General features: G+C 36.5%; 1 protein-coding gene across 20 annotated transcripts; it reads right to left on the bottom strand.

The window, feature by feature from the left end:
* Window positions 1–12,742: 12,742 nt before the first annotated feature.
* Window positions 12,743–81,765, bottom strand: MAP2 (microtubule associated protein 2; the record flags this gene model as incomplete). 20 transcript variants are annotated; one of them, XM_084240441.1, is made up of 14 exons in its annotated part: window positions 12,743–12,958; window positions 13,165–13,277; window positions 16,452–16,533; window positions 18,365–18,457; window positions 27,501–27,841; window positions 33,151–33,298; window positions 34,226–34,396; window positions 37,658–37,716; window positions 40,523–40,657; window positions 40,829–41,035; window positions 41,236–44,904; window positions 55,876–55,950; window positions 57,833–57,946; window positions 81,504–81,765. In XM_084240441.1, the coding sequence occupies 14 exons, from the start codon at window positions 81,763–81,765 to the stop codon at window positions 12,743–12,745; spliced, it is 5,685 nt and encodes a 1,894-aa protein (XP_084096567.1). The 20 variants fall into 20 exon arrangements, with proteins under 20 accessions (XP_084096567.1, XP_084096578.1, XP_084096580.1 ...); XM_084240452.1 differs by lacking the exons at window positions 18,365–18,457; window positions 34,226–34,396 and adding an exon at window positions 46,583–46,813; XM_084240454.1 differs by lacking the exons at window positions 18,365–18,457; window positions 34,226–34,396 and adding an exon at window positions 46,583–46,813 and having other exon boundaries at window positions 41,236–44,892.
* Between the last annotated feature and the right edge of the window lie 51,710 nt (window positions 81,766–133,475).

The raw sequence follows: 133,475 nt of genomic DNA, 5'->3' as shown, positions 1-133,475 counted from the left end.
CTAAAGCAGGCAAGTTGGTGATCCCACGTGGTCACCAACATTGCATTTGTTGTCAACTAGATCCATCCTAACAGGTGAGTAATACCTGAATTTGGAGAGACCCATGTCCTGGGATGAATGGAAAAAGTATTATTCATTCTTGATGAATAAGCTTGGTTAAATGTGGTTGGGGCACCTTTTTTTACTCCCCCTGGCTTAGGACCATCCACATATATCCCCCCTTGGCCAGGATTTCACTTGCAAGACCAAGATGTGAATTAACAACTCCTTTTGATTTCTTCATAGATATTGCATACTTCATCTTCATTAATTGCATTATCATTTACTTGATCATCCAAATTATAAACCACAACTTTATCTTTCCTTCTCTATTAACCAACTCACATCCCATATTCTGTCTTTTTTTTTTTTTAAGATTTATTTGTTCATACATATAAAAACTGGGGGGTAATCCAGAAGTGTGGGTGGTGAGAGGATTCACCAGAGAGAGTGGGGAGCAGAACAGGCAGAGTGACTGAAATAGACTGCTGAGGGGAGCAGTGGGTGAGGCAGGTGAGGTCTCCTGCACCTTGTGGGTTGGGGATCGAACTTGTGTTACAGTAACTGGCAATAGTTTGATAGCGCTATCTTTAACTCCTGTGCCACCAGGGAGGCCCCTGTTCTGTTCTTTTTTTTTTTTTTTTAGATTTGTTTATTTTTATACAAGATCTGGGGTACAGAGCAGATGTGTGGGAGGGTGAGAGGATTCACTGGAGACAGAGCAGGGAACAGAACAGGCAGACTGAAGAAATACACTGTTGAGGGGAGCAGCAGGCGGGACAGGAGAGGTCTGCTACGCCATGTGGAATACTCGCCAGCTGGCCGGGATTGAACCCGCGCTGCAGAGGCTGCAGACAGCTTCACAGAACCTGCGCCACCAGGGAGGCACTGTTCTGCCCTTTTTATTTAAAAATTGTCTTATTTACAATAGGCAAAACCTGGAAACAACCCAAATGCCCAAAAAGAGATGACTGGATAAAGAAGATGTGGCACATATACACAATGGAATATTATTCAGCAATCAAAAAAGATAAACCCATGCCATTTGCAGCAACGTGGATGGAACTAAAAGGAATTATGCTGCTCAGTGAAATAAGCCAGAAGGAAAAAGAAAACTATCGGATGGTTTCACTTATAGCAGGAATATAGGGGAACCAAATAAGACATCAGTGTAAAAAAATAATAACAGTACAAAACACAACAAAGCAAAAACGGACAATTATAAATCAGAGACATCCTGCAGGGGATGAGGCGGGAGAGGTATCAGAGGGAGGGAGGGAGGAGCTCAGGGGACTGAGGTGATGGTGCATGGGTGCATTGGTGAAGGAAACTCAATAAGGATTGCACCTGAGGGGGGTGGGGGGAGCAAGTATTGTTTAAAAATAAACAATAATGTATAAAAATTTAAAAAAGTTAATATAAAAATATATACTCATAAAAAAATAAAAATTATCTTAAACATCTTTTACCTCCTTTACTGTCATTTTCATGGTTCAGGGTTTAGTCACAGTCTCTAGTTTTACCCAACCCAGTCTCTGTATGTTTCTAGAAGTACCCTTCAAAATCCAAATGTGATCATTTCATTTCTCCTCCTTGAAAATCTTTAATAACTACTCTGGCTTACACAATAGAATCAAAACTTCTGAATATGATAGAAAAGCCAAAACCCCAAGCTCCTTTTATCCCTCTGGCCTCATTTTCTCTGGCCCACCTATGCTCCAAATATGCCAAGTGATTTTAATGTTCTCTTCACTCATGCCTTTGTGCTTATGGTTTAGTAATCCCTTTCCATCTCTGCCCTTCCTACACTGTTTCCCAGAGGTCTTTGTGTGAACTTAAGCATCCATCACTTCTCACTATTTCTCCTGGACTGTGGTTAGTTCTGGGTGATCTGTCTTCCTCACTTGATTCTAAATGGCTTGAGAGCAGTGGACCAGATGAGTGTATGCCACTCGATATAGTGTTATATCATCTATTAATTTTCTATTTAAAAAGATATAGGCATTAAGAGATGACTCTAGATCAAAGTGTAGAAAAGACAACAGGGTGTCAGAATTAGAATTTTTTTGATCTCAGAATCTGCTGTGGGACTAGCTTGATTGACATCATGATGTAAAAGTGAGTGTGTAAAATTTTCCTTCCTATGTACAGACTTATAAAGGAAATTATTTCCAGGACTTTTTTCCTGTCAGGTTAAGGACACACAAGAAAGACACAGAGAGGAATCTGAGACAAGACTGATGATGGGGTTTTTTGGACAAAGATGACATGAGTCACACTTTCCTTCTAGGGGTGGTGTAGGGAGATACTACCTTCTAACCATAAGCTGAATAAAAAGAAGATTCAAATGCTTGAAAAGTACTCCTTGGTGTTGGGTGACATTAGATTTCTACAGTTTAGAGAAATCTAGTGACCAGAGGAGGGTTGATGGCTTTAGCTGTGATCAGAGGAACATGGCTGAGTTGGGATTTGCCTCCCATTCTAGAAATGGTAGTAGGGAAAGCAGGTAATACATGAGGGCCAGGTGAGGGACATGCATGAGAGGGAGCTGGAGAAAGTCATCTTGTGCACCAGGAAGTAAGGCTGTCTGGATGGGAGAGAAATCTCAGCAGAAAGAGATAGGAAGTGTACACTTGGGTGACCCCTGAGAAAGAGAAAAAAATCTGCTTCCACCATCTGCCAGTCATAGGTCAAGACCTCTCTTATTTTTTTTTTAAAATTTTTAAAGATTTATTTATTTATGCATACAAGAGCTGGGGTACAGGCCAGAGGTGCGGGGGGTGAGAGGATTCACCAGACACAGAGTGGGGAACAGAACAGGTGGATTGACTGAAATACACTGCTGAGGGGAATAGCGGGCGAGTCAGGAGAGGTCTCCTGCGCAATGTGGGTAGCTCCCTGGCCTGGGATTGAACTCGTGCTGCAGTGGTTGAGGATAGCTTCATAGATGGCTTCTTGACCCCTTGAGCCACCAGGGAGATTCTCTTATTCCTTTTTAGTCTCTTTAATCCTCAGTTTTACTCCCAGAAAATATAAAACCAGCTTTTGTCAGCAAGATGTGGTTCCATAGAAAAGAAAGCAGAAGGCTCTGCCTCTCCCTATTCAGGCTTGCTCCCTCAGGAAATCCATGCAGGGGAGAGTATAATCTCACACCATCAGCTTCAGAGTTTTGACTCTTCTGTGGGCTGGATATTTTAATTTCTGATTGAGTTTCTTTTTATAACCAGAAGAAATTTTATTATCTGAGCATGACTAAAAAGTCACAAGTCTGCCCAAATCTTTAGCCTGAGGAAGGGGAAGATTTCTTCCACTGCATAATGTTTAAAGGAACTGTGAGAGACAAAAATAAGTTTGTATTTTGATTGAGATTCATATGATTCATCCTTGTTCAACACATGGGTTACACAGGAAAAGACAAAATATTGGTACTTTGGTGTCCACCTAATGAGTGCTTTCTGGTTTTTCTACAGTTGAAGCAGGAAAATGGCTGAGAAGTCTTGGTATCTATTTGTGTCTTAGTTTTCTGATATTAATATAAATAACTTCTGTTTGCTAATGTTAAAAATCAAATAAGATTATCTGAACTGTGCATACTACATACAAGGCTTGATCAGGCATTCTCACAGTTTTATGCTATGAATTATAGATAATTGTTTTCATGAGAAAAATCAAATTGAAATGCCATGATTGTAATGAAAGCAAAAAATTTAATTCAGTTATTAGTGTCATCATACTGAAGGGGAAAAATCCTATTAGAAAGCTTAGTGCTTCCAGAAGCAAGGGTGATGTTAAAATATTTATCAATGGATACACTACCATAGGTTAACACATACATTAGCAAAATATATGTGTTTTACGATCTGTTGAAATTCATCTCCATATAAAACCTTCCTGCCTGGAATTCAGGATTCTTTATGCCTCAGTTTTGTCATCTGCTTTCAGTCTCTGAACAATATGAATTATGAATTTTCTTGTCAAGTGATGTTGTAACAGGGTGGTCCCCAGGAAAGGGGGAAGTTCCAGGTTCCCTGCCCCACCCAAGGGAGGGTGGAGCTGAGCAGGAAGAGGAGAAGTTGCAGAAGAGACTGAGGAAGGAAGCAGGATGGAGCCAGGAGACCTGGAGGAGGCGCATGGAGCCTAGAGACACGTGAAGAAACTGCACTTGTCTTTTGGTCGTGGACTGGGTGACACAGATGTGGGTGAGACCCGTGGAGAGGTGACCATGGCAGCTTTTATCTTGATGTTGATTTTGCTCTTTTCCTTCCAGGCTTGTCTGGTTGTTTCTGACCCTTTGCTGTGGGTCCCCACTGGAAGATGCTTTAGACTTGTGGCAGGCTTTGGGGCCTTGCTCTGGGCCGATCCCATATGGATGGACTTTTACCCGCGAGGGGACGGGTAACTTTGGGTGCTTCATTTAGAAACTAGATTCTTTGCCTTGCCTGTATTGTTTCCTAGTTTTATTAAAGTTCCTTCCCATTAAAGTCTCCTATGTTTTGTGTTGATGCGGCGGATGGCAGAACCCATTTAAAATAGGCAAGTTTGCGGGGTTTGGGCTACCCCTCTCCCTGTCCTATAACAATGTGTCATGTTATATATATACTTAATATGATTTTCCTAGTAATTTCCAAATATATCACTGATTTTTAGAAATTGTTGATCGATCTTTATTTGACAAATTTGCCACTTGTGAAATATGCTTTTGTGTGAGTCATGAATTGATATAGAGAACAACATACTGTTATAGGACAGGGAGAGGGGCAGCCTAAGCCCGGCAACCCTGCCTCCTGCCCCTTTCCTGGGGACCACCCTGTTACAATACAATTGTTCCAGTGTCTTCTCATTTTGTAAACAAACATTCCAGGTCCCTTGCTTTTGCCCAGAAAGCCAAACTCTAAACCACAAGGGGAGTTTACCAAGGGAGTCAGCAATCCGGTGAGCCCCCTAGTGAGAAGTTGGCTCCAGGAATGTTGAGGGTGCTATGATTATATAATGGGGATTATATAATGTAGAGGGGTGGGGATATGGAGGGAGTCAGGGAAGTTCACGTTTCCAAGGCCAAGGAGGTGCTGGGCAGTCTGGGTGGCATGAGTTATGGTGTTTGACATTCTCAGCAGGGAATGTCTCCTTGGGGCAGCACACAGTAGATGTTTGTTTCTGATGTCACCAACAACCTTGAAGGGACACAGAGAATTTTATCAGTCTTTCAAATTCCCAGGAATACAATTGGAGCAAGTTAATGGTTAATCATGAGCAATGGGGTAAGAAGAAGTGAGAACAAATGGTGGTTAACCTTTAATTCCATTTCTTCCTAATTTTTATTCAAGGGAGGTTTTTGTTGTTGCAAAATGGAGAGACTGAATACAATTTCATAGATTCTTGAAATTGCTCAGAGATGATTTAGTTATAAAAAAGGGAGAATTTCTCTTTGGTTAATTGATAGTGCTATTCTCTATAATCTTCACTCTTTATTTGTTGAATGAACAGCAAATACAAAAATTTTCTAGTTTTTGCACAACTGAGGTTTTGCATAATATGCATAAAATTGATATTTCTCTCATGACTGTCATGAAAATTATCTATTAGACTATTTAATTAGATGAAGCCAATTCTATTAGACCGGATAAGCCATCTGTTGTTGGGTGACTTGTGTTCAAATTCTGGCTCTGCCATTAGTTTTACTCTCCTCTTTATGCCTCAGTTTTATCGTCTGTAAGACGGATATACTGACAATTACAACATTATTAGTACTTAGCATAAGTTTAGAAGGATAGACAAACATGAAATAAATATAATACAAATATTGTTAATACCCTAATATCAATTGGAAATTTGGAGAATTTTAGATGGAGATGAATTTCAACAGGGACTATAAAAATGCTTTACTTTAGGCACTGGTGAGTTTCAAATTGCCCCTTGGAGCTGTCTATTGCTCATAAATGCTTTCTGTTGGCCTCAGAAGCCCTTACTATCTCTTCAGTAACTGTTGTAGGTCTATGGCTATAGGTACCCGACTTGTGTTGATTGCAATTCCTATAAGTCACCACACGGGGGAGATTCTGGACGAAATGAAGACTTGGAAACAGGTTACCACAGCCAAGGTATGGTTATTATATGAGCATTAGGATGCCAAAAAAAAAAAAAAAAAAAGGCACTGTCTTTTTCTGTAGGGTCCTAGTCTTCTGCTGACTTGGGAGAGGAGCATGATGAAGGGTGAGGTGTAGACATGGGAGAATGGTAGAGGGCAAGTTGGCACTCTAGCAAGCTACTAAATGCCAGAGTAGACCATCTGAGCTTCCAGGAATACCTTGACAGTTCAGTCCTCCAAAGCTCTCAAAAGTTTCACAGGGCCTAATCCTTATAATGCCTGGAAGTCAGAACTCTGGAAGGACTGGAACAGATTCTTGGAGGCTCACTGTTGTGCCAAGCATTGACCTTATTGATGCTGGAATTGGAGGAGGTCTGTGGAGCTGGGGGAATAGTCCTGTTGACCAATGGTGGGCTTTGGTAAAGGGAAGCCTGGGGTGGTAAGTCTTTCAATACTGCCACAACTTGTTTAGCTGAATAAGGTGTATGTTGGCTGAAAATCAGCCCTGTGCTTAAAAACATGTCACTTGCTTGGCAAGGATAGAACATCTTTCCCCTGTGCCTTTCTTCTACTTCCAAAAGTAGTAGGTATTTTTTGTATAAATTCAGTCCTACTTAGTAAGATGATAGTTTTTATCATTTCTCACTTGACAGTGAAATTTTTATTTGTCAAAGGGTAGGGAAATCAACTCAACTATATTTTTATTTTTTTCATGCTTTTATGATAAATATAAGTGGGAGTAGAATCTTAAATGTGTTTATCATGGATATGAAATTTGCCTGTTGCTATGTCCAATAAATATGTTACTGTGAGGGTTTTGTTTTTTCCTTCTTCTTTGATACAGGGTGAAGGAATATATTAAATATTGGTTTTCTAGTCTCCTGAGGATTCAGATGGTACCTATTCAACTGCTTTTTCCCTCTTCCACTCTAGAAGTAGGGCTTGTGCTTTTGACTTTTTGTTTCACAGAATGAGGAAGTAATTGGTAGTCAAGGACAAGTGGGTCTAACTTAGAGATTATAAACTCTAAATCTATAGAGCCTAATGCTACATTATTGAGTGAAAGTGACTAAAGTGGTTTGGGAATAATAAGTGTGGGTAGGTACTATGGCCATTTAGAGGGGAAAAAAACCCTCTCATTAGTGCCCACAGGTCAACTCCTGTCAATGGCTACCCAGAGAGAATGAAAGTCCAGTGTTGCCAAATCTTTTAACTTCTCAAAGACCCAAATCTAGGAATGTGGGGTGGTGTTGGGGGTAGGGTTAGGTGGGGTATGTGGTGTGTGTGTATGTGAGAACTTGCCTGAGTTTAAAAAGTGTACAGGCCAAACAGAGCTCTCCTGGGGTGACAGGTCTATCAGCTCAGGCAAGCCCAGAGTAGGAGATTTTAATTACATTTGAAGTATAAGTGGGAATAGCTGTGGTGCATTTGTGATGGAAATGCATGAGAGAGAAAACAAGGGGCTCTCAGGACTATATTTATGATGCTACTTCAATATACTCAACACTAGAGAAAGACAATGTTTTGAAACAATTCTAGGTTGCCGGACAATATAATCTTGACAGTGACAACAGTCTAGACCTGAATACTTGGGGGACAGTTCTACAGGTGCCACATCATGAAAATGAAGAGGGACGTTTCTCCTTTCCCCCTCCCCACAAGCCACCTAGAGTGTTGTTTTGTCATCTAACATTATATGTTATTATTTTCTCTTCTCCATTCAGGACAGCAAGATGGAAGATTCCATGGATACACTCTTAAAGGTTCACATTTGCTAGGACTTACCTAACTGCAATGGCCCAATTCAGAGGCGGAGGAAGAAGCCCAGATTAAAAATGAAAGATGCTTACCTGATTACATTGAAGGATTGGCCTGTGGGAGGGGAAGTCATCTTGTTTACTACACTGATTTAGAAGTTCACTGAAACATTTTCTGGGAACTGGCGGCATCATCTTGGCAGCTTCCCTTTGCCTTGCTCGAGCACCAGTATTTTCCTGGAAGGGAGCTTTTTCATGGGTCTGGTGCCAGATTTTAATGGCTACTTCCAGGAAAATACCTCATCACCTGGCTGTGATAGTCAATGGAACTTTCATTCATGAATCCCACAGGTCTCTAATCAATGGAGAACAGCTACTACCCTCAGGAGCTCCATATTTCTGTGAAGGCAGACTTTTAGCCAGTCACCCTGATTGGGGCTTGAGGAGCAGGTTTCTAATTAAAACAAATATCTGGAGCTGGCTGCAATCATTCCCTGAGACCTCAGAGGGTTGGTGTTTTTTTCTTCTCAGCCTCGACCATGTTCCAGAATGCCAGTCTTGCCTGGAGGGAAATTTCACAGCATCTGGTGCCCTGGTTTTTGTGGCTGCTGCCCTGGGGGCCTCCTTTAATTACCTGGCTCTTCTGCAGGAGGACTTGAATTTCTAGATCCCAGGGGAATGTGGTAATTAAAGGGAGGGTTCTTAGCAGGCTGCCAGCCCTAGGGAACTCCATGGACAGGAACACTCCCCAGGCCTTCTGCTTGTCCTGAAGCATGTATGGGGCAGGCTCCAGGCTTGGTACATAATGGGCCATGGAGTTGCTCTCAAGGAAAAGTAGGGTGTCATCAGTGACTGTCATGAAAGGGCTACTTGCCTGAGATGAAGCCAGCACAGAAGAAACACAACTAAAACTTGGAAGGATTCCTGATAATAGCTTCTGAGTGCCTGGATCCAGCCATATCTGAGGCAGATACTGCTGGTTATCCGAGTCAGTAAATTCATCTTTAAATTTAGGTCAGGTTGATTTGAGTTTCTGTCTTTGCAACAGATAGCATCCTGCCAATACAATATCAATATGATCTGATTCATAGTAGGAATTCAGCAGATATTCAAAGCCTTTTCTTTATAATACTTCTTTGGTAGAAATGAACAATATATATGGGTGTACGTAAATGTATATGTGTATGTGTATACATACATGGGAAGAAATAATCAAACTATCAGTTAGGTGACAAGCAATTTTATTTTGCAAAACAATCACTATACAGCAACAAATACATTTGCAAATTTTGATTGAAAAACATGAACTAACTACAACCAGCCATTGAAGAAATGCCTTTCTATGGTAACAGGCTCTAGAATTATCAGAAGAAAGAAACCCCCCACAGATTTGTAGTGGCATGTTGGAACCTTGGAATCCCAGCATACAGAGTATACTTTTTGTTGATTTTTTTTCTTTTTGCTAAAGTTGAAGTAGATTTTCATGATTGACATTTTCTGAGTTTAAAGATAAACTTTTTTCTACAGAGGGACTTGGTCTCAACCTACATACCCAGGTGTGCAGGTGTAAAAAAACAAACATTCATGCCCATCTCAGCATTTCAACCTTAGAAGGAATACCTATAATTTGCCTTTCCAAGTTACAAATCTTTATTTTTTTTGCCTACTTAGACCATGGATAGTTTATTTTCCTCCTTTTTATGGCAAGAGAAATGAAAAGCTATTAATTGCAGCTATGCCAGAATCAACCGCATTGAGATAATTATTTTAATCATAATGACATGGCTGTAAAATGGGCTGACGATTCCATTTCCTGCTGTATTACTACCTGAGTGTGTGGAGAGAGTCAGCTACCATCAGTCCATCCTTCCATTTAACAGACTTCTACCTTCAGTCATCTTCAGCCTCACCTAGTCCATGCTACACAGGTGTCTTGCTTGCGGGTGGGATTTCAGCCCATCTCCCTGCTGGAACTCAGCAGGAGAATCCAGAGAGAGTTAGTTCCTCAATGAACAAGGTCTTTGAAACTCATCATGAACTGAGATCTTTCCTGCATCATTGTAAGGTACCCAATTACTGGTTGCAGGTGACCCAGAGAGAGTTCACTGGAGAGGTAGACCTTTTAACTCTTTACAGCTCTGGATTACTTATGTATCCTTAAACAGGTTCTCAATGGCTAACACCATAGAGAAACTGGCATTAATAGATCTACAAATTGAAACCATGAAGTTTCAATTTCTAGATCAGCGTATGGATGTCCCCACAAAAGTGGTGTTCATAAAGCTTAATTTGTGTCGTTAATCTTGAGAGTGAAGGCAAGATGGGTCCCACCCCTTATCTCCATAAGAAGACATTTAGCCTGTGTGTTTCTCTCTTTGACTGGTATAAATGATTAGTTTCTCTCTGATACAGAATCACATTTCCATAAAATACAGGGGCATCCATTCATAATTTTACTGTGATGCGAAGTAAACATTTGTTTTAATTCTAATTCTAACAACTAAGTGCTTCATAATTTTTATCTTGGACATGTATTTGTAAGAAACTGAGTTTTAATATGTGAAATGTGTTTTCTTTTTCTTTACAAAAAATCAAAACCATGTTGAAAAACGAAATTGTTTCACAGGTTAACTGTTGTAAGCAAGTCTTAACTCCTTTCTAGAGAACTTGAATCATTATCTAACACTACCAAACTTGTAAGAAAAGACCCTAAGTCTCCACACCACACAGCTATTCTTTATTCTTCTATTTTTCTGATGCATTTCAGGGAAGCTGATGAAAAAATGCCTGGATTGGTCAAATCAAACCTTATAGCATTTATAAGGCAGAAAATAGACATATTCACAGTCCTATTCAGCAGTTCCTAATTTGTAGATCGCTGTATAAAATAACTGATTTATAAAGTGTTTCAGACATGTTTGCCTATATAAAATCTCGTAGTTGAGAAGAATGGTGTGCATTTGCTCCTAGAGTTTCTTTTGCAGAAGTCACATTGGCTGCAATATCCCAGGCTAACAAAATAGCACCCGTGTCTCAGTCTTTGCATCCCTTGGCTTCATTCTTAGATGCCACTGTACTTATGCCTCAGTACACAGTCATTATTTCCTATATATATTCACGAATTGATGTGGCTCAAAGGGATCAAATACCTGCCAGAGTATTTACCTTTAGCTGTTCAAATCCAACCTACCAGCCCTGAGCAAGAAAAAGAGCAGATAAAATGCTAGAAAGCATCCATCTAGCCTGGTAACTTAACTTATTTAGGCCATTGACTATTTCATTGCTTATTCATAAGTCTAAGATGAATGGCTCGTGAGGGGAATTAATTGATTTGTGATTTCTAGACTGTATATGAAGTCAGAACAGTATTACCTACTGATTAATAATAATAAGCCACTACATAGAGTATAATGTTGGAGTCCTGAAAAAACTGATTAGATATACAGATATCTCAGTATTTTATAACTTCTCAGAATATTGCATCTTTCCTTTCTGATTAAGGGAACTTTATTTTGGGTAAACAAACTGAACATTTTCTATCAGATAGGATTTGAAAGAAAGGGATAACATGTCCCAAATTTCTACCTTTAGTTTCAACTTTAGCAAATGGAAAAAAAAAAAATGGAAAGAAATTGTAAAGTCTGTTTCATGAATGGTTACAGGAATGAAATCCGAACTGTTGTGTGATTGAAAATGAGATAAATCCATAATCTTAAACCAACAACCTGTAAACCCTTTTATGTATAACTGGACCCACCCCCACAAACTCCATGTTGGTGAAAGCAAAGAAAAATAATTTTTTTCTAGCATCACGGGAGAGACTTGTACCTGGCACTAAAAGAGGATTACAGCTGAGTTGTTACAGAAAGCAACTTCATGCTAAAACTTTTTGTCTTTTTTTAATGTATTTTTTTTAATAGGGAAAGAACCCTGCTAACATCTACTTTCACATACCTAAAATTGCAACACCAAAGGGTGCAGGAGACACAGATACTGTGAATAAGGAAGTATAATATTCAAGTATATGAGGAAGTATCACAAATGGCCACAGAGAAATATATATATATATATTTATATCTATAATACTGTATCAAACAGATGGAAAGGGGGTATGAAACTGGTAGTGTGGACACAAATCTAGCTGATCAACTGACATTCTAATCAGACACGAGTCCATCCTAATGAAAGTGCTTCATTCCTAAGAGATGCACTTGTACACCACTTCCTCAACCACAGCTCAAATGCTTCGTAACTATTTTTAATTAGTTAAATAATTTATTGGATTGATTTATACTCTGCTATAATTATCCAGGTCCCAAATGTTAATAACTTAATTGAATCTTTCTTCCCATTTATATAAAATAACACTTTTAAAAAAACTTATTTCTTACATGCTCTTCCCATCCTGCAATCAGACTCCTTGATTTAATTTAACCTGTAATAAGTTACAATGGGCAGTTTTTATCTTTTTACCCAGCAACAGAATAGTGAAATAAGCAGCTTGGATTTTAACAAGGCCTTTCAGAATGTAGTGGATAGCCTTCAGGCACATGAAAGGTAAAAATGCAATTTTTAAAATAATAATATTCCATGCAAAACAGAGCAGAACAAAAATAATTGTCCAATTGCACTCATGTAAAGCCAGTGTCTTCTTGTTGCAAATGGAAATCAAGTCAGTTTCTGCAAATACTAATCGTTTGTTTGTTGTTTTTTTTTATAAAATTGTAACAATGACTACAGTTTGGGAATGAGATTATTTATTTTATGGTTTGTAAAGAATGAATAGAATACCTGCTCAGAGCCCACTCCTGCCAAGAGCTCATGCCTAAATATTATTACATCAATGCTAAATGAGAAATATTCACAAGCCCTGCTTAGCGAGTGCAGCAGTGACATCCTCGGCCAAGGTGGCAAGCTGAGGGGATTCGAGTAGGTTGATGCTTCCCGAAGAGGAGACATTGCTGAGTCGTCGGGGGGATGCCACGCTGGATCTGCCCGGAGATTGTGTGATGATCTCAGCCCCATGATCCACACGTGCCTTAGCGTGCTCTCTGAAGTTCAACTTTTGGCTGTCAATCTGTTCAAGACAATCATCAGTCCTTGTTAACTCAAGCATCTCATCTGACCATGAGCTCTTTCTCTCTATCCCAGAGCAGATAATTAATGTCACTTCTATTCAGCTCTGCCATCCCTACTTCTGTACATTCAAGTCTTCAATCTGAGATACAGTTTGATGAAGAGCATATCAGAGGGTTTAAAGATTAGCATGACCTTGCTCCTTACCTTGACATTACCACCTCCAGGCACGTGATGAGCATTGTCAAGTGAACCAACTTTAGCTTGGGCTTTTTCTTTGAAATCCAGTTTAACACTCTCAATTTTCACACGCCCACCGCCTATGGAAGAGAAAAGCTTTTCAGTGGTTTGCCAAATTAAATTTTTTATTTGTGGTGACTGTTTCTCAAAGATGATTGTAGTAGACAGACCACTGCAAACTACAAAGTTAATTAACTCTACTATCCTTCCCACTATGGAGGTGAAAGGAATCTCTTAGAATTTCTAGTATCATTTTCTCTATACCACCTAGGATAATAACATCCTTTTAATAGCATTATATGACTTGCTTTACATATTAATATCTTTTTTCTTCACCCATGTCTAATCTATCAGAGGAAGTTTCTCTATCTGTACAACAAAAGCTGAAAATATCGTCTTGTAACTCTTCTAAAGTTTGGAACATTTTAGTCTCTTATTCCTAAGGGAACAAATTAAATTGAAATGAAGTTTTAATTTTTCTTCATGGTAACAGGTCACTTGTCCAAAAGCTTAGAAGTGGGGCACATATCAGGATGATGATGCCATTTCCCTAAATGGGAACTAGTCTGAAACTGGAGGATCTGCTGACAAATGAGGCACTGGATGGCACCCTTCAGCGTTGTCTCCATATCGCTGGGTCCTTTCTACAAAGAGTAGTCTTGTCCTTTACCCTCTCTGGGAGCACCCCTGAGTGTCTGCTAATGTCTTTCCCCTGAAAAGAAGCTGCATTAGGTTCCCTTACCCATAATCACCAAAGAGATTTGCTTTCACTTTCATTGGTAACTTGGTTTTGACTACATGTATTTTTCTGGAAGGCTGGGGTAAGCGATGTTACCCTCTATAATGACTGCATTTCTGTTGAGATTCTGATTCGGAAAAAAAAATATATATATTTCTGAAGGACTATATTGAAACACAGGATGATTTAAAAAATTTTGGATTCTTGATGTTTATGTATCTCTATAGATCAAAGAGAAGGTTCTGTCAAGACTTCAAAGGTTTCTTAAGTCTTGTGGTGTTTTATTCATGTAGTACCTAGATATTTATATTAATATCCAACTACCTGGCCAGTGCTCCCCTCCCCCCCGGCAATCATTTGATATTATTAGATTACATTTAAGATTATATTAATTCTTCTGCTGAAGGCTTAGGGTAAGCATGGTGTTATTTAATTCATACTTACAAGAAGTATGCCATTGTCCTTCTCTTAGTATTTGCATTTTCAAAAAATGTTATTTTTCTAATATTTTATGTGGGTCTCACATATTGGTTGTGAAGGGATTAGCATGATTCATAAAACATATTTTGCTTAGTGGCTGGAGGAAATTGAACTTTCAATTAGATGAGATTAATTCCCTTGGGGTTTTACTTTTGTACTTTTTGGTAGCCTCTGATGGAAACTGCCTTCTCAAGCTTTCATTTCTGATTATTGTTGTGTCAATACAACACAGTTAAATTTTTATTGAACCATATTTTAAGAGAGATGAAAAATAATATATATTATCTTGAGTCAGTACATGATATTGACTTAAATATGTTCAGAATAGGAAGCTCAAGAAGTCTATTTCAGCTGAGTTCCTACTAGAAAATTTTATAAAATTTTTAAAATTAGAGATCAGTGCCTTTTGTACTGGAGAATACTGGTACCCATCATAGTGGTAATTGTGAGAGACTATAATTGTTATTAAGTTTCGTCTGTCTTAAAGTGAGGTCAATAAAACCAGATATTTCAATTTTTACCTCCATGTATTAAATTGCTTCCATTAATTTTTTTCCTTAGATTTTCCACATTCCAAAGTAAGTCTGTGAAAAGCTTGCTGTTGTCAAAAAACATTGTGCTAACACTTTGTGAATTTAGGCATTTGATTCTTTTATGATCTATATTATCTTATAAAGAAAATTTCCTTATATATGTAGGATTTTTCTGTGCATCCAGATCCTGTGTATTTGACTAATTATTTATTATCTGGAATTAAAGACTCCAATGTTTTCTTTTTTATTCTAAAGGAAAAGAACCGGTGTGGCAACCAACCTCAAACTGACACGGCAGTACAAAGTCAACTAAATATAGACTTGAATTGTGGACACTGGAAGAGTAAAGATATGCAGCAGTACATGACTATGTTCTGCTATCTCATGAATGACAGAGAAGCTAATTCCAGGGCAGCAGTTCTGAAACTATTCATGGAGATTCCATATATGCAGGTTCAAACTCCTTGACTTGATTCATGAATATCCTTTACCTAAGTAAAACTTGATTTCTAGACATGATTCCAAGGCATTTGTTCATTTTGAAATTTGGTCCACCTATCTTTGTCAACTAATAAATTCTTTGATAATCTTTCTAATCAGAAATCTTATTAACTTTGTTGTTCTTAGGCCTTGTATCTGATAACATTTGAGACAATTATTAGTGGAGATAACCTATTACCCAGTTTGATTAAGATGCCAAGACTAGATTGTTAAAACTAATTGCTTCCTCTTGTCCTTTTATCACTCAATGATAGATACAAAAATAAATATATCATAAATTTGAAAATTGCCCATTATTTCCATTATGGAGGTGGAACTTACCAAAAATGCATAATACATGGTACTCAAAATTCGTAATATAGGACAGTTACATTTTAAAGAGAGGAAAATTCCCAGTGGGTATGCATATAAATTCCCAGTGGGTACGAATATATATTCTCGAATACTAGTCCTATGAGATATTCTAGAAAAACAAGAAGGATCCATGGTCAAATAAATTGGGGAGTCACTGCATTTTTTTCTTAGGACTCACAGTATGTATTGACCTACTTAAAAGACCTGAGAAATTCACCATATATATAGACTTCTTCAGTTTTGCTTAAACACAAACCTTATTTCACATAATATAGAAAACAATTGCATGAAAATTCTTTGGAAATGCTATTTTCAGTCCATATAATTATGTATGAATACCTGATCCAATTATTCTATAGGCCATATATTCTATAGGCTAGATATATGTTGAGTATAGAGAAATATTCATTTTATATATATTCATTTTTAACTTGTCCTATGATATACAGCCTATTTATAGTAATAGTTTACCTGTCCAAATGACAATGCCTTGAAATTTCCAACTGAAGTTTCTATTTCATTATTCATTAATAAAACATGGTGTATTAAGATTCTAACACATCCTGCCAATTAGGTATTTTACAACAATTGTTAATTTCTTGAAACCAATTTAATGTTTCTCAAACGATTAAAAAGGATTTCATTACCTGGCCTGTGGCGAATATTCTTCAGAGAGCCACATTTGGATGTCACATGGCTTAAGTCTATCTTCTTGGTAACAATCTGTACCTGTGCAAGCCATATAAAATATGCTTAAAATAGCTCCGACATGGACAAACCCCTAAGCTCATACATAAAATCTAGACACATATTCAAACTCCCAGCATTCAGAAACTCAAACTAAGGCACTCACACATACACACACAGAAGAAAACATAATCTCCCATATTTCCCCTCCCCGCCAACATATTCGGACTGGTAAGAAGGACCCAAGCAAAAGAAAATCCTAGAAGAGAAGATTTTATTAGTAGAAAACAGATTACACCACCAGGGGCAGATTAATAAGGCAAGCTTCCACAGAGAAATTAAGCCATATTGTGTTAAGCTTTTTCATAAGCAAAGAGCCAAGTTAAGAGATGAATTATTCTTGAAAGTGATTTCTAAGTAAGTGACCAAACATTGCCTGTAGATACAAGAATACTACCATTGCTTTAATGTGTAAGAAGTAAGCTCTAAACACATTTTCCTAAAATATTATTGTCATATTGCCAAGTGGAACTTACACTGAATTATAAAATGACAGCAACTCTTTTTTACTCTGTGCTTTACTGAAAATATTTCCTCTCTCAATATTTGAAACAGAGCTTCTCCAGGTGTGGCCCATTGTCTATTTGCAGGGTGATTACCAAAACACTATGGAATTAGGATCAAGGAATCTGCATATTTGAAGTTTTCTGGAGGAATGTTTAAGATTATTGTTTTGGAGATTGGAAGCTCCACTACTTTAAGATCTTTAGTATCTTATCCTTTTCCACTTTGGTGTTTTGACCAGCAGTATCTGCAGTAGAGTTCACTGGGCCCACCCTCCAATACCCTGACAATCAGGGCTACATGGATGAGGGCAACCAGGTCAGTGTAAATACTGACGCTGAGGTTTTGCTCAGCACCCCTGATGGAACCCAGTAAACACTGCTGTGGACTTCCCATAGCAGTGACATCTTCATGCTCAGTGGAGTTACTTTGAGCATCAGGTGATGCTCTTGCTTATCTCATCTTTCACAGCTTGACTCCACCTTTTCCCAGTTGAAGAGCAAGAAGCCAAAAGTTATTATACATGTGAGGTTTCTGCATTTGATACCCTATAAAGTATTTGAGTCATAAAAGACCGGAACCTGACATCTAAATGAAAGGATTTGCAGAATAGAGAGTCAGCCTAGTTCAACGCTTTATGATTTATATTTTATGAAAAGCCATGTTTACAAGCTTACTTGAATGTGAGTGTATCTTTTTCCACTTACCCTCAACTACATTTGAGAAACACGGATTCTTATTACTGTTCTGCTCATAGGTTACTATTTCCATTCAATGAAAGAGACAGGAAAAATCTCATCAAGACAAAAGTGTACACTGGGCCTTGAATCCTTTGACTTTGAATTATAGATGAACCATGCTTCACCAGTTTTGTATTATTGCAAATGATATCCTAGCTCTCATAAATAGTGAAGCACTTTGGATACTTCAAGTATACCAGTGTTTGGTCCAAGAGTCATTTAAGTGGAGTTAAATAAGTGTGTGTCCCTATGATTTTCACACAACTAAGACGAAAAGAGAAAATACCCTGAAGTCAAAGGGCAGTGGACAAAGTTGGTAAGTAAAGTGGGTTTGCCATCCTCCTGAAAACCATGGTGCATTCCATTAAGATTTTCTTCCTTAATTGAAAGCAAGAAATTGATTTGCAGCTCTTTCAGGTGATGGGAAGCCCATCACTGAAAATGCAAAGCCAATAGGCTCCCAGACCAGGGGGCCATGTGGAGCAGCAAGGAGAGTATTGGCAGGGAGGCAGAAAAGGAGACAGGTGGCTCCACACAATCAGGACTGTTTTCTAGTAGCTTCTACTTACATTTCCGCCCCCAGCAGAATGTTTGATGTTATCCTTGGAACCACATCTGGACTGAACCTTGCTAAAATCAGTCTTCTTGTTTAAAATTCTAACCTAAAAGGAATTGGAGGTAATTTCACTGCACATTTTTCTTTCAATATGATGACTATAAGGAACCAGAATGGGCAGTGCCAAAGAGGCTCTAGACTCCCTTCCACCTACATGATCATTTCAGAGAAAAAGCTAACACTGGAAGTAAAGAGCAGGTATATCATATAAATATGAGTCCATTTCCCAGTGCACCCCCAAGGGACAAAGGTGTAACCTGGAAATAATTAGAGGGATCAAAAAATAAAAGTTGATTATCCATGAAGAGGAGACTTTCAATATTGTGTGCAGTGTTGGGACTAGGTCCACTCTATGGAAGGTTCAAGTTTAGTTCAGGATCCTGAAGGATATGCTATTGCTCTGGCCCCTTACCCTACAGTATCAACCATCACAGTTAGTTATAAACCACATCATATACAGAACTCCATTGTATCACTGGTCCTCATTTCAGAGGTATGGCTCACAACTGATCTGGGGTGTGTGTGTGTGTGTGTGTGTGTGTTTCCATGTGCCATAGTTGAGGGTTCTCACTCATTTCTTCCTTGTTTAGCTGACTTGTTGTATTAGGTCATATAGAGGTTGTTCAGGTATTGGTTGGGTCTAGCAGACTTGAGGTTAGCTGCTGTATTTCTATTTCCAGGAAGTGTAGTTTAGTTTTGAAGTCACCAGAAATTCAATTCTGGAAATAAGTTCTTCTGGTTAAGGTAATGTGCAAAGCATTAACTCCAGTGATTTCTTTCAAAATCTTTGGATTTTGCATGATTTGGAGTATAGATAAGCAATGGAAGCATGGAGAGAAATATTTATTTTTGTTATCATTTGTCTGTTTTATTTTACTTTGAGTATGACTTCTACTCTTCCCACCTCCCCAAGAGCAGAAGAGAAATTATGTTTTCAGTGTTTTAGAGGACAGTTTATTCTCTTTATTAAAACTAGCTATGTAGACTTACAGAATGGCATCACATCTCTTGGTATTTTCAAAACAGAGTAAAAAATTCAAGAGGACCTTGGATCCTATTTTTAAGTAGGCAAAGCTTAAATTTTCAAGACTGCCTAACATAAACAAGATAGGTTGTTCCTTAGGGAAATATCACTGACAGTTCTCATGGGCAGCCCAAGGGAATGGGCCTCTTGTCAAAAATCTGAATTCAGAAGACTTGATGATTGCGAGACTCTTTAAGACCTAATAAGCATTCCAATTTAAAGAAAGGGAGACTATCACAAAGTCTACATCTAACAATAGTGTGCTTGTATTCTAAGGGTGTCACAGAAACTTCAGATGCACACAATGTTAAGTCAATAAAAGCCATTACAGTTCAAACCTCACAGGTAAATTATTTGTAGAATGTCAATGACTTTGATGTATTATTACTACTAATAATACTCTTAATTATTCTCCGCAAGGATCTAATTACTTCAACAATGAAACATAATTCATTTTTCTAATCTTTGGGAACATAAAAGGATTCATATTTGATTTACAAATTTTAATCTAGAGATCACTACAGTACCAATCAAATGACTCATTACTAAGTGATCAAAAGCCAAATGTTAAATCTGATTCATTTTTTGTAGAAACAGAAATTCCACACTCAGTTGCACAAATTTGTTTGATACTAACATTCAATCAACTATTTGACAATTGTTATGATCTCTGAAACAAATGTTTCAAACTCAAAGGGGTTGCACACATTGCCAACAGTATTCAGAGACAATTTAGATCTTGGTATAACTGAAAGGTTGACTTCTGTTAATTTTTACCAGACTTTTTATACAGACCTAGATTTCTTAGTGAAGCTATTAGCTGACTCTTAACCTATCTCTTCCCAATGTATAATGTGAAGTAGATATTTGACATGCATGAATGGCATGTTATTTGCATATTTCCATATTTGCAATAGCTTCACAGTTAATACTTTTGTCCAAAATGAGGCAAAGTGTGAAATTTATCATCTTGCTGGATGGTTTGACAGAAACATCTTGCTTTGACAGAAAGAAAACAACTTTGGGCAGTGGCTACTGATACTCACTAAAATTTAGGATTTAGCTTGAGTGCCTGCAGCTAGTCTGTGGGACTCATGTTATCTTAGCAAAGTTACAAAATACTTCACAGCAAGAGCCCTAGGGCCATTTACAACTAATTGACACCTTAGAGTTATTTCCACAAATCCAGCAGTCCTCAGAAACCATTCCATAAAACAGAAAAGTAGATGTCCAGTTAAAGGATAAGGCTTTACTTTCTTCTAAAAGAGTTCAGTTTTAACTCTCTGTATTCTACAAATGGTTGCAAACATAATTACTTTCTTTGGAAAGGAATTTTCATTGAACTTTGTTTTCCTGAAAATGTTTTCCAATGGAAAATTAACATATTAGAGACTGCATAGAAAAAAATATAACAAGCTTGACAAATAAGCAAAAATTTAGATATTCAAGAAATTGAGGAAAGATAGTTGAATAATTATTATCCAAGGTTACCACAAAAACACATTTTAATCTTTGCTAATTTCTTTAACTAAAATTTTTACTTGCACTATGAATACAAATAGTGGTTATTTGAAAAAGCATGATGATGTTTTCTTCTGCACCCTTCCCAGTGGATGTGAAATGGATTATTATCCATCCTGGATGGATGCTAAAACTCTGCCTCAGTCAAAATTTTCCTAAGCTTCCTATTTTCTATTAAATGCATCAAAAAATTTTTTTCAGCAAGGCAAACAGCATCCTCAATAATTCTCATTTTTGAGAACTTTGTAATCCTCTTAATTCTTTACATTTTGGTAAGGCTTTTACATTGCATACTTGAAGGACACTTTGACAGTGTCAAGTTCATATCCAAGCTTACTTGATGTTTCTATCTTTCTGCAATGTCCTTATTGCAAGTTGTTCTCATATCCTTGCTTGGCTTGTATATGAATAGCAAACAAAAAGAGACCCTAAGTTCTCAAATTTGTAAACCCCCCAAAATATCAGTTCCCTAGTTGTTATAATTAATATTTATGAAATCAACCTCTAGGACTGTTCATTACCTTGCAAAAGATACTTGAATTATAGTATGAAAGTTCAATTGTATAAAGATAGGATCTCTGATGTCAAGGTGCTTTCATTTTGAGATGATGACTTTGATAGAAAAAATACTGTCAATATAATGAAATATATTTCAGTGAACAGTTTTTCTTCATGCTGGTTTGATTGACAGTATTTTAAAGTTCATGGGGGTATTTTTTACTCCTCTTGTTTAGTACTTATTTATAGCCCTAAGGAGATGGAAAGAAATGGTTTGGAAAGAACTTAAAATTAAGTAAAACACTAGGGGAGGACAAGAAAAAAATCCTCCTTTATGCTAAGATTATAAAGACCAGGACTTATTATTTCTCATCCCTGTCTTGTCTTACAGTATCCAGCAGAGTCTTAGTGTTTGATGAAAGAATATACAAATGAGGAAAATATAAATAAGTTTGAATCATTTTCTTTAGCTTATAAAGTGTATGTTTTTATAAATTTGCCAGATGTTAATACCAGTGAGTAGACCTTCACGGTCCGCACTATTATATAATGAGTAAAAAAAAAAAAATCCTGCCTCACTGACATTTTTTAGTTGCCTCCAGAATTAATTTCATTTTTCTTTGAATATAAATTTGGAAGCAAAAAAGTAAAATAAATTGAAAGCAACTAATTTAAGTTAGCATGAAAAAGGCCTAAAAGAAGTATCAGAATAATGCCTAAAATTTTATAAGAAAATATAAGCAGTAGGGCCTCCCCTGGTGGCGCAGCGGTTGAGCCTGGGCTGCAAAGCTGCCCACAGCCTCTGCAGCGCCAGTTCGATCCCCGGCTGCCAGCGAGGGTCCCACATGGCACGCAGACCTCTCCTGCCACCCACTGCTCCCCTTAGCAATGTATTTTGTCACTCTGACTGTTCTATTTCTGGCTCTGGTGAATTCTCTCACCCTCCCCACTCCTGACTGTAACCTAGGGCTTGTATAAATAAATAAATAAATCTTAAAAAAAAAGAAAAAATATAAGCAATATTCCTCTCCACATTTACGTATTTTGTTCCCTCTTCCCTATTTTTGTTCCTATTCCTTGGTATTACCAAGGAATAGAGACAGCTACCATGTTATTTTAAGATGCCAAGGTTGGTTTTAGAATATTTTTTTCTTTTTTTTATTTAAATTTTATTTTTATATTCCCCATATAATTACAACCCCCTTATTTTGACCCCAACCCCTCCTTTCCCTGCCCCCCACCTCCCATAGAGTGTCTCTGGCTCATAGTTGTTTGTTGATTTTGATATTTTCTTTCTTACAGTTTAGAATATTTCATTATTGACCTTTGATATTCATAGAAATCTGAAAAATGAGTTATCTATACTGTATTTGAAAACCTGGATTTTTAATATTATTTAAAAAATAATTTGCCTAAAAAGAATACAAAAATAGGAGAAGATGCAACATAATTTTCTAAAATTAATGATCTCAATCTTTCAATAGTATATTAACAAAATAAATTAATTGAATCGATCTATTTCATACAAATACTATAAAAGTTGAGAAGTTTCAAATTTGAATTTTAAGGTGATCGGATCAGCTGACCTGAATGTGATTCCCTGTTTCATGAATGAAGTGTAAGTGCATAACTGACAAAGCAATCAATCAAATCCATAGACGGGTCTTGCAGAGATGATGAGCTACCTACCACTCTATCCAACAAGATGTAATAAAAACAATGTTTGTGAAACCAACTCTCACAAGAGTACAACTATGCTTTATATACTGATATTCATAAGGCTGAGGCTAAAAAACAAAAATCCTGTTGAAACATGTAGGAGTATTTATATTGAGTGCCTATTTTGTGCCATTCCGTAGGAGTAGTCTCTATAAATCAAAGCAAGTATAAAAAACCTGATTCATAGTTAGAAAATATAAAAACAGTAATATTTAAGCTGTTGCCTACATTTTTTAATGCCATGCATTTAGGGAAATTTTCTTTTTCTACTTTTGTTTAAATAAAGTTGCTGTGTTACAAAAAAATAATATTATGTATTCAACAGTTTAGATTTAGTACAGATTGAAATGCTAACTATGTTAAGAAGTTTCAAATGAATAACTAAATAAGATAGTTTTACTTATGCCTTGAGTTAAATTAACCAAATTTACTATCTACAGAGAATTCAGGATTGCAAATGTTCTTTCCAGGAGAATGAATTTAGGTTTTAGCTGAAAAGATTAAGTTTACTGCTTTCTGTAAAGCTCCTCATATCTTCAGCTAGCTGATCTATTCCATTAGGCACTGATTTGCCTCACTGAACTGAGCCACTGGGCTGAGCTTCTTTGCCAACGGAAAATTCAACTCTAGCAGATGAGATAATAACTATAATAGCAAGAGCACAAAACTTATACATAAGGAAGTACAATAAATGTTCAAATTGGGGACAAATAATAAAACCTCCCTATTAGAAGAGCTGCTGAATTCCCAACACACATAAATCTTTTATTAAACATTTTCCCTCCCAATTTTTAGTGATTGTATATACTTGGAAAAAACAAAAATCATGCTTTTAAAATTAAATTATTTACATACACTCTAATCACTCTAAATTTTGTGACAGTAAAGTCAGATGAATTGAACTAAAGTGATATCTATAAATTTATTCCCATTTTCATGAACAAGAACTTGAGGCCATGTTTTCCTCAGTACTTAAGACCACCTAGCTCTACTATAAAACGTGGCTCCTATAGAACATATCACTGTATACTAGTCTGCCTCAACAATTCTGGATTGACCATTGTCTATTCACATACACTAGGATAATTAATTTACAATTAGGAACCACAATGCTGTGCTTTCACTTTCCTGAACAATGCCTACTTGTGGGTTCTTAGTCAGATAACGAGGTCTCTAAATTCTACGATGTTTTATCACTAAAAAAAAAAAAAAAAAAAACTTTCTTGGTAATTAACACGGAAATTCTAAAACTCCAGATAAAGTCTCCAGATGAACATGTACAGAGAAGGAAGCCCTCTGCATTTCTTGTATTTGAGAAGATCAAACACTATAAGGAGGCTATTACCAGGATGGTGTTAAAATACCAAGCAATATATTTTTCCTACGAAGACAGATCAATTGCAGGGCATCTCAATTTCTCAATCCATTTCTCCCTCTAATTAAGATTCATTGGCACTATCACAAAATAGAGGACAAATCTCTTCCATCTTTTTCTTATTTTGGTGAAGAAATATATTCTACTTCTTTAACAAAAATCATTTCATAACTACCCTTGCACATTTTTCCAAGTCCTGTGAAGTTGAGATGGATAATTTTATAACAGGTTAACACTTGCCTTATGGAAGAAGAGATTTTATTCAAATGACAGACACTGTGATTTTGAGACTACTTTTGTTCTTTCTGTAATTTTTGTACCATATGTCTTTACTTAAAGGAATTACCATAAACTCTTCAGCAGCTTAGAATCCAGCTCAGAAGAATACGTCTTTATATCAATATGATGTATTGCCTCATATATTAATCATTGAAAACTAGATATCTATATATTTATAATCAGATATGATATGGAAACAGAAAGAGAGCATAAATATCTTCATATTTTTCAGGTTGGTTTACACTTAGTGATTCCAGCAAGTCAGAGGCTAAAAGCACACTTATTTCCTTTCTACCTTGAAGAATCCTTTAAATAAAGAAAATCATATATTGTAAAATGATTTTGTCAGATGATATCAATAATTTTTTAACTTTTAATTAAATGTTCTTTCTTTCTATATAATATCTTTGAAATAATGTATATTCCCTGTGATTCCAGGAAGAAACATATTCCAGGAGAATATCAGGACATGCAGATATTTGTAAAAACAAAAGTAATCTCAAATACAGATAGTAATCACTATATTTTTAGAAGTAATAATAAAACCTCCCTATTAGAAGAGCTGCTGAATTCCCAACACACATAAATCTTTTATTAAACATTTTCCCTCCCAATTTTTAGTGATTGTATATACTTGGAAAAAACAAAAATCATGCTTTTAAAATTAAATTATTTACATACACTCTAATCACTCTAAATTTTGTGACAATAAAGTCAGATGAATTGAACTAAAGTGATATCTATAAATTTATTCCCATTTTCATGAACAAGAACTTTAATTTACAAAAACTAAAATGATAAAATTTCAAATTGGTACTAAATTGATTTGATTCAACAGACTTTGTTATTTATCTATATATTTTATATATGTATTCATCAAAATAAAAATATATTGGGATATTTTCAAAAGGCCCCAAATATTTCCTCTTCTTGAATGCACAAAATCTTGATGTGTACAAGAATAGTATGAGATTTTTGGAATCACAAGCTTAGTTAGAATTTGGGGGTTTTTGGCTTAAAAATTCTTTCTTTTTTTTTAAGATTTCTTTTTTATTTATACAAGAACCGGGGTACAGCCCAGATCTGTGGGAGGGTGAGAGGATTCACCAGAGACAGAGCAGGGAACAGAACAGGTAGACTGACGAAATATACTGCTGAGGGGAGCAGTGGGCAAGACAGGAGAGGTCTGCCATGCCATGCGGAACCCTCGCCGGCTGGCAGGGATCGAACCCGCACTGCAGAGGCTGTGGGCAGGGTCACAGTGCTGCGCTCAACCACATGCGCCACCAGGGGAGGCCACTAAAAATGATTTCTAAGCTCATATTTTAATAACTTTTTTCCCCATGAAACAGTATCATTCTGTCACTATATTATTATAGAATATTCATTGTTCCTGAAAGGACATTTAGTCCCTCCTCCCCTCCTTTGGTTGATTTTTCTTAACTCTTTGGTCTTTCTTGAACAGAATCATAATGAAACAGAAGTTTGTTTCTAAGAGAAGGCGCACCACTGAATTCTTGTTTCAATAGTGAGTAGGAGTTCTTGATAGATGCACATTGTAACAAAATCTTCCTTTCCAAACCTGCCTGAAAATATATTTTCCCTTCATGAAGAAGGAACACCAGAAATCAGTTGTGGAAAATATGAGGTAGGAAAGAGTGACAAATGAGAATATTGAGGTTAAAAGAAAAGCTTTCTTTAGATATTGATGGCCATCATATGTTCATTCACAACGGAGATTATTGCTCTTTCTTCTTTCTGTCAGGATGGGTGCTTTATCTCTTTATTGATAAGAAGAGTTGAACTATCCCAAGTCTAGCTCAATATCACAGGGGAAATATTAAATATTTATACAGTCCTCTCCAAGATTAATTGCTTTGTTCAAACATACCATGTATAAGCAAGATTAAGGTTGTGGTAAACTCAAGCTCCTTGGTTAAAAAAAGGTGTGAATATTTCATTTGCTCTAGAGCTGAACTTAAGAGTCAATAGGTAGAACTTTACTCCTAATTCTATTCAATACAATTATGATGAAATAGAAGCTTAATACAACAATTTTATTCATTAGACCATTCATTTAGAACTATTTTTTATAAATATGAGTATCTGCCCTTTGCAATGTTTAGATAATAGCAATCAGAGAAGAAAATTGGTGAACCATACTCTGATTTTGTAGTCAACATGGGCAATTCATCATCACCACCATCATCATCACCTATGATGATGCCATAGGTATTACATGGAGAGGAAGGAAAGAGAGAAAAGTAGAATTGTGAAAGTCAAAGGAACTCACTATCAGAATCTAAAGCAGAATATTCAAATACTCTTCAGACATATAACTTTAATCTCTTAAATAAGATTGTCCACAAGGCAACAGAGATACATTCAGAAAAGATCTCTTAGGCAATAAATGAAAAGATTCTCCTATATGGTAAAACCATATTTTATCTACCAAAACCAGAAGGAATGGATAAGTCATGTGATTTTCACTATATTTTATAAGCGAGCTTTCTCACATAGATTCAAACTCTTACCAATGAATCATAACCAATAATGTTAACACTTCTAACTCCCTTTTAGTGTAGGAATTTTTAGCTTATAATATGAGGAAGCCAACATGAAAATTAATGAGAATTGCTTGTGGCAGCAAATAAGCATTCATATGATTCTTACCTGCCCCCCTTTAGGCTGGTATTTGATGTTGTCTGTGGATCCTATTTTGGATTTGACATTCTTCAGGTCTGGCAGTGGTTGGTTAATAAGTCGAAGCTGCTTGGGAGTAGCGGGGGATTTTGGAGGAGTACGTATGATAGCGACTTTCTTCTCACTAGGTACCAAGATGGCAGATTTGGGGGTTCCTGGTGTGTGTGGGGTCCTGGGATAGCTAGGGGTTCCAGGAGTGCCCGGTGTGCGTGAAGAATAGCTTGGTGGGGTGCCAGGAGTGATGGCGGTTGATCCAGGGGTAGTGGGAGTTGAAGTCCCACTTTTTCCTGCTCTGCGAATTGGCTCTGACCCTAGATTGACAAAATCAAAACCAAAACCACAGCATCAGAAAGTTCTCCTCAAGGCATCCCTCTTCCCACAGGTTGTTAGAAATTGTAATGCATTAAATTTCTAAACTGTTTAGAATGTTGTTATATATTACAACAACATTCAAAAAGTGAGTCTCCTTTTTTAGGCTCACTACCTGGTGACACTCTTTTGAACATCCATTGCTATAAATGCAAGGACAAGACTTGGGTGTTCCTGATTATTTATTCATAATCCTCATTAGGAATGTGTCAAAACATATTTTCTACTTGTGTCACCATTAATGCATAAGGGTTGGCCTTAAGTTTTTGTTGTTCTTTTTTAATTTTATTTGTCATCAGTTTATGAAACTATCCCCTAAAACACATACAATGATATAAACCAACATTACCTCAATAAAAATAACTGGGAAAACTTTAAAAAAAGATTCTGCACTCAAATGTTCGATGTGGGATGTTTCCTGAAGACTCCTTGAACGATAAGTGGAACATTAATTCTGTATAGCAAGTACATTGACATCCATTTAACAGGGAACACAATATTGACTCCTGTCAAAAGTTATTTACTGAGTTTCATTTCAATGTTACTTCAGTGGCTTACATAGAGGAACACCACAAACTACATATGTGTTTATGGGAAGCTGTTTGATTATGTCAGAAATTGTTTTACTTTATCATGTATTTCCTTTGTTAAGGAAATTTGTCTCAACTCTTAATATATTAAAAAAATCTCTATCCTTCGATAAGTAGAACATTTTAATAATATATTCAAAGTGAACCTGTACCTGACTGTGTTTTCTCCCACACTGTCATTACTGGTTTTCAGGTAGGGGTCAAATCAATAACCACTTAATGTTAATAAGACAGAATATTGTGAGACACACATATATGCCTCCTTGGGCTTAACCTCATTTTATCATTCGACTCTTCCCTCATTATCCTACACTATGTCTCTCTCGTTTTATCTTTTTTCATGTGTTCTGGATGCCATTTCAATTTTTTTTTTAAAGAATAATGATACAGAGAAGAGAATAACACCTTACAGATTTCAAAGCACTTCCCTGTATACCAAACATTTGATAACCAAACACTGGCAATAGTTAAGGCATTTCTTATTATTTCTAATGTTAAAATAAGGGCATGGAGGGGCCTCCCTGGTGGTGCAAGGAGTTAAGACACAACCTATGAAGTTATCCACAGCCACTGCAACACAAGTTCGATCCCCAGCCCCAGAGCTACCCACATGGTGCAGCAGACCTTTCCTGACTCGCCCGCTGCTCCCCTCAGTAGTGTATTTCATTCAAACCCCCTGTTCTGTTCCCCACTCTGTCTCTGGTGAATCATCTCAACCCCACACCTCTGGCCTATAACTCAGTTCATGTATGCATAAATAAATAAATCTTTAACAAAAAAATTCAAATCTTAAAATAAATAAATAAAATGAGGACACTGAGATTCATTTACCCTGATAATACCAAATTCTAAATCAGATATATTTCACTTCTTAACATTGTTTAGCTTTCTCTTAATTCGAAGAATCTTTTATCTAAAAGTAATATTGATTCCAATAACAGAAAATTTATTTACATTGTTTACATTTGTTAAACAGATTTATTCCCTTTTTTGGGTATTTTTGAGAAAAAGCAGCATTTTTATTTTTTATGTATTTTTTGTAAAATCAATGAATCTAGAAATTTTATAAAGGATAAAGGTATTAACTCATTTATGTTAAAATCAATGATGTGAAACAGGTATTGTTAACGAACACATCAGAGGTGATTAGAGCAGGAAGTTCCTTCTGGGAAGGGGATAATTAATCTTTGCTTGAACATTTACAAGGAGTTAGCTCAAGATGGCCCCTTGGATAATTATAACCTATAGATAATATGTAGCTAACTCTCAGTCTAGATTCAGACTCCTGAAAGAACAGAACAAGTTAACTTCCTTTTTCAGTGAGCAGTTTTCACATGTGAAGTGAAAGCAACCTCATGTCCTTTTGGTCTTTTACCATAAAGGTAAAACATAGACTATTCAACTGACAATATGAAGTAGGAGATAGGAAGATAAATTACTGCGACTTCTGTTATCAGATATATTTCCCTTTCTTTTAATCTGCAGAATCTTTTATCTACAAATAACATTTATCCCAATAAGAGAACATTTATTTACATTATTTACATTTATTATATAAATTTATTCACCATTTGCGGTATTTTTTAGGAAAGACTTTCCACAAAAATGACATGTCAACCAACCACCTCCAACTTGGGTTTTGGTGGCTTCCTTGCTACAAGGTTTGTTTATCTACTCAGATTTTTATACAGATTTGAGTTACTCATGATGCTCTTTTGAAAAAAATCTCACCAACCTTATGACTTTTTTTTAAAGATTTATTTATTTATGCATACAAGAATTGGGGTTTAGGCCTGAGGTGCCGGGGGGTGAGAGGATTCACCAGTGACAGACTGGGGAGCATCGGGCGAGACAGGAGAGCTCTGCCGTGCCATAAGGGTCAGCTCCCTGCCAGGGATTGAACTCATGTTGCAGTGGCTGACAAGAGCTTGATAGCACTGACATTTTAACCTCTGTTGTTGCACTGGGGAGGCCCCAGCAAACTTACTTCTTCCTCAGCTGTTTTCTTTATGATTTCAACAGGTCTTGAAGAGCTCAGTTCTTCTGGGAAGAGGAGTTGGCTCAATTTTGCATCACTTGCTACTGTATCTAGCACTGGAGGCTTTCATAGAGCCTGGACACAGTTGAAGCGCAACTTTTTTTTTTTTAACATTTTAATTAATTTTTTATTGAGGTAACGTTGGTTTACCTTGTTGTTTGTGGGTTTTTTTTTAAAGATTTATTTATGCATACAAGAACTGGGGTACAGGCCAGAGATGTTGGGGGGTGAGAGAATTCACCAGAGACAGAGTAGGGAGCAGAAAGGCAGATCTACTGAAATACACTGTTTAGGGGAGCAGCAGGTAAGTCAGGAGAGGTCTGCTGCACCGTGTAGGTAGCTCCCTGGCCAGAGATCAAACTCGCGCTGCAGTGGCTGAGGATAGCTTCATAGTGCTGCATCTTAATCCCTTGAGCCACCAGGGAGGCCCCATGTGTTTTAGAACTTTAAGATCTCTCCCTTCAGGTATTTTACCACCTCACACCCACCACCAAACACCCATAGTCCCCCACCATAGTCTGTCGTGCTCCCCACTACTTTGTTCTCTCCTCTCCCCCTACCCCTGTGAAACATATTTTCTATGTAATAGTGTTAATTAACTCAGAATTTATTCTAGTCATTAAAATGACAAATTGGAGTGTTTCCTTACAGTGCTGAAACTGAAAACGCTAAATCTAAGATGCTGAAACAATTTATAGGATATTTACGAGTTCTCTATTAAACTATCCTCTTATTTATCTCGCCAGTGTCTTTCCCTTTTCTTGTGTTAAATGAAGTTCTTGCATATCATTGTTTCTTTCAAATCTTTGCTTTTTAGTGAGAGATGTTACATTTATTTGTTAATTTATTGAGGTAATATTGGTTTACAACGTTGTTTGTGTCTTAGAGGGGTAGGATCACCCCTTCAGTCAAACTTGTGCAAAATGGGAGACCATTCTTGCATGCAGTTAAGGAGTTAATAGGCAACTGGGAGTAGGAAATTGCTTGCTTTTCTGTTTCTATGCCTCTTAGTTATTGCTGTGTAGAGATAAAAGTTACTGATCCTGTCTTCAGAAGCGTGTCAGTTATGTTCATTAGCAAATAATATGTTTATGAATGTAAGTAAAGTTAGGAAGTCAAAACAGAATTAGCTGAGAACATAAAAAGCAATTTATATACAGATGCATTTTAAAAGGCAGAGAAGAGCAACTTGAAGATGTGGATTTATGGAACAAGTGCTGCTGGTTTGCTTCCATAGCAACAAACACAATTCAAGGTGTGTCTTTGGGGAGCATTTCCTGCCTTTGTCTTGTCTCAAACATCTTTAGGGTTATACTGATATCCAATTCCAACTCCAGATGGTTGGAGTTAAAGTCTTTTCTTTCGAGATTACTATCTCAAATTAGTTGACTATTTTCCTTTTTGCTAAGGTGAAAAAAGAAGTCTTAGTGATTTCAAAGTGTTGCTAGCATATGTTTCAAAAGATATTAATACTTCATGAAGCTAAATGGTGTATGGCAAATTGCTCTCATTATAATAAACACTTTCATTGTAGGCAAAAAATACATTTAAGTGTCATGCAAAATTGAAGTCCCACTTGAAGTGGGACTATTATTAATTTTTTTAAAAAAAAGTGGTAAAATTAAATTAATGTGAGAATAGTAGGAGCAGCAATTCCACCATTTCGTAATGGATTTTAAATGACTGAGATGCTTTCTTTCAAATGTTTCTGTTTTTTAAATGACAGAGATACTGTTCTTGAAGTAATTCTACATAGCAGTTCTCTAGCACTATTTCTTCCAAGTAAATATAAAGACGACATTAAGAGGGCAAGTTGTGAAGTTGTCAGTGGGCTGCAAAGCAAAATCAACCTCTTATTAGTTATGTAGTGTTGGACAAATTATCTTCTCTAAAGGTCATTCATTTAGCAGTAAATTTAATGGGAATTTAACTTATCAGAATTGTTAATTTAGTAAATAATGTGACAGCGTTTTAGCATCTATATGTACTCAATAAATGGTAGTTATTTTGCTATAATAGAAAATATTTATGAAAATAATTTAATCCATGCTTTACTTGATAGTTTTGATAGTAGCACATCATGTAAGCAGGTAATGGTAGGAATATTTTTATATTGTTTATACAAATTGTGATAGTCATCAACCAGTTCATTTTAGGTCATCAAGCAAAATAAATGGAAGCCATTGCACTGAATACACAATGCTTACAATCTCATTAGAATGCAAATTCTTAACAAATTGAGTAGGATCCTAGGTTTTTACTTTTGACTTTCTAATTGGATTTTAGATTTGGAATTCCAATAAGGGTTAAGGTTAAAAAGATATTTCTAAAATCCTTGACTATTGGTTTCCCTATTAATTACTCCTTTCACATTTTCTTTTTTACTCTAAATTTGAGAAGAGAAAATATGTTCTGAGACAAACGACTTTACTCATTTCCCCCATCAATTGTTTTGATTGAAACAACTGATTTGAAATATCAAAATTCTGAATTTTCTTATTCTTTAGGACAAATATAATCTATTATTAATGCATTACTTATTTGAAAACTATAAACTATAAATACTTAAGGAAATTGAAAAAAGAAAAAGACTACAAAGAAAGTGATGCCAAAATAAACCTACTGGTGGTCCGCCTTGCTGAAGAGGAGATAGAACTGTTCAGAGAGAAGGAATTTTCATCTCTGTCCCCAGATACACCTCTGCGAGGAGGAAGGATGGAAGAGGGTCTTGGGAGAGAAGAGCGCTTTTCTGGACTCTTGCTTACTCCATCCTGATTGGGGAAAACAAAAGGACACTAAGTTGTTGTGCGTCTTTATTTTAACCATACAAAGTGATCACAGCTCTGGCTATTTCTCCTCCTGTGCTGATGCATGAACTTCTTTTAAAATGCATGACTTAATTTCAGATACCTAAAAACATTTCTACTTCAAAACCTCGAATTCATATTTACCTAAAGCTTTTATAAAAATATATTACTTTGGAATCAGTCTTAGTGGCTGTGAAGTTCAAATCCTAAGTGTTACCATAGGTAAAATGAGTTCACTCAAGCAATCTTCAGTAAATTAATGATTTCATGGAATAGTCTTCATTAACATGATAATTGATTAATCAGAAATTACTGACATAGGATACTGCATACATAATAAACTAGCAATGAGCACTGCCACATATTATGCACCTTCGTGACATAATTCTAAGCATTTTATATCTATCTCTGATTTAATTCTTACCACAAAATTTTATGTGCATTTTATAGCTGAGGAAACAGGTTTAATTAATGTATGTAAACTTTTTAAGATCACCTAGTTGGTAAATGGCAGAGTGGTATTAAATTATGATGTGTCTGAGGTCAAATCCAAATTGTCTATTATATACAAAATAATCTGTTACTATTAGACTATATAATACTATGTATAATGTGGCATATGTAATATGTATTTTATTTGCATTTGAAATTTTAATATAAAATAATACATTAATAATGGATGATCTACATAGAATGGGATTTTTACAAATAATTAGACTGTTCATCTTTGTTGACTTTTAGTTTGCTTTGTTTTTAATAAAATGCATAGTTTATATGTCAAGCACTAGGGTATTTAGTCTTTGTTTATATATATATATATACACTGAATTGTGTCCTATAACCTCCCAAATTATATTTCATCCTGTACCTTCGATTAACCTGCTGCCTTACCTTGTTCCCTGATTCTGAATATGGCAAACGGTCTGCAGAGCCTGCTGAGGAGGGCTGTGTTAAAAAACTGTCAGAAAATGTAGGCTTTTTAGTCGTACTAGGGCAGGCTGAGCTGCATCTTGGGGACTTTGTGCTACCCTGTAAGGCAGGAATCTTTGACAAGGTAGAATTCTAGTCATGAAAGAAAAACAAACAAACAAAAACACAAAATAAACCAAACAATGAAGTAAAAGGAAAATTAAAAAAAGTATAAACACATAAGAAATTAAATATCTACTTTATATAAGAACACATGATAAATGGTTATAATCAATGATAGAGATGCGTAGTGACAGCAAAAGATTTCCATTAACCATCTGTTTTAACTGAAATTAACTTATGAATATTCAAATATGACAATAAAAATCAAAATAATCTCTATGGATTCTATGTATAAGATCTCTGATTGATTTATTGATCTTATAATGAAACCATATTTGGAAAATTTCTTGAGAGCCTACTAGAATTGTTCCTTTAATAAACATAGCCTTTAAAATATGTATACTCAATATCTGCATCATTTTTCAAAACTTTAGAACAAGGTAAACTTGAGCTCTAAAAATGGGAAATATCTTTTAAAGTTTCAGATTATCTTCATTATTCTATCTGAAAATTGCTAAGTTTATAGATAATGAGCTCATGAGTAAAATATAGACTAGGGCCCAAGTTATAACATAGAATTAATTAAATTTTCATGTACAGTCTACTGTTTGCATGATGTGTATATATTCTAAAAATGAAAGTCAGCACTAAAGATATTTCCCACAAAAATCACAAGGTTTAATTTACGGGTGTTGATAATCCTTGGAGAGATTGTTGGCAAGTGTAAGTGGGTAGGATATGTGGTTTCTGGAGAAAGCTATGCTGACATGCCACATGTCTCAGGGAGACTGTTAAAAATACAATAAGACAAAACCAAGGAGATTTTAATCTTCAAATAATTAATATGATGTTTTAGCTGTTACAAAGATAGGTGATGAAACAGATTTTTATCTCTGGTTTTAATTTTCATACCCACTTCAACAGAAGCATAAGCATTCACAAATTGCACAAATTGGTTCATGTCTTATAGACCCAACATTTTGAGTAGGAAGTGTAACTGGGTTAACATAAGTCGTTCACTTTTGATTGATGCAACCCACCAAACAATGAGTTTCCAAAGTGTGATGTAAGAAAGAAAATGAAGTGCTTGGATTGCCTCAAATTATGAAAGACAGCATGTAAGCACATGCTACAAACAAATACAAAATGACACAAATCAAAAATCAAATAAAATGAAAGATTGTAGGTCATATTCACAATAAAGATCAATTAAAATAGAAGAGACTGGTTATGGAGGGTAAACTAAATATCAGAGACAAAAACGGGTTAATCTTTCCCAGGAAATACATAGGAAGAGGATGAGGTTATAACATAGGGAAAAAGAGGATGTAAAGTGAAAAAAAGTTATAAGAGAGAGTGGCCTATTCTCTTCTCCAGAAAGATGAGATGAGCATTTTCAAGGAAAAAAATGTTAGACTTGTACCAGACTATGTTTATGGTTTCTGTCCTAAATATAAAGCACTGTCAAGTTCTGTTGAGTGACTTGGTCTAGGGCCTTGAATATTTCCTAAAATTTTTCAAAAAATGTCCACTTAAAATGTCCTTTTGGAATGTCTCAGACTTCTATATCTGCTACTACAGATTTCTACCTTTCAATAATATAATAATAGTAGTAGTAGCAGTAGCAGTAGTAATAGCAACAGTACCTATTGAATAAGCACTATGCTTTAGAGTCTATAGAGTATATTGCTTTATAAAATTACTACATTTAATTTTTAAAAGTTGGATCTAGAAATTTTTACTCTTCCTCTTATTTTTGGAAAATTAGGACATAAATAAAAGGTCAAGATTTGGACCTAGTCTGTTTCCTAGTCTTGTTGTTAACCATTGCAATTTACTAGCTCCCCATCAGAAATGGAACATAGAGCTACAAATCTGAAAATCACAGTATGCTTGAAATAAAGCCAGATATTTATCAAAGTAATAAATGGATTTTATTGCTTGCCATAGGTCCAGGAATATGTCTGAAATATAAAAAAAATTATCAAAGTTCCTTAAGTTCAAGATGATCTAATTGTTATTTGAAATCAAATTTATTTTTCACAATAAATGAAAAATAGAAATCTAAAGTCTTATTAGGGTTTAGAAGACTAAACAAAGAAGTATGATTTATGTATCATATATCATGACTAAGATCCAGAACACTATGATAAACTACTAATTAATATCTTCAAATTATTTAATTCTGGGATTTCATTAAGGTTCTAAATTTCTTCTCTCAATCAGAAAGGAGTAAAACTACTCCATATTGGATTTGGATTTTTTAAAACATCTTAAACATATGATTAATAACATAAAAATAAAATTCACAAAAGAAGAACTAGAAAAGATTTACAGAAAGTTAAATATCAATAAAAGCTCATTAAAACAGTTCATCCATATAACTTGACAAATGTATTAAAATACAGGCATATCTCGCAATAATTTAGACCATTAGTACTTTCTTAAAAAACTGGAGGGTATATAAGTGGGTAAAACCTTTTTTAAAGGTAATGTGTCACAAAAATTTTAAATATGGACTTTATTCTCAGTCCAGTAATTTTACTAAGAAGTCCCAAGAAGATGCATATGGATGCACTCATAGATAGAGTAAAAAAGATTTCTATGGTAATCTTGTTAAAATAACCATAAAGGTTTGCCAAAAAATAAGAAATTTATTTTTATCACTGTAAATAAATAAAATGCAATGTTATGTTGTCATTAAAATAAAATAAGGCACAAAAGAGTCAGTGACATGGGCATCTTTTACTGTAATAAATTGACATAGTGTTTCCATAATCCTATAAATGTGTAGAAAAAATAGTTTGCATCAAAATGGAAAATATAATTAGCTTCAGATAAGGGGATTGTAATTTTCTTATTTTTTGCTCATTTATATTGCTTAATTTTCTCAGTGTTATTTTATAATAAAATCAACTAAATGTATTATAAATTATAAAATATAGCTTATTGTTGATTGCGGTAGCTTGTATTGGTCCTCTAAAAGGCAAATAAATTGGGCCCCCTCACACTTTTGCTAAATCATTGGGCTCTTTCTTACACTTCTGTCTTATAATAAAGAGGTAGACTAGGTCACAGTTCTGCTCTCACCAATTAGCATCAAGAGTCATCCCACAAACATTAAGACATGCCTGAAAGCCACCAAGAATTATTCTGGGTGAGTGACTGATTTAAAATGACATCTAAAAGTAAACATTTAAAATATAAACTATATGTACAGTTATTAAGATGTTGCCACTAACATCAAAGAGAATTTCAAATGAAGAAAAAGGAAAAAGTTATTTTACTCACAGAGACTTTGTCCTTTGCCTGTTTAAACACACTGGGAGCCTGTGTTGTTTCACCACCTGCTGTTGTCAACAAGAAAAGACACAAAGAAACCCCAAACTTAGCGGCCAAAAACCACATAAATGTACATTTAATACCTTCTGGATATTCACTGTGTCAACACAATGCTTATTTTGAGACTCAAACTCGGTATATCTGAAGAGACCTAACATTAAGGCATGTCGCTCTCACTATGAGTTCATGGTAATTAATATAACCCAGTGTTTACCAGAGCACAGGTAAGCACAGCAAATAAACTTCTACTGGTTACCAATGTACCTTTAAATTACTATTACATGAGGATAGAAACTTTAGAACAGAAGTCACAGAAAAACAGCAATTCAAATGATGTAGGGGGATGGACTGATTTCTAGGGTTGGCATCATATAAAGGAGTTTTTATGAAGAATTCCTAACTCCTTGTTGTAGCCACTGGCATACCTACCGATATTTCTGCATTTTATATCCCAAACTGCCAACCCCTTTCCCTCTGTACCCCCCATTCATGTCACAATACGAACGACACACTTGTTTGAAAAGCGTCACAAAAGCAAAGAAGAAAAATAACTTGTCCAGGAGAGAAAACATGACAGGAATTTTAAGTTCGGCAATACAGAATATGTTCTACACATGCACTTCCTGTATGATATTATTACCACATCTGTTACTGTTGTTTCTCTTACTGCTGTTTCGTACTTCTGGTTTCAGAAGTCATCCGAAAATGTCATCTCTAGCATATATTCTGTTGATGACTTATCTGACTTGACTTAAAAAGCTCTCATAATTGGAAACAATCCTTTGTATGTTGGAAAACTATCCTTATTTTAAAATTGTGCTTAGAAAATGAATTTGTGCATTTACTCCCTCAATTTTCTTTCATAAGAGAAAACCTCAGGAAAAAAAAATACTTATTCTTCTAAACACTCTGAATGAGTTTCAAAAAGCTACCATATGCAGCTCCAGCACACACAAAAAATAACTATCTACAATGTGCTATATGGCACTGAGGAATGGCTAGTAAGATTATTTTCAGATTCTGGAACTAATGTTCTTTAGCTTGAAGAAGCAGTGCAAACAGTGATTCCCTACTATTTCTATAAATCAAATTTCTCTGACTTACATAGTTTGTGTCAAATCAATGACACCCATATTTGGTATATGGCTTCTGTTTCAATATCTTAGCATTGAAAAAGAGAAGGAAAGATCCTTATTACTCTGATTAGTCCAAAGATCTTCAACTTCCTTTAGTAAATTAGTTTAAAAGGCAATTTTCTCCCAGTGTTGTCACTCAATTCCAATGGCATATAGGCACTTCCCCAATCATGTGATATCGCCTCTGAAATTCGGTGGTCCTGATATATAATCTTTTTTCCTTTCATATAAGATAGAGGATTTTTATGCTTAAACCAAAAGGTTCTGCCTGCCCCACCTTTCGATAACAAGAAGAAAAAATTCCAGTTTAGGAAAATGAATTAAGATATGACTTAAAGATTTGCTAATTTCCTAACTTAGAGGAACTTATCAACCTGAATATTTATCATCAAGGTTTGTGTATAATCACAAGTCTTCCACTTTCAAATACTGCCTTAGATACTAGTTCATGAAGGAAAGCACACAATTCCTATGTGAAAAGCACAAATCTAGGATAGTTGGAGTTTTTGATGCAACTCAAAACTATGATGATAGTGACTATCATCATAAAACCATCAATTATCTTGACTTCCTTTTTCTTACAAAAGTTAGTTCTGCCATTAATCTTTAAAACCATGAAAAAAAGATTTGTGTAAAAGTAGGGATAACATATAATGGAAAGGAAAATATTCCTTTCTGATTCAGAAATCTGTTATCTTACTTTGTAGACTGCAAGTGTGCTACTGATATTAAAATAAAATATATTTAAATTGAGATTAACAGTATATTTGTACACTTAAAATGAACACTTTGCACTGAAATTTAGTAATCAAGCTTGCCCTGAAGATAATTTTATGGACTTTCACTAGGATTTGCAACATGTTTCATTCCATCACTTTTTCAAACAGTAGTAAAACAAGTATATTTGAAGAAGACAGAAAAATAGAAAGGTAGCAAAGTCTAAGTCAACATAAATTCTGAGATATTGAGGAGGAAGGAGTTTTATCTTAAAATTTTGACTACTAAGTTATACAGGAAAATTTAGCAGACTGAATCCAACACATTTAAGAAAAATCCCACGACGAAACAGCTGAAAGATGTAGATTAAAATCCTAGTTATATTTGTACACGAGGAATCAAATTTGATGGGATTACCAGACAATTTCTTTTTCCTTTTTATCCACAGCAGAGTAATTTTCCAACCACAATTTTATCCCAGATTTGCTTTCCATTTTTAATTTCAAAATCACTTGTGCATTCTTGGGGGTTTCAGTAAATTCATCAACATCAGTAACAGATTTGGCAGTGACAATGTGAAAAACAGGACAAATATGCATGAGTTTAAGCATGAGGGAGATAAATAAGCAAAATAATGAGAATGCATACCACGGTTATATTCATCGCCATTGTCTAACCAAACACACAGAATGAAAATACGAATCCCCAGAACGTGACATTAGAGCACAATGCCAAGATACAATCACTGTTAAGTCTGAGTATGACAAAGAAACAGATGATCATGACCTCTTCTGCAGGAAGGGAAAAAAAAAGAATAATGATACAAGACACTTAATAGCAAAATTGTTCATGACTGCTGAGATTCTTGGAAGAAAAACAAAATGAAGAAGCTGCTACAGTAATGAGATAAAAAAAATACGTGTCTATGTTTGCCAGCCACATTGCAGAATTGATCAGTCACCTGTCGTTTTCCGCTTAACACAGGAGAGATGAGTTGGTCTAGTATATTTGATGGCAGGTTTTAAAATGAATTTCCTGGAGGGAGAGTGGGCCTGAACTTCTGTTTTTTTAGCAAGTTCAGCCTTCTTATAAACTGCTATGAATAAGAAAACACAAAGAGCATACCATCAGGAAAAAATACACTTGGAGCAAAACCGAACGAAATTTCATAAAGCATAAGTTACCACTGTTAGGCAATTTCTTTGACAAAAAATTAATAATGAATTACTTCAAAAACATTTTTTAAAGAAGTGATTGTTAAATGAACCTTTTTTCCTTCTCACTTCATCTCTGGAGACTGTGCTAGGTTCCTTTTTAGCTATTTTTCTTTCAGGAGTGGAAATTCTGCCTCTCCCGGTTTTAAAAGGCTTTTCTTTTCTATGTTTCTCCAGAGATGGTCTCCGAGCTTCCTTTCCAGCTTTCTCCTCTTTAGGGATAGTTTCTAACTGTTCTGTCATCATGCTCCTATCATCATCTGCGGATCAAAGCAAATCATGACAACAACAACAACGAAAACAATTAGTAACAAATGTACAAAATCCTTCATAGAGCTAGCAAAATGCAAAGTCAAGAGATAAGGGGGCATTTAAAAAATGCTTAGAATGAAAAAAAAAATGCCATTAGGGGACTGGATTTTATTTAGGAGTAGAAAAATTATAGTAAAAGAATGCACACCTTGAGTGTCCACCCAGAGGCTGTCAGCATCCATGATGGAGTCATCAATAGTGGTCTCATCTTTGTAATCATCATAGGTTTCTGTCTTATATTCTGACAGTGCAACCTCTCCTCTCTCAGGGGAAGCCGGGGCTTCTGGCGAGCCATCCCTGGGTTCTGCCTGGGCTTCAGCTGCCTCTCCTATTTCTAGCTCTTCTTCGGCATGAGGAGACGGTCTCCTTTCTACCTCAGGATGCTCAAGAGCTGCAAAACGCACACTGTGGGAACCTGACTCTCCTTCATCAGTTGTAGTTTGCACTACAGTGATGAAATCATCCTCGATGGTTACAACAGACTCAATCACTCCTTTGTGTTCACTTGGACAGGTTTCCACAAATTCCTCCCTGACACCTGGGACACCCAGGTCAGTAATCTGAAGGGTGTCTGAGCGGAAGAGCAGTTTATCATACTCTCCCCGAGCTTCTATCTCTTCTTCTTCAGTCTGAGCCTCTGTTGGTTCAGCCTTGATGGCTTCGAGCTCCGTAACATCAGATGGGGTGATGGATATATCTGGGGTCTCTTTGCCTTCTTCTTTCGGCAGCTGGATAAATTCCATCTGGACATCGGCTCTCTCATCTGGAGTCAAATCAGCCTCCGAAACAGCAGACGCACAAGGTATTTCCACTGACAATTTGATGGCAATCTCATCTTGAATTAGGGAAGATTCTGGGGATGTTTCCTTCTTGCCCTCATCAGCTTTCAAGGACTCCATGGTGAGGCTTTCGTGCTCACCACTGGATTCATAGGACTCTTCCTTGTCTACAGCCTCTTGGTGCACCAAGTCAGGCTTAGCCACCTTCTCTTTCACTTCTGTCTCACTGACTTTGGTGCCTTCTCTCACGTGGCCAGGCTCCACACCCATAAACACATCTGCCTCTTGAGGCGCTGTGGACGAGACCGTGAGGGCATGTGTAGCTTCAGGTTTAAGCTCTGTTGCCCTTCCCGCATCTACGGTTAGCCCCGCAGCCATCTGCCCAAAGTCACTGATTTTAATATCTAGTTGATTCTGGTCAGTTGTCTTAGCAGCAAAATCCATCCCTGGTTCAGCTTTTCTGAATGGTTCTACCTCCGCTAACTCTGGCACTGAACTAAGACCCTTCTCTGCTTTCTCACCCGTGTGGGGTGGCACATCTTTAGATAGTTCTTTAGCTGCAGATTGCTCATAGGTTACTCCTAATTCCAATGATTCAACTTTATCACCAGCCCCTTCTGCTTCCTTGGCATGTTCTTTTGAATCAATATGTTCTTCAATCTTTTCCAGCACAGTATCCAGCTTATCACTAGCTTTCCTCTCCAGATCAAACTCCCTCCCCAGTCCTGATTTGTCAGCGATAGGCGGGGATGTTTCTTTCTCAGCAACGAATTCATCTTTGACTCTTCCGGCAGCCGCCAGTTTTACTTCAATCAATGACAGGTCTGTGGCCAAATCTCTTCGCGCTTTATCATCAGTGCCTTCATAAAAGGAGCCACTCTCTCCAGATACATTCTCACTGTCTTGAACAGGGGATGGGAGCGGTACTGTGTATTTATTGAACACACAGTAGCCCATATCTTCAGGCTGACTGTCTGCTTTCACCATGACGTGGTTTTCATCCGTGACAGGGGGTAAGCCAGTACTACTCTCTTCCATCACAGTCTCCGACGGGACCGATTTCCTCCTGGCCACCTCAGCATCTGCACTCACAGAAGCTAATCTTGACCTTGTGCCCGCCAGATCGAGCATTTCCGGCAGATCAGGGGCCATGACAGTACCATTTTTGTAATAATCTTTGGCTAGGAAAGGTGACTCACATGTCTCGCCTTGAGTATTTTCCCCTCTGGCAGCTTTTTCTTCTTCGATCTGCTCTTCCTCCTCTTTGCTCTCTATTGGGAAGCACGGGGCTTTCTCCACTGCAGGTGTCGTAGCTGGCAGGTAATCATCCCCTTCGTCCATACTTCCACTGGTGTTGGTTAGAATATCAGAAGCCAGAGGAGAAAGATCATGCCCCCGACCAAAGTTAAACCCCAGGGCTATGGAATCCAGGCAGGACATGGGCAAATTGATTGACATGCTTCTTTGTTCTATTGCGGATCTACCACCAAGTCCTAAACTCCTGCTTAGAGTCAAATCATCTTTATTTTTACTGTGGAGATCCCTTTTCTCACCATACACTTTTGGATCAATAGTGAACATTCTTTCTTGAGGAGAGCTGGGTTCTTCAGGCAAATCAGATGGGTAACTCTGCGCGAGAGTGCTATATCCTGCTTCTTGTGCTGGAGTGCTGGGCTGGGTTTCTTTTGCTGCCTGAAGTCCCTTGTCACCATTCCTGTACATGGGAGATACAGTGTCAAAAGACTCTTGGATGCTTTCTCTTGTGTCACTCAGTTCATAGTAATCACTGCCAGGCTGGATGCTTTTTGTCACTTCCTCTTTCAAGGCAGACGTTTCGAAGTACTTGGACATTCCTGATTTATCTTCATAAAATGGCATGTCAAGCTCTGCTGATGTTGCAGACCCAATTCCTTCACTCTTACTATCTTTGTCAGTAATGTTTTCTTCAAAAAGGTCCTGGATTGCATTCTTTTCATTTAACGCCACGGGCTCTGTCACGCCTTTCTCCAAACTTACAGGGAATGAGTTTGTGGTTGGCACTTGTTCTTTTGACAAAGTATGTTCTATGGAGGTCTGAATTATGCCAGTGTCTCCATCTGTCAGTTTGGGGGGTTCACTTTCTTTAGCAATGGCTTCTTCATCAAAAATGGTTGTTTTTTCTTCCAATTTTAGCTGAGGTTCCTTTTCAGTATGTGTAGATTCCTGCCCGCTGAGGGTGAAAGTCTCCTTTTCCTGTGCACTTTCTTGTTCATGGGCAGCTTTGTCTCCCCCCCAAACTTTCTCTGGGGCATATTCTTCTACAATCGGAATGTGAGCATCTTTGGGTGAGGAAATTGACTCTGAGGCTGTCACTTCTGCCATCTTATCAGGCTCATCTGTCTGGGGCTCTTCAACTTTAGACCTATCTTTGGCGGTCACTGGATCACTGGTTTCTCCCAGAGATTTTTTGTCATCTGGCTGTAATAGGGCAGGGGCAAAGGGTGATGATCCTGCAACTATTTCATTCCTTCTGACACCTAAAGGAAGAGTAAAGCTTCCACCCTGAAAGGGACTTGGCATGGGAGAATCAAATTGTTTCCCTTCCCATTTTGGGATATCCTCAAGCATGTCTTTCTCCTTCATAGGTGTCAGGGGGCCAGGAGATATTGGAGCAACTAAACCCCACTCATTCTTTTTAGTTTCCATTGGCATTTCCATGAACCAGTCTTTTTGCACTTTTGGAGATGGGGGCTCTGCAGGGAGACCAATACCAGGTACCGGAAAGCTTGGTTCTGTCTTCTGATTCATTTCTTCAAGGCTGGCACCAAAAGTGTGCACAAATGGAGTGGGAGGCGATTTTTCTTCCTTTGTGTCTTGCACATCCTTTCTGTCAGGAGAAACTGTTGTCTCAGGCTGAGAAACTAAGGCAGCATGTTTAAGGTCTTCACCAGGCTTACTTTGTTTCTCTGACTCCTTTTGCTTCTTGTCTAATGGCTCAGCTGTAGAGGAAGTCAATTCCTGTTGATCATGGAACTCCATCTTCGAGGCTGTAAGTAAACCTGAAGTAATTGGGTTGATTTTTAAATAAATAATAAGCAAGTGCTTTCAGGCAGTAAGCTTCAAATTCTATGTTGAAATGACAAATGAATAGTAAGGTGAAAGGGAAAAACTGTGGAACATGCAAGCATGCTAGTCATTAAAAATGAGTATGAAAATGTCAAGTTGGAAATGCATTTGTACTATTGCAGAAATGAAAGCCCATTGTAAGCTAGTATGTACAGGAATTATAATAAGAATATATTTTGAATACTCTTTTTTTATTTTTCCTTTGTTTCATCTCCACTGAACAGTGTGTGTAGCTGTATATTGTAGTAGAAAAAATATATGTGCCTTCTATAGATAAAATTGTAAGTTAAAAAATATTGAATAAGCAACTAGCATTATGGTACCAAAGAATATATATTAAGGACTAAGTATGAAAAAGGATTATTTCTACTGAATCTTTTGTTTTGTTTTCATATTTAAAAGAGAAATGGCAGGCCAAGAATAGTAGGCCACTTAATTTATAGTGATATTACTGGTAATAATTTCAGTTAACTTGATCAAGAAATGACAGGACCAATTTTTGGGGGCATTAAAAAGTTACCAGAAAAAAATTTTTATAAGTCATCTGAGATTAAATTTCAGAAATATGAGTATTTGCTATGGACTTTATAGGGTATGACCTAAGAATAGAGGAGCCAATTTCTTTCACATATTCAGAATTCTTAATCATTACTTATTCTGTATGATAAATTGAATAAAATCTGAATTATATACTGTTAAAACTCGAAAGTCATATTAGTAACAAAACTTTAAAAAGAGTCAGTTGTCAATACGTCCTTCTCTTCTCAGTCCTGACCTTGACTGCCTGTGAAACATTGGCCACTATTGGCTTTACCATTGCTTCACAGAAAGTAAATGACTTCTAAATTTTGATTGTTCATCAAACCAAAAGGCTCAGAAATCTTGTGTCTTAAGGTCAAAGATATTTCACTGAGGTCATTAGAGCTAAGTGTAACCAGGTGGAAAAGACTTGAAGGAAATAATACTAAAGTTCGGGCATCTCTGGAAGACCAAGCGTATGCTTGTCATCACCTTATATACTTATGTGTTCTGTTCTAACAAAGATTAGATGAACGAAAACTCAAGAGTTATGGGGATGATCAAACAGGTTGGCTGCCATGGAGAGGGAATGGTATGAGAAGCAACAGCAGGAGCTTTAAGGAAACCAAACCAGTAGTCATCGAAGCATAAAAAATACAGCACATTGCGGTTGCAAACAAAAACGATTCTACCATTGAAGCGTCTATGTGCCAAAATCCCACTCTACAATTTGAAAGAAAAGCATATGAATTGCTGTCCCAAAAGTAAAATAAAAATATACATGTATTAGCAATGTGACTGGCAAACATTTGAGATGGGGGGCGGAAAAGAAGCTCACATAGCATCCTCAGCCTGGCTGCAAAGCATACTGTATCACAGCAACAGAAAACCAGGAACCAGCCGCAGCAGTGGAACACCAAGTGCCACACAGCGCCTGCGCAAGCCACACTCTCTGTTCATTAAGACTAAAACAGTGGTCTTGGGATTATGAGAAGACGGAGCAATGACATAGCACTGGAAAGGCATCAGGGTGGTAAGCTGCCGGAGAGATCATTTGCGACAAAATACATGCAAATCCTAAGAAAGACACACCTTCTCTGACAGAGAAAGGCGTTTTTACATCTGGAGACACCTTGCTGACCCCTTTAACAGTTTCCTCCTGTGGGACCCCTGCTGGGCCACACTCTTCGAGAACTATTTGGGCCACTTGGCCCTCACGGAGAGCTTTAGGTTGGTCTGAGGCCAGGGCAGCCCCACACTCTTTCCCAGGAAGAGTGGCAGTTTTCTCTTCCTTGGCCACTGGACGTGCTAGCATTTCTTCTTCTTAAGGATGAAAAAGATGTTGACATCATGACCACAGAACAATACACTTCACGACAGAAATATTATTCAAGAAACACTTTCAGCTCCATTATTATTGCCTCCCGAGGACCTCTTCCACCATTTGGATGAACGAATTAATATTCTACTGCAGTGTACATCACATATTGCTTGGAAAATTATTATGTATAATCTGCTAATCAAGATGCCTTTTAAAGTCTTATTAAAAGACTACTTATTTTAAAATTGAGAGCTGAAAGGGTTTTATTGCTCTAGTACCCTTAGTGAAAATGGCAGTAAGTCACACACATGTGGAAAGCTTGCTTGAAATCAGAGACAGTGCTGCTGGGAACAGATGTTTGGGAACAGATAGATGCATTGATGGACTGCAAAAAACCCTTCCACTTGTTAAACATGTGCTGTTTTCTCCAATGCAGGAAGCCCCTACATAAGAATTTCTGATTGTTTAAGACATGCAAACTTTGCTAAAGAAATCTTTGGAAATAATAAAGGCCTGGCCTCAAATAATATACACTCTACCATTACAGCCTTGTCAGGATGTCGCCAAGACTATTTAAAATAATTTCTAAGATGACAACCCTCCTAACTCACTTTATTTTACCTCCATTGCATTATATGTTACTGGAGAATATGAACTTTTAAGGAGTAAGGGAAGCATTTTTAAAAACAAGGTTCAGGTAAAATTGAAATCTATTCAGGAAATCTCTACCTCTGAGATAGAATTTATTCTACCGCTTAAACACTTGAAATAACTCTAATGTGGTTCACATATACTTGTCTTTGATATTAAATAAGAAGAAATATGCAGATGAGCAATAAAGTCTTCTTTCTATAATTCAAAACAAAGCCACCAAGGAAAGATAAATTGAGTGGCAAACAAACTACCAAAATATGCTTCCAAATTATGCACATCATATGGAAAATGTTGAAATGTAAAAAACTAACTTTTGAAGGTCATGAAAAATTGTGTTGATTTCTCAATTATATTTCAACTGAATTTTTAAAAAATCATGTTAAACAAAATGTTAGTGGGAAACACATAAGCTGAAAATTCCATGAAGCAGTTATATATTGTTTATATGGTGCTGTGAGAAAAACCACAGATGGAAAATGAAAGAATTTTCTAACTTGAGAAATACTAAAAATCCTAAGGAGGGGAAACAGGGCACTGCATCTATCTCCTTATATTTAGCAGACACTTTCATTTTTCTAATATAATTATCTAAGTAACATTTTAAAAATTCTGATTCTAACTTAAGGCAATTTTCATAATGCTATAGAATTAGATATTATAGTTAATTATGATTATAGCTAATAGAATTTTAATATAATAGCTTTACTAATGTATCTTTATTGGATGAAGACTACCCAATTTAATTTACATTTTTCAAATCCATATAACTTTTTAGCTTTTCATTTTCTCATTCTGTGTAAATCATGTTTATTTACACTACACATATTTCTTATTCAAAAAGCCACATATTTTTCTTAAGTTCACATTATTAGAAGAACTTAGTTTCACTAAATATGGATTATTTTTCTCTATTGAAGTGTTTGAGCCATTGCTGATCTTCATTTTCTAAAGGACCCTTAAAGAATTATGTTATCATGAATGTATTTAATGAACTTATTCACTCTGTCCTGGAACTATCTGCTCTCATATTAAATATTGTCCCATATCAAAACAAACTTTTTGCCTAAACTATTTTTTACCATTTGAAAATGACTTCAGCAACAATTTTTCAGCTCTAATTTACTTTCTTTACCAAACTACCTAGTTGCAATCCACCTATTTGATCCTCACCATGGCCAAGTATATACACCACGTCTCCCATTTGTGAAGCTGTAAAGACAAAAGCTTAGTATAATTTCCTTCACTTTTGCACAGATCCACTAATGTGAACCACGATCTGGTGATCTGGGACAGACTCTGTAGTTTCTGTAAAAAATTAAGTGATTTGGGGATGGAAATTCATCCCACAATATGTATTCTGCCCTAAACAGATTCTTCAGTCTTTCTCTTTTAAAGAGTCATCATATTAACATAACACTATAAAGGTTAATTCTAGTTAAGTCTGGTCCTACTTATATTATGCATCCAAAAAGGAATATTATATTCAAGGTCATCTTAGGTTTGGGTAAGAGAATATATTCTCCCCCAAAGAATTTGCAGGGAACAGAAAGAAGTCGTTCTTCAATTCAACTTTTTCTCCCTCTCTCCTACAGCCCTCCCCACTTATTTATTTTTATTTTTTGCTTCTTTTTCAGAAGCAATGATACAGAAAAAAGGAATTATTTACCATGCTTCACCTAAGGCTACTTTCCATAAATTGAAAAGGGATTTTGTGGACATCAGCTATATAGGGACTTCTCTTTCATGTGGAAAAAACAGGTTCCTTCCCTCCCACCTCACATAGGAAGGCACATTTAGTAAAATGCATGTGGTCAAAGCTGCAGGCTGGGAAGGAGGAGCAAAAGGGGACCATGCTTGGTTCACCTTTCTCCTGGCCTAAGTGGGCCTCTGCACTCTGCGCTGGGACACTGGGGAGCACACTAGAGGTGGTCCATTCTGAGCTGAACAAAGGGTGCTCATAGTACTCCTCATCCGAATTGGAAGGGTCATCATCAGGCACAGACACAGAGATGGAGGGGGCGAGGAGCCTGCGCCTCTCCCCGCTGGTGGCAGGTTGGTGGCTGGGGAACCTGAGTAGAGGACCCACTTGATCCTCAGCCCCTTCATCTACAAACAGACACACAGGAAGAAACTGCAGGGAGAACTAGACAAGACAGACACAAGATAAGACAAACAAGACAAAACATCTGCACAAGGACACAAAGGGCCACAGAAAAACAGCACAGCAGGATGGAGGGAAATTAGCAAGACCAAGCTGATGGAGGATGGGAGACAGTGAATGATTCCTGCTTCAGTAGCCATTGAATTTAAAAGATCCCTTCGGTAATGTTGCCATTGATCTAAATGAAGGAAATGCACTGAAAACCCCACTGAAGTTATCTATACATTCCCCGGAATCAAGTCAGAAAAACCATGGAAACATTGAAAGAGAAACAAAGCATTAAAGAACCAATGCAATCTTTGAAAGAAATTTGTTCAAGTAAATTGATTCTTCTCACGCTTATATCAATACCTTTTTTAAGTTTAAAAAGTAGAAAGTTTTTGTTATGATCTGATGCCTGTAAAATTATGGAGAAAATCATCCTGATTGAGGCATGAACATAATTCCCTAGCATGTTCATATTACAGATAGCATTTTGGTTGATTTAATTTTTAATTAATGACTTAAACCAGTAGGTAACTCATGCAAAAGGAACAGCTCTTATCCCTGTCCTGCCCTATATCTTTGCTACAAAGTCTGCATTATTTAAGTATACTTCCTTAGCTACATAAGTATAGGTAAGTCTGCTTAGTATCTGCTTAGTACTTGGATTCTTGTGCATATCAGTGAGTTTTAAGGAGGACAATGAGCAATATCTAGTTTCTGTTGTGGGGCAGACACAACATCCCAGGCCTAGAAGAAAAGTTATTAAACTTGCTAATCACAATTTACTTCTGAGAAATAATTTTAAAAATTCATAACTTTCAATAATAAGACCAAAGACTCTAGTATCTATGGATATATATTTCATTTCTATCAAAATGTAAGTAGACCAAATTACAGCATTAATTTGAAAATGTATCATACCTTTAGGACAATAACTTATTTTCAACAAGTATGTGCTGACAACTGAAAATAAGTTTGAAATACAAGGACACTAAAATAACATTTTGTAGAGAGGACAGTTTTAATCTTTTGAGCACATTCTTTCCTGATTGTTCCATAGGAGCTGTTTCTGGATGGGTACTCAGAACTTTCTCAGCTATGATGCTTATTATATCATGGGATAGCAGAAGCCTAAAATTACATATGATATTCTTAGATCAATTCAGCACGATTTCTCAGTTGAGCAGATAATTGGCTGAGATCTGGCCTACAACACAGACTGAATCATAAGCCCTGGGCTCGTCACATGTCCCAGCCATTCATATTTCCTCCAGTGACTCTCTAAGGCTCTAAACTCCCCCATACATGTAAATTACTTCAAAAACTTAAAATATGCAAAACAGACTGCATGGACAATCAATAAGTGAAAATGGCATATTTGCTTCTCTGCTTTTTAACATTTTCTGGGCGTACAGCAGACTACAGTATAAAACTAAAGAATTTAAAGCCAAGAACTGATAGTTTAAAGGCAATAATATTCCTTAGATGTTTTAACCTTTTGAAGATTTATAACCTCTTATTGTCTCTGCTCTTTTTTGAAAGTGCCAAAATATGAAACAGCCTAGAGTCTTGTTTCAGATCTATAATATTTCAAAGAGACATTGTTTTCTATTCAGAAAACTTTGACTATAACAAGAGAACAAGAAGAATTTAAGAGCTGCAATGGAAAAGTAGCTTCTCTGTAGTATTTCTCTGACCCTGAGTCAGGCAACTTCAAAAAGAATATCTAGCAAAGTCCAGTCCTCTCTTGGTACTGTGAGCTGTCTGGGCTCCAAGTCTCTATTTACTGCCAATGCCTGCAGTCTGTCTACATTGTAAGTTGCAGAGAAGGGCCAAGAAAGTGATGCTAAGAGGACAGTGGCCAGCTAGGTACCACACTACACTTGGTTCCAACAGTAAGGACAGAAGACAGCAGATCGTCATTTGCCAGAAAATTGTGCATAGTGGGGGCTTTTGATTGAAGTCCAATGGAGGCAGGATACATAATAACTATAAATAAGTAAATCATAAATAAATGACATCTGTATTTTGGAGTGGTTTGAAAAATTAGGAAATTAGTCCACCCAGCAACCTGTGACAGCTTAAACCTTTCTCTGTATGGTCATTTCATTTTCATAGATCCACAGTGAGAGCCTGGGTATAAGACAGCTTTCAGGATGCAGTAAAGCTGTGGTGGCAGGGACTTAGGTTTGGATTTGGATTCTGTGCAAGCCAATCACTAGCCATGGCATTCTGGGCTAGAAGCGGAAGTGAATATTCTCTATCTCAGCAGGATGCAGGGAGGATTAAATGAAGAGATATCTGAGAAAGCCAATCACATTTTCAGTTCTACACATTAGCATCTTTGTCTTTAGTAGTATATGCAGACAAGCCACCATGAAATTTTTCTTTCATTTGACACATCAAAGTTATACTTGAGAGATTTATTAAAAAGTGAAATCATTTCCTGTTAGTTTTGCTGTTTACTGTCAAAATCAAATGCCTCCTTTTACTGCACATAGGTATAGTTTTGGTAGTTCTGCTTTTGTCATACAATAGTCTACTTATTTAATAATATGATATTTTAAAAGACAGGGTAGCCTTAGGAACATTGGACTTTAACAACGTTCTTTTACATGTTGATAATCTTCAAAAATGAAACTTAACTGGTTTCAGTGGAAGAATAAACCTATGAGAGACAGACTCTCATGGTTTTGCATTGACTTGATGACTTGTTTTTGCATAGAAGAGTGGGGGTGTAGGTCAGAGGTGTGGAGCGTGGTGAGAGGATTCATCAGAGACAGAGCGGGGAGCAGAACAGGTGGATTCACTGAAATACGCTGCTGAGGGGAGCAGAGGGCAAGGCTTGTCTGAGGTGCCATATGAAGGTTAGCTCCCTGGCCGGGATCGAACTCAGGCCTCAGCGATGATAGCACCGAGACTTAACCCTAAGGTCACCAGGGAGACCCTGACCTATATTATTTTGCCTAAGCTGGCCCCACAGCTCTTGTCCACCCTCTAGGCTGAACGCTGCAGGATCCATTAAACTACTTTTCACTATCTCTAAGTCCCTTATGTTCCATAAGTTTTAGACTGAGGACTCCTCAATTTGCTCCCTGGGCTTGCTGCCCCACAATGACATGGAGGAAAGTATGCTTTTCCATTAGCAATTACAAAGCTGCCACATCAGGGACAGTAGATAACACCAACCCAGAATTCTGGAGGAAACCTAAGAGGGCAAAGAATTCCTGGTTCAGATGATTCCATTGTCCTTGGATGAGCTTACAAATTCTAAGAGTTCAGTCCAAACAACAACTCTTACTGTCAAGTCAAAAGGAGATTAATTTGAAAACAAAACCGGCACAGCATTCATTCACAGTACTTGGGTTTCCTATCTGAGCGTGCTACTTGTTTAATTTTTTTCATCCAAATCCCTTTGTTTCCCAGAATGAGCAGGTATTCTGGGAATTATTAAATTTACACCAACTAGAATAAATATTCATAAATAATAGTAATTTACATCTTATGTTAGTGGGAGATTTTGTGCCAGTGTTTGATATTCTTAAAATGTTTGATATTCCATAAACAGCAAGCATAATTTCAAAGTCGTTGAATTGCTTGACGTAATCTAAGACCTCATCTATTTAGTATAAAAGGATTGGACTGTGGCAGTCACTGTGCCTTTAGAATAAAGCTGCTTTAGTGGTTTTCAAGGAAATTAAACAATCTCCTGGATAAAAACACCTACGAGCTCCCTTCCCACCCAAACTGCTATGAGAAACACATTCATGGAATTCTGGTTGGGTCTTTAGACAGCAATTGATTTGAAAAAATGGAGAATTGAATCCTATCTTGTTACTTGACCCTAATTTATTTTCTGATAAAACCAAACTATTATTTCAAAAAGGAATCTGTTATGCAGACTTAAAGAATAGTTTAAAATAAAGAGAGGGGATAGTCCAATTATCTAGACAACATATCTTTCACATATTTAAAATTAGACTATTACCTGCTCTTCTAAATGAATGAGGTAGAATTTATAAAATGTATACATTTTTATGTATCTAAAAAAATTGGTATTTTTTTGAAAAATCAAATTATTCCACCCTTGTACACTTTAATGTTTTGGGGAAAAAAAGTGATCATTCAACAAAAACACAAGTTTGGTTTGAAAAATATTAAGATTGAAATATCTTCAAATTGGTTTCAATAGGAAGCTGACTTTTCCCCCTGAATAGAGTGAAATAGCTGGGGAAAGCAACCACAAAATACAAGAGGAGAATTCATCTAGAGAATGACACTAAGTTACCAACATGTGAAAGTGATTCTATACTGTATTTATATTTTCATTATATCCATTCTATTCCACTCCATAAAGCAAAATGGATGGGGGGCGGGGATAGGGTACTGCCCTTTCTGCTCCAACTCCCTTAGAGGAATGAATTACTTGACCTTCTGCAAACTTTGGAGTCAACTTCATCGCCTTCTCTGGGTTAAGAGGATTCTCCAACATTTGAAACTCATCAATTGGGACTCAGAAACATTTTCAATGACCTGAGGGAAGTACAGCTGTCATGGAAGGATTCCTACTGCATTCGGAGGGCAATCCAGGCCATTGCTTCCTCTCAACCACCTTCACTGTTCAGTCCTTTTCTCATAACCATTGGCATGTTCGCCTTCAGTTCCTAAAATATGTTAGACTGGACCACTGCCCCAAATGCCCCTGTACTGCATCTTTGCTTGGCAAACACTTCTTTATGCTGGTGAGTTTAGCACCTTAACTTTCCCATTCACATCCAATTAAATAAGATAACCCTTGTTGGCCTCCAAATCCCAGTTCTCTCCCTTCCTCATGCTAACCCAATTTTAAATTATCTCTAAGTATATTTATTGGTTTCTGTTCTCCACCACACTGTGTGCTCTTTACAATCAGGGATCATGTCTGTTTTGTTCACTAAAGAATACCCAGAATTTGAAGATTACTAGACGGTCTAGTAACTGCTCCATAACTTTGTGCTTAATGAATGGGTGAACAAAAGGTCAAATAGACTCTTTCAACTCATGAATTTAAAAGATCAAATCACATTTGGGGGGGGAGAATTTAATAATTAGTGGCTACTATGGCACTGATTGTATGTGCTGGCTACAGTCACCCAATTTTCTTTTATTCCTTAGAATAATTTAGGTTAACGATACTTCAGGTAATAAATTAGAAAGTGCTCAACTTAAGAAAGAAAAACATCACCCAGAAAGTCTAAGTTTATAATTCTGCAACAAAAATAATTTACATTTATTGATAGCTTATAGTTCAGTAATTTAGGGAAATCTGGAATTAAGAAATTAAAGGCCATTTTAAACAAATCTTATTTTAAATTCTAAAAAGATAATGAGTCTTTTGTGGTGTTATTTAATTTTTAACACAGTTAAAGTTTCTGTAAGTGACAATACAAGGAGAAATAAGTGAAGAAATAGATGAATAAAGTGGAATAGTATTATAATTCCTATATATTTGTAGGTGAAAACTAAGTTATATTGAAACAACTGAGTTGCTGTTCTCCTTTACCTTCTCATATAATTCTCATGTAAAAGACAAAAGTTAACTGATCTGAGTCAGTGAACCAATAATGCCTCACTTTAAATAGGGTCTTTCATCTCAGATTCTGAATGAACATTCCTCAAAGGCATCCCTCTGAGAATTGAAGAGCTGACATAGCATTTCATGTTGAGTAAATGCATAAATAAATTCATGGATAGTAACAGGTCTCAGCAGGAAAGAAGCCATGATTTCAGGTTCCAGTTCACTGCTCACAATATCCAATTCATTCATTAACTTCTTCATTTATTCATTCATATTTATGGAGTTTGCTATGGGCCAGGCTCTGGGGAGGACCTTGGCAATACATAGTGAGCAAAACAGAGACAATTCCTGAAACACTTCCAGAGGAAGTGTGGATCTCATCAATTATTTATGTTCAGTCACTTCTAAGATATGACTGTATTTTTGTCAAAATATTCTACATTAAGCAAACTGATTTTCTATAGTTATTCTAGCTACTTAAGCACAATTATCCTTTAAGCATATTTTTCTTTATTTGCCACAATCCTCTGCTTCTGATTTTATAAAGCTACATGAGTATACATTTATTTAAAATCTTTTGTCTATTTGAATCAGACAGTTCCAAAGCTGGGTCACCTACAAACCCATATAGAAGTTCAGCTCTTATGGATCAAAGTTAATGTGTCCTTTAGCAGAAGACGAACCTTAAAAAGTCCAGTAGACCTTACCTTCTACTGCGACAGTCTGTTCTGAGGCTGGTGATGGGGGTGGAGAAGGAGGCAGATTAGCTGTCTCTTCAGCTGCTAAAGATCAAATAATATGAAAGTGAGATACAATAATTAATCCTTTTAGGCCAGTAGATGTGTAGGCAGTTTGCCATCTGTAAAAAGGCCTCTCTATGAAATTAAGAAAGATACAATAGCGAGCTGCTCCTGACTTTATTTTTAGACCCATTACCTGATTCACATATTTTTGAAAACCTAAAAAGAAAGAAAAGCATTTAATGTTTTTTTTTTAAAAAAACATTTTATCTTTTCCATAAAAATCAGAGATGATACTAAAATTCTATCATTAATCCCATACATTTGTGTTTGTTTCTTTAATTAATAATATATTTCATTTGGCCCTAATCTATTATATTCAAATACACACAGGCAAGTATTTCAGTTTGGATTTGATCTAACTTTGAAAAAAAACACTGAAAATTTCTGTTTCAACTTACTGATCTGGAGACAAATGTTACTTGACCAGTTATGTTAGGTGACAGATTTTTAAAATAATTTTGTCCACTAGTTTTATATCTGAACCCATCCCTGTATGGTTTTTTGGGAAACAAAAGTGAAGCTGTTACTGTCTGAGGCAACCTTTAGACAGAAATCATGAATTAGAGTGGGAGCTGGGTTTTTTTTTTTTTTTTTTTTTGGCCTTATCATTACACATGATATAGGACCTAAGAGAAAGGCTCTAAAAGAAGTCATTCATAAAGAGTTAACTCTAAGTTTTCCTCTTTGTGACACTTACCTTCTTTATGACCACTCATATGAAGGTAAGGGATTTCAAAAGGAAGTATTTATCTGTTAAGGTCAGTGGTACAATCTATTTTAAAGATTATGTGAATTTCAGCTTCATAAAGCAGTTAGTAGAGACAGCTTTGGGCTGACAGATGATTTCTACTTCCTCAACCTGTGGAATTCTACAAATGCATATTTTAAGGTTTCAATTTTTAAAAATGGGGGCTTTTTATTTCAAAGAATAAAGATGAATCACAGAGAAGAGTGTAATGTTTAAGACGATCTCCCATTCTACTTCTAGTCTAAGAGAAAAATAAACCTTGATAGTCAAAGAACATTTTATTGAAAGTAGTGAGAGTATTTAAAAGAATTACTCTGGAAAAGCAGAACTTTTTGTTGCTTGATTTTTAAGACACAATTAATTACTGATCAGAAAATCAAATACATGAAGAATTAAACTGTAAGAGAAAAATGGACATTACTATATCTACACTTCATAACCACACCTTTCTATGATTAATTACATGTGAGTGTGAAATAAACATATATGCTGAACCTGAGCATTTCCTTTCTCTATATAAATATACAACTTCATGATCTACAACTATCTATCTATCTACCTACCTACCTACCTACCTACCTAATCTATCTAGCATCTAGCATCTATTGTGAGTAGGCCATAATAAGCCTTTGCCTGAGAGTGTTCTTTGTGGCAAGCACCATTAGATTATCTGTTTGTCCCTGGAGGGCATTTGTCCTGTGGCAGAAGGGAAGCACAGTGTTACCTAGGTGACCATAAATGAATCTAGGGAAGACTTGTACCTCATTTACGAAGTCATTGATACAAAGTCATTGATGATTGCAGGTTATGAGTGGAGGTCATGATATCTACATACACTGTTTTATTTTCATAATAATCATGTCTAGTGGTCTGGAAATAAAATAAATTTAGGGACCGAGTCTACCTATAAGTTTATCATCCTCATGATTACCAAAATATCACAGAGTCTATGGAGAAAAGTGAAAATGAGCTAGTGCATCCCAATAGAAGTAGTTGATGAATGTTCTATGTAAGGCAGAAGTATAAAATATGGTCTATCTTTAAACATGAAAACTTGACTCTAAGGTCAAAGTGCAGCAGACACAGTCCCCAACCTGAGGCTTTCTCATTTACCTAAAGGCAGAGCTGCAGGCTGATCTTTATGCAGAGCTTCTTTCTCTTGTTCACCTTTCAGGACTGCTACAGCCTCAGCTGTGACTACTTGAACTATCCTTGCAGACACCTCCTCTGTAATAAACAGTAATAAGAGAAAATAAAATGATGAGACATCTGTCCAGGTACCAAAGAGGAAAAATCATCAAATAATGCAGACACTTTCATTTAAACTGTCTCCTCCCACCCCAAGTATAAAAGAATTTATTAAATTGAAAAAAAGACACATACGCATTAACCAAAAAAGGAAAGTATAAAGTCATTTATTTTAAAAAAGCTGTTTCTACAAAAAAATTTAATTTTTTTATCTGTAAGAAAAAAGTCAAAGAGAAATTGGACGAATTGGACTTAAAATGTTTTTGTTTTAAGGTTTTATGGGAAGATGTTATTTTAAATAAGTTTCTATGGTGATTTGCAAAATACCATGATTTAAAACCTAAAGAAGATGCTTTGTGATCAAACAGCATTATCCAGAATCAATGTGCACAAGACAAATTAAGAAAAATCAAGGAAGGCAAAATTTGAATGACATATAAGGAAATGATGGTCTCCTTCTAAAAAGTTACTATTTTTCTAGAGTAAATACTTTAAAGATCTTTAAGAATATATATATACTCACCTGGGCAGTTCAATAGTTTCATTTAAAAGGAGGGGGGGTTTATTAATATGAACAGCCTGTTAGATGCCCATTAACTAGCTTTTGACCTGAAATGGCATCCTCTGAACCATATTAATGTTAATTTCGTATAACCCAGTGCAAAAAAAAAAAATCAAGAAATGATGTTCTACATATCAACAACTGAAAGAAAGAAGTCTTTTGAGATTAATTATATATATTTTTTAATTTTTTAAAAAGATTTATTTATTTATACAAGCACTGGGTATAGTCAGAAGCATGGGAGGTTGAGATACTTCACCAGAGCCAGAGGGGAAGCAGAACAGGCAGACTGATGAAGTACACTGCTGAGGGGAGCAGCGGGCACGGCAGGAGAGGTCTGTGCGTCATGTGGGACCCTCGCCTGAAGCTGGGGATCGAACCTGCGCTGCAGAGGCCACGGGCAGTTTTGCAGCCCAGTGCTCAACGCTGAGCCACCAGGGAAGGCCCTATTTTATTTTTTAAGATTTATTTGTGCATACAAAAACTGGGGTGTAAGCCAGAGGTGTGGGGGGTGAGAGGATTCACCAGAGTGGGGAGCAGAACAGGCAGATCTACTGAAATACACTGTTGAGGGGTGCAGCGGGGTGAGGCAGGAGAGATCTGCTGTGCCATGTATGTATTTTAAATTAGAAGTCAGTTCTTCAGGTTTAACTTTTCACCATCTTTATATAAAAAGATCTGCCACACTAGGAAATAAGCCCACTTACAGCCTTAATAGAAACACATTGTACTGGAAGAAGGGGGTGGTGGTGGTGGGATTTGTTCTCATAATTTTAGTCGAGATTTTAGAATAAATATTTCATTGAAATTTTATTATGGCTCATGACCAGAATTTGCACATTCATAAGCATATTGTGGGAGATCTGCCTATTTTTACCTTGATCGTTCATTTAGATTCAGCCTCCACTATATGGCTTCCTCACCCTACCCCGGATGCTTAATAAAGAACAAGGTTTTTGGAGATGAGCAATCCACTTGGCCAGAATTTATCTGAATTTTAAAATGGAATTACCTGACTGAGAATATTTGTCTTCAGAAGTTTAACACGAATTTTTTGAATAGTCACTTGACATTATAACCTATGTGCAGTCTTATGGCATGCACTATAAACACTCTTATCTAGAGTGAATAGCAGTGATAGAAGCAGAAGGAATATTTAAAAAATTTTATAGTGTTCAATACATGCCAGACACTTGGCTGCTAATATGTTGGTCCTTATCATTCTGATGAATGATTTACTATCATTACTCTCATTTGGCAGATGAAGAAACAGAAGATTAGATCAGAGAATTAGACATTCTTAATGTAAACAACAGCATACTTAGAATATTGATTTGCAAAGAATTAGGATACTGTAATATGCTTCACTAATATTTCTTTTAATTTTGGGAAGCTAGATTCCTAATTCAAACTTCAAGTATCCGAATAGAAAATTACTGATAAGCTCCTTAAAATTACTTATGAAAAAGCTTTCATTTCTAAGCAAAACCCAAAAAAATTCATTCCATATATTCAGATATCAAGTAATAAAGCATATTTTACACCTTATACTCTCAATTTAGTTTAAATAAGGATTATTTTTTATTATTACAAAAATGCATGGAATGAATATGATTTCAACATAATGATAAATACATCCTTATTAGGAAATTTTATCTTCTACAATTTAACTCATAGAGTCCCACAATTTTGGAGTTAAAGGACTTCAGAGAAGATTTTATCTATACTGTCTCTTCTATAGATGAGGAAATAAAGTGAACACGGCTATGAGATTGTTCAAGTTTACAAAGCTGATGAAGAATGAGATTAGAACCCAGACTTCCTGTCTGTTATGCAGTTCTGTCTCCTAAGCAGAAGAACAAAAAAGAATTAAGATGCAACCTATGAAGCAATCGCAGCCACTGTAGCATGAGTTTGATCCCAGGCCAGCCAGGGAGCAACCCACATGGCACAGCAGACCTCACCTGACTTGCCCGCTGCTCCCCTCAGCAGTGTACTTCGGTCAATCTGCCTGTTCTGTTCCCCACTCTGTCTCTGGAGAATCCTCTCATCCCCCGCATCTCTGGCCTGCACCCCAGCTCTTGTATGCATAAATAAATAAATCTTAAAAAAAGAATGAGGAAAAATAACCACAAAATTCCCTAACAGTCATTGGTGAATGATTAATGAAAAGAGATGAGATCTTTTAAAGGTATGAACCAAGGAAGAAATATGCCCTTAGACATGTTTGTCTATGTAAAAAATCACTGCTAATCCTTATTATGTCTGAGCCTGTGTAATAAGTGATTGACCATGATGAGCAATAAATGTCTGTTTGTCTGCCTGTCTGTCTATTGATCTATCATCTACCCACCTATATTATCTTGTAGACCATGTTAGATACCGTAATAGATAATTTACTTTAAGTAGCTACATTTTTCAGTTCTAAGAGGCAGCACTATTTTATTGTATGAGTATTTTTATTCCATTTTTTCATAGCTGTTCCAGGTAAATAAGTAACAGTAATAGTCACCAATGCATTACAAGAAACATTAAGTGCTGTGCTAGTTATTGGGGAGGGTGGTATAAGGGGAGAGACTGTTTTTATAAAGCCAGGCTTCTAGGTAGGATTCCTCTAAACATTCCATGGAAGACTAGGCTCCTAAAATGACATTTTCAATGGGGAAGAAAACTGCAAAAGGAGATAGAGAAAACTTTTGAGAGAGCCTGTAGATGTGTACATTGCTTAATAACACCATAACATAATTATTTAGGTTTTGAGAATTGCCACTTGCATATGTTAATTTTCAAAGATATTCAGACATTTAAAAATCAAAAGGTTGATTTTTAGTACTTTTAGCACCCCGATGTTTATGGAAGATTGGGTAAAAGGGAGAGGTGGAGCAAACACTGCAGAAATTGGGATGTATATAGAACGCATACGTATTCTGGATCATTTTTGCAATTCCCTTTTGGTACTTATGTAACATCCAGCCTTTCCCTGTGGCGCTTAGCACATCTTCTATGGAATCAGACCAGTGGCTGTGCCTTATCTTCCCTACTGTGTAAAGTTTCCCAAGTCAAGGTCTCTTTCTTTGTCATTTACTGAAATTATTGAGGCTTGTCTCAGTGAACTTTACCTAAATTGAAATATTGAAAAATTAACACGGAAGCTCTTCCTCATGATATTTACATAATTTCAGAAATAAGCAATATTTGTGACTACATTTACTAACTTAAACCTCTGAAATTATATAATACACTGTATTCTTATTTCAGTTTTGATGCTCTTCAAAACAGTATCTCTGTTTTCCTTTAAATTTTTATTGAGGTAGCATTGGTTAATAATATCATATGGGATCCAGATGCACACCATTAAAATTCAATTCACTGAATATGAATACACTATATTATGATCACCACCAAAAATCTAGTTTCCATTCGTCACCACACAATTGAACCCTTCTACCTGATTACCCATACCCTGTAGCAGTATATTTTTTACATGGAGGCCCCAGATTTTTGTGTACCTATTGATGAATTTTCCAGGGAACTCTGAACTTGAATTAAATTTGTTTAAATTGGGAAAATACAATATAAAAGTATCTATTGGTTTATTGGCTTATGAAAACAAATTCTAACTGGGTGATGTTATATTCTTTCAGTCTTTTTGTTTGTAATTGTATTTAAAATAATTTTGACAGTAGGGAGGAATATTTTATATGTTATGGGCTAATGTGAAAAAAGTAGAAGTGAATTTAATACAATAAAAGATGCATTCACACAAGGTGTAGGTCAAATGAAATTGTGGTAATATCATGAACAAAGAAACTTTCAAAATATTCTAAATAGAGACAAGTGAAGGGAAAATTGAATCATTACTTGTCTTCAGTCAGTACAGATATTTGCAACATATTTGCAACAATAAAAAAGCACTCTGCTGGTACCATATTTCTTGTGATAATTTAGTTTCAGAAAAACAATCCCATTTACTTTAGAAGGGAAGTATCAAGACTTTTGTAAATTTTATTGGTTTTGTCACTTTAGAGAAAACTAATTCATGAATTTGCTTGCACCTCATAATTGAAAAAGAGCTTGCAAATAAGCTAATTCTATTTGTATATATTGAAGCAAAACTTGTAAGAAAATAATTTAATCCAACCTTGGGAGAATATATCTTTTTCTTAAACAGAATTTAACAGATTTTAAGAAATGCCATCTTAGAATAATCAAATAGGTTGTGTGGGAGCCAAGTTATTACCTTCAATTTTTTGAATAATAATATTGTCAAAACTTTTCACATAGGAAATAATTCATTGTCTAATATTAATTTCACTATGAATTAAGGAAAACACAAGCATTGGATTTTCTGGGAATTCCAACTGGTCTTGTCAACTTAAAATCTTCAACTGCTGAAGATATGTCTTCACCTCAGAGATTGCAGCCACATCAACTATAATATAAATGTTGATATAAACTCCAGTATTGCTATTTTTTAGCTATTTCATTCTAACAAATTTACTCAAATTCGTTATGCTTCAATACCTTACCCACAAAATGTAAATAATAATAGTACCTCTCTCACAGGTTATTGTGGGTACTTATGTAATTATTTAATTGGCTGAGCACATCAAAGAAAAATGAAAAGAAGGTCTTCAAATATTGCTTTACCAAGGTGTTTTTCTTTTCCTCTAGTCATACATTATTCTGGATCTTCTCCTTTAATTTACTTCAAAGAAAGAGCAACAGTGATATGCACTAAAGGTCCAGCCCGACTAGGCTACTATTATTGTGAACATCAGATGAGAGTTATTTTGCTGTCATCTATGTTAATGGCCAAGGGCAGTGCTATTTTTTTTTGCTAGACAAAGCTAGAGGGAGGTAAAATTCCATCTTTGTTATTTATTTTTTGGCTTCATACTCACTTCCTTGGCTCTATGGGTCCTGGATTACCATCCCCTCTAGATGCCTGTCAAAAAGGACTAAAGCAGGACTGTCTTTAGACACTGTTCCAAAAGGGATGACTATTCCTAACTACTCCTCAGCACAATTAGAATCATAAAAAAAATCTTTTTTGAGGAAAGAGATTAAACCACATTTTGAATTTTCATTACTTACTTTATCTACCTGTCACTCCCTTCCATACTGTTTATTCCATTTTTCTGGTTATTCTTTTCCTCCAAATATTATATGTCTAAAATTATGAATGGGATTTAGTTACTCAGAATTTAAAGATGCCGAAAGATTACATATAAAATGATAAAGCATTATTCATTAAGCATGACACCATAATCTGAAATTTTGAAAGTCTCTATAATCTTTTGAATGCCTAATATATTCTGGAAATGGACATTTTTTTTTTGTTTATGTTAAGAATCATCTTAGTTTAGGGGTATTGTGATATGACAAAATATAGGTAAAGACCTAAAAGGTTTTTTTATTAATGATACATGGAGATGATTCTATCATTTTCCCAATGAGTTACCTCCTTGCCTAAATGTTGGTTCATTGCCTAGCACACACTATATCAGGCTTGAACCACTTATTATTTAAATTAAAATGATAAAAACAATCATTGACTGCTACATGCTTTACTGAGCCTTTATAATTGTCACAGCCCTGCTTTTCTCCATGATGGTGATTCATATCACCCTACAACTCTGTTCTTCTGATCACACTATTTTGTCAAGTCAACTTTTTTTTTTTTTTAATAGAGGCATGTTTTACTTATTTATTTGTTTGTTTTGTTTGTTTTTTGTTTATACATGCACTGGGTACAGCCAGAAGCGTGGGAGGGTGAGAGAATTCACCAGAGCCAGAGTGGGGAGCAGAGCAGGCAAAAGGACCCAAGTACACTGCTGAGGGGAGCAGCGGGCGGCAGGAGAGGTCTGTGTGCCATGTGGGACCCTCCTCCGGTGGCCGGGAAGCAGCCGGGGATCGAACCGGTGCTGCAGAGGCTGCGGGCAGCTTTGCAACCCAGCGCTCAATCGCTGCGCCACCGGGGAGGCCCTCAAGTCAACTTTTTAAGACAGTCCCAGAGCCTGTTTTTAGCACACATTTTTGGTTGAGTTATTATATTCTACTAATCTATCAGTATTTGTTTGGTGGATAGCTTAAAAAATGCAATTGTAATTTTCCCAGTGATCCTGAGAATTTCAAGTTGTTTCTGAGTGGTATATGACATTGTTGGTATACACAGCAGTTTGATTTTGAATGGGTACCTTTTGGGTTTTCATCAGGACCAGCTGTGATTACTTGAAAAAGCAAAGGGTCACCAATTAGATTTTCAACAAAAAATACAAGTAAGTTGGCATATGCCTGAGAACATAATTTTGTTGATTTCTGGCAGGTTAAGAGAGAAGTAAGAGACATCGACAATAAATCAAACCATATGGAATATAAAAGCCAGTAAAAGTTTTTGCTTTTAAGAGTAACAGACATAATAATGCTGCGTTAAAAGAAATGACAAGTAAGCCTACCGTACACTTGTGAAAGAAGGAAAACAAAATAATTTTAGACAGAATGCTCCTGTCAAGAAAAGGTTTTTCTCAGTAGGGTACAGAATGGTTGCCTAGGAAACCGATGCTAATTACTGCTGCTGATGGAAGCTAGTCAACAAGGAGAGCACTGTGTAGTTGGAAGCACTCTGCTAAACAAACACCCAGATAAATTCATGAAAACAGGGAAAGAAGAAAAGTTCCTTGCTTCTACTCTTTGCTTAATTTAGAGACTGAATGGTTCCTCTGAAGCTATTTCCTGTAATCAACTGGTGATGAAATAAATTAGGAGAGCTGATTTTTTTTCATTATTTGTTTGTTTCTCAGGCACTGCAGCATTAATTAAAGAGGCCAGCAGTGGACTGTCCTTCCCAGGTCAGACTCCAATTGATATCAAAGGGTCACCCTGGACAATACTGTAGCTGGACATCTTTGTCTACCAGCTTTCTCTTCCAAAGATTTTTCCTAGAGGCTTACTGATTAAAACAAGAATAAATTTATCTTGTGAGAAAAAAGCACATTTCTGGTAAAGTTAGTTTAAGGGGGTTAAATAAATTTAAGATAAGGAATTGTGACTAAGAGAATTTATGTTCAGCTCCCTATAGAACATGGAATTAATGCCTAGTCATTATGGGGAATACAAAGAAGAATAAGACATGTGTTCTTCTATTTCAATTGTGCTTGAAATGGGGCAATCTCACTGAAAGACATTTTTTTTAAAAAGATTTTTCCAGTAATGGCCACAGATTTTGGATGATCTGTCCGCTGTCTCTATTCTGAAATGCTTCTGCAAGGACGGTGGGGAACTGGGAGCACAGTCTATGATTACAACAGGATTCTTTCTCTCTCCTACCTGAGTTTATGTGCTCAATTCCACAATTTGTTTAGACTGACCACTTCAACTTAACTCAGATGAAGTTTTTAGAACTTGAACAGAATCAACCTAGCATTTAAAACTTAGTCAAAGGGCAAGATGTAATAAGATGGAAATCAGTGGAAAACGCATCATAGTTACATTTTCCTAGGAGGTCTGAGTAGCAAAATTTAAAGACTTTGCAAGATCCTTTTATAAAGTTAACAATAATAAGAAAAAAAAATGCACAGATCAGAAATAGTTCCTACTGGAAAATAATGCTTCTAATTTTAAGGATCATGTTGGAAGTAGGAAGAAACACATTTAAATGGAAAAAATATAGTAAGCAGAGAGTTGAGTATTTTATTTATGTTTCTGCTAAAGGCATTTGTTGCTGGTGGTGCTGGGGGTTTCCAATGTAGTAATGTGTGCATATTTACAGTGTTATTTGTAACCCATAGATTATATACTTAATAATAAATAAGGTGAATACAATCACTAAGGCATTGATGGAGTTAAAAATGCTTTTAGAGCTTTGAACTGTTTTGTCCGAACTACTACAATTGTACTACTCCTTATCTACTTATGAGAATTGGACTAACTTCTGCATTAATATCACATTGTCAATGAATGTAATATGAAAATTAATCACACTAATGAGAAGGTGAAATAGAAATGATACTAAGAGAGCTTGAGTAAATTCATACTTAGAATAACTATGGGATGAACAAAATATAAAATGTAGTGGATATATAGAAAAGCAGCAGCTTGCGTGTGCACATGTGTGTTCATGTGTTTTTTATGTGTGCAGGTGCTAGCACTCAACACATGAAGACCTTTCCATGTTTTAAAAGTTTCATCTGTATTTGCATATCTCAAAGGATTGGGGCATTGGGACTGAAGTTAGGATTTCACATGGGGAAATCAATGTTTCTATAGTTGTAAAGCCTAGGAATGCCTGAGACAGAGAATGTGGAAGAAAAATGGAAAAAATTTTCTACATCTAAAAGAGTCACTGGAGTGAACGTTTAGTATAGAAATTCTCATGTACCAGGAAAATCTTTTCTAGTTACCTCTATCAACTTAGATATTCTTCTAAATGTGTGTTATAATAAAATGGTAAAACTGGCCAGCTTATGTTTGCTCCTAATATCTAATCCCAGCATAATGACTTAAGTAAATCTTTGGCACGCTTGTGACCTAGGAGCATCGGGAATTTAGGCATTATGCAATGGGATGTCACTTGTCCACAAAGCGTCACTGGTTACATTCAGTCAGCACAAAGAGTGACCAACATGAGTTCTGCATAATGACAGTTTGCTACAACTTTCAGTTCTAAAAAGTTTCTAAGAATGAATGTGCAAGTAAAAGCATGCAACAGTAACCTGTACTTTCTTCTTAGTAAGTCTCTCATGAACTATAAATATTTTAAATAAATGACTATCCATCTTCTTCATTACTTATTTTAGTTTTTCATTATAGCTATATAAAATATTGTTCACAAATATTATTTTTATATCAGTCCTGGAAGGAGTTAGCAGATTTGAAGTCACTAATAAGTGCACATGATAATCCTTTATATTTTTTAGATTATAACTGAATTATAAAGTGTATGTATGCATATGTTAACATACATAGTATATACAACATATATTTGTATATAAATATGTGCATGCTTATACACAACCAGAAAACCATGTTTTCAGAATCCCATGGGGAAAGATACATAGAATTAATTGCATTATGAAATTCCAATAACTAAAGTGTGAGAGTGAAAAAGAAAATAAAAATGAGAAGATAATTCTTAGCCATCCCTCTATTATTCTTTAATAATTTTGTTAAATAAAGCTCAATGACAGCATAAGATAAGAGGAACAGACATATTTTGGAAAAAAAATAAGTAAAATTGACAGCAGTTAAGACATTTTCCAGAAGGATCTTTGAATAGCAAAATCTAGAGAATTTTCAAGGTTATGTTTTAGTAAGAAAATAAGTATCAAGTCCAATATTATATTTGCATTTTGTTTCTATTATGACAGTGAAAGGCAAAGACTTGGATAGGAATGTTTTGTTTCTTCATGCCAAAAGTTATTCCAGAATAAGAATGACTTCTTATATGTTCCGAATTGATTAATGCATCCCATCAAAAATACTATTACACAACTCTCCTCAACCCTGAGATAAAAAATGTTCATTATGGAAGACAAGCAACAAGTGCTAACAACGTCAACATTATCTTTAGAAATCTGCAAATCACATACAAATCATACTTTAAAAAATAATCCTTAGGTATCTATTGAAATAAATTTTTACATTGAAGATTCTGCTTCAATTTGAATGGAAATTATTTACCTAGTTCATCAGGATCTATTATTTGTGTACTGGGCCTCACTGTTACCAATCACACCTCTATTATTACTTTCAAATTGTGGGATTCTAATTTATATCATACTGCCAAAGTGTTCACTCTTCATTTGAAGACACTGAAGCTTTATATCAGAATGCAAATGATAATTAAGAAAAGCATAAAATGATAACTTAATAACCCTAATTATTCTATTGTAGGAATCCAGCAGAAAAAGAAAGGAAGGTTTTTTTTTTTTTTTATGGAGCAGCAGAATTAAGAAAAATGTAAAAATAGGAACTATATAGACAAATAGGCTGACATTGGGAAGCAAGATTAGGCTTTGCAATTTGGTTGACATTGGCATCCTGGCATGTAAGGTTGCTACAGGTGACTGCTGAGCAACTTCAAGAAAATGAAGAAATATAATTCAGGGAGCAGATGGAAAGGTGTTCAAGGCAAGTTCTATTTAATTCCTAATTTAGCACTGGACAGGTCTCAGAGAAGTATTACTGTAACCACACACTGTGTCATATCAACAAACTCAGTTTCACTTGGCAAGAAAAACACAATCCGATGGAAGAGATACCGTAGGGCTTTTTGGTGATATGGAAAATCAGATTTCATAAAAAAGTCCTGAAATAGTCAGTAAAATATGACAATGAAAATTAAACTCACAATGTAAAGATACATTATTTTCTTCCTGAATAAAAAGTTTCTAAATCATGACCTGTATACCTTCATTTTCTCCCCCCAAAATTATAAATTCAGTATTTCATGTCTGGTTGCCCTGATCATGAAGACATTGTTCAATTCTTGGTTCAGAGAACCATGTTTGTTTGTTTGCTGATTTATTTTCATTCCTCTTGTTAAGTTTATCAGTACCTCCTTCCTAAGTTTACAGTTATCTGTCCCCCCTCAAAACTGCTTTCTTTGAGATTAAAATTATGGTCTATTTTCCTAAAGAGGAAATTGCTGTTAAAGTTAAAACTCTCATGAAACCAGAGTCTGTGCTCTGTTCTTTTTTACTTATATATTTCTTATATATTTTTGAAATGCAAGAGGGAGCAGAGACAGAAATGACTTGGTCTAACAGTAACAAGAAGAGGCTCAGGGCCTCCCTGGTGGTGCAAGGGATTAAGCACAGCACTACGAAGCTATCCACTACCACTGCAGCACGAGTTCTATCCCCGGCCAGGGAGGTGACCCACATGGCGCAGCAGATCTTTCCTGTCTCACCTGCTTCTCCCCTCAGCAGTGTATTTCAGTCTGTCCACCTGTTCTGTTCCCCACTCTGTCTCTGGTGAATCCTCTCACCCCTATAACCTCTGGACAGTACCCCAGTTCTTGTATGTATAAATAAATCTTAAAAAACAAACTAGAAGAGGATCAAAAGATGATCTAAAGGAAGTATGGTTTAATGCAATGATTGTATTAATTAGTCATACCCAAAGTTTTATAGAACCAATAAAAGGAGCATTTCAGAATTTTAATCAAGTCAATTTTCCAAAAAGCATATTTGGAAAATCAATTTTCCAGAAAGTATGACTTAATTTTTCTACAAATCTTGTGAGGAAAAGCGCTTTTTGCATTCATATAGGTTTTTCACATCCAATTACATCAAAGAACAGAAGGGAAAGTTGAAACATCATTACAAGACAAAGGACAATCAAGCATTTCTAGTTAGAATAGAAAAAATGCTTATTAACTTTCAAATTTGCATTTAAAAAGTCAACAAAGTTTAGGATATTTTTTATTCCTTCATATTAAAACAATTCAGTTTGACCTTATCTGGCTATTCATGTGCTTAGATGCCAAATTATCAGCTGGGTTAACTTCAATGCAACCTTAAATCATGAAATCCAACTAGGAAGGAAACTAGTGTCACCAAAACAACCAAGTTCTTGAGTGGTGCTTTCAAATCTGCATTTGGACCATGTGTTCAATGTGGCCCACAAGGCATCTAAGCACTATGTTTTTCTTAGGCAGGTTGGCAGGCAGGTATTTTCTGGAGGACAGGGGTGATTGTTATCCAGATTGAAGGAACTGCCAAGCCAAAGTTGTCACTATTGAAAGTGATATCTGTACTTGCTTCAAACTCAATTCTTTGCTTCTTTCCTCACTGCAATCCAGGGTAAAACTGGAAATATCTGACATATTTTGGGAGAACCAAAACTGTGGTGAACCAAGTTAGTGCCAGTGTTTTGAGGAAAGGCAGTTTGTCTATCTCATTATTTTTATTCTGGCAATGTTCTCAGGAGAGTGGGTTTATTCCATTTTTTCAATGTTTCAGTCACAAACTTCTATTTTTCAAGAAATAAAAAAATCAATAGTCAATTTTAAATAAAAAGAAAAGATATACTTGGGCTTTAAAGCAATATGCAGCACACAAGCAGGAAAACTGAACTATGATTTAATTCATTTTATAAAATTGCCTACAAAAGCAATAACAGCTGTTTAATTGTTGTTTTCCACTAAGCAGAAGAAAATCCTTTAAATACTAAAATATGGTTAGAATTAAAAAGTATAAATGGGAGCATCATTTATTTTAATATGTCAAAAAGAAAATTACAGATTACAAGAAACATTTTTTTAAAATGGTGAAACTATAGGGGCCTCCCTGGTGGTGCAAGGGGTTAGGAAGCAGCTTTATGAAGCTATCCACAGCCACTGCAGCATGAGTTCAATCCCTAGCCAGGGAGTTACCCACATGGCACAGGAGACCTCTCCTGACTTGCCCTCTGCTCCCCTCAGCAGTGTATTTCAGTCAGTCTGCCTCTTCTGTTCCCCACTCTGTCTCTGGTGAATCCTCTCATCCTCTGCACCTCTGGCCTGTACCCCAGTTCTTGTATGCGTAAATAAATAAATATTTTAAAAATGATGAAATTATAAATGCATATGTAATTGAAATCAAGTTAATGAATAAATATCTATTTTTTAATAGGGAAATTCTGTTTACTACCTAAGAACTTATCATTTGCCAGTTATTTTTTTGACTCAAAAGTAAAGAAAAAAGGGCATTGGTAACATTTTATTTTGATCTTCAAAAGGGATATATAACATCGCCCCAAGACAAATACCTTTTATTCTTTTGAATGAGAAGTATAATTAGCTTAATGACTTAAAACACCCTTTTGCTTCGTTGTTGAGGTTGTCCATTTGTTAGAAATGAAGTTTATATGAGCTACTGACCTACAACAGTAAAGCAATTCTTACCTTACAGCCATTGACAAAGGACATGCATTTTAGAATTCTCTTTACAGGGTATTTCAGTAGCACTTTCAATTGGGCCAAACTATTACATTGGGCTCCATATTCTGGGAATGAGCAAAAAATTGGTTGTTGAACATTTGTGTGTTTCTTAATTGTTACTTCACTGATGTCTCTTTGAAGGACCAATTATCCTCCCTTTTCATATTCTTCCCAGATCATTAACATTCATCACTAAGAAAATACTTTTCATTAGGTGTCTTAGTGTTATACATTTTTTTCTTTACTCCCAAGCCTAGCTCCTATTTTCAGATGTCATCAGGTTTTCTGCTATACATTTTCCATTAGCTTAATTTGTTTCTGTTTTAGCCAACAGTTGGATAGTCTTTACCTTGAATTTAGTTTCCTCTGGCAATTTCTTGATTTACCTCATTGGTTCTAGTATTCCTTTCTAAGAAACTTTTCTACAAATGGATTGTTCACACAGTGCTACCATCTTTGTAGACCCATCATATTTTCATGATTTCTATTCTCAAAAGCAAATATGAATATACTAATTTTCTCCTTTTTGTATTAACCCAAGAAATATTCTACTACAGAAAATAAGAAATGCATGACATGCAAGAAAGAATATGAAGATGAATAGTGTCTACTTCAAAACACTTACAATTGGACCTGCCTGGTGGCACAAGGGGTTAAGATGCAACCTATGAAGCTATCCGCAGCCACTGCAGCATGAGTTTGATCCCCAGCCAGGGAGCTACCCACATGGTGCAGCAGACCTCTCCTGACTCGCCCGCTACTCCCCTCAGCACTATATTTCAGTTAGTCTGCCTGTTCTGTTCCCCACTCTGTCTGTGGTGAATCCTCTCAGCACCACCCCCCTCAACTCTGGTCTGTACCCTAGTCCTTGTATGCATAAACAAATCTTTTAAAAAAATAAAACACAATCTAGTGATGGGAATAAAACAAGCAACAAGTATCCTCAGTAAAATGTTTGAGATGATCTTTCCCATTGTATACAAATATCAAAGAGTATATTGTAAGCTTGAAATTAATATATATTTATTATACTTGGATCAAAATGTTGACTATGCTCAATGCTACTAGCAAGACATAAACATGGAACAGGAAGATTTACATGCGACAATAAAACCAACATCAGCTTTGGGTCTTTATCATGGACTTTTGGGAATGTTTCTTGCATGGCATGTAGCCTTTGAAAATGTTTTTCCTTGTTTCACAAGGGTCTGCACATAATAAAAAAAAACACAACAGATTGGTTAGGTAATAAATGTAACTTGATTTTTAGTTCAATCAGAAGGCTGACCAATCACACAGGGGTCACTGGTGAGAGGATCCACAGTGCTCAAAGTCCAGAACTTCCTTGCCTTATGTTTCCAAACAGAAAGTTTGCAATGAGAATCTTGAATCTAATTTTCAGGCTGCTGAAGCTGAATCATCGATTAAAGATGATTTTTCTCTGAATCTTGAGCCCAATCTTATTATCCAATTTACCTAATCTTCTCAAGTTTTGAGTATTGCTGTAATCAATTGTAAAAGCAGATGTCTTATTCTCCTTTCCGAGTTCTGATAGCCACCTAATATTTGCACATTTGCAAGTTTTAACCAGAGCCTCAGACCTTTGCTTTCTGCCTTGCTCATCAGCGTGACTGGGTTTTGAATTGTATTTTTTATGAGTGTTGCCGAATGGTGACTCACTCTGGGAGAGGAGACACAGTGAGCAGACAGCAAGCAGCTCTGTGTCCTTTTCCCCTCAGGACTCATGAAGTCAGAGTAGATCATGTTTAACCTGCCGGGTCTGCAATGCAGCACCAGTTGTTCTGTTCATCTGCTCCTGATATGAATTCCAGGCTCCCTGAAAGTCAAAGCACGTGCTTTATGTAATGTGCTAAGAAGCAGTGAAGTGTGAGGGAAAGAGAGGAAGAGCAAAAGGCTTGCTACCTGAAGTAGAAACAGTTGGTGCACCTCAGTAGCTTGGAGAGGAAAGAAGCATGACGACTGCTAAGAACTCTCCAGCTACTAACCTCCAGCAGAGAGAAAATCAAACCCAAAGTCCAACCTCATGGTGCTGTTTGGCACAGAGTAGTAGATATTTTTTTCAGGTGTATACATGTAAGATAATCAACATGCACACACACATATACACACACATACATCACAATTTTTAAAAATAAATTTTTCATTGATGCTGACCATATTCTCAATATGTTATAGCAATTTATTTGTTCCAAACTACTATTAGGGTTGTCTCTCTCTTTTTTCCTTTTCTCTTTTGTGAGGTGAGACTTCTTAGAACTACAGCAAGATACAGATCAAAGCTGTGCAAAATCCTAACCAAAACAAAAGCTGAGACAGTCCAAAAAATGACTTCAGGAGGACTGACTTCCATGATTAATTATCCTCATCTGCTCATGATGCAAACTAAAGGATTTTATGAGCTGTTTAGAATTCTGCTCTATATCGAGATTTTGAAGACCTCAAAGGTTGAAATACATGAAAAAATGATGAAAAAGCAGGAGAGCAAATTAAGAGAAAATCTGATAAGATCTTAGAAAATGCAAGATCAGGATAAAAGATCAAGAAAAAAACCCACAGTGCTAATTAAATTATTAAGTTGTACTTACATTTACAGACAAGCCAGACAGAAATATTTTTACAAGTATAGGTCTGAATTGTTCTTTGCACAAATCTGTTGCCTTCATTAAGATTTAAATTCAGCACAGTAATTTTTCAAAGTGTCAGTGGACAGAAGAGGATGCTAAAATACTATTTTTCTTATCACTTGTGATATGGTTCTGACATTAAGCACAAAACAAGACAATAAAGAAACAAGAGTGATTTCCGTGGGTACATGGAAGGAATTTTCTGGAAGAACATATAAGGGAGTAAATATGCATGCAAATTAATTTCATTTTAAGATATCATGTTATATCATGTCACATAGAACCTTGCTCTTCACAACTTGAAACGTTTATAGCCAATAAAAATTCCAAGAAATAGAATCATGTTTTAATATGTTGTGTCATTGGGTTTGATTAAAACAAAACTAGAGAAATCAAGTTTTCCTTAAATTTTGATTCAGAAATACCGGCTTAAAAATTTTCTCCTACACTAAGACTTTGGCTGCAGAACACAGATAGATCTGAGGTAGATTTTTATAGGAAAACTGCCCTATAGCTGCACATTTAAACAAACAACTTTATCTGGTGGTCTCTTTTCCGCCAATTTGTAAACCAGTCTAAGTTTTAGCCAGCAATACCTACTGTACGCAAGAGTAAGAGATGTAGCATTTTGTTACAATGTCCATATAAGCCAGCGGTCAATTAGGTCCAGATCTTTCTATTTACCAACAAGACAAGCCATATAACAGGACTGAAACTAAAACCCACAACCTGTTTATAATGGTATAGAGATCACATAGGACAAAGCAAACGTGACAAATACAAACCTCATGGAATTGCCTTGTTATCAATCCTTGTCTTTCTCACTCACTCTAGCCCCAGATGCCTAACCTTTTGGAGGAAAACAATGAAAAGATCCCTCTTTTCTTTCCTCATCCATCGCCGCAGTCAGGCCCAGACGCTTCGCAGTGAGGCGGTGTGCTTTTCTGCAGATCCACCCTTGAATGCTAAATAACTGCACACTCCTCTCTCTGCGGAGCTCAGGGAAATGGCAGCCTGAGCAATGAGTGGTTGGCATGGCAACAAGGAAAGAAAAATCTGCAACCTCTTGTATTGTTAGCCAGCTTGTTTATTTGCCACAGGGGGTGGTACAAAGAGCTTTGATGGTTTTGCGGGAGAAATGGCCTTGTACTACTTTGCCCTGTGTACATAAATATATTACATACAATACTCCCTATTTCAAATGAGATGATGACTCTGACTAGTAAATCTTAAATACAGGAATGGAGGCAGGGGACGTGTAAGAAAAGGCAGGTTTGAATTTTCTAAGATTGAAAAGAAACAGAAGCTGAGGTACATTCAGGTTTTTGCGTGTGAACGATGACAGACTTTTCCTATATTTGCATATTTTCAAGCTAAAGGTTATACTATTAGCAAAAATAAACTTCCATATCAGAATACATACATGACTTGGCTGTGTGAGTTGTATAGGTATTAAAGTGCAGACCAAGGCTTTTGGAGGGGAAGTTCCATTGGTAAACTGAAAAGGTGAGCTTGGAAATAATCTAGAAGTTCTCACTACTCTGGCAGAGAGCAGACCTTGATTGTCTGGGGAGCTATTAGGAAAACAGAGTAATTTGGGGAATGGAGATAGTTAACTTGAGAAATGCCCTATCATTTTAAAATTTACTCTATCCTATAGCTACAATGGCATTTGCTGGTCATGAAGTCACTATACATCTGACTAGTGTTTCTTCCTATCATCCTCCCAGAGGACAGACAGAGTCAGCACTTTACATGGTTTTACATACTTGAATGTTTTGACATCTATCAACTTGTCAGTATTGCCCCCTTTTAAGAATGCTGTAAAACAGAAATAATTTTTTGATCTTCTGCTATTCTTAATGCTTCATCAGTACGGTGGTTTGACATTCAAATGGCCTTCTTTGGCTGTAACTGATAATCACTGACACTGCCTGTGTGGCAGGGAAAAAGCACTGGTCTGCAAGGCAGGAGACCTGCATCTGGTGTTGTCATGCGATCTTGGATGAGTGACTGCAGGGGAGGACTATGAAAGGTCATCTGACTGATCCCTTCCAGCCTTCTATCATGCAATCCATAACAACAGCAGATAAGTACTGAATTTCATCACTTATTCTAATAAAGAATATTAACATTTGCAATTTAGTGTGAGGTGAAAAATCTCTCATCACAAAGGATCTTGAAAACTCTCACAACCAGTAGCAGGTTTATAAAGCCAAGTAAATGATAAACTATAGGGAAAATCTCATACCACCTCTTGGGGGCAGGACAGTTCGGCTGCACTAGATCATAAGCACACTCACAATTCAGCTCCCTCTCTCATTGTGTAAACCTAAGCATGCATGTCACGTAGCCATTCTGTACCTTGTTTTCTTCTTTGTAAAATGAAGATACTAATGATGGATACATTCACAGAAGTCCCAAGTAGATCAAATGAGATGAAAGATGTGATGATGCTTTAGAAATTGAAGGGCACTATGAAAGAGTGCAATGCTATAAAAACATCCAAGTTGTAGTTTTACACATATTTCCAAGTTGTAGTTTTATACACACTTTGTAGTTTTACACATAGTTCTTAAAGCAATCCTTAATGGATGAATAAGAAACAGTAAATCTTTTATTCACTATAGATGTAAAGGAAGTAGCAGTGAAATGAAGAGAGTTTTCAGAGCAAGTTCAGAAACTTAGAACTACTACTTTGTTTGCAAGTCCCAGCTTCTGCTATTAGAATAAGCATATTAAAAATGATCCTATAGGGCCTCCCAGGTGGCGCAGTGGTTGAGCGCTGGGTTGCGAAGCTGCCCACGGCCTCTGCGGCGCCAGTTCGATCCCCAGCTGCTCCCCGGCCACCGGAGGAGGGTCCCACATGGCGCGCAGACCTCTCCTGCCACCCGCTGCTCCCCTCAGCAGTGTACCTCAGTCCTTCTGCCTGCTCTGCTCCCAGCTCTGGCTCTGGTGAATTCTCTCACCCTCCCGCGCTTCTGACTGTACCCAGTGCATGTATAAACAAAACAAACAAACAAATAAATAAATAAAACATGCCTCTATTTAAAAAAAATGATCCTATAAACAGGAACAGTAAGGCTAGTATTTGTGCTATTAGATGATGAGATGCTACATTAAGCAAAAGCGAGCTACATTGTTAGTCACATGCACAATGATTATAGAAATCAATTGCTATGTTCTTAAAATGTCATTTTAAAGGTTACTTTACTCTTTTATTTTACATTTCTGAAATGATTTTCCATTCAAATGTATATATTTTTTATACATCAGTGCTTCTGCTTAATATGAGAAAACTGATGTTTCTTGACATGAATTTAGTGTAAGTTTCTCCCACCCCAGATAAGAAACTTAAAGATGAAACTCCTAATTTTCACTAAGAGTTGGAATGTTGGGGACCAAAATGCATTCCTCCTATTCTCCTCAATAAAGATAGGAAAGAGAGAAAGGGTTTACTACAAGTCACTCTTCTTATTTTAAAAGGACTCTTTAGATTTATTATAATAACTTTCTTAAGTGGTTAGATTCTGAACAATTTTCTCATTTCTTTTTACAGGCTTCTGTGGCATGCCTTCTATTAAGGACACTTTAATGAGTAAATGGAGTAAAAATCTTAAAGTATGAGAAGTTATACTACAGTGGGCAATTAATTCTATTTATCTTTCTATGGATTAGCTTCAAATTATAAGAAAAGAGACAAATTGTAAAAGAGAAGCTGGAAAGAAATACCATTTAAAATATTATTGCCGGGACTCCCCTGGTGGCGCAGAAGTTGAGCGCTGGGTTGCGAAGCTGCTCACAGCCTCTGCAGTGCTGGTTCGATCCCCGGCCACCGGCGAGGGTCCCACATGACGTGCAGACCTCTTCTGCCGCCCGCTGCTCCCCTCAGCAGTGTGTTTCGTCAGTCTGTCTGTTCTGCTCCCGGCTCTGGCTCTGGTGGAGTCTCTCACCCTCCCGCGCTTCTGACTGTACCCAGTGCTTGTATAAATAAATAAATCTTTTTAAAAAAATAAAAAAAAACCCAAAATATTATTGCCTTTAGCATTCTCTTCCCCATTCGTCTCTGTGCAAAAGATCAAAGATAGGAAGACTATGGGCTTAAGTCTTTAAAAACCAAAAACTATTATGCCCCCAGAAATAAAAGTGAACAATGAAAGAAGATGATGAAGGAGAATGAGGTAATATCCTTAGTTGAAATAATACTCTGATGAAGGAAAGGAGAGACATGAGATGGCTTCAATTCATTTATCATGTGATCTTGTTAAAGAGATAAAAAAGAAACCACCTTGGGGAAAAAAAACCTTATTTTTTTGTTTAAAGGGGATTTTTTTTTTAAAAGATTTATTTATTTATTTATACAAGCACTGGGTACAGTCAGAAGCGCGGGAGGGTGAGAGAATTCACCAGAGCCAGAGCGGAGAGCAGAACAGGCAGACTGACAAGGTACACTGCTGAGGGGAGCAGTGGGCAGCAGGAGAGGTCTGCGCGCCATGTGGGACCCTTGCCCGGTGGCCAGGGATAGAACCGGCGCTGCAGAGGTTGCGGGCAGCTTTGCAACTGAGTGCTCAACCACTGTGCCACCGGGGGGGCTGAAAAAAAAACCACCTTATTTCTAAAGATGAAGAGAAAACTATAGCTAATAAGGACAGAAGAATAATCTTTGAAATCAACTGGTAATGATGTGGACACCACAACATATTGCCAAGGACCTGAAGTCACCAGGAAATGCTTCAAGTTCATGATGTCCAGAGAAGCATCTGTATAGGGGGAAATTCAATATACTGGTAGATTACATGTTAATTACAAACTACTGGGATAATAGCTAGCTCCCTAGCCCCCTTTGACACAGTCACCTCATAATAGAACGTCAGTTCATATCAGCGGTCTCCATCATCAAAGGTGAGCATTTTTAAAGACTATATTTGAGACTGAAAAACATTTATTTTTACTTGTTATTAGTCTTGTTTGTAATTTGTGAAACATTTATAGATAAACTATCAATAATAACATTTATTATTTTATTACGCTAAGTTTGGGGAGAAATTTAATTGCATACTAACTCATCACCAGAACATCCTCTGTGGGTATAGTTTTCCACACATGGATATTTTTTGGATCCAATATTTGCCTTGTTATTTCTGAGGGGAACTTAGTTTAAAAATGATACTGTAGTTTGTATGGAACACATCATTCTGGTGACCCACAGCTGGCTGTTTACAAACTTGGTCACTCTGAACATCCATATAAAACTTTCATAATCAGTCTCCCCAAAGTAATATGACTCATTTGCTATGTACTGAGTTAAGTTAAAAAATAATTCTGGATGGTCCTGAACCCATAATTTAGAAGAAATATTTTTAAATTTTTTTACTTACATTATTTTCCCAAAGAAGCTGGCAAAGACACACTGACCTGGCAAGTAGATTTTTCTGATGTTCTTAAATACTTTAATTAAGACTATTGAAAAAATGAAATAGTGCATGATGTTGGTTCTCCGCTGCGTGACTAAGCCTGCTATTATGAGTTTTCTCTTGAGGGTAGAATAAGTCTTTAGTTGTCAGTGACAGTCAAGTGATGAGAGTCCAAATGCAAAGTGACACATTTCAGCGTGTCCACTTCTCCTGCATTCATTCACTCATTCATTCACTCAACCAACACATGTTTATTGAGTACTTGAGGTATAATTTTAGGATATGATAAGAAAAACCTTGGTCTTTTGCGTTATCTCTCTCATTTCCCATCACTATTTTGTTCCTTAGCCCTTCTTGGTGATTCCCTTCACAATTCTCCAAGGTAGTCTTTCTGATACCCAAGTCCTCTCCTTTTCAATCTGTGTTAAAACTCATGTGTCAAAAAATATTCCTGAGTGAGAGTGTCATGTTTTCCATATTAATACCATACCACCACCAATAATAATATTAATACTAATTAATATATATTATTTGAGTCATTCACTTGGTATACTTAACTCTGCACATTGTAACCATAAGAGGTAAAACATATTTTTGTTTCATTCTTAACCACAGGTTTTTACTAATGGGTCACATGTGGTTGCTGGGCACTGCAACACTTCAAATTCTTGAATCATAGTGGACACTGCCACCCTCTTTTTTCTGTTGCATGTATGAGAAAGAGTACAATTAAAAAAAATTACACTATGTACTTATGTGATTTTTCAAGTCTTTGAAATACCCTCCTCCTTGTCACCCTACTAAAATTTAAATATATTTTCTTAACAAAATGTATGTACACTTGGTAAATGTTGCTGATTAACTGATGGAGTATAGAAAACTAACTTTTAAAGAAGGGATGGCTTTGATGGGGGGACAGCCTTTTATACTACTTGTAGTTTACTTGCTCTTTTTGGGTAGCGTATCTATAAGTTGCTGTGTTCAAATGCATTCAATTCTGAATTACAGAGAAAATAAAACAATAGTAAAGAATAATATAGGATAGGCTAATGTTTCTGTATGACATTAACAATATTAATGACTATGTCATTAACTATAATATAATCAGTGCTAGAATAGAGGACAATACAGGTAGTAATTATACTTTGAAAGGAAGTATTTAAGAGTAAATTATATTATGTTTGCCTTTAAGCATCTCTATATTAGCTCTTTTTTTTTCTTTTTTAGATTTATTTATTCCTGTATACAAGAACCAGGGTACAGGCCAGATGTGCATGAGGGTGAGAGGATTCACCAGAGACAGAGTGGGGAACAGAACAGGTGGACAGACTGAAATACACTGCTGAGGAGAGCAGTGGGTGAGACAGGAGAGGTCTGCCGCACTGTGTGGATACATCCCGGGCAGGCTGGGATTGAACCCGTGCTGCAGAGGCTGCGGACAGCTTCACAGCGCTGCGCTCAATCGCTTGCACCACCAGGGAGGGCCTCTATATTAGTTCTTAAAAACTATTAGAGAGAGTATGAAATGATTCCTGTATACATAAGTATTTTTATTTCTTTTGCTCTCTCTCTCTTTCTTTTTGGAGGCTGGGACTGTACTCTTTCTTTTATACTCTAAAAAGTAAATATGCTACTAATCAATAAATCAATCTGATTTAGGTCCAATATTATTAAGGAAAATCAGTAAAAACTATTTGTGAAGTTTTCTTTCAATGAATTATAATACCGACAGCTTCTAGCAAAATAGATATACATTGAGCCATTTGTTTATCTATTGAAATCAATGTGATAAAAATAAAATGGGGAGATGAGGTTGAAAATATCACAAATTTGGGAGAATGCTCTCCTCTTGGTATCTTTCCCTCGACTGACTAGAATTCTGGTCCTAGCAATAGTGAAAGTGGATCAACGCCGTAAATAAATTCACTTTCAGATTAAACAGACTTCAAAGCACAAAGAAAGCAGTGGTGGCAGAAAAGCCCTTAGTTACCTGCTGTTTCTCTGTCAGCTGAGGTCAGCTCTCCATTGATCCCATTCTCTTTGGTATTTGAATAGGTGCCCCGAGACCCATGTTCTCCAAAGGCGCCCTCTTCATCCTCCCTGTATGGGAATCCATTGGCACTTCGGACAAGTCCCTCTCCTGCCCCTCCTTGATCCTTAATCTCAGGTGGATGTGGGTGTGCCGATGCCTCTGTCAGCTGAGCTGAGGTCCAGTGAGGTGCCTTTGCTTCATCTTTCCGATCTTCTGCCATTCTCTAATGTTCTGTACTCTCTCCTGTGATTAAAAGAGAGAGAGAGAAAAAAAAAAAAACAGCCATCACTTTGGGGGAATCTGATATATTACTAGCACCAAACTAGGTAAAATTTGTAGCAATTCAATGGTCATTTAAGAACAAACAAACAAAAAAACATTAGATTGCTCTTAATATAACAGGTAACCACTGTTAATATTGTTTTTTTTTTTTAAGATTTATTTATTTATACAAGCACTGGGTACAGTAAGAAGCGCAGGAGGGTGAGAGAATTCACCAGAGCCAGAGCGGGGAGCAGAGCAGGCAGACTGACAAAATACATTGCTGAGGGGAGCAGCGGGTGCGGCAGGAGAGGTCTGCGTGCCATGTGGGACCCTTGCCTGTGGCCGGGGATTGAACCGGTGCTGCACAGGCTGTGGGCAGCTGCTCAGCCCAGCTCTCAACCGCTGCGCCAACAGGGGAGGCTAATACTTTTTTTTGTACAGATCTTTTCTGGTGTATCTATTCTTATAATGTATCTATCTACATTGACCCTTGGACAACATGGAGGTATGAGGCACTGACACGCCCCCCCCACCCCCCCCCCCGCCACACACACCAGTTGAAAACCCAAGAATAGTTTATCATAGACAGTCAGTATCTACAGGCTCTCCAGCTGTGGATTCAACCAACCAACATTCACAGTTGGTTGAATGCATAAATATGGAGCAAGCAGACAGAAACGAATCCCTGTGTAAGTGGACCCACACAGTTAAAACTTGTGTTGTCCAAGGGTTCGCTGTACTCTATTTTTTTAAATTAATGTTTGATTTTTAAGGACACATCTAACTTTTATTAACATACAATGTTGACTGTACAGTCACACCAAGGAATCCGTTAGTGTAGGAGAAACCTGCAGGATGAGAAAATTGGTAGAAAAAGATAGGGAAAAGCAGGACTGAGGGGAAATGCTTAGTTGCAGGGAATTACTGAATTACTCTTAAAAACACAACTCTCCATGAATCCTAGAAAAGAGAGTGGCCACCATATTAGTCCTTTCAGTTTCAAAGGTGTTCAATTCAAACCAGAGGTAGATTTGCTTTTTTAAAGTTATGCCACTGGTTATTACAGGTAAAATATTTTAAGTAATTTTTCTAGAATCACTGGCATAGAAATAGGAGCTTGAAAACTTGGTAAATACAATAACAACAGTTACTTGCAAATCTACAACTCCCCAGATATTGCATAGGAATGACTGAAAATTCCAAGACAGGTGTGGGAAATGTCTGAGACACCAGAGCATGATGGGAGGTGGGAATCCTTAGAATTAATCCCTCCATTCACATATCTGAATATTTAGCTACGATTTCTATAAAGATGAGTATGTGATGTTCTAGACTTCATCCTGCCATTGTCTTCCAGGCAAATAATGAAGGGAGCTAATAAAAGAACCTAAGGACTGTTTCTTCTGAGTTGTGTCTTCTTTATACATCTAATGAAGAAATGATGTAGATGCAAATTGTGACATTCTGGATAACAATATTTTATCAACAGAGAGACTGTTTGCTCAACATCTTTATCTTTATATGCTTCCATTTATTTACTTTTCCTTTACCAGAAGAGTTTAATTAAAATTCCATATTCTTATTTGGTCCAATCTATTTTGCGTGCAGAATGAAGACTTGTAAATAAATTTAATATAAGCAACTTCCATTGTGAATGTCATTTTATAAATTAATAGGTTTTATGTTAGAACTGTTTTAGATTTTGAGAAAAATTGAGCAGACAGCACAGAGAATTTTCTGTTACCCCTGCACATATTTCCCCATTATTACTATCTTTTATTAATGTAGTATATTTGTTATAATGAATGACAAAATATTGACACGTTATCATTTAAGTCCAGAGCTTAAGTCCCCTCATGGATATTATACTACATTTAGTTTCCATGCCTCTTTAGACTCTTGGCTGTGAAGCTTTACGATTTTTCTTTATTTTGGATAATTCTGAGAAGCACTGGTCTTAAGTTCAATGTTCCATTGAACATTTTCTCATTTTTTTCAGTTAGTCTTGGGTTTTGTGTTTTGGGGAAGAAGATCAGGAGAGGTCAAGTGCTCAAAAAGTCTTGAGAATTGCTGGGGTACACGGGATAAAATCAGAGCTTTCTGATATCTTTTAATGTGCTGTTGGGCACTGGACTCTTGGGAGGGGGTGGCAAAGCACCTTGATCAATTGGCCATCACCCCTTTATGTGAAGCCATATTTATTAATATCTCCAAAAGGACTTGGAAAAAAGTTAGGTTTGTACTTTTGCCCATGTTCAGCTCTGGAAATTCTAACCACAGATATTCAAAGTAAATAAAACCTTATAAGTACTGACAGCTCCAACTAAAATTGGCATTTTTCTCCCAGGACACTAAGGAAAAGATTTCTCAGTGACTGAAAATCCTCATTTTGAATCTAAAAATCTAATGCCTACATGGAGAGTTAACACTTGGTAATCATCTGCTTAAAATGTTAAAATAATTTGTTTTTAGAAGACAAGACATTTAAAAAGTGAACTGTTAGTATTTAATGCTTTGGTGTTTTGGGGTTCTTTCTTTTTAGTTAATCTACTAAAATTGAAATTATGAATACTGCATAAAATAACTCATTTGTAAGAAGAATGGGCTGGTTGGCCATGCCGATGTCAATTAATAACAGACACAAAGTTAATTTATTACCTAGAATATATCAGCTGACTTTCTGATAAGTCTATTCAGCTAATACTCTTTAAAATGCATGCGGGTTAATCTTATATCACTTTCTAATTTGTCAGACTTTTGAAATTTACATTGTCTAACCATCTATTAAGTGACAATCATTTTTAGAATATTTTAAGCTAGAATTGCAATTGTTCTGACAAAACTTCTTTGACAGAAAATATGATTTGGAAAGATTCTTTTTGCTCTAGGGAAAAGCTGCTGGAATCAATGGAGACACTACTTGGCCACACTCATTTACAATCACAATGTGACAGTACTGAAATGTCATTCATCCTTGGTAAATTCTCATTTAAACTCCTAATAAGTGTTTTGGGGTCACTTGATTATTTCCACTTTTCAAATGGTATTAATAACATATTAAAAGTGATCACGGGCCTCCCCGGTGGTGCAGCGGTTGAGTGCTGGGTTGCGAAGCTGCCTGCGGCCTCTGCGGCGCCGGTTCGATCCCCGGCTGCTCCCCTGCCACCGGAGGAGGGTCCCACATGGCGCGCAGACCTCTCCTGCCGCCCGCTGCTCCCCTCAGCAGTGTACTTCGGTCCTTCTGCCTGCTCTGCTCCCTGCTCTGGCTCTGGTGAATTCTCTCACCCTCCTGCGCTTCTGACTGTACCCAGTGCATGTATGAACAAACAAACAAACAAACAAATAAATAAATAAAACATGCCTCTATAAATAAAAAAAATTAAAAAAAAAGTGATCACAACTTCCTTTAATTTTTCCCTGATGTATAATATTATTTTATCAGAGTCTCTGAAATCTGTGAATGTAGAATTAAAGAGGAAAACTGAGTTACAGGACAATACCCTCCAAATATATTTAAAAAAATATGAGAAAATAGGAATTGCAACACTTCATTCCTACTCCACTCTCCACATTGCCCAAGATTACATATCCTTACTGTTCTTAATGACTGAACAGCTGGGGCCCTGCTTGCTGTTCACACAACCTTCTGGTTTGATAGTGAAGCTGAAAAACTACCTGAACTCTCCTCTTTCAAAGCCTAGCTTGATAACATGAGAAAGGACATTATTAAGTTATGAAGAAATGTTTAAGAGCTGATATTGATCTATAATTTATAATAAGTTGTAATGGGAGTCTTACTATTAGAGCTAAACACAAACTCCAATTTTTTTAATACTATTTTTTCGGATACTATTACCTGCAATATGGATTTTTAAAAGAAATCTGAAATGTTAGAAGTTCAAATTTCTGTTTATGCCAGAAGGAAGTATCACTTAAGGTGATCATGTCATGAACACTATGCTATGTATATTCTTATACATAGACTCCAGTCTTCCTCCTAATTAAAACCTACATTTGGAAGAAAAAGAAGCTAGAAGAAGATCTAATGCCAGCCTAAGTGTTAGTTATGGACATGAGTGATGAGTTTCAATCTTTGTTATCGTTTGCTGTTAAACAGTTTTGTCTTGACATTCAAAAGTTCTCTAAGGGCAGACTTATTGCCACTTTCATCAAAATTCTGGCATTTGATATTCCAGTTATTAAAATTACAGCTCTTTTCCTCAATAAGTCTTAGCGTAAGGAGAGAAGGCAATTATTTTACATGTCATGAGATCATTCACACAAACAGAAAGTGAACCTTTCCCTTCCTTGGTCCAGAACATTTCCAATGAGGTAGTGAGTCTAATCACTGCTGCTTTCAATCAAATTCCTGGGAATGCACCAATTTTTCCTTGTCTGCTTCTAACTGAAGGAGGTGGGAACAGCTCAGAATGTTTAAAATCACCCACTGTCTGTGGCAGGAACCTACTTCATGTTGTGATCAGAGTATTGATACCTTTAAATTATCTTTAGAATATTTATTTTAAATATTCCTTGATATTACTTAATGATTTATAACAAATATACACTTGCTTAAAATATCTCAAATTCAGGTATAATTTTCTTTACTAGTTAGATCATTTTGGAGATGGATGTGAAGGAATAGGCAGAATATGAAATTGCAGTAGACAGTTCTGAACTACTAATGTTCTCAAAAAAGTAACTGAATAATTTATTATCTTGATAATTGAGATGTGTGCTCAAGTGTCTGTGAGTATAGCTTTTCTCTTGGGATTCCCATACAACCACAGACCTCACTGTTTTTCTGTGGATTACAATATTAGAAAGATCTCATAGCACAGAAATAGTCCCTGATTATAGTTATTATTGGGCTGTATTAAATACTTTCAAAAACTGGCAAAGAGAAAACAGTTGAAAGCCTGGAAAATCGAAAGGAAAAACACACCAGGTGCCAGATAGGCATGTATTCATTTTTATAATGTGCTGGGCATAGCAGTTCTAGAAAGATTTCTTTGATATGTTCTACCCTGTTATCATGGGATGTGCCAGTTCAATAAAAACACTGGGTTTATAATTTTGTACTGCTACATAACCTAATGATGAACACAAGAAAAAACAACCACTGTTATAAGTAGTGAAGCATATGAATATTGTTTCTCTTTTCATGTAGACTGAGTTATGCCTATACTATTTCTATCCACACAAGTGCTACAAAAAAAAAAAAAAACAACTTTTATTTGGTGCCTAACACTACCAGAATACATGAGTTTGTACATAAGTGCTAAGGAGATCTAAGCTTAAATAGTTGAACAGATGATAACTCTGTATTCCTTTTTGATTTCTATGCAAAATTAAGGAAATAGTTCTTTATATGAAAAATTTACATTTAAAATTCAGATAATAGTTTCATTTCTACTCTGAGCTTTTCAAAGTGATTATATAAAATAAGGATGACTTGTTTTTCATCACACACCATGACTAATAAACAGTTCATAAGGGAGTAGGTAGGTGCATAATTATTTGTGATGATGATGGACAGAGTACAAAACTACCCAAAGTTAGGTTTTTATGAGCATTATATAAGATGATAAAAATAAAGCATTATTCTGGGAAAGTTGAATGTGCTTAATAAATTCTACCTATTACTTGTTATTATTTTATGGTTTTTATCCAACATGTGTATCAATAGGATACAGAGCATGCTTTGTCCCATTTGAAAATCTGAGGCTAGAGAAAACAAATTACTTGATCAAGTTTACTTGTTTCCAGTGAGATCTGGAAGGAGAAGCTAAACATACTAACATCTACACCATTGCTTGCTCTCACTAAGTAGTAAGATTGGTGAAATGTGGGTGAAGTAGAAAGAGAATTCAATCTAGATAATGACACTAACTTCATAACTTCAATCTAGATAATGACACTAACTTCATTGATAACAATCTCCTACATAAGATGTTTAATGGGACCATATATACAAACTAGACTTCACAGCTATGTAGTATTTCGGAACCCTTTTTTCACATGGCGTAAGAGAACTAAGGAATAAATTAGGAATAAATAAATTAAAAAAGTCCTTGAAACCTTAGCCTCTACTGAAGACATTTATCTAAGGACCTGCAGTTAGGTATTGAAGACACAGTGGGAATTTTCTAACTAGAAAATTAGGGTTGAGACTCAACAACAACAAAGAAAATAATCCAGTCAAAAAATGGTCAGAAGAGCTAAAAAGAAACTTCTCTGAAGAGAAAACGCAAATGGCCAACAGGCATATGAAAAAATGTTCAACATCACTTGCAATCAGGGAAATGCAAATCAAAACTACCATGAGATACCATCTTACACCAGTGAGAATGGCACATATTAAAAAAACTAGCAACAACAAATGTTGGCGAGGGTGTGGAGAAAAAGGAACTCTTCTGCACTGTTGGTCGGAGTGCAAACTGGTCCAACCACTATGGAGAGCTGTGTGGAGATTTCTGGACCTACTAAACATAGAGCTCCCATATGATCCAGCAATTCCACTCCTAGGTATTTACCCAAAGGACCAGAAACATCAATTCCAAAGAGCACCTGCACCCCTATGTCTATAGCAGCACTATTTACAATAGCTAAGCTTTGGAAACAACCCAAATGCCCAAAAACAGATGACTAGATCAAGAAGATGTAGTACATATATACCATGGAATATTACTCAGCATTCCAAAAAGATAATCACATACAATTTGCAGCAACATGGATAGCGCTGGAATGGATCATGCTCAGTGAAATAAGCCAGAAAGAAAAAGAAAAATACCGGATGGTCTGACTCATAGCAGGAATCTAGAAAATTTAAATAAGGGACCAGGAAAATGAATAACTATAAGAAAGTGAAAATCAAAATCGACAAAAAACTATGAACCAGAGACACTCTATGCAGGGTAGAGGGCGGGAGGGGAGGGATTGGGGTCAAAATAAGGGGGTTGCAATTGTATGGGGAATATAAAAATAAAATTTATTAAAAAAAAGAAAAAAAGAAAATTAGGGTTGAATCCAAGCATTCCTGCTTACCAGACATGTAAACTTAGACAAGGCTCTAAACCAGAGTGTTAGTATCATAGCATGTAACTCACCATTGAACAAACAAGACAAGGTCATTGTATCAGAGTATAAAACTAGCCAAAGTTAGGTTTTAGTGAGAATTATGTAAGAATTACTACACAAGAAGAAATTCATTCACTATAATTTAATAATTTTTACTAAGTGCAAACTGAAGAATCAGGATAAAAATTTTAATAGAGAAATTATAATTTGGATTTTGACAATTGATGAGTTTGTTTTAAACTTTCTTCAGTTTAAAATCAGATTCTGGACCTGTTTGGCTTTGCCTAGTATCACGTAACAAATGTATGTAAATGGAAATCTCCTTTGGGTACCAATCTGAGGAATATTCTATCGAATTACAGATTTTCCAAAAGAAAAATCATGTCATAGTACTTACTCGCACCACCAACAAGTGAATATTCTTTAGTTCCAGGAAGCTGGCTGGACTAAAAGCTAAATATAGTAATTACTATTTGAGGACAAGATGTTTCAGGGTTTTCTTTGTGAGATGTTGGGAAAGGGCATGACCCAGATGAAGCTGTGCTATAGATCACAAAATAAAATGATAGAAACAAACCCAGAAAGTTGTAGAAGAAAGTGGCAATAATGAAAAGAATAAAAAAGGTTGGGGAAATATAAGTCAAATGAATGTAAGAGCATAAATTCAAAAGCTAAATATTTGTGGTTTTCCAGGAATGAGATCTGCTTTTAGCTATTTAAGACAGGTGAGAGGAAGTCTTGGGGTATTATAAGAAAGATATTATTTATTTCTGTTTCCTGTCTCTCCAAAAATACAAGTCATAAGACTAGAGCACTGCCCAAAGATGTCTGGATTAAAATCCCATTCTATATATGGTAAACCCCTATGGCTGATATAAAATATCAGCACTTGTTTTCTGCATTCTTCTGAGTTTAATGCCCTCCTTGTCAGTGGATGTGTTCAAGCAAAAGCTGCATGTTTATTCTGCCGCGAACATGATAGAATTAAGGGAAACTATCCAGGATAATGACTGAAATGCCTTCCAACTCTTAAAATTATAAATCTAAATTTATTAAATAATTTATTGAAAACTTTTTTCCAAATATTAGTGGAAAGGGAATAAATGCTTTGGGGCTAGAAGAAAAAAATATACAGTCCTTATGCTAAAGGAGCTCACCACCAACAAAATGCAGCCTGGAATGTGCTATCTCAGGGCTGGGACAGGAAGATGTAGAGACAACTCATGTCACACCAGTGAGTGAATTAATACTTTCTGGGTCCAGTATCATCTGAGTTGAGTTTAAGTAGGAATTAGCTAAAGAAAAGAGGGAAGATTTTTAGGAAGAACGAGCCTGAATAACCACATGCAGGTGTTGCCTAGATCAAATGAGCCAGGTAACACCTTCCAGGAGGAACCCATAGTGAGTACTCTCAGCATTCCCAAACTCCAGTTTTCACTCTGTTAGATGTTCCTCCATATTTTGACTGTCTCCCTCACTAGGAAACTCTTGATGAGTTCCCAAAGAGAGGGCTGGAATTAATTCAGCTCTCCATCTGCAGCACCTGGTACAGTGTATGCATAGAATAGGCTCAGCAACAAATGTTTACTAAATGAATAAATGCGGTACAAGTGTAGAGACAAGACTGTCCATTGTGATGTAAAAGTGAAACAAGACATGGGGACATGAGGCTGACAGGAAGGCAATGGTGGAGTAGGGAACCATGCCATGCCTCAGCTCTGTCCTGAAGGCCACAGGGAAGCCAAGAAACATGTGAGAGAAGGGAGTGGCATAACCAAGCTTATTTTTTAGATTGATTGATTCAGCCATAGTATTAAGCATACATTGGAAGGAGGCATAATGTAGGATGGGAGCACCTCTAGGGGCAGCTGTTTAGGAGAGAAGCATGTAGACCTGGAATATGGTGGTGAGGTTGGGATTGAAACAAGAAGTACGTTCTGTGCCCAAAACTTATAAATTAATTAATTAATTATTTAAAAAACCCTAACCCTCTTCTTTTAATATTGTCTTATGAATCAAAGTTCATTTATTTTCCCTTTCTACCTAGCTATCATCTACAGACATACATATCTTACTACCCATCTGTCTGTTGTAAGAAGGTGTATAATAAAATATCATGTTTTATATACTATATTTACCTTATTATTTTCTAAGTTTGTGGTCCAGTCATATATTATGTTCTGAAGAACTTCTTTTCATTAAACCATACAGTGTTAGAGAAAATTTTGCCTGGTTTTGATGAGTAACGTAAGATATTATTTTGTTGTTGTCTTTTAGCCTGAGTTTCTTAAGGTTTATTTAGATACCACCTTTTAGATACCATTTTTGGTGACCTGATGACAGGTTACAGATAGAGACACATGTACTTGGTCAGGTCTGCATTCATCCAATATGACACTGAAGCAAGGATATAAAAAAATGTTGGGGGGCCTCCCCGGTGGCGCAGCGGTTAAGCGCTGGGTTGCAAAGCTGCCCGCAGCCTCTGAAGCGCCGGTTCTATCCCCGGCTGCTCCCCGGCCACCGGAGGAGGGTCCCACATGGCGCACAGACTTCTCCTGCCGCCCGCTGCTCCCCTCAGCAGTGTACTTCAGTCCTTCTGCCTGCTCTGCTCCCCGCTCTGGCTCTGGTGAATTCTCTCACCCTCCCATGCTTCTGACTGTACCCAGTGCTTTTATAAATAAATAAAAAAATCTTTAAAAAAAAAAAAATGTTGGGAAAAAGTCTGAGCCTGAACAACGCAAGAGCTGGATTTTTCCTTGGAGGAACTGTTGCTTTAATAAGTACATACTGAACCTTTTCTTTAGATCATTATCACTCATCAGTTTATTATGCTTCTGAGTATCTTATTCAATGAATATTTTTTGAATGCTGACATTACACCATGAATTCTATCAGGTACTAGAAAAATAATGGTGATTAAGATATGGGTCCTAGGCACAAATAGCTCATGCCATGTGCAAGGGAGGCAGATGTGTTAGAAAAATATATGTTACAAGATAATACAGCAAACTCAATAACAGAGGGCATAATAGGTGCTATATGAATATAAACCTGAGTCATATATATTTGAAAAGAAAAATGAATGGATACAAAATACACGTATTACATGCATTTTTAAATATACTAAACTATCATCAAAGAGAGTTGAAAATCTAGCTAATTATATTAAATACTAATTTTCTCCTAGAGAAAGTTAAAATATGAATCATGTAAAAGTAAAGCATGAGTCACAAAAAGCAGATCAATTTCTTTAGTTTCTTTTTCTGTTTTGGACTTAGGGGAGGCTGTGTGCTGTGTTGCTCTATGCCACTGCTGGCTGTAATTGTGACTCAGGAGAGTTCTGAGTTAAGTTAAAAGTGGCTTGTTCATTCTGTCAGTTGAGTTGAGCCCAAAAGGAAACATTCATGATGCTTCTAATTTGGAATTCCCTCATAAATCAGCTCTGATCCAATTGGGTCAGTCAGCCTACTGTTTGACTTACCTCTTTGAGTAGGCCTATCTTTGTGTACCCTGCAATGAATCCCAGAAATTTAGGTCAACATTATGGTTTGCTATTTGTATTCTTTAAAGCTTCTGGAGTGAAATATTGTGACACAGATTCTCTGTAGTCTCCAGATCTGAAATGTATATAATCATCCCATGTTTATGAGACCATGTAAAAAAATTGAGCTGGAAAAAATATTCAACCAACAAATACCACAATGATTAATTTTTCTACAAAGACAAATGCCCTAATCCTATACACAAGTAAAGGCAGACATACCAACACTAGGCCCATAAGCAAGATCGGAAGATAAGTTTGATGTAGAAATAGACTTTTCATTGGCAAGTCAAGTAATGAAGGATCTCCCCAAGGGTAAATTTGAAAAATTGATTTAGAATGCAAAAAAGGTTAAATTGATTTTAAAATAAAACCAGCTGGGGGAGGGCCTCCCCTGGTGGCGCAGCAGTTGAGCGCTGGGCTGAGAAGCTGCCCACAGCCTCTGCAACATGATAGCAGGCCCCCGGAGAGGGTCCCACATGGTGTGACAGACCTCTGCTGCCGCGCCCGCTGCTCCCCTCAGCAATGTATTTCGTCAGTCTGCCTGTTCTGTTCCCCGCTCTGGCTCTGGTGAATTCTCTCACTCTCCTGAGCTTCTGACTGTATCCAGTGCTTGTATAAATAAATAAAGAAATCTTTAAAAAAAAAAAAAAACAGCTGGGGGAGAGGACTGTAAGGACAAAGAAGAGAGAGAGTGCAGGGTCTATGGTGGATGGATGGCCACATTGCCTGAGTGGGGCTCCTCCAAATCCATAATGGAAATGTTGTAAGCCAATATTAACTCAATAAAAAATATTTTTAAAATTCAGCTCCTAAATAAAATAAAATAAAACTCATTTCTAGAAAACTCAGAATAATTTTGAGACATATTAATTTTAAAAATATATTAATCATGTCGTACTTTATGTAAACTTTGATACACTTTTCATACTTCATCCTAACCACAACTTGTGAAAGGAGAGGAAATTTGTTTTTTTCAATGACAGTAGGATGGGAGGGGAGGGGTGGAGATAAAGCTGATGGCAGACATCCAGACGAGTTAAAGGTATGACTGATAATGATGTCTCTGAAGAGGAAAGAGAGAAAAACACTGCCCTATTTCTCCCTTCATGGGATTTCAGATGAACAGTAGGGAGAGGAAAATGACAGCAAGAGACCTGTTTACAAAGCTACCACCGCAACTGTCTGAGGCTGTCAGGTTCCCTTCGATATTAGCCACCTAAAAATCCAAGGATTCACCTTAAATGTTTCCCAAGGAGCAATGAGACATCTGGGGAATCTTCCTGTCTCTGCCACTGTTAATATCCAAAACATTTTTTTTTTTTTGCCAATTCTTTTCAAATCCATGCTGAACACCTAGAGTACCAGAACTAAATCTATATACTAAGATATAGCTCCACAATAAAGTCAAGCATAAAAAATAATCCTACATGGCTTTGTTGAAGGTTGTATTGAAACCTATTGTTTCAACACAATAGGTTTTGATTCAAAACAGAGAAAAGATCATAATACTTACTAATAATGTTTCTTAAAATATTTAGACATTGAAAAGTATGAAAAATATCTTTCTTGTTATTTCTGAAAGCCTGCAAACAAGTGATGTGCTATTATAAAAGGGCAATGTCTGACTATGGCATCAGATGAGAGGACATAGGTGATGGGACTTTCAGCCCCTGGCCCATAGGCCTCCACTCAGTTGAACCAAGATGTAGAGGGCTATTCCATCTTCACTAAGGTCAGTCTTCTTGATACTAGATGAGACTATTGAAAAGTATAGATTGAAAAGTAGAAATAGGTAGAAAAAGCACTATCTTCATCCATGAAATGTGGGTCCAAAAGAACTTGCTTCTTTGATTTTTTTCAAAATCTTTTATTCTATAGCTAAACTAGGTGGGAAAGTCTTGGAGAAATTACTCCAAATTTAGATTACGAAGCTCAGCGGTAAGCTATGTAAAAAATCTGAACTCAAGATGCGGTCCATAAACTCAGTGATATAAGAAGATTCTAGCTTTTCTCCAAGAAATTGTTCAAAATCATTTTACCTTCATATGGTATTTCCAGTGGGTATTTTGGTTAAGAATTTCTAAGGAGCAATATTTCACTTCATCTTTCTTAGCATTTCTAATCTTTGCTTTATCTTAAAGAATGAAATACAGAATTAAAACTAAAATTGTCTGGCATTCTAATCATAGAGCCAAAGGGAAACAGACATTTCAGTTAAACATGAATAATTTTTTGATCAACTCAGGATAAGACAAATGATTATGATTCAGCGCTACATCTCCTTTGAGGTGCTACAGACCTTAAATGAAAAGGAAACCACAATTTCTTAGGAAAGAATAAAAGCCATTTCAGGAATAATTCATAAATAAGGGATGAGATGAGATTTTATGCATCTTTAAAGGAAAAATCAAGGTGAGACAAGTGCCCAAGGTGTGAGTAGAAGTGAGATGGATGAGATCAGAAAAAAATCTTCTTTTCTGATGGTGAAATTTACCAATATTTACTGAACACCTATTATATCACGAGCATGGTTCTAGATGGTGGGAATATTCAAATCTGACATGACTCAGTTTTTGCTCTTTAGGAGCTACTGCAAGAAGATAACACGTTAACATATAATTAGGTGTCGATATGATACTTTGATGGAAGTACAAAAGGATTCTATGGAAGTTCTGGGGAAATTGGAAGACTTTCAAAATGGTGAAACTGCTTTCAATTCTGAAGGGCATCCATGTTGGACAAGAGTCCTAATTTGACACAAAAAATAGCAACACAAAAACATGGGAGTTTGAGAGAATGGAAACATGTTGGAAAATATTAAGGATGTTTTAGAATGTCAGAAAATGCTGCAGAGAGGCAAGTGTTCAGATGATAAGGTTCCTTGTCTGTCATACTGTCTAGTATACATTTTATCATTATTAATGGCACACCAGTGACAACCTGTAAGTAAGTGAATAACCTGAGCCAGAAAAGGAGTTGTGGAATATGATTAGAAACAGGAAAAGTAGATCATTCATCAATAATATGTAATAATCAATACTCAAGGAAAAAGTATGTACTATTTTCCATAGGGTGGAAAGGGAAATATTTCTGAGGAGGTGAGTTAAGAAGAGAGACTCAAATGATAAGGAGGGTGCTAGCTATGCAAAGAACCAAGGCAAGGATTTTCCAGGAAGGTGAGGGGTGCTGTGAGTGCAGGTGCTGACCTGGGAATGAACTTGCTGTGTTTGAGATTGACTTGGAGTAAGATGCAAGGAGAGTACCGTGAGAGCCGAACAGAGCCAGGTCACATAGGAGCTTGTAGAGTTTGGTCAAGAGTTTGGATTCATTTCCAAGTATTTTGGGAAGGTGGGAAATGGAGAGATGTTGGTCAAAGGGCACAAATTTTCAGGTAAATTAAGATGTTCTGATCTAATGGTCAGCATGGTGATTACAGTTAATAGCACCATATTATCTACTTAAAAGTTTCTAAAAGAGAATTCTCAAAAAATTTAAAAAATTCTACCATGTGATCTAACGATTCCACTGGTTGCAATTTCCAAGCTGAAGATCGCTTTCAAGGGAGATATGCACGCCTATGTTCATTGCAGCACTATTTACCATAGCCGAGTTAAGCAAACAACCTATGTGCCCAACAACAGACAAGTGAATTATATCACTTGGTGTGGCAGATACACACAATGGAATTACTACCCAGTTATGAAAAAAATGAAATCTTGCCGTTTAAGACAACATGAATGGAAAAGAACATGCCAGCTTAATAACTCAGAAGGAGAAAGACAAATACTATATGATTTCACATATTTGTAGACTATAGAGAAACAAAATGAAGACACAGTCAAAACTAAACAAAAACAAAGCCTAGAAATATGACTGAAGAATTGAAGCTTCCAGAGGGGGAGAATGTGAGATTGTTAGCAAAGCGGGGGACAGGGCTCATTGGACAATAGTAGAAGATTATTGGGGCTTTGGTGGTGGGCATGGGGTGATACAAACATTTGTAGAGGCAAGAATCTGTATTTCTAAATTAACACAGTGTTGTAAACCAGTGTTACCTCAGTAAAATATCATGCAATAAAAAAAAAAAGTAGATCTTAAATGATCTTACCTCAAAAAAAGAAATGGTAATTATGGGATGTGATAGAAGTGTTAGTTAAAGCTTTGGTGGTAAATACCCACGTGTGTCAAGTCTGTACATCATATACTTTAAATTCACACAGCCTTATATGGCAATCATACCTCAATAAAGGTGGGAGGAAAGGTCCTGACTGTTTAGAAGACCACAGCAAAGGCAAGTATGTAAAAAGAATTCAGGTAGGAGTTCCTGACACTGTCAGGTGAAAGACGATGGAAGTTCAGATCACAGATAAGCTGAGGAAGGTAAGTAGGTAGATTCTGTTGCCACAAGCAATAGCTACAAGACAAGTCTGTCATACTACAAACTATTGTGAAAAATAAAATGTTTCTATGTACAAGTATTTTGAACTAGGTAATATACTTAACTCCTTGAGGAGAAAAATACATAAAAATTATACATCAATATTTTACTTTCCTGCAGGGCTTCAATAAAGAATTTCCCTGTCCTCTTATCTCAAACACCTTTGCAGTGTACAGTTAAATGACCCAAAGACACACATGTATATATTACATAAGTGTGCATGTATTTATATTACCAAATTTTTCCATTCTTCTTGCTTTAAAAGCAAAATTTCCCTTAAAAGTCTTAGATTCCAAAAACTGGATGCACTCTGATTGTAAACATATGCCAAAATGGAATACACAAGCCAAAAACAGAAAGGCTTACTCACTGCTTCCCAGAGTAGCAAGAACTTTCTAGTACCACAGCAGTCTGTCTTGAAAATGGTCTATTTGATTGTTTTGGCCCTTTGCTCTTCATTCAGGATTGATTACTACCGGATCTTTCCTAGAGCTCTGCTCACAATGGTTTCAAATGACTCAAGCTTTGGCACCCCCTCACTAAAGTATTTGCTTTAGTGAATTCTAATTTCTCTTACAGAGTCTACAACTGTCTCAGAATCAAACTGCCTTTGGTAGCAATTACTGAGCACATGGTACCACTGGATTCCCTGACATTCATTTTTTAAAAAAGTACAGCGAGTGGGTAAGGAAAAATAGAGTAAAAAATATTAATCACAAGAAATTAACAGGTTTAAATAAATCACACTTTCAGGAAAAAAACTCTGTCAGAGACATTCAGCAGGAATCAATCCCCAGAGTCAGCCATGAGGGGTTTTGTTCATCTTCTCTTTTTTCTCATATCGGCTAATGCATCACCTGCCCTTCCTTATAGCCTTGTAGAAAAGACCACTTTTATTAGGGTTTCTTCATTTAAAATGTGCTCTGCTGCCATGAGACCTTGATTACATTTCTATCCACTCTCAAGGGAAAAGGAGTGCTGGCTTTCAAGGAAAAACCAGTGATCATCCGCTTTCTGAAATGCAGTACTTTCACAAAACCCAAGTGCTCTGCAGTCACAGTAAAGTGAAAACTGTGACAGAATTGATCAGTTGATTTTGTAAAATACTCAGCAGATAAAATAGCTTTTACACAGTCCTGCAACACCATATTCTTTTCCACTCTCTTCCATATAAAAAGCAATGTTGACCACTGTGTGAATAAACAGCACAAACGGAGCAAATACAAAATATGATGCAAAGCATATATATGATCATTTGTAACTTTATCAAAATACATAAAAATTTCTTTAAAAATTCATGCAATAAGTACCAATTCTTCAATATTTTACCTTTATTTATGTTTCTTGTTCATTTCAAGATGAGGTTTTATTTGGCCATACCAACTCATGTCTTTTTATAACGTGTCTTTTTAGACACATTTGCAGGGTTTTTAAAAATACCTTATTTGTGTACTCTTGTAAGAATTAACTTTGATAAGCTGATGTATCTACTATGCTTACTATTTTAACATGGTACTGAAATTATGCTTCATAGTTTTATCTCTATGGTATGTTGGTATCCTTGCCAGGGTTTAAGCTATTTGATCCAAATGTTCAAATATATTAATTTTGTAGACAGATCTCCCCTGAGTATAACAAAGACTGGTAGCGATTTACCAAAACCTCTTGCTTCTTTTTCCTGAGCACATGGCAGAAGCACCTTTCCTAGCCTCCCTTACAATTTGGTGTGGCCATAGTTTGGCCTTAACCAATGGAATGTGAACAGAAGCACTACACCCACTTCTAGGTGTTGGCTCGCATGTGGTACCACTTTTTTTTTTTAAAGATTTATTTATTTATGCATACAAGAACCAGGGTACAGGCCAGAGGTGTGGGGGGTAAGAGGATTCACCAGAGAGAGTGGGGAACAGAACAGGCAGATTGGCTGAAATATACTGCTGAGGGGAGCAGTGGGTGAGAGAGGAGAGGTCTGCTGTGCCATGTGGGTAGCTCTCTGGCTGTAGTGGCTACAGATAGCTTCATAGTGCTGAGTCTTAACCCCTTGTGCCACAAGGGAGGAACCCCTTGTGGTTTTAAGTACCTTCTGCTCCTCCCCGTTCCACCAACTAAATGGAGATAAATCAAAGGAAAGCCACAAATGGACGGTACTTGCTTTCCTCACTGACTCTGAGAAGGATAGACTCCCAATGCAAAGAACCATCCAGGACTGTAAACAAAGCAGAAATAGTTACAGTATGTTTCCACATATATTTGGTTTTGCAATTACCCAATCCTAGCTAATATACTTGGTTTGAAGTATAATGATATTAGAGAAAAAGAGAAACAGATGAGACTCACTGAAGAAATATTTGTCTTCAAATGAGACAAATTTTAAAACTATCCCTCATTTATTGCCTGCACAGCAAATCCTGACAGCAACTGGAGCAGCACGTGGGTGTTGGAGTGGGAGAAGTGAGAGGAAACTTCAGGAAAGAGCATTTCCTGCTGTGCTTCCTAAATTACCCTTTTCATGTCCTTCTACTTTTCTGGTATGGTTGGAGCAAAGACAACCCAGTCTTCAGGCTGGTCCAACTGGACCACCTGCTTTGTGGCCACAGTGGAAACAGACCGTGCAGTCACTCTCAGGATAGACAGTCTGTTGTTTGCATCAGGGGAAGAAATACCTTTCCAGGGATTTTAGAAGCCAGGAGCCTTTACACCTGGTCTATTTCTGGTCTCCCCAGTTCCTCTTCTTCCCTCTCACTGTCTTTACCTTTCCTCAGAGGAATGAGTGTTATAGTAATCTCATTTTCTCATTGGTTCTTTAACCTATCTTTCCCTGCCTCCTCCATAGCTTTGTTTTCTTAAATATCCCTTGGAGGATTCGGTGTCAGATTTCTCCTTCCCTTACTTTCAGACTATAAACATACTTCTTTTCTTATCCAAAATAAACCCAGGGCCAAAAGAAATGGCAATAAAGTGACATCCATGGCTATAAAACCCATTTTGTAAACCTGCTTCCTAGAGCTACAGATCACTTCTTCCTCACCTCTTCAACCCTTCATTTAGTTATCATCTGTTTACTCTCTCAGTCAGCATTTACTCATTACTTGCTGCTATTAACTATTAACAAATTATTAAATATTACTTTGTTTCAAATCTAATGAATGGTTCTGGGGGCCAAAACATGGCAAAAAAAAAAAAAAAAACCAAAAAAACTTTTACGTATGAAAACTTCAAAGAGTGAGAGAAAGAGAGAGAGAGAAAGAATCATGTGCTGAGATGATTTTTCTGTAGTCTCTATGTGTTTAAGAAGCTATGGATGTGCACATTAACACCATCTTGGGGGTTTCACAGAAGGTTTGGCATTTGCATTGAAGAGATAGGTTTTTGGTATTCAGGCTGGAGTCAGAAACAACAAAGGCAAAAGTAACATGAGAAAAACTTGGCCTACAAAAAGAAATAGTTAAGTGGAGGGAGAAGTAAGTGGTCTGCTGCCATCAAATGAGGGAAAGGCAACTGAATAGTAGGGTGGGATTGGAGATTATCCAGATACGGCTTCTTAGAGTTTTGAAGGGTCTTTAATTTAGAGCTTGGACTTTTATATCAAAGGAAATTTTGAAAATTATGTTAGAAATGCTCAATGATCTGATGTGGGGGGAAAATCACATGGTGCCAGCATGCATGCAGAAGAATTGGGTTATAAAGAGTCAGCAAAAGGGAAACTCATTAGAGACCATGAAAGGTTCAGGTAGGGACCTGGAGGCCTGGCTGAGGGGTAGACGTGAGGGTGCCAGCCCTTGGATAATGAGGTACATCAGCTTGCAATAATTATCCCTCCTCTGCATAAGCAAAACTTAGATTTCTATTGGCTTCACCCCCTTCCCCAAATTGAATGAGACAAGACTGCGGTAATTGGTCTACAGAACTTTCTGAAGGCAAACATTTGACTTTTAAGACCGCCCACAGTTAGCATCCCTTTTTAAATGACTTATGGTTATGGCCATCAAAAGAACTGAATGCATAACGACCATTCTTTCCTTCTAAGCATTAGAAAGAGTGCTTATCAACACCAAATTTTTGTCTTTTCCTATTCGCATTTGGCCCAACTGTTAAAAGACAAGACTTGACAACAGAACCGACCTAACAAGAACTACATACAGCCTTTTGCAGCAGGTGGTGCCCACCTCTGCCTACAGAATTCCAGCCCAAACAATCTGTTCGGAAATGCAAAGAAATCAGTAGAATGTGCTCATGACTCAGCCTGTTAAGTAGGAGGACTGTTATTGTTATTTTAACTCCTGCCAGAGTATGTGGGCTATTCTCCCTCTCTCTGTCTCTAGTTAACCAAGAGACATCCCTCTTCAAAACCTCACCCCTGGGATAGGTTCTTGCTCAGTAAGAGCCAGAACACTTTGGGATCTGAGTACCACTGCCAGCTGATAGTACAGATAAGGATAGGCTTTCCTAAACCGAACATCTGATATTCTAATTTACCAATAGAATTTATTTTTAGAATGTTAAATCTGCCTTTAAAATTATACACGAAGTACCATGGAATGGAGCTGAATGTTGATGAGGCAGTGATCAGCACAATTCAGAGAGGATTGTGAAAATAACAGGTTTTCTCTCTGTCTTGTCCTTAACTCTCAGGGTATTGTGGTCCTACTGAGGTTTTTCTCCTGCCAAATGTTCTCAACAATGTAAACACTCCTCAACTGTAGCCCTTAAGAAGTATTACAATCGCTTCTCGGCCTTTTGGCTAAGATCAAGTGAAGAAGTATTACAAAAATCAAAGCAAAAAACAGTTTACTTTGCAGAAAATTACCTTAATGTATGAACTTTGTGTCATCTACAAGTGATAAAAAGATATGCTTTTATTTGAAGATAACACAAAATCTAAGCAATATTAAACTGTGGCATATCTCAGTATTATTTATTTAGGTAACACATGGCATAGAATTAAAAATAATTTCTGCTCTTAAATGGTCATTTCATTTCTACCAGCTAATTTGTCCCTTTGGAGTTAAGATGCAAGATTACTTATCAGCAGAATAAAATTTAGTCATAATGTCATATAGTCATGTGTTAAGAAGATGCATAAAAGCTCTTTAGCATTCTAGAAGCAAAGGACTCTAAGACAAACTTAAAGAAACCTTGAAAGTAACAACAACTATCACAGACATACATTAAGGATATTGTGTGAGGCCTCCCCGGTGGCACAGTGGGTTGAGCGCAGCACTGTGAAGCTGTCCACAGCCTCTGTAGCATGGGTTCGATTCCCAGCTGGTCAGGGAGATATCCACATGGTGCAGCAGACCCCTCCTGTCGCACCCGCTGCTCCCCTCAGCAGTATTTTCAGTTGTCTGCCTGTTCTGCTCCCCACTCTGTCTCTGGTGAATTCTCTCACCCTCCTGTGCCTCTGGCCTGTATCCCAGTTCTTGTATAAATAAAAATAAAATCTTTTAAAAAAAAGTTTAAAAAAAAAAAGATATTGTGTGTATTCCATGGAAACCCTAGACACCTCAGTCCTTTAACAATGCAGGGAACATCAAGATACAGAGTTCTAGACACAACTCAGTCTCTGCTCTCATGAGTAGTGCTGGCTCTTGAAATGATGTCAGGGAGGTAGAAGATATCAGATTATATTATACTTGCTGGCCACAGGAGGAATGTGGGTTTTAGTTTATTTGCTTACCTTTGATCTTTGATCTTTATTATTAATATTTTTATTGAGATATTGTTGGTATACATCATCATTTGTATTTTATTCAGATTATTATGGATAATTATTATAGATTTTGAATGTCACATAAATCTATTAAGATTTATAATAATCATATTATATGAACAGCAGAGACTATAGAAGCAGCAGAATAATCAAGGGGAGAGAGTTTAGAGTCCAAAGATAGGTAGAGATAATGAAAAAGGATCTAATTCCTGGCGGGCACAGCTTGGTATTGTTATTATCTGCTGAGTCTTGCGGGGATTAAATAACATGGCTCTCACGGGTGGTAGAAGCTGGAACTAAACCAATTGTCAAAATTGTTTGACTACTCTATAGTGTTTGTATGGGTCCTCTGTAACAAAGAGATTCTGACATTAAATTTCACAGATATATATCAATCTTTACACTTAGAATTATATGCATTAGGTTTGAAATACTCAATTCTAAATTTTTCAGGATAATTAGTAATACTGGCAAAGATTGCAAGGATTTTGTTATTTCCAAACATTTTCATTCCTATTATCTCATTCAATTTAATTCCAATTAGCAAGGTTATGTGATCGCAAAGGTGGTTAATCACCCAGTAAACAACTAAGATAACATGGCAAAATTGAGATGTCTAATTAAATAGTCACATTCATGGTATTCCTGAAGGAATCTGTTGTTCTTTGTTTACTCCCTTTGGATTGATATTGCATCTTCCTTGCTTTTCTAAGATCAATCCTCTTAATTCTCAGAAAAGCATTCCAAACAAATACTGGTAGAATAAATGAAACCATTATTTTTGTGCCAAATAGGTTTGATTTTCTCATCTCCACTTCTGGTAGGCAGCATTGTATTGGAATCTGGGAGCACTGAGTTTGAATCCAGGCTCTGCAATCACTATATGACCTTCACAAAGTTAACTGTTATATATGGAACTTGATCTCCCTGTCTGCATAACTATAATGCAATTCTTATCTGGGAGGCTTGCAGAAATCTTGCATTTACTCCTGCTCACCCAGCAAAGATTTGTTCATTCTTCTTTCTCCCCCTGACTATGCCGAAGCACTAATTTACTTCCTTCAGAAAATAAAAGTTATGCAAGTTTCTATCTATAAATCTTAACACTGCACACTGACATTTTGCCTTACCTTAAAGCCTAAAACTAACTGTAGTATTAGGAAAAAAAGAAGAAAAAAAAAAACAGGGGATAATCCCTCTTTAAAAGTTTTTCCCATGATTTTAGAAAGGAATTTGAACAATTAATATGCGTCAGTCAAAACAGTTTTTCCTTTAAGTATCTTTTAAATTTCAAAAGTAGTATTTACATTGTATTTGGGAATAACCAGTATTTCATCTCTGGGGAAATAAAACAGATTTCAATTACTGTATTATGGCAAAAGCAGTGAAATTCATGAGTCCCACTAGTTACTAGTTAGCAAAAATCCCTACAGTCAATAAAAAAGTGCTTTTCTAATAAGAAAAAAATGAAACAAACAGGATTGGCATGGTATCACTATTAAGAACTATGTGGTTCTTTTTTTTTTTTTTAAGATTTATTTATTTATTTATACAAGCACTGGGTACAGTCAGAAGCACAGGAGGGTGAGAGAATTCACCAGAGCCAGAGCGGGGAGCAGAGCAGGCAGAAGAACCGAAGTACACTGCAGAGGGGAGCAGCGGGTGGCAGGAGAGGTCTGCGCGCCATGTGGGACCCTCCTGCCGTGGCTGGGGAGCAGCCGGGGATTGAACCGGTGCTGCAGAGGCTGCGGGCAGCTTTGCAACCCAGTGCTCAACCACTGCGCCACCAGGGAGGCCCAGAACTATGTGGTTCTTAAATGCAAATCCCAAAGATGCTTTGAAAGCCATGCTTAAACCATTTGAGTATTAAATCTTGAAAACACTGAGGGTTGTTTAGAAGAATTTATTAATAATATTTAGCTACAGATAGTTGCAACATTAAAATTAGTCAATTTTATGATTGTTAGATGAGCCAACCAGATCTTCATTTATCAATAATCAATCTCTATAATATAAAGGCAAGCTGCAAAGAATATCTATAGCATGCTTCCACTTAGGTAAACTTTTTTTAAAAAAGAGATTTATTTATTTATACAATAGCTGGGGTACAAGCCAGAGGCATGGGAGGGTGAGAGGATTCACCAGAGACAGAGCGGGGAGCAGAACAGGCAGATGGACAGAAAGCATCGCTGCGGGGAGCAGTGTGCGAGACAGGAGAGTCTGGTGCGCCATGTGGGTATCTCCCCGTCCAGCCGGGAATAAAACCTATGCTGCAGAGGCTGCAGACAGCTTCACAGCACTGTGCTCAACCTGCTGCGCCACCGGAGAGACCCCACTTATGTAAACTTTTAAATGTAAATAATTATATGGCACATTGTTTCATACACATGTATTTATTTAAAGATTGTGACACCTTTTAGGAACAAAGTAAAGGAAAAGAACTAGCTTTTGTTCTTTCTGTAATGGTTTATTTCTTTAGGAAAGATTTGAACAAATCTGAATGTTAGAATTTGTTTAATTCATACAGCACCTACCTAAGTATTTATTGCAATATTTTCTAAATTTTGTTCTGAAAAATTTTATAAATTGTTCTTGGTTATAAATAAAATAATAAGGAAATAACAAAACAAAGTATATATTGCCATGGCCAATTAATATTGGGTAGTCAATATTTCTAATAAAAAAGATTAAGATGTATTCTTCATTTCCCACAATAAGAAATCACTCATTTGTAATCTTTCTATAATATTATCCTGCCTTTATCAAAGGAATTTTGAGTTTAAAGAAAGATGTAAATAGAAAATACTTTTCAAGCTGAAGTGTACAAATTTGTGTGTGTACTCACACAACAACTATAAGTTAACAAGTACTACCATAAAATGAATATTTGCCGGTGATAGCTTTTTGAATAAATGTATTATATTTCTTCTCTTTCATAAATTCAAAGAGAACCCACTCAACATAGGAGAACCTGCTTGCTAGACGTTTCTACTAAACATGAAATTTCTCTCACTGTAGGTCTTTCCAGAATCTCTTTGCTCTCAGACCCTTGTATTTAAGCTTGAACTCCTCCAACTGCCTGCCCCCCCAACCCTAACCTGTAAAATGGGAATTATCTCTATATTCACAGGATTTTTGCAAGCAATAATTAGTTTAGTTTATGTAAAGTAAGTCATGTAGGACCATGCTGGCATGTAGTAAGTGCAGAGCCAGTATTATTGGCATTGCCAATCATAGCAGGACAGGCTTAGTTCAGTCCTCATAGCATAAAAAGGCCATTTCATTTTTTTTTAAAACCATTAAATCATTGTAAATAATATGAAGTATTACTTTAACCATTCTAAATGTGTGTGCTATAGAATTTATAGATGTGTTCTCCCTTATCAAAACACACTGATATTTATTTAAATGTTTAATGTATGGGCCTCCCCGGTGGTGCAACAGTTGAGCCCTGGGTTGTGAAGCTGCCCGCAGCCTCTGCAGGGCGAGGGTCCCACATGGCACGCAGACTTCTCCGGCCCCACATGGCACGCAGACTTCTCCTGCTGACCGCTGCTCCTTTCAGCAGTGTACTTCATCAGTCTGCCTGTTCTGTTCTCTGCTCTGGCTCTGGTGAATTCTCTCACCCTCCCACGCTTCTGACTGTACCCAGTGCTTGTATAAATAAATAAATAATCTTTAAAAAAAAAATAAATGTTTAAGTATGGTTAACAAAGAACTGTTTTTCACCTTTATGGGTAACTTCTACTAGAAAGTAAATAAGGTCTTACCTACCCAAGGAAGTGGTAAAATGGTAAAGCTTGTTATGATGTGTTCTCAAAGGGTTGACAATATGTCCTGTCTTCTTCCTGTAAAAAAAAAGTTAGAAAAATTCATAATTAAATCTCTGATCCATAAACATCAATTGTGTCATGTTAACTTAGCACAAAATTCAACTTGTGACTTTTCCTTCTTGTATTGGTTAATATGAGATTTTGAGAGAGACTGAATGATGATTCTTTGTAGTCATACGTCACTGAATATTTACTATTTCAAGTTTGGAATAGAGCAATGAAAATACTAACTGATGCGTGTTTTCTCTCACTTTTTCAGTTTATTCCAGTGAGGCTTCATAAGTATTATACCCAAGGAAAGAAACTGTAAATTTGTTTCAGCTAATAAATAGCAAGCAATTGAACTGTCTCCCAAGAGAATATATTCATCCTGGTAAATCGTTAATTATATCCAGTAAGCTTAAGAGGACTGGGCCTCTAGCCCAGTCTGCATTGATTCTCTCTCGCACAGGATGAAGAGGAATTTTTTGACAACAAATTTAATTTTCTCTATAGAGTATTAAGCTTATTTTGACATTCAATATCCTAAAAGTCATTCTGGATTAGTAATTCTTTTTAGAAATTTCACTTCAAAAATACAAATACTTCATACAAAAGTGGTACCTAGAAATACCTAAAAATAAACAGCTACTAGAGGGCGCTAGGCTAGTTTTGTATCTAAAATGCCTTCAGATATAGTCATCCTCATCTCTGGGGAACAGGACAACAGGGTCTGATACGGAAATAACTGTCTTTAGTGCACAGGTAGAGCTGAGGCCCATTCTGAACTTCTGCTCTCTTGAAATAGGGTCAAAATCTGTGCATCTTTATGCATTTTCACAAAGATCGATGTGATTTCACCCTGGAAGGGTGAACCCCTGTCATGTCCTCAGGAGAGGTATTGCTTTACAAGAAGTCCTAAGACCCAAAATAAGACAACAATTAACTTTTCAAGACTCAGTGGGAAATATAAACTTGAGAAGAAGCAGGTGGTTTAATTCTTCTCTCTGATCCCCAAGGAATAATATGCACATGGACAAGAGTTTGATTCAAAATTAACAAGCATTGGGCCAGGTCCTGTACTAAGAATCCTTCATATATTAACTGTGAGAGTTCAGACATTTAATCTGTGAGCATTCAGACATTATATGCAGCACACAAGCCTATTCATATATATTAAAAGTAGAAAGGTTAAACATCAAATTAAAAAAATTTGCAGGCAAGTAGAACACAGTAGAGTTCTCCACTCTCTCAAATAATTTGACTGTGGTTATAGAAAAAACAAATTGGACTGTCCAGACCCTGCCCATAGCTCTTTATTTTTTAAAATAATAAATTTTATTGTTATATTCCCCATACAATTGCAACCCCCCCATTCTGATCCCAATCCCTCCCCTCCCGCCCCCCCCCCAAAAAGTGTCTCTGGTTCATAGTTTTTTGTTGATTTTGATTTTCACTTTCTTAGAGTTATTCATTTTCCTGGTCCCTTATTTAAGTTTTCTAGATTCCTGCTATGAGTGAGACCATCCGGTATTTTTCTTTTTCTTTCTGGCTTATTTCGCTGAGCATGATCCCTTCCAGATGGATCATTCTCCAGGATCGATCACATACTGGGGCACAAGACAAACATCAACAGATACACCAAGATTGAAATCATACAACCATCTTTTCTGACCATGAAGGCATCAAACTAGAAATAAACCATAAAAAGAAGGCAAGGAACTTTCCTTCCTCATGGAGATTAAAAACCACACTACTGGAAGACCACTGGACTAATGAGGAGATCAAAGAAGAAATTAAAAAATTCTTTGAATTGAATGGCAAGGAGGACACCAATATCCTAAATGTATGGGATGCAGCAAAAGCAGTAATAAGAGGAAAATATATAGCAATAGAAGCTCACATCAAGAAACAAGAAAAAACTCAAAGAAACAACCTAATCTCGAAGCTCAAAGATCTAGAAAAAGAACAACAAAAAAAAACCCAAAACCAGTAGAAGAAAAGAAATAATAAAAACCAAAGCAGAAATACATGAAATTGAAACTAAAAAAACAATCCAAAAGATCAATGAAACCAAGAGCTGGTTCTTTGAAAAAGTCAATAAAATAGACAAACCCCTAGCCAGGCTCACAAAGGAAAAAAGGGAGAAAGCACAAATAAACAGGATCATAAATGAAAGAGGAGAAATCACAACGGACACAGCAGAAATCAAAAGAATAATCAGTAACTACTGCCCATAGCTCTTATTGTCCTTCAATCCATATCAGTGAGATGCAAATTTCGAAGCTATATAACCTTATTACACTGAGTTCTATGCACAATAACTTAAAATTATTTAAGTTTTAAGGGTAGTTTTGATTAAAAACAAATTAAACCTTCTAGATTGTTTTACAACACATACATAATGGTGGACCAGCTTTGGAACTTGTTCAGATAGACAGAATCTCTAGAATAAATTATCATGTTTATTTCCCCTTTAAATTATTTATTTTCCTGAAATTCCTTGCAGTTTTTGTACTTTTATCTTCATGGTTCTCAAGTACACATGTAACCAAAGGTGTAAGTTTGCTGGTGCATATTTTATATTGGGCATGTATATTTTGCCATGACAAAAATAAGGAGAGGAATTCTATAGAAAAGAGGTCAGCAAACTATGGTTCATGGACCAAATCCATTCTGGGGCTGTCTGTTCCTCTAAATACGGTGTTACTGGCACACAGCCATGTTCATTCATTTCCCTGTTGTCCACGGTTGTTTTCAGACTATAATGCAGAGTAGGTGTGACAGAGATTGATATATCTGTAGATGATTCAAGTTACTACTGGCCCCTTATGGAAAATGTTTGCTAATATCTGTTATAAAAGAATATGTTCATTATTTGAGAATTACTAAAAACAATCTAAAATACAATACCCTGACTTTTATAGTCTTTCAAAAATTAACTTGATAGTTACATAGAAATGAAAGCAAAATTCCAGTGCTAAACACTTAAAAAGTCATTTCATTCCAACAGAATTTAGAAATCATTGCCAAAGGATGAGATGATTATTAGGAAATTGAGGGAACTTAATAACAATTACCCATGAAAGAATGGCTCACTTAACCATCACCCTGACTTTTGTGATTTTTTCTTTTGGTTATAAAATTTAAATAAGTATCTTTTTTCTAGACCTTTTTTATGAGAAATAGATAAGTACCATCTGGGATTTATTTTTAAAATGCAATTTATGGCTTATTACATAAGGCACATAAAATTGAATAATCATTTTAAATTAACACAGTGCAGTTACAAGTGATAATTTTTATTCTATATCAAAAGGAATAAATTACTTTGACACAGTTTTTGTGAAGAATTTTTGATACACTTGTATTTGATACATTCTATACAGTAGCTGCAACATCTCTAAAATAATATTAACATTTATATGCCATTTCTTTATGTGCCAGACAATGTTCCAAGAACTTCATATACATCAACAAATTTATTCCTCACTATCACCCACTAAGATAGGCAACTGTTATTATCCCTCCTTAAGGGCTAGCCTACAATAATAGGAATAGGATATATATTGGCATCACAAAAAAAAGAACAAATCATTTAATAAGGAACCCAAGGAAAACATTTGTTCAGCTATAAACAAAATCAATATTTTATCAGCAGATTAGTCTGATAAATAGAATATACATACTGTGCACTTAGCTGCACAGAATACATACTTGATTGATAGCATATTCATATGCAAGTTTAACACATACAGCACAGAAATTAGAATGAATACAGACTTTAGATTCTCATGGAAAAAATATTGTCAGGTGTGCTTTCCTCAATCGATGTAAGAACCCATGTTCACTAAGCAACAAAGTTAACATGAACTCTTCCCTGGATGTTAAGTCACCACATACTTTTCATTAACTTTCATTAAAACACATTCTAGTATTAACTCATTTGCTATTTAATTTTGTGTTTTGATAAACCTCATCAAATACACAAAACACGGATATTTGAAGTTGCTGGAATCCTAAGGAGCATTTCTGAAGGGTAAACTTAACCACAGTGACTAGCATTAGTCTACTCAGCTCTCAAACAAATAACATTTTTCTCCACCTCCTCTACCAATCTGCTCTATGTGATTTGGAAGAGTTAACTATAATACAGTGCACTTGTCCAGGATAACAAGATTTCAATTACTGAGGACTGAATTGTTAATACTGTTAGGAAAATCTCCACTATCTGAGCAGTCTTACAAAGGAGATAAACTGCCAACATAAAACTGTGTAGTCTGATGTGCTACTGAACCATTTCTATTTTCTACCAGAAGCAGTTCATCATCATGGCTTATTTGTGAATAACTGAAAGTCATGGTGAACTTAAGTCACTGTTACATGGACAGATCAGAGACGGATCTTCCTTTCTTGGGGTTTCTGCCAAAGTTCCTTTCAGTAGGATATTATGTTTCTTACAAGGGAAACTTACTTCAAAATGTACACTTGAAAGAATTTAGGACCTTTACCAAAAGCCCTATTCAAAATAATGTTTTCCATTGGCCAGAGAATGTAGGTAAGGCAGATGGTAAGAATTTTCCCCTCATTCCCAGACCTGCTATTTCAGGCTGTGGCTGAGGACAAGCAGTCTGGGTTAAGCTGACTTAGGGCAAATTATCTAGTCTTTTCAGAAGCATTTCAGCATCATTCAAGGCAGAAAAAATAAGATACAAATAGGGGAGGAATAAAGGATTGGATTTTTCAGAAAAATCAGGTTTAAGTTGGAGTCTTTGTATAATAAAGGTTTTTATCTTGTTCCTACATATCCTATGTCTGTAGGATAACTCACTAGGCTGTTCTCTCTCATGAAGTGACCCACTAATATGATCTATTCTTTTTGGTGTTCAACTCATGGTTTCAAGGGTAGTGCAGTCAGAAGGAAGACCAGGGAGGACTGTGCACTGGCTCTTAAAGGCTTTAACTCAGAAGCGACACATGTCACTTCCTTGTATTGCCCACAGTCTGAACTGTCTAAATGCAATGGGTTGAGAAATATGGAGCTTAAGTGGAGATTTGGATTTCCCTCACTATCCGAAAGTAGAGTATTCCTGTGAAAGGTCCATCAGCCAGACAGCATAAAGAAGCAATTACCATTAGTTTATATGGAAAAATTCCATTGAAGAGTCCACCACCCCAATTGGCATAAAGAAGTTATTACCATTAGTTTTTATGGAAAAATTCCTATGAATGGTCCATCAGCCCAAATGGTATAAAGAAGCAATTACCATTAGTTTATATGGAAAAAAATTTTAGACCCCAAAAATGACCTACCAAATCATACCACATAACACATAAAACCTAAAATAGCACTACCATATAGTAAAAGTAAGGGCGGGATGATAAATATGCAGCCTGTACAAAGTAGCTCCCAAGTTGCTCTATAAAGGCAGCTGCAAAATAAAAATGAATGCAACTGCCCCCCCCTTTTAAAAAATATTTATTTATTTATACATACAAGAACTTGGATATAGGCCAGAGGTACAGGCGGTAAGAGGATTCACCAGAGACAGAGTGGGGAGCAGAGCAGGCAGACTGACTGAAATACACTGCTGAGGGGAGTGGCGGGCAAGTCAGGAGAGATCTGCTGTGCCACATGGGTTAGCTCCCTGGTCGGGGATTGAACTCGTACTGTGGTGGCTGGTGATAGCTTGATAGTGCTGTGACTTAACCCCTTGTGCCACCAGGGAGTCCCCTGCAACTGTCCCCTTTTTCATAAAAGTGAAGAACCTCTTTGGATTTCTTTTAGTTAGCAAAAGTTGATACGGATGCTGGTCTTTTGTAACAGCAAAGTGACTAGAGATGAACTTTCATAAATCGGGGGATACCTATGTCTGTATCACAAGAGTTAAAGAGAAATGATGATAAGGGGGTTGTAATTGTATGGAGAATATAAAAAATAAAATTTAAATAAAATGTGAAAAAAAAAGAGAGAAATGATGAGCTGTCAATAGCTACTTCGGGTTGTGCTTGGATTCATTCCGTATTGAAAGGGTTCAAAAGAAATGATGCTCTGAGATAACAGCTAAAAAGTTATTTTGCTAAATTGTTAACACATGGTAACTCTGATAAATATATATAAATATAAATATTTTACTCTATAAATAAAATATGAATTGGCACTGCAATATAGAGAACCTTGGGCAGCAATGGGGCACATGTGTCAGTGTTTTCACTTATTTATATATTACACTCTGTTTTCTGCTCAGAATCAGAATATAGCCAAAGAAATCACACTTATTTGCTTGACAGAAAGCCATCTGTTCATTTGTTTCTAATTTTCACACAAACACTAACCATTTTTAAAATGGCAGAATATTTAATGCAGATAAGTAGATTTATATGATACACAGAGAAGAAATTGGGAGGGAAACCAAGAAAAGATTAAAGCTGTCACAAAACTTATTTTGCCAGGATGCACGTATAGATTTCAATCTCATGTCCAAAATTCTTCTGTCAAAATAACTAAAATCCTAGCTCGGGCCTCAAGGACTTCTATACTATGAGTTTATTCTGCTTTTTCTTTCTTTTTTCTTTTTTAAGATTTATTTGTGCATACAAGAACTAGGGTACAGGCTAGAGGTGTGGGGGTGGTGAGAGGATTCACCAGAGACAGAGTGGAGAACTGAACAGGCAGATCTACTGCAATATGCTGCTGAGGGGAGCAGTGCGCAAGTTAGGAGAGGTCTGCTGCGCCATGTTGGTAGTTCCCTGGCATCGAATTCATGCTGCAGTGGCTGTGGATAGCTTCATAGGTTGCATCTTAACCCCTTGCTGCCACCAGGGAGGTCCCTATGAGTTATTCTACTTTTTTCAACTTAATTCCACATTTCTGCTATCACACACCTTCACATCTTTTTTTATTTCCATTTCATATTTTTCTTCTTCCTTTCTGAAAAATCCTCTCCATTCTCTTTCTTTCCCTTGTCTCTCCTTCCTTCTTGCCTCTAAGTTTGCCAACCCCTCCTTAAATTGAAGATATTCTGTAAGAAATCTTCCACAAACACTTCCCGGGACATCTCTGTGCACTAGTATGTGTCTCTTGTTTCTATTACTTATTTGGCATTCAGACAAACTCTACTGCATTGTTAGTTAAAGATTGCTGAAATTCAAACAAATTCGCAGCTCCACCTTTTTTTTATGCTTTATTTTAATCCTAGAAGCCATTGGTTTCTACCAAATATATGATTTTTTTCACAGTATTTTTAATTTAAATGAAGACAAAAGGACAAAATATTAATCCTTGTAAGAATATACAGTGCACTTCAGTGAAGCTGTCATATTATCAAGATGTCTCAAGTGGTATTAGCAATTTACACTCCTAGACTATTTCTCTATATCATCAGAAACACTGCAGATAATTAAATGTCTGACCCACCATACCCTAAAATATAAACTTTGGAAGGACAGGACCCATTTACCTTTGTATTTACTACTACATTTCCTGTCTTGTAGCAACAAGTACTTGCTCAATAAACTACCATTAAAGGAATGGAAATTTGAGATGGGGCTGAGAAAATGGAAAGGTCGGATGATGCTTTAAATTTTGTGTGTATGGACTCCTCTGTTTTGAGCAATGAAATTTCCTTATCTACCTGCCTTTCTTCTTCCCCAATTTTAAGGGGGGCGATTAGTAAAGGTTGAAGAACGAATTAATGTTTTGCTAACCACCCTGACTAGAATTTGATTCAATTAGATCTCTGTAACGAAAATAATACAAAATTTGAATCTAGAAGCTGTATTGGCACCTTATTGGCTGTGGAATATTGGGCAGACCTTGTAGCATTTCAGATCTTCAGTAAAAGGAGATTAGATAGATAGTTGCTGCAAGAATTAATTTTTTTAGAAAACTGCTTTGATAATTGTGTAAAATTGCCAATATCAGTCTTAAAATAGTATTTCTTCACCACTTGGCACTATGGCATACCATTGTGAAGAGACTACTTGATGACTTGAGCAGAGTTAATGGTTTCTTATTTTCAACTCTTTAGTTTTGCTTACTAGCCAAATGCTTTGACATAAGGTGTCATTGAGAAGCACTGTGCCAGAGAAAGAAAAGTATCTCATTTGCTAATAGCCCCAAGTTCACCTGCTGGGGGCCATCTGTCAACCAGCAGCAGTACACAGAGATTTCACCAAGGAGGCATCTGGTTGAACTTGGGGGACAGAGCACAAGTGAATTTTTCCAGGCAATGTGAATGCTCAAATTCGAGCTCTGCTCTAAAGAAGTCAAAATTTAGCTGACAGATGATATTCTTTGCCTCAGCTCCCATGCTCTCTGAGGATGACATTCCTGACTGTGGGATAATTTGAAAAGGGGTGGCTTTAGAAAAGAGGATTCCACCAGAGAGAGGAAAATACAAGCTGTGCTACAGTCATCTGACTGGAAAAATGAAATTCTGGCAAATCTACTTTTAGCCCAGAAAGCTAAAAGTTCTAAAAGCAGAGGGATTTCAACTCACTGGAGATTTCAGTAAGAGTTTACAATTAAGGGTGATCTCCAGCTGATTCAAGTCCTTTATTTTTTGCTGTGTGTTGTTCAAGAAGCAATGCAAGATAACTTAATTAGCGCATAGGGAACTAATTTGGCCCCCGCCCTTCCCCCATCTGTAATGCTAACTTGAATTACCTTCTTTTCCTCCCCAAATTATTTTCTGAACAGTGATAGCTAACATTTTATGACTAGCAAAATTGCCAGTAATGGCCTGTTTTAAAATTAAGGATCTCTTAACTGCAAGAGAATATTACTGAGAAAATACATCAAAATAAAAGCAAGACTTGAAACATATCTGAATCTACTAGATTAGCACCCAAGGTGTTCTGAAAATTTCCTATCAATATCCCTACGAGCATGTTACAATAATTCTCCCATCAGTGACCCCAGAAATATTAAGATGCACAAGGATATATCATTAAGACTTCACCAAACAAAAGGGGGGGACTTGGCACAGAGATGCGGGTAACAAAGAAAACAAAGAGAGAGGGTGCCTCCCTATAAATAGGAGCAAAAGAGGAGGCAGGTCGGCTGCTCTTTAAAATGCTTTTTTAATGCTTCTATTATTCTGTCATGGCCTTGCAATTCCCCTCCTTTGTGTTCTTTTCAGAGGCTGTTCTAATATTAAGCTTTATTTAATTGGCTTAGATTTAAGTAAATAGACATGACTGGGATGAAGGGCAGTGGGACTGTAAGGAGGAAGCGTGCAGAAATCAACACACAGGGAGGGGAGCAGAGCCAGAGGCTGTGGTGCTGTGGCCAGATACCAGAAAACCCACAGCACTGCGAGTTTGTGAAAGGTTTTCATCTAAAGCTGCTAGTGGTGACTTAAAATCTATAATCAAGCCACATGTGTCTGATTTATATAAAAACAATAAAAATAAGATTAAAGTCTAAACTAAAAAATAACAGCAAGTGAGCCAGCGAGGTTGCAAATATTCCAACTGGTGTAATTACTGTTGTTCCAAAGGAATGTGAGGGCTGCTGACATCTTGCTGGGGTTCCTCTGGGCTCCCCAGGAACTATATCAGCCATATTTAGTATTTGCAGGCACAGAAGTTTGCTTCCAAGGTAGAATTTCAACCTCATACTCTGAGAATGGCTTTTAGAGTTACTCTAGACCTATGAATAGCCAAGACTTTTTTTTTTTCCTTTCAGGTGTTTTATTTTTTAGATTTATTTCAGTTTTAGACATTTTATTTAAAATTTATTGATGCAATATTGCATTTATTGCATTTGAACATTATGTAAGTTTCATGCATCATTATTACTAAACAGAATCAATGAAGCTTAAAAAATGTATTAGCTTTTAAATTACTAATTCTATCACAAAAAAAGTCACATTCTGGGCCTTAGAGAGGTTTAGTGTCAGGTGCAGGACTTCTCATTACAGGAGAGCATGGACACAAGGGCAGCCCAGAATGTTCCGTCATGATGTAACTCAAAGGAACACCAAAATCTGGAATACAGATTTCTGCTAAATTGTTGTAAGCAAACAAATAGAAATCTGTTGGTTAGTCTAAAAGATAAGGACCTTCAACTGCTCTGAGGAAGTTACGAACTCTGAAACTTCAATAAGATTCCCTTTGAATCTTTTCTAATGTGATATTTTTATGCTTAAATGGAGCCCAAGTACAATCACTAGCGACATCTATCATTCTTGTCTCAATATCTTATTGACTATGTGCATCATCACCTAATACTATCTAACGTTTAAGTATAAATACAAACATCTATTTAATAGTCCTCTCATTGATTAAACAAATCACTTGCTATAATTGTCTACTGAATAGCACAGTCAATTTCCAATGGGGACCTCAAGGGATAGCTTTTACTGGAAGTTATTATAGGGTAGCTGACGAAGACCCAGGGGAAATTTCTGGTTCCCAACTCGCCAGAGGAGTGGTTTTGAGTGTTATATAAATGAACAGTCACTTCTCTTAAATAATTAATTAAATGATTAAAATCCTTTCCCCCCTAAAAGAAACAATCTGTGAGGATATTTTAATGGAAACCACTGCTGTGGTTACAGAGTTTCCTTAAAACTCAAGTTAAATTTCTTAATCTGATGACTTCATACATAAATTGCAAGCAGATTTTTAAGTTATAACTAGAGTAATAACTAGAATATTTGTGTTTTGTAACTCTCAAAATGGAAAGAATTGATTATATTTCTTGACAAAGGGTGCATAAAATGGAGATGATTGTCAGGATTTTTTTAATTGAATAATTTCATTAGTAGTGTCCAATGAGGGTGTTGAATGAAATTAACATAATTCCAGTGAAACAGAACATACATATCAGAAAGCCATCTTCCTCTGGCAAAAATCTTGAAAAATTCATGTTTTAAATGAGTCTCAAGACCTGCTTTACAGCTTCCTTATCAATTACACAGGGCTTGCTCTTCTCTCTCTCTCTTTCTCTCCTTACCCCTTTTCTTTCTTACTTTTTGTGTGTGGTGATACTTGCTGGCAGGTTGGCAGGATTTGGGGTCACTTTATATAATGTAATGTTTAGTTTTCCTTCATATTTTCTGCTTGTTAAAGTGTAATAACTGGAGGCAATTTTCTCATAATCACACTATTCCTGCCTGTAAAGTGTTACTTCTAGAAGCTCCTTTTAGACACGTGTGAGACAGTTGTGCTTAACAAGAGAGGCGGATGTGTTTTATATTTTACTTCATTCATTATAAATCTATAATATTGTTGATGAGCATCATTTCAATAGGTGCTGACTGTGGCTACTGGCTTCATATATAACTCCATTCACTTTCTTTTGTCTTCTGAATGCCTTTAGGCAGCAGCGAACTAGTACAGCAGTTACTAGGTCCTTAGTACAGCAGTCACCAGTTACTAGTGAGTAGCAGCTGGACAGAGCGGCAAGGAAGACTTTGGAGTCAACCAGATCTCTAAGTGGCAAGTTATTTAATTTCATTGGGCCATCATTTCTTCATCTATAAATTGTGGATAATAATGTCTACCTTATGGGAGAACAATTTTAAGAACGAGGGATAGGATAGAGAAAGCTTCTCACACAGGGTCGGACCTATGCACAGTCTTCACACATGGAACTAGAATTATTTAACAACTCAATAATCAGGTGGGTAGGGCTGGTTTGTCAAAACATTGAATGGAGAAATAGTGTTGCTATTTATTATGTTCCATAGTCCTTTCCAGATGGACATCACAATCACCTCCTGGTTCAAACTTCGGGGTTCCAGATTCCATTTGGAGATTCTGATTCCAGAGGTCTGGAGTAGGTCTTGGAATCTACACTCCTCACAAGGACCCAGTACGTGGTCTGGGGAATTCCAAATTGAGAAATAATTGCTATATAAAATACAATTGCTCATAAATTTCTTTTGATTGTCACTGAAAGAAGGATATTGTTTTCAAGATAATAGCTTAGTGGTAGCTATTACTTAAAATGTTGTTGCTATTGTTAAAAAAAACTGTATAGGCTTAAGCTTCTTTATTTTAACATCTTTTTTTTTTAAGATTTTTTTATTTATTTTATACAAGCACTGGATACAGTAACAAGCACAGGAGGGTAAGAGAATTCACCAGAGCCATAGCAGGGAGCAGAGCAGGCAGAGGACCGAAGTACACTGCTGAGGGGAGCAGCGAGTGGCAGGAGAGGTCAGCCCACCATGTGGGACACTCCTCCGGTGGCCGGGGAGCAGCCGGGGATCGAACCGGCGCCGCAGAGGCTGCCGGGCAGCTTCACAACCCAGCGCTCAACCGCTGCGCCACCGGGGAGGCCCTTAAGCTTCTTTATTGATATAAGATAAGCCCAAACTCTTGTTTCCTAATAATTTAAAGATTGCTTCTTATCTCAAAAAGCATACTTTTTGGATTCTGTGTGTGATAGACTCTTTATAAAATTTAATGAAAGCTTTGCATTCACACCATGCAGGTATGAACTTTATTTGTTCAAAAGCTTCCTGGGTCCCATTCATACACTGCCTGGGAGCCAATGGACCACAAGTTAAAAATATTTAAGTTAAAGAATTAAGTATTAACTATTTGCAAGTTAGAGTTATTTCTGTACCCTTTAGATTTTACAGATCTAAAACATGGTTATTGTGCAGTGGAAAAAAAAATGTGACCTTTATGTATCTATTTATTACTTCTCAAGTAACTTTGATTGCTTATTCTGTAGGAGGGTTGGAACGAATAGTTCTTTACAAAAATGAATTGGAGAATTCTAATAAAGAGCTGTTTATTCTGTGAAAATAACACAAGTTTCTGCTTTAGATAACAAGGAATTCAGTAAAAACAAACTCCAAATGCCACAAGTTTTAGCAAAATAAGTACGTATTACTCATAAAATTTTACCTTTCTTAATGCATCTAAGACACAGGATGTAAGTAATACACATTTCCTTTTTTGCTTGCATTACCTTTGGAATAAAAATACTTCGGTGGGCTAATGCTCTTGGGAAACAGACTAAAGAATTTCCTTATACCACATAAGACATTTGTTCCACATATATCTGAGGAGTTAATCTAGTCCTTCACTTATTACTGTGTATTAGATACTGAATTAAACCCTATGTACTTATATCCTGTTATAAAATGCATGAAATGCCCTCTCTGATTTCAAGGAGCTGTCGTAATTACAGCTGGGGGGCAATTCATGATAATACAAAGCATAGGGTGATAGTACATAAGAAAAAGTACAAATCAGGGATTATGCTGAGTCAAAAGAAAGATTATTTGAATTCCAATTATTCATAGGGCACATTTTTTAACATGAGCTTTATAAAGTTACAAAACAACAACAACAACAACCATGAAACAAAACCAGAAGCATAGAGGATGAGATAAGTAGAACCACAAGAGGCCCAAACACAGAAAATTATGGGAGAAAAAACTAGAATTGTCAGTAGGGACCCCATGACAGAAGGCTTGGAATGCTATTTGAAAGAATGTAATAGGAGTGACTTCTTGAAAGTTTCAGATAAGATATTATATAATTGGTTGTGTTTTAGGAAGATTAATCTTATATTGAAATGGATGAGTTCATCAAATAAACAAGACCAGATGTCTTGGGATAGACCAAGAGCCTTGGGATGAACCAAATGTGTGGTGGCAGGGGAAAGCAGCAGACAGTCATGAAGAACCAAGACAATTCAGCAAGGCAGAATTCAACAAAGAGATTTCAGGGGGAAATAGGTGCCACTAGTATTATCTTTTTTATGCATGTGTGCAGAATGTAATCATTGTCAGGTTTCTGACATTTTATAAATCGTCAGAGATCTCAGTCAGTTGTAGGTGAAGAGTAAGACTGAAATCAAGTTTTCAGTATTCTCTCCACAGTGTCATTCAGCATGAAGATTAAGAGGTGACCACTCAAATTTTTAATGAGGTAAGTACAGTAGAGTGCTAATACACACACACACACACACACATTTCAGCAAATAGTAGAATAAGGAAAATATTAAGAAGAGAATAGTACAAATAAGAAATAAATATTCTGAATATCCCTCAACTTTTGAAAATGTTTTAAATGTTAATTGTATACAATAGTTTTGTAGTTCTCAACTGTCTGAAAGAAGAATGTCACAACTTGGACATGTCCCTTGGAAATGAGTAACATAATATAAATAGTGTCATGTAAGAAATGGTGAATGAATGAGTTCTTGTGGCTATTTTATTTTAATGGGCAGACACTATTAACTTTTTGATCATTAATAAAAACAACTCAAAAGATATATAAGGTTAATAGATATATCTGAAGAACACAAAAGCAAATGAGATCATTAACGTTATAAGTTCACCTTGGAGTCCTGTTAAAATACAGATATCAGACCGTCACCATGTATAACTTAGCATCTGACTTTTTGCTGCTAATATTTCTTTAAATGAAAATTTAATTATATAGTTCTCCAGTTCCAGAAAGGAAGAAAGCCTCATAGATACAAAGGCAAATGACTCATAGACATGATATCAGCTATCAAATGTTATAATTAATTATTATATTCAAAATAATGTCATCAAACCAAAGAGATTTATACAGATTTTTCTAAAGCTACTCTATACGCTCAACTTAATATAGATGCTAATTAGTTTCTGCTTAGAAAAGGTCCACAAAGTGAATTTACCATATATTTTTTTAAAGATTTATTTATTTATGCGTACAAGAGCTATACAGGCCAAAGATGTGGGGGGTGAGAGGATCCACCAGAGACAGAGTGGGGAGCAGAACAGGTGGATTGACTGAAGTACACTGCTGAGGGGAGCGGAGGGCAAGGCAGGAGAGGTCTACTGTGCCATGTAGGTTTCTCCCTGGCCAGCCGGGGATTGAACTCATGCTACAGAGACTGCAGATTGCTTCAGAATGCTGTGCTTAACCCCTTGCACCACCAGGGAGGCCCAATTTACTATATTTTTAACACTAATTCCCTTATTGTTTCTTTACCTGTTAATAAACATCAAGCTTGCCCTTTTGCTATGTGTGAAACATCAAGCTTGCCCTTTTGCTATGTGTGAAAACAAAGGCAGGTATAGTATAATCATACCTGTTTTACATTTTTTTTAAAAAAAGATTTATTTATGTATATAAGAACTGGGGTGTAAGCCAGAGGTGCAGGGGGTGAGAGGATTCACCAGAGACAGAGTGGGGAGCAGAACTGGCAGATCTACTGAAATACACTGTTGAGGGGAGCATTAGGCGAGACAGAAGAGGTCTGCTGCGCCATGTGGGTTAGCTTCCTTGCCAAGGATCAAACTCAGACTACAGTGGCTTCCAATAGCTTGACAGTGCTGAGACTTTAACCTCTGTGTCACCAGGGAGGCCCTAGTTCTACATTTTTTTTTTATTTTTACCCATAACATATACAATAGTTGGTGAAGAATAGATTTGGTCTTTCATTAGTCAAATTAATATAGTATTTACATGTGGTGATTTTTCAATGATGCACACCTGAAACTTAAATAATCTTATAATGCAAAGTTACCTCAATAAAAAAAAGTTTCTTAAAGAAAACTATAATTATCCATATTTTCCTGATATGTGATGGTCACTAATAACATTATCATTTATATAATGAGTGTCCACTTGAACAGCCGGCTCGCCTCTAATTAACACTAACTTTTATTTCTCCTCAAAAGATCTCTGATTTCCATGACTGTCTGAAGATGTTCATATCTCATAAAACAACACAAATTTGATAGCATTCAACTGCAATTGAAATCACAAGTCATGCAAAAGATACAGAATTTCTTGAAGAGCATGAGGATAATGCTGGAGAAATTCTTCAAAAGACAAATCATGAAAAAAATGAAGATCTGGTATGGTTAGACCAGTGACACAATGAGAAAGGGCAACTTCACAAAGATGTGAACACAATATTCACTCAAGCAAGAAAGCATTTGTATGTTACAATAATCATCTTAACCTAAGGAAAATTGATGAAGCTCTTGAATTTTTTCAAAACATCCTTTATAAGGAGCATGCTGGCAATGTCAAATGTGACATGAAAGCTGTGGAGTGGTTCCCTACTTAAATTTGTTGGAAAATTATTCTGAAACAAACAAATAAAGATCAAAAACATTTGACAAGGTCATTTCTCTTAGAATCAGCACATATGCAAATCATAATGTAAATATTTCTATGCATAGTTACAATATTCTTATTTCATAACACTTAATTTTATTTTTCAAACTAAAGATTGCCTCACATTATTTCCTTGTTTTTAATGCAATTTGTTCTTTTTGAGGAAAATGTAAATGCCCCTTTCTGATATCAATTATTGTCAGATGAGGTCCTCCTGAACATGCTGCTTCATACAGACAGCCTATTGTAGTAAATCTATTTCTATAAGGGCTGTATAAAAGTCATATGAAACGGCCTAAGGTACTGAATTAAGTCTCACCAAAATACTTTGGTGGAAAGAATAGTAGTAAGTAGCAGTTATAAGAAATTGTATTTTAAAAACTTTCTTAGAACAGTCTAGTTACCTCTAATTTTTTTCCCTTTCATACCTTGTTTGTTCACTTGTGTACACCCTTGTATTCTCTCTCTGTATATTTATGGTGCACTAAATAAAATAGATTGGGAAATTCTTTGTGACTATATTTAAAATCTCCATCTTTTTGATTGTATACAACATGCCAAGGCCATATAGCCATATTCAACAGCCCCTGGAGTTTTTAGCATTTCTGTGGGGAGGCCATTAAGTGTGGAGTTTATTTCAGTCTGCAGAAGCATTCCATTTTGGAATCTGCAGACACTAACACTTTGTCTTTCCTGTCCCCTTATACAACAAGGCTGGCAAACTATAATTATCAGTATTTTCTTTTATAGCAAGATAATTATTTGTTATTTTTGCTTAAGCAATAAAAAAGCCTACAGTGTTCTCCCTACAAACAAGATTCATGTGCACAGGAAGAATATATGCCTCCCTGTCTGCACAGTATAGAAAGATCCTAGTTGCTCTCCACCAAACAGACTGCCATTGTAAGTTATTCCAGTGAAATACCAAAGCAATTTTAAGGAAATGCATTACAAAAAGCTTCCAAGAGAATGCCTTTAAGAAGGTCTCCCCTTTTCTTATTTCCAATTATATTTTAACTGCTGATGTTCTTACCAGTGAACAAATGTATCACTAAAATAAATGTGAATACAATTCTAAATTCCAGGAACAAAATCCTATTTTCCTACAATTTACGATTATGTAGCTAGAGCATGAACTCCCTGTGTGACAGTCATTCTAGTTAATTCAAGGACCAAACTACCAAATTAGCTCATCTGGATTAGAGCAGATTAAGACAGGGATTTGTACGACATTCTTATTTCAAGGGCATTGGGCACAGACTTAATGAATATCTCAGTATCTGCTAGGAATACTAATAGGAAGCCATGATTAAACAAAGGCAATCATTCTAGGAGTAGAAGTCTGTTCATCTTTCTCTGTCCCTTCCTAATCTTTAACCTTCTTTTTGGTATTTCTGCTTACTACTGGGGAAATCTAGTAAATCTCAAAGAGAATTCTGCATACCCTGGTGCAAACTAGTGAATACCCAGTGTGCAATACAGAATCCTCCCAAAGTCTAGGAACCTGCATAGCTCAGCCCAGCCAAAAGCTCAGTGCACTGGAATGTGTAACAACACATCTGTCCCCCGAGGCTGTTGCACAATCCTCTTTCCAGCAAGTGCAGGACATCTGTGGCTTTACCTAAGTGTTATGCAAACTCTGCAAATCTGTGTTTTTTTTTTCCAACTGAGCATACACAGCACTGATTGTTACATAGACTTTGAAACCAGTATTGGCAACTGAGGTGGTTCTGCAGGTAAAAAGACTGGACCAGACACACACAAAAAATAAAAGTGTCTTTTATAGTGTTGACCTCAATCCCCAAACTGAGATTCTGTCAAAAATGTACACAACTGTGGTTATTCTATTATGTGGCCACAAAGAAGAGATGACAAAGAGACGAGGAAAGGTTAAATAAAGGTTATTAACATTACCCACCAACAAGCAGAAAAGCTCTGAAAATGTACCCTTAAATGTTTTCTCTGTGCTTGGTTGCTCTTCTACATGTTCAGGGTCAATGGGATGTTATTGGGAGGATATTCTGCATGGATATTCTGTTGACTGTGCTGAGCCTCATTTCCCTTACGTTTCCACATCAACCCAGACAATAACTTCCAGGGCTCACTAGAAGAGATAAAGCTCTCTCAGGTATTATCTACTTGCTTCATGGTCTTACCAGGCATCTGTCACAAGATAGGTAGAAAAAAAAAATACTTGCCAGGCTATATTGTAGATTTCACACTATACTCTTGCCTTATATATACCAAGGGATTTATTTCCCCATAAACATCTTGGCTCTCAGTCTGTTTGGAGAAGCAATCCTATTGAACTAATTAATATTTTTCCCAAGCTAGAAGCTACTTTACTTTCTGGTGGAGCTGGATGAAAAAATGGCTGTGCACAGCAAGGGATTCTCTTTCCAAATGACACCTTCATGTTCTTTGACATTTAAGGCTGAGCATCCTCTGGCTTCAGTGGGCTCAGAGCAAAGCACTGGTTTTTCAGCTTGAGATGCCTGCCTGAGCCATTAGCTTCTCTCCCAGGGCTGCCAGAGGGCGTGGTCACCAGGAGAGCCTGTCAATTTGCTTCCTGTCCCCAGCAAACAAAGCAAATCAGGAAGCCATTTTAAGGTTTGGTACAGAATTTCCAATGTGTAATGATTGATTTTAGAGAAGTGACACCAAATTCATTAGTAGCTCTGCCCATTTATAAAATCCCTATTGTAGGTTTGGCCTAATTTCAGTGTATTCAGAATCAACTCAAATTTTTATAAAACCAGAGAATTATTGGTTCTCTTTCAGCTATCAGGACAACTGACTCCTCTTCTAGGAGCTTATTGAAGGAAATTCCCAGTATGAATTTATACTTTCACTAGTAGCATGTATAGGTTTTATCAGTACTGGTAATAGAAGTTTAGAATTTATTTCTGTATTCACCTTTCTATTTACACTTGTTCTTCAAAGTGCTAGTATTTTGAGCCAGTGAGCTCACAAAAGGCTCCATCCTCGGACAGGCGTCTGGGCCTGCTGGAGAGGAGCATGTGAAATCATGCATAAAGAGTATTCAGCAGCATTTAGCTGATCACTGAATGGGCAGCGCACTCACTCTTTGCATCCCTAGCCAATTCTTAAATATATTTGAAGAAGAGAAAAAAAATCTTTATGGTTTTCATATTTGTTTTAAAAACCAATGATACTTTAACCCCAATAATAAATATTCATTTTCTTTTTAAATGTGAGTTGATTTGTTTCATGGGGAGGGGGGAGTAGGTAGAATAGAAAATACTTGATCTTTGAACTGAAAACTGAAAGTTTTCGGTTTTTATCTACTTTTCAAAGTGGATAAAATTCCGAAGATGAACATGTAGTTTAAGAAAACAGCAAGATGATATGCTTGAGTCAAAGGTGTGGTTTGGGAGATTTTTCATGCAAAAAAAGTTTGTGGAAAGAGGCATTTATGAGGTAGAACCTTAAAATTAGAAGAGCTGATACATGTCATTCAAGTCAACAACCTCCTTCCTAAGATGTCCTTTAGTTATTCTGTTTTAAAATTTAATTTAGTTTGTAGAGACAGGTCTTTAAAAAAGGATTTATTTTTAAATATATAATTCATACTCCTTCAAAAGAGACTAAGATATTATAATATTCTTATCTGCATTTCCTATCAAGTAGAAAAACATATCGGCAGCTAAATAGGAATTGACTACCAAGAATTGATTCATAGCAGACTCAAGGATAATTATTGATGGGACTAGAATCAATCAGAATTCTTCTCACTTACTTGTGAGTCACTGGTGACATGGAGGAAAACATTAAAGAAATAAAAACTCCCAGGAGCATAACTCTACAGCATAGTGACTTCCAAAGAATACTGGATTTCAGACATAATTCATAAAAGTTCTCTTTAAAAATAAACAACAGTCATTTACCTTTTTGAAAGAAATGCTTTACATGTCAAAACAATTCAACGTCTTATGAAAGATATGGAAACAATCTAAGTGTCCATCAATGGATAATTGGATAAACAAGATATGGTATATTTCCACAATGGACTACTACTCATTGATTAAAAAAAAGATGGAATTTTGCCATTTGTGATAACTTGGATGGAATCCGAGGAGATGAAACTAAATAAAATAAACCAGAAGGAGAAAGACAAATACCGATGATGTCAATCATATTTGGAATATAAAGAAACAAAGCAAAGGAACAGACAAAAATAAAACCAAAACAAACCCTTGGATTCTGACATCAGAATTGAGGTTCCCAGGGGGGTGACTGGGAGAAAAGAGTTGAGGAGCAACACAGCAGGTAGTAGAAAGTTAGTAGTATTTTGGTGGTGGGTATGGTGTGGTAGTACAACAGGGTGGTCCCAGGAAAAGGGGAGGTTCCAGGTTCCCTGCCCCACACAAGGGAGGGTGGAGCTGAGCAGGGAGGAGAAGCTGGAGAGGCGACTGGGGACGGAAAATGGAGATCCAGAAGGAGACCTAGAGGAGGCACAAGGAGCAGAGAGACATGTCAAGAAGCTGTGCTTGCTTCTTGGTCCAGGACTGGTCAGAACAGATGTGGGTTAGAGACCCGTGGTGAGGTTAACAATGGCAGCTTTTGTCTTGATTTTAATTTTGCTCTTTTCCTTCAGACTTGTTTCTGACCTTTTCTATGGGTCCCCACCAGAAGGTACTTTGGCAAGCTTTTAGGCCTCCGTAGCCCCGTTTGGCTGGGCATTTACCCATGAGAGGATGGTAACTTTGGGTAATTGATTTGAACACTTTATTCTTCCTTCTTCTGTATTGCACACTAATTGTATTAATGGTCTTTCCATTAACAGTCTCACTTGTGGATGTTTTGTCTTCATGCAGTGGATGAAAGAACCACCTCTTTAAAGCGGACATGCTTGGGAGCTTTAGGGTACAGTAACCCTCATCCTGCCCTGTAACAACATTATTCCTCACACCAATGCTTAGGTAAGGATAACTAAAATTTACTGGTGAGAAACTTAGCCCTATAGAGTAACTGGCCAACAACTGTGAGGAAGAGAAAACCAAACCTGAACTGACCTGAGCTATTAGCATCTCATTGCTCTCAACAATATGCTTGCTTAGTCATAAAAACTTGAGCAAGGATCTCTGCAAGTAAAAACAAAACAAAAAAAACTGTAACCTTAACATCTAGGAAACATTGCAGTCAGCAGATGGAGTCCTGCAAAGCATCTGAGATCAGGTAGCCTAACAGCACTAACTGGAGAAGCCTGCAAATTCCAGGCAGCTGCCTGCAAGCTCACCCCCAGAATCCCAGCTCCACCCAGCCCTACCAGGAGAGGTGCTACTCTTCATGTAGCAACATGAAGCCAGGGAGCTCCTGCAGAAGGTAAATAACATCTATGAGGCGAGAGGTAGAGAGCAAAAGATAATCCTTCAATAATTTACCTTTCTTTGCGTAAGGATCACTGCAACTATGATGACTGGTAGGGATTCTGATACTAGTTAGCAGGGGAAAATATCTAGCTGGAATGTTTTGGAGGTGGATGAACTTGGAAGCAGGCTAGAGAAAAGACAAATCTTATTATGCCAGCTGGGAGGACTGAGAGCAGCTGGTAGGTCTAGAGGCTGAAATAGCTAGGAAAGGCTCAGGAAAATCTGCATTGCAGATAAACCTCCAGAGAGACAGCTGAACTCCTGTCCAGAGAGCAGAGAGGCCTCAGGTGGTATAATTTAAGATGTATATAATTTCCAGGCCTTTCTGGTGACCTGGGGCGATTTAGCACAATTCTATCTTTTGTCTTGTTGATTTTCACCTGTCAATGTCTTTTTTTATGGGGTAGAAGGTTAGGGGTGAAGGGAGCAGGAAAAAAAAGGACACAGTAACAAAACTGTGCAATACCTACAATCACTCTTTTAAAGGTATTAACTTTTATTTAATATTAGACCTTGTCTTTATTATACTTATATCACTCAACTTCAGAACCTAAGAACTGAGCACCTAGCTTGTCTGTTAAGGAGGTAGAGAAATATAAACTTGGGAAGTCATAATACTCTATCAGTTATAGATCTTCAGCTGTATGAATTATCATCAACTACTGCAGCATCATAATAAAGTCTCTATTATCACTCCTGTTTTGTACAATGTCAGACTTGATACATATTACAGCTGATGAGGGGCAAATCCAGGATTGGAAAGAAAGGTTATTTAACTTCAAAGTTTATACTTATTCCAGTCCATTATAACTCAACATATGTTAAAGGCCTTTTATGTGCATACATTCTGCTTGCAAAAGAGAATAATTCACCAGTGACAGCCTCCAGAAATTCTTGTCTTGTTGGGATAAAGGCAATTGTAATAATGACTTTTTAAATAGAGGCTGTTACTATGATAAAACTTTTCTAAAAGACTTCATATTTTCTAGAATCTGTTCCCAAATAATAATTCAGAATGTTGTAAACAGAGAACTGTAACTAAGTCTAGTGTAATTATCACATGGAAAGTAAATGCTCAGGGAGAAGGGTGTTGATGAATAAGCAAACACAGAGGACTTTCAGGACAATGATTATGCTCCACATGGTATCATGATACACAGGTGTCATTCTGTAACAGGGTGGTGCCCATCTCCCTGCCCTGTAACAATCTGTCCAGACCTATAGACTGTACAACACCAAGGGACAAGCCTCAAGTAACCTATGGGATTGAGTGATTCTGATATCTTAATCTTAATGCATAATTAATCTTATTGCTTATCTTTGGTGAAAGATATATCATTCTAGTGAATGATGCTGATAATGAGGAAGTCTAGCATGGAGGAAAGTAGGGAGTATATGAGAAATCACCACACCTTCCTCCCAATTTTACAATAAACCTAAAACTGCTTTTTAAAAGTTAAGTCTTCTAAAAAAGGAAAAAGAAAGTAAATATCCAATTAAAAGGAAATAACACATAGATGGTTTTGATGATCCAGAGGATAGATAAGATCCAGTGAGCAAACTTTGGATGAAATGTCAGTTAGTTGTGCTTTTAAGAGAAAGAAAATAAAAGCTCTGTTAGGCAGTCAATGTCGTGCTTGAGTACCTACTGTGTATCATCCCTATAGTTGGTTCTACTAGATTCTGGGATTGTAGGCAAGAAAAGGATAGAAATCCTGGAGGTTCCAATATTATGGAGGAGACATGCATTAAGCTAATAAATTTAAATGAGGAGTTCAGATATTGCTATGTTGTATGTCATGTACACGCATGTCTTAGACCACAGGCAGAGAGAAGGTTTATCCAGAAATCTGAGACCTAACCAATGAGTAGAACTTGAGTATTATCAGGGCACAGGAGGTGGGGGGTGAGATGGGCAAGAGTGTAGAGAGAGTATTCCAGGCAATGAGAAAGAAATTATTTTAATAGCCCCAAGGGGATTAACTCAAGAAGGCCTGCAGAGTCAGGCAGAAGGCAGATCCTAGAAGCCTGCAGCAGAGTTTATAGATTCATGACTTTATTATGAATGTTATGAGAAGCACTGAAAGACTTTAAGCTCAGGAATATCATTATTAGATTTTATTTTGAAAAGATCAGTCCAGCAACTTTGTGTATACTGTTCTGGATGGAAGAGTAGCTGATGCTGAATTCTGTTGCTTTTGATAAGATCAGAGATGATGGGAGTCTGGCATACAGAGCCCTCAAGGATGGAGAAATGGATGGATTTGAAAAACATTTAGGAAGTAGAACTGAGAGGACTTGAGGACTGATATGTTTTAGGTAATAATTTTAATATAAATGTTATATATGTACATAAATAACAATGACATTTAGAAAATGACATTTCAGAGCCTTTGAAAGTAAAAGTAAACAAAGTTGCAAAGCTGTTATAAAAATGATGTCTAGGGTAGACTGTAAGTAATGGAAAAACCCCAAGCCACAGTGGCTTGAACAATATAGAAAATAATTACAAGATTATCTCATATTCAGGGCCTCCTTGGTGGCACAAGGGGTTAAGACACAACCTATGAAGCTCGCCACAGACACTGCAGCACGAGTTCAGTCCCCGACAGGAAACTACCTACATGGTGAGCAGACCTCTCCTGACTCTCCCACTGCTTTCCTTAGCAGTGTACTTCAGTCGAACTCCCTGTTCTGATCCCCACTCTGTCTCGGGTGAATACTCTCACCCCCCACAATTCTCACTTGCACCCCAGTTCTTGTATGTATAAATAAATAAATCTTTTTTAAAAAGTGATTATCTTATATTCAAAATGGCTGCTGAAGCTCCAGCTGTTAAACCTGAATTTCCATCAGCAAAGAGTGAGGCAAACCACACTCCTCCTTTTAAACAGTTGACTTAAAATTTTCACAAACAACTCTTATCAATGTCTTATTGTCTGGAATTAATCGTATGCTTATGCCTAGTTGCAGGAGAGAAGGGAATTCTGGATCTTATTCTGAGTGCAATGTGCTCATGATCCCCTTAGAAAAAGGAGGCATGGAGTAGAAAAAAAGTAAAACTCAAACTGTGCCAGTTTTTGACAACAGAAAATGAAAACACATCAAAATCAACTCACTCTGAATTAGCAGTCCACATTTTGCTTATGACTCCAAGTACATTTTTTTAAAACATCAATTACAATCTAGATGGGAAGAGAAAGTTAAACAGAGCTTCCACATCAATAAATAGGGTTTTAAGCTCCTGCAAAGCAGCTTCAGCTATGCCAGTATTTGAGAGTAATTGTTTATGGTTTCATTTCCTTTACTTTTAATGGTGGCCATAAAAGTCAAACAAAAGCATTTTATTCACATTCCTTTGGATGAGGCCTTGAAGTTAAATTATTCTATGTTGCTAGATCCATTAACATTTAACAAGGGCTGGTGACTTATCCTCTACAGACATTCAACTTTAGAATGTAATAACTGTGTGCAGAAAATGAGAATTAATAACAGTTGCTCAGAGAGTAAATCATATATAAACCTCTTGGCATACATTCACATTGATTTATTTTCTGTTTTGTCTAATGTGTTCTCAGCTTGTTTCTAAGAATAACAGCTATCAGTAAGATGCTGTGATTTAATAATTTAGGGACAATCCCCTTTTTATCAGTCATCCACAAATGGTTTCCCCTTACAGTGAAGTCAAAGGCTGCTGTGGTTCTTAATCTTCTTTCTATAATTTTCTCTTAATATTTCTTCGATCTTATAGGTAGGCCCTTTTACTGTTATTCTCATTTTCTCTATTTTCCTTTTACTAGGTGCTTCATGTTTCAGCCTCACTAAGAGAACAGAATTCAATTAGCTGCAGTCATATTAAATCAATAATATTTTTGTGACAGCTAATTAGCAGTACTAAATTATACTCATTATTAACACAATATGCACATTCTTAATTTTGCCAAGCAAAAGGATCAAACACAGTAAGTCATATATTCTATGCCAAACATAAAATAAAATCACATTTATTTTAATTTAACTGATAGTATGTTAACTACAATGTTGTTCTGTTTTTACTTTGTCTTTTTATTAGGTGAAAAATGTATGCTTGAACAACTGTTTATTTTAATATTACTACTAATACATAACTTCTGGGGTGTGGTTTCTTTTTGTTTTTGTCTTTTTTGCATTGCATATAGAATGTTAGTTTTAGTTATAACTCAGTGTCACCTATCTAGGATAAAGTCTTATACATAAAAATAGTTTATATTTATATCCCTCTTTACAGTTTACAACCAGCATTCATATGTTCAAATTCAACCCCAACAATCAGATATTAACTTTATTTTACAGAAAAGAAAGGTGCTGGAAAAAGGAGAAATGTTTACCAACTAGCTAGTAAATTGGAGAGAGAACAATATAATAATGGTACAAGATTACAGCAAACATATTGTTGTTATAAAAATTCATAATGAAGAAAATAATGACATATTCTGTTGTCATAATAATCAGCAATGGAAGCAATATCCCGCATATTTCTTTCTCCTATTTATAATATAAATACTAAAAATACCAAGAAATGATAAAATTATGGGAAAATGATAAAATTATGTAACCCTAACAAAAATTTTTCTGATATTCTAGAACTCAGCACTCAGATGGGCTCAGGCAGAAAGGGGGAAAAAAAAAAACATGAGGAATGTACTGTCTGGGACCCTGGTGTTAATAGCAGATGCATCCCAAAGAAACCTGGAGCTTAAAGTCTTTAAATACAGAGTCTGATAGGGCTGAGGGACCAGTATCATGGCAATTATGTAAGAAATGTCTTCTGAACAATTGTGACCTTTTCTATTCTTCCTTGCTACTACAATTTCAGTTGACAAAAGAAACTTTTGCCTCCAATGGTATTAAGAGGAACTAGCTCTTTTAATTTTAAAAAGATTTATTTATTTATTTACGCATACAGGAGCTGGGGTGTAAGCCAGAAATGCAGGAGGGTGAGAGGATTCACCAGAGACAGAGTGGGGCACAGAACAGGTGGATTGACTGAAATACACTGCTGAGGGGAGCAGCATGCAAGACAGGAGAGGTCTGCTGTGCCAAGGATCTCCCTGGCCTGGAATCGAACTCCTGCTTCAGTGGCTTCAGATTGCTTCAGAGTGCTGAGACTTAATTCCTTCAGCCACCAGGGAGGTCCAGAACTAGCTCTTGATGAGAGCAAGTGATCTGACAGACTGCCCCCTTGCCCAGAACCTGCAGTCAGCAGTTACAGTAATGGGGATACAGATCTGCACAGCAGCAGAGGAAAATCAGTCTAGTTTTTCATTCATTAAAAAGAAAAAAAAAAAAAACCTTCAAATAAGACAGTTGAAAAAAGCCAGCAGAGTGAACAAGAGGAATACTTTGTAAAAATGACTCCTGAGGACAGAGAGATGATTTGGAAACTGAAAGAGAACTTACTACTCTAATTACCTATTTTTCTCAGAGAGATTTGAAAGAACATTGCAGACCAAAAAAGTGAACTTCCTCCCAAAAATTCATTACGGAAAATATCAGAGTATAAAAAAGAATTCCTGGAAATTACTGTAGGGTCACTCAATTAAGTAATTCACTGAATT

The sequence above is a fragment of the Talpa europaea genome (genome assembly GCF_964194135.1).
Source record: "Talpa europaea genome assembly, chromosome: 1".
In the NCBI taxonomy this organism is placed as follows: Eukaryota; Metazoa; Chordata; class Mammalia; order Eulipotyphla; family Talpidae; genus Talpa; species Talpa europaea.
This window is presented reverse-complemented; position numbering and strand designations above follow the sequence as displayed.